Here is a 121896-nt window from a genome sequence, read left to right as displayed (position 1 = left end):
GAGATCAGCTATGGATTCAGAGATCTTCCCAGTGAAAGTAAACGTTTGGTCTCACCTGGAACAACGAGACAGTGCAGTCCAACTGACTTCCATGTGATTATTCCCTTGTCCTTGGGTCACAGGGCTCAAGGAACACCCAGTACTATAACCCATTTTGTACAACATGTCAGCTCTCCCATCACAAAAGTATCTTTGGTAGCTCACCACTCCAGCCCCATGGGTGACCCAAGATGATTTCTGTAGGGCTTGGCAGTTCAGTTAGGAACTAATTTGGTCTTTATAGTGAATCCTAGGTGGTGTTTAGGTGCCATGGTGGGACCGTGAGCAGTAATTTGGGGAGTCTTTTTAGAAAAGAGACAAGTGAGGGATGGGTTGTGAAATAGACCAGGACACTTAGTAGCACCCCCACCCCCATCCTGGGCAATGCTGGGGGGAGATATAAGGTCAAGAAAACAAGAGACTGGGTTCCATTAAATGACAAAAAAAAAAAAAAGGGCTAAAAATCTAGATTTCCTATACCTCAGAGCCTAATCCAGGAGAGAAATAATTCGAGACAGCCTCATGTTTTTTTAATTGAACAAATTTATTGAGCATTTACAGTATGCCAGCCTCTATTATAACAGCAGTAATCCAAGAGTCAGGCTCCCCCCAGGGGGTGTCAGGAGCCTTCCTGGATGAGGAAAATGCTAGCGCGTGGCCAGAAGTGGGAGCTAGGCTTTTGTCAGTATGTGTCTGTGGCATTCTTCTGCACAGAGGGCACGGCCACGGCCAACCACAGCCTGGGAGGGAAGTGGCGGGAGGGGGGTGCCTGAATGTGGTCTGTGGTGGGTTTCCCTCCATTCTCCCCTCGTGTTATGGGGGCATCTTGCATTTCCTGCTTTTGAATGGTGTCACTGACATCCTATGGGGTCCCTTAGTTTGGTAGACTGGACTGTGCTGGGGGGGATTACTAAGAAGGGGTGGGACCGGAGAGCATCAGGGTTGGGCTCCAAAGCAATCCTAGGGGTGCATGCAAGTATATTAAACTAAACTAAGGGCATGGATGGGGTGAAGCCAGGAGGAGCCATCACCTGACAGGTGGTCCACTTGTTTATGCCTCCCTGACCTTTGCTACTCACAAGCTTGCGTCAACACCTCTGAGTTATTTTTCTCCTTCCTAACATTGACCTGTTGTTTTTCATCCTCCGCAGCCATGAGTCACGTTTCTGGACAGGAGGTGGATGGCTAGTGGCTTTCTAGGAACTATCTCTGCAGAAAGAGGTCCCTCAGAGGGCTGCAGACTTTGATTCTTTATTGCTGACTGTGCCCGAGGGTTTAAATCCATCTCCGTCTAGCACAAGGGTTAGGCCTATTCTTGTAAATAAAGTTTTATTGGAACTCGGCCACTCCCGTTCACGTACACATCTTCCTTGGCTGTTTCCACGCTCTGATGAGAGTGGAGTAGCCCCAGTGGAAACCAGATGGCTGGCAAAACCTACTGTATTTATTATCTAGGCTTTTCTAGAAAACGTTTTCTCCCTTCTGGCCTAGAACTATAAGAGACCATGTCTTTATCAACACGGAGAATATTATCATTTGGCTGTTTGGGACAGGATCTGAGGTTCTCATTACAGGGACGGCAAGTGCTCCATGGCTGCTTGGGGAAGGACCCTGAGGCTGTGTCCAGACTGGTGTGGGCGCTTTCAGAGACGGGAAAGCTGGCCCGGAGTCCTGGAGGCAAGGAGCACCAGACCAGGAAGGCGAGGCCAGTAAGTCCATGCTCCTCTTTCCCAAAGGTAGGTGGGTAGCCAGGCACGGCTCTGCATTGCCCCCCGAGCCGGCGCTTGGCACTGCTGAGGTTGGAATTGTAAACATACCCCTACTGAGTGGGAGAGAGGTGCTATTTAAATCTCATTCATGCTTCCGAAGAAGCAGACACCAGGCAGAAAAGGTTAAGTTTGGGCTAGAGCTCCAGCTTTAATTAAGGCTTCTAGGCACTCGTGGAAGCCTGGCAATGAAACAGTGTTTGTTCAGGACAACATTTCATATAAAGCTTCCCATTTGGAGAAGATGGGGGCATTTATTACTCTGTGCCATCGAAGTGCCACTTACAAAGCTTACAAATTATTTAAAAACGGGAATATCAGGTTGTGTGACAATGCATGTTTACTGGAGAAAGTAGTATAAAGTGTGGCTCTTGTCATTTATATCGATACATATATACATAGCCCTTAAGACGGTGGTTTTTATAAAATGGAAGAATCTTAAGACTAGCTACCCCTATGACCAATATCCTATTATTCTGTAACTCCAATGAGCGGTTCTTCAGTGATCCAAATAAATCCCGGGAGTGGAGTGGTCTTCTGTAGACTCCACTTGTTACAGTGAGGTGTTGTTGAAAAGTGGATGCAAATCTGGTTTTTGGAACTCAAATCATATTTTGATTCCACCCAAGAGTCTGTTACTCAGGATAAATCCTTATAAAGTATATTAGCTACCTTTGCATAAATCCAGATTTTCAGATGTGCACGGCATCACAGAGAGGCATTACTATAGTCTGATACATGTTTACTGTTTTATCAAGTGGACTTTTTTCATTATAAGCACTACCTGGAAATTCTTAGGGCCACTGTTGCCTGGTAATGCAAATATGTATGCAGAATCCAGTAAGCTGTGTACATCACGTTATTGTGCACTAATCTCTCATACAGGTCACTTAGTATCTTTCCCACATTCAACATTTTGGCTTTGTTTTTCCTTCACAGCATGAAAAATTGCCAAATCAGCTCCGGCTGACTAGGTTTTCTTTTCATTTCAAATAATTATATGAGGCATTTAAATCGTATTAAGTGCACTAAACCATATCTCAAAAGGAATTGGGTATTCAAAAAAAATTTTACAATTTAAGCTCAAGAATTTATTTGCATAAAAATGCGAGTATTTTTCCAGCAAGTCTCTAAAATATGCCACCTCTCAGGTAAGAATGGGTGGTGTGGCAAATGTGCTAACGAACCCATGAGACAGATTCTCGACAGACCTGGGGGAGCGGGCTGAGAGCACGCACAGGTGGTGTTCAGACCCCAGAGGGGCAGTAGGACCTGAGCCTATGTATCTGGAATGCCAGAGTAGAGGGTATTCAGATGTAGAATTCCTCTGTGTCATTGTCCACAGGTCTGGCCAGCACTGGGGGTGGCGGGGCGTCTCTCCCCGCGGTCTGCTTAGCGCTGGGAGCATCCCAGGGAGGCTCTGGGGAAGACTCTGTGAGTGAGGAGGTGCCAGGAGTGGGGGGAGCAGCAGCAGCTGTGGCTGAGGAGCTGGAAGGCCCTTTGGTGAAGAAAGGGAGGGAAGCCCAGGCGGTCTCTGTGGTCACCCCACTCCCAGTGGGCAGCAGTCCTTCTCTGAAACCCTTGGGCTTTGACCAGTGGCTGCTACATCTTTCAGGGGGGAGGGTTGTCTCCACAGTGCTGCAGAACCTGCTGGGTGCCGAATAGGCAGAGACCACAGAGAGGTCCGAGGAGGAGAGCCGGAGGCCCGTGTCCACGTCGGTCTCCTGGGCCCCCTCCAAGTCATCGATGGAGAGGAGGTGGCTGTGCCTCCCCTCCGATGCCCTGTGCCCTGGGGCATCTGTGCTTGAAAACCACTGTGGTAGAGCTGAGGATCCCGGGGAGGGGTCTCCTGTGGGCAAACAAAACAAGGACTTGCTTCTCTGGAAGGACCAGGGGAAGCTGGGAGGGCTGCTGGCTCGTCTGGCAGATTCCTGCTGGTGCCCAGTTGGCCGGCCTGTCTGGCCGGGCCCCAGATGTGAGCTGTCCAGTAGGGGCTGCTGGCTGCTGCCAAGCATCCAGCTTGGTGCGGTGGTGCTCGGGGAAGGCATGGGAGGAGGTTTCTGCTCTGACGAGTGGTGGCTTCTGCCGGCCTTCGGGAACCTCTTGTGCACTCTTTGCGCCTGTAGGGAGGAGGGCACATCACGTTAGTGTAGGCCTGGGGTCATCTGGGGAGGAGGATGTTAAGTACATCCAGAAACACATTGACCAATAACTCGAAACTTCCAGCAGGGTTGTGGCCATAAAACATTACCAGACATCTCATTCTCCAAACTCGAAAGCAAAGACAGAGGTAGCAGAGCTTGGGGGGAGTGTAGATCAAACTTCTCAGCCTGAAGAGACCTCTCTGAACCTAGAAGGAGATGCAGCCCCTGGTTGCCATAGGGACTACTACTATTTCAAGGACACAGGGAGGGGTGCTTGCTCCATGGATTCGCCACAAGATTGAGGGCCTGGCTGAGCATGACAAGGGAGATAAAGATTACCAGTAAACACACAAAGAACACTTGAAGGGTGTGTTTCTCTCCAACCAAAGCACCACTGTTTGAATGTAACTGATGGGAAGATGGCGGTGATCAGGGTGGGGTATCACAGCCTCAGATCAGGTCAACATGGGACTTGATTCCAGTATGTGTGTGATTGCCAGGATATATCCTAGGGGTGTGGTGGCCCATGGCTCAGGGAGGTAGTGAGTGAGGGGCTATCAGGAAATGAGCATTTACTTACTTGTTATCTGGAACCAGACTCCTCCATACACGCTGCCCTTCAGGGACTGGACAGGAAGGGGGCGCTGCTGCCTACTGCTGGACCCCACGCATGCCCCATAGGGCTCGGATAAGCAGTCTCTCCCTCTAACACCTCACCCTGTTCCGCTCTTCTCCCCCACCCCTGCAGTGTACCAGGAACCTGCTTCTGTTAAAATGGGGACCCCTATACGATGTGCAGTCCCACCTGGGGCTGCTCTGAGTCTCCCTCTGGTCTAGCTCAGTGCCCAGGCCTACAGGCCAACCTTACTATGCAAAGTTTCCATTAAATAATGGATTTGGGGACCTTGGGTCTGGCTCTATTTAGTATAAGATCATCTAATTTATGAATCCTTGAAATAAGGGTTCTGAGTGTGGTTTACTATCAGGGATCTTTCCTGGCACCCAGCAGGCCCTTCCCTACACAACAGACACTCTTGCTTCCCTATTAAATGGGAGCCCGGTTTTCCCACAGCCACTTGGGAGATCTAGATGAATGTAAGATACGTTTATTGTGTATCTATTACAGGTGAAGGAGGTGAAACTACAATGAGACTCAGTCTTTGACCACATGAAGCTTACATTTCATTGAAAGGATACGGGATAAAAAGAAATTGATCGGACAAGAGCCCGATGACAGGCACAACAACAGGGCTGTGAAGGAGAGAGCACGCATGCCTGCCCAGTGGGAGCAGAGGAGTCTCCAGTGGAGGTCACCCTACAGGCGACCTTTGAGATGGGCAACTGTCCTCCCACTGGATGACATGGGTGGAGAGGAGTCTGTGCTGGAGAGAGGCCAACCCAAACAGAGGCTGACTGTTGGCAGGTAGGCAAAGAACATGCGGGGGGTGTTGGGGGGGTAGTGAGCAGTTGACTTGATTAGAGTTGAGGTGCATGAAGAAAAGCAGTGACAAAGTTCACGTTGGGAATGGAGTCTAGTGCTGTTCTGGCCAAGGAGACCTTGACTAGGTAAGAAATCTACATGCTCACCCTTATGTTGGAGTCTTAATTCTGTTTTTTATGTATGAACATCCCTTTCATTGATTTCTAAGGTTTTTACCTAATTGCAGATCTCTCCTAATCTTATAAACAGTCTGATTGATTCATTCTTTCAACCAACACTAACTGAGGGTCTTTTTGGCAGAACTTCTCCACGGGTGTGTTTAAGTTTTGAATGGGTTATTAAAGATAGTGATCTCTTTTACCAGCAGCCTCTTGTACCACAAAAATACTCTAATCATTTTTTAAGTGCTCTTTGATGTAAGAAAGGTCTGGAGGGCCAGGCACAGATAATTTTGAATAAGACATAATCTTAGCCCCTAACAATGAACAATACAGTGTTCAAGTGTAATGAAGTGAGCTGTGATGAGAAAGTGAGTGGCAATATATGGGCCATGTTAGGGCAAAAGGAGGGAGAGGTTGATTTTGCAGAGAGGTGAGGCAGCATGGGGAGAGGGTAGAAAAAGCCTGCCTTGGGCAGTCATACTCCAAGACAAAATCTTGGAGGTGCAAGAGGTGTTTACCAACTGGAGGGCAACAGGTGTGGCATGGCAGTACACTTAGGCACAGAAGCAGCCTGATCAGAGGCTGGAGGCATGAACCAAAGCAGGAGGTGAGACCTGAGAGGTGAGAGAGTCTCGTCAGGGCAGGCCCCAAATCACGTGTCCATATAAGGCCCCTGCGCTTCAAAACCTGAAGACTTGAAAACACGACGGTGACATGGCCAAGTCTGTGGCAGCGGGGTAAAGGAGAAAGGATTGGACAGGGAGGAAGACTGGTGGTAGAAAGCATTTTAGAAGATACTGTTGTAGTGTTTCACTTTGTAAGCTTCGTGACAAGCTACATTCTCAGTTGCTTGTGTGAGTTTCTTCTCAGACATCAATTCAGATATTCAGGATTTTGTATGGATTATCTGTCCAACCTTCCTGATCCTCTCCTTAATTCTCAGTCTCTACATTCTGTGGTGTGTGTCCCCATGACCTGCTGATTCTAGTCTTGCCCTTTCAGGACTCTGTACAGCATATTGAAATTCCCAAGTTGTTCTGCCAAGGGTGGCTTAAAGGAGATAAAGGTGAAAAGCAGCAATTAAGGAGATTTCTGATGGTCCGATGCTTGAAGGACATGACGCAAAATACTTTTGGTACAGGTTGTAAGTGGATATGGTATGGTTCTCCTAAAAAGAACACCCCACAAGGCCATTCTCACCATGAGACTTCTGCTTAGAGCAGCCCCAGCTTTTATGAGGGACCTAGCTAAAGATGGCAAGGAAGACTCTGGGCCAACCTGGTTCCTGCTGGCATATGATCCACTCATCAGAGCTTGCTGCTCTGTGCTCCAGCATCCCCTAGACGCCCAGCCCAGCCCTTCTGACTCTATACTGTACTGCTCTGGTAAGGGATTTATTTTCCCTGCAAGGCTCACTGCTCCAGGAGGGAGATCCTGCTCATCACCTGCTGTGTCCAGTGCCTGACCCATAATAGGAGCATAAGCATGAAGAGTTCTACCTTTGGGGTGAGGAGCAGCCTCAGAAGGCACAGCTGTGCCCAAGAGGTGTCACAGCGAGGTGGCTGTTGGAAAGACAAGCTAATTGTCTCAATCATTTGAGTTTGGCTAATCAAGAAAAAATAAGTCATGAAGCTCTTGAGAGAAGGAAGGTATGGAGGATGCTTTGGGAGGGGAGACACAATGTTTATTAATGAAGATATCTATCTAGGATTTTCCCTAAGGGCCAATTCCCCTCGGTGCCCCAATATATTTTCTTATTTGATAAGTGCACATCAACCTATAAGTTCCATCTTTGGAGCCTTATTTGAGGAGCATGCTCTTGGTGAGCATTTTTGCATTCTGAATTTGTCTGAAAAAGGAAGCCTCTGTGAGTATTGCTTCATGAGAAGCAAAAGGCCAAGGTTGTCATGAAAGAAACCGCTAGGGGTCATCTAAAGCTTCCCACTCTCAGCAGAGTGGTGTTAAATTTGACTTAACACCAGGAATGACTGGCAGAGGATGAACACTTGGTCGTTTTGCAGAGATTTTCACCACTGTGCTTGTTTAACGGAAACCTACCTGTGCTCTCTTATTTTGACTCCATCATGAAGGCAGGAGTTCAGATAAACCCTAAACTATAATGCTTTGAAGAGAGGGGGCACCCGGGGTTGGTCACCAGAGGGGGGCCAGGTGCACCGTGGAAGTGCCAGTGGGAAGGTGGGGTTCCAGCTGGACCAGCGCTGGCTGCTGGTAATGGCAGGGTCTGGGGGCAGGGAGTTGCAGGAGGGTGGCCACAAGCCTCCACCACCACCACCACCCCCCACCAGCTCCCACGTTGAGTGCATGGGGGATGTGTTTGCAGCAGATCTGGTAGTATTCTCCAGCTCTACACAGAGAAGTCAGCTTCAACAACTCGCATAGACAATGGATGGAGCTTCTTTCTGAACCCTTCTGCTGGCGGTGGCTCTGTTTCGGGCCTCTCTTGTCTGCTTGTCTAACTTGACCAGGAACATCGCAGGCTGAGAATGAATCATTGTAGATGTTTCAGGAAACTCTTACCCAGGTGACCTTTTACCAGAGTAAAACATCACCCTGTGGGCCCTCCTTCCATGGAAGCCTTTCTCCTTCTGTGACAGCAGGCCATGTACTTTGGGGTTACTTTCCTTTCTCTTTGGAGCAGTGCAGGCTTGCTGACTCACTGGAAGCCAGTGGCTCCCCCCTTTGCTATTTATGGAACAGAACAGCATTAGATAAATGAATATGCTTAAGGCAACTAGCCAGGAAGATCTGGTTATGGCTCTGAAATCACCAAAACAGTGAAATGTGGTGATCATCCCCAGAAGCTTCTCCTGCAACTTTGAGCACAGGAAGTTTGCAGTTAGGGAAGTAAAGTCTGAGCTGGAGCATCTTGTTCAATGATCTTTGTGTCAGTAGGCTCATTTCCTGGCACATGGGTAGAATCCCCAGTGAAGGAGACTCTGCCCTGACCCAGTAAGCCTGGGCAATGTCATACTGGAATTCTCTCTCATTCTCACATCCCCTCTTTCTGAGAAGGGTCATTTCCTGTTGTGTCCTTGGCACAAACACCACCAGTGTGGCACTGTCTACTGTGTAATGAGACAGCAATAGAACTTTTAATCCAGGGACTAATAAAAAAATTAGGGGCAACTCAAGGAAATTGGGCAATGAGTTCACATGAGAAATCAGATTTTTGTTCTAAAGAAAAACACATCTTGCTTCTCCTTTCACTATACTCTGGGAAAGTTTCACATAACCTATGTTGTCTTTGAAATTATTTTTAAAATTTAAAATTGTTTAAAAACTATTCTTTAAAATTTTATTTTATGTTAGTCACCATACATCATTAGTTTTGACATAGTGATCCACGATTCATTGTTTTCATATTACACCCAGTGCTCCATGCAGTACGTGCCCTCAATACCCATCACCAGGCTAACCCATCCCCCTCTCCCCCTCCCCTCTAGAACCCTCAGTTTGTTTCTCAGAGTCCATAGTCTCTCATGGTTCATCTCTCCCTCCGATTTCCCCTCCTTTATTTTTCCCTTCCTTCTCCTAATGTCCTCCATGGTATTCCTTATGTTCCAAAAATAAGTGAAACCATATGATAATTGACTTTCTCTGCTTGACTTATTTCACTTAGCATAATCTCCTCCAGTCCCATCCATGTTGATGTAAAAGCTGGGTATTCATCCTTTCTGATGGCTGAGTATTATTCCATTGTATATATGGACCACATCTTCTTTATCCATTCATCTGTTGAAGGGCATCTTGGCTCTTTCCACAGTTTGGCTATTGTGGACATTGCTGCTATCTATGAACATTGGGGTGCATAAAGCCCTTCTTTTCACTACATCTGTGTCTTTGGGGTAAATACCCAGTAGTTCAATTGCTGGGTCATCGGGTAGCTCTATTTTTAATTTTTTGAGGTACCCCCACACTGTTTTCCAAAGTGGCTGTACCAACTTGCATTCCCACCAACAGTGTAAGAGGGTTCCCCTTTCTCTACAACCTCTCCAACATTTGTTGTTTCTTGCCTTGTCAATTTTGCCATTCTAACTGGTGTAAGGTGGTATCTCAGTGTTGTTTTGATTTGAATTTCCCTGATGGCTAATGATGATGAACATTCTTTCATGTGTCTGTTAGCCATTTGTATGTCTTCTTTGGAGAAGTGTCTGTTCATGTCTTCCCATTTTTTTTTTTTTTTAGAAATTTTTTTTAAAGATTTTATTTATTTATTTATTTGAGAGAGAGAGAATGAGACAGAGAGCACGAGAGGGAAGAGGGTCAGAGGGAGAAGCAGACTTCCTGCTGAGCAGGGAGCCCGATGTGGGACTCGATCCCGGGACTCCAGGATCATGACCTGAGCCGAAGGCAGTCGTTCAACCAACTGAGCCACTCAGGCGCCCCATGTCTTCCCATTTTTTGACTTATTTGTTTTTTGGGTGTTGAGTTTGAGAAGTTCTTTATAGATCTTGGATACCAGCCCTTTATCTCTAGCATCATTTGCAAATATCTTCTCCCATTCTGTGGGTTGCCTCTTTGTTTTGTTGACTGTTTCCTTTGCTGTGCAGAAGCTTTTTATCTTGATGAAGTCCCAAAAGTTCATTTTTGCTTTTGTTTCACTAGCCTTTGGAGATGTATCTTGAAAGAAGTTGCTGTGGCCGATGTCAAAGAGGTTACTGCCTATGTTCTCCTCTAGGATTTTGATGGATTCCTGTCTCACATTGAGGTCTTTCATCCTTTTTGAGTTTATCTTTGTGTATGGTGTTAGAGAATGGTCGAGTTTCATTCTTCTGCATGTGGCTGTCCAATTTTCCCAGCATCATTTATTGAAAGACTGTCTTTTTTCCATTGCATATTTTTTCCTGCTTTGTCGAAGATTATTTGACCATAGAGTTGAGGGTCCATATCTGGGCTCTCTATTCTGTTCCATTGGTCTATATGTCTGTTTTTGTGCCAGTACCAGGCTGTCTTGGTGATCACAGCTTTGTAATATAGCTTGAAATCGGGCAACGTGATGTCCCCAGCTTTGTTTTTTTCAACATTTCCTTGGAGATTCGGGGTCTGTTCTGATTCCATACAAATTTTAGGATTGTTTATTCCAGCACTTTGAAAAATGTCATTGGAATTTTGATCGGGATGGCATTGAAGGTATAGATTGCTCTGGGTAGCAAAGACATTTTAACAATGTTTATTCTTCTGATCTGTGAGCACGGAATGTTTTTCCATCTTTTTGTGTCTTCTTCAATTTCTTTCATGAGTGTTCTGTAGTTCCTAGAGTATAGATCCTTTACCTCTTTGGTTAGGTTTATTCCGAGGTATCTTATGGTTTTTGGTGCTCTTGTAAATGGAATCATTTCTCTCATTTCTCTTTCTACAGTTGCATTGTTAGTGTATAAGAAAGCAACTGATTTCTGAGCATTGATGTTGTATCCTGCCACATTAATGAATTGCTGTATGAGTTCTCGTAATTTGGGGGTGGAGTCTTTTGGGTTCTCCTCTTAAAGTATCATGTCCTCTGCGAAAAGAGAGAGTTTGACTTCTTTGCCAATTTGAATACCTTTTATTTCTTTTTGTTGTCTGATTGCTGTTGCTAGGACTTCTAGTACTATGTTGAACAATAGTGGCGAGAGTGGGCATCCTTGACGTATTCCTGATCTTAAGGGAAAGGCTCTCAGCTTTTCCCCATTGAGGATGATATTCACTGTGGGTTTTTCATAGATGGATTTTATGAACTTGAGGAATGTTCCTTCTATCCCTATACTCTGAAGAGTTTTAATCAGGAAAGGATGTTGTATTTTGCCAAATGCTTTTTCTGCATCAATTGAGAGGACCATATGGTTCTTCTCTCTCCTCTTATTAATGTGTTCTATCACACTGATTCATTTGCGAATGTTGAACCACCCTTGCATCCTGGGGATAAATCCCACTTGGTCGTGGTGGATAATCCTTCTGATGTATTGTTGGATCCTATTAGCTAGAATTTTGTTGAGGATTTTGGAATTCATATTCAACAGGTTTATCAGTCTGAAATTCTCCTTTTTGATGGAGTCTTTGCCTGGTTTGGGGATTAGGGTAATGCTGGCCTCATAGAATGAGTCTGGAAGCTTTCCTTCTGTTTCTATTTTTTGAAACAGCTTCAGGAAAATAGGTATTATTTCTTCTTTGAATGTTTGGTAGAATTCCCCAGGGAGTCCATCAGGTCCTGGACTCTTGTTTTTTGGGAGGTTTTTGATCACTGCTTCAATCTCGTTCCTGGTTATTGGCCTATTCAGGTTGTCAATTTCTTCCTGTTTCAGTCTTGGGAGTTTGTAGGTTTCCAAGAAGGCATCCATTTCATCCAGATTGATCAATTTATTGGCATATAGTTGTTGATAGTAATTGTTTCTATTTCCTTGGTGTTTTCATGATCTCTCCCCTTTCATTCATAATTTTATTAATTTGGGTTCTTTCTCTTTTCTTTTGGATAAGTCTGGCCAGTGGTTTATCAATCTTATTAATTCTTTCAAAGAACCAGCTTCTAGTTTTGTTGATCTGATCTACTGTGTTTCTGGTTTCTAATTCATTGATCTCTCCTCTAATCTTAATTATTTCTCTTCTAATGCATGGCTTAGGCATCGTTTGTTGCTTTTTCTCTAGTCTTTAAGGTGTAGAGTTAGTTGGTAAATTCAGGATTTTTCTATTTTTTTGATTGAGGCTTGGATGGCTATGCATTTCCCCCTTAGGACCGCCCTTGCAGCATCCCATAGGTTTTGGACCAATGTGTTTTCGTTCTCATTGATTTCCATGAATTGTTTAAGTTCTTCTTTGATTTCCTGGTTGACCCAAACATTCTTGCGCAGAGTGGACTTTAGCTTCCAAGTGTTTGATTTTCTGCCAAATTTTTTTCTTATGAGTGAGTTCCAATTTTATAGCATTATGGTCTGAGAATATGCAGGGAATAATCTCAATCTTTTGGTATCGGTTGAGACCTGATTTGTGACCCAGTATGTGGTCTATTTTGGAGAAAGTTCCATGTGCTCTTGAGAAGAATGAGTATTCTGTTGTTTTAGGGTGGAATGTTCTGTAAATATCTATGAGGTCCATATGGTCCAGTGTGTCATTCAAAGCTCTTGTTTCTTTGTTGATTTTCTACTTAGATCATCTGTCTATTGCTGAAAGTGGAGTATCGAGGTCTCCTACAATTAACGTATTGTTATCAATATGACTCTATATTTTGGTTAACAGTTGGCTTCTGTAGATGGCTGCTCCCATGTTGGGGGCGTAGATATTTACAATTGTTAGATCTTGTTGGATAGACCCTTTAAGAATGATATAGTGTCCTTCTGTGTCTCTAATTACAGACTTTAGTTTAAAATCTAATTTGTCTGATATAAGAATTGCTACCCCAGCTTTCTTTTGAGGTCCGTTGGCATGGAAGATGGATCTCCATCCCTTCACTTTCAGTCTGGATGTATCTTTAGGTTCAAAATGAGTCTCTTGTAGACGGCATATGGATGGGTCCTGTCTTTTTTATCCAATCTGCAACCCTGTGCCGTTTTATGGGAGCATTTAGGCCATTCAGGTTGAGAGTGATTATTGAAGGATATGAGTTAACTGTCATCATGTTGCCTGTGAAGACCTTGTTTTTATAGATTGTCCCTGTAAATTTCTTTCCTATATCACTCTTGGGATCTTTCTCCTTTTAAAGAACCCCCCTTAATATATCTTGCAGGGCCGGCTTAGTGGTCACATATTCTTTCAGTTTCTGCCAGTCTTGGAAGCTCTGCATCTCTCCAGCCATTCTAAATGACAGCCTTGCTGTATAAAGTCTTCTTGGCTGCATGTTCTTCTCATTTAGTACCCTGAGTACGTCTTGCCAGGCCTTTCTGGCTTGCTGGGTCTCCGTGGATAGGTCTGACGTTATTCTGATGTTCCTCCCTCTGTACATAAGGAATCTCTTCCCCCCTAACTGCCCTTAAGATGGTTTCCTTGGTTCTAAGATTTGCGAGTTTTACTATTACATCCCGGGGTGTTGGCCTGTTTTCCTTGATCTTGGGAGGGGTCCTCTCTGCCTCTAGGACACGAAAGTTTGTTTCATTTCCCAGATTAGAAAAGCTCTCAGCTACGATTTGCTCAAATATATCTTCTAGTCCTCTCTCTCTCTCCATCCCCTTAGGGATTCCAATAATTCTGACATTGGAATGTTCCATGGTGTCACTTATTTCTCTGATTCTATTTTCATGGCTTCTGAGTTGTTTTTCCCTGGCCTCCTCTTTTCCCTTTTTAACTATTAATTGGTCTTCTAGGGTCACTAATTCATTCTTCCTCGCTTACCCTAGCTTTTAGATTATCTAGATTAGATTGTATCTCATTGACAGCATTTTTAAGGTCTGCCCATTCAGCTTTCATTTCTGCCCTTAGAGACTCTATATTGCCATTAATCGATTTCTCCATTCTAGCCATTGTCTTCACAATTGCTGGCCTGAATTCCATCTCCGATATCTTGGTTATATCTGAATCCATTTGTAAATCTATGGCATAAGTCATAGTCTCTGAGTCTTTTCCTATTTTGGGGGTTCCTCCTCCTAGTCATTCGGTTGAGGGGTGGTTGAGGGAATGTAAAGAGTCCAAATTATTGACCACAACCCAAGCAAGATGCACCTGTTTTCTAGGGACCTTAGGGTTGCTGGCCTCTTGTTTTCCCAGCCTGTCTTCTGGGGGAGGGGCCTGCCGTGCTGTTACTCAGGCAACCCTGTTTGAGCAGAGTTGCCCTGCCCCCTGTGGTGGGGGATGGGCTCAGTGAAAACCGGTTTTGGGGGGCTTTTGTTCTCTGGCAGATTTCCTTGTCTCTTCCAAGAGTCAGAGCAGAAGAGACCATTTCCAACCCTCTGCCTCAGAGCAGAGAGATTGCAGTCCGTTCTTCAGTGAGCTCTCCAGGCCACACTATCTCCATTTCTGTCTGTGCTGCTATAAACTGTAGTGGCCTGGGTTGTTCACTCATCCTTAGCGCTCCCAGTCCTTGCCTCTAGGCTGGGGCATATCTCTACCCTTTGTGCTTCTAAAACCGCCAGCCGCCCCCAGTTCACAGGCGTGGCCCCACCGCCCCAGTTTCCATCTAGAGGGCTGCCCTAAAGTCCTTTCCCCATCGCTACCAGTCTTCGACTCTGTCCCGTCCCCAGTGCGGGAGGCTATCGCTCACTGGCAGTGTAGGATTCCCATGGCCAGGCTCCCTCCCACTTCCATTTATCCTCAGATATCTGCCCGCAGAATCACGGCTCCCTGCTTTGTGCCTCGAAACCAACTGCCTGCAATATTCTGTTTGTAGAGATCCAGATCTATCTTCTTACATCTCAGGCTGATTTCGAGGGTGTTCAGAGTGGTCTGGTAGATATCCAGCTCAGTTCTGGGGAGTGGTTGGAATAGGTCCCCTACTCCTCCACCATCTTTTCCCACCAGGAGACCAAAAATTATTTTTAAAGATTTTATTAGAGAGCATGGTGGGGGGGTACAGGAAAAGGGAGAAGCAAGCTCCCTGCTGAGCAGGGAGCCCAACTCAGGGCTCAATCCCAGGATGCTGAGATCATGACCTGAGCCAAAGGCAGACGGTTAACTGAGCTACCCAGGCACCCCTAAAAATTATTTTAAATAATGTTAAAATAATTGATTGAAATATAGTTGATATATAAAAAAATAGAATAATTATGTTGTACTAATATTATATATTGTGAAATGATCACCATAATAAACCTAGTTAATCACCACACATCCCCCATGCACTCAATGTCGGAGCTGGGGGGTGGAGGCTCGTGGCCACCCTCCTGCAACTCTCTGCCCCTAGACCCTGCCATTACCACAAGCCAGTGATGGTCCAGCTGGAACCCCACCTGCCCAGCTGGCACTTCCACAGTACACCTGGCCCCCACTCTGGTGACCAACCCCGGGTGCCCCCTCTCTTCAAAGCAGCATAATTTAGGGTTTATCTGAACTCCTGCCTTTCATGATGGAGTCAAAATAAGAGAGCACAGGTAGGTTTCCATTAAACAAGCTCAGTGGTGAAAATCTCTGTAAAACCACCAAGTGTTCATCCTCTGCCAGTCATTCCTGGTTTTAAGCTAAAATTTTTTTTTTCTTGTAATGCAAACTCTTAATCTGCTCTCTTAGCAGCTTTCAATATACAACCTGGTATTGCTAACCAGTCATTAAGCTATGTCACAGCCCCAGGGCTTATTTATTTTATAATTGAAAGTACACCTTTTGAACAGCTTCACTCCCCATCCCTCAATTCTGGCAACCACCAATCTCTGTATCTGTGAGTTTGTTTTAATTCCACATCTAAGTAAGATCATATGGTACCTTTCTCTGACTTGTTTTGCTTAGCATACTGCCTTTGAAGTCTATCTATGTTGTTGCAAATGGTGGTATTTCCTTTTTTATGGCTGAAAAAATATATTTTTCTTTATACATTCATCCACTGATGGGCACACAGGTGGCTTCCATATCTTGGCTATGGTAAATAATGCTGCAATATACATGGGGGGTGCATGTATCTTTTTGGGTTAGTGTTTTCATTTTCATTGGATGAATACTCAGAAGTGGACTTGCTGGATCATATGGGAATTCTATTTTTCGTTTTTGAGGCACCTTCATAGTGTTTTCCACAGTGGCTACAACAATTTCCATACCCACTACCAGCCTTTACTCCACATCCTTGACAACATGGTATTTCTTGTCTGTTTGATACTAGCCGCTCTGATGTGTGTGAGGTGGTATAACGTTTGTGGTTTAGACTTGCATTTCCCTGATGATTAGTGATGTTGGGCACCCTTTTATGTACCTGCTGGCCATCTGAATGTCTTCTACAGAAAAATCTCTCCAGATTCTCTGCCCTTTTAATCAGGTTTTTTATTTGTTACTGAGTTATGTGAATTCTTTATATATTTGGATATTAGCCCCTTATCAGATAAATATTTGCAAATATTTTCTCCCACTCAGTAGGTTGCCTTTTCATTTTGTTGATGATTTCTTTTGCTGTGCAGAAGTGTTCTAGTTTGATGCAGACCCACTGTTTATTTTTGCTTTTGTTGCTTTTCCTTTTGCTGTCAAATTGAAAAAAATCATCACCAAGACCGATGTCATGCAGCTTACCTGTTTTCTTCTAGGGATTTCATCATTTCAGTTCTTATGTTCAAGTGTTTAGTCCACTTTGAGTTCGTTTTTGTGTATGGTATAAAACAGTGGTCCAGTTTTATTCTTTTGTATGTGGCTATCCAGTTTTCCCAATACTATTTACTGAAGAAACTGTCCTTTCCACATCGTATATTCTTGGCTCCACTGTTGTAAATTAACCAACCATATATATGTGAGTTTATTTATGGGCTCTCTAGTCTGTTCATGGGTCTATGTATCTGTTTTTATGCCAACATCATTTTTATGGCTAGAGCTTTGTAATGTAGTTTGAAATCAGGAAGTATGATGCCTCCAGCTTTGTTGTTCTTTCTTAATTAAGATTGCTTTGGCTATTCAGAATCTTTTGTGGTTGCATACCAATTTTAGGATTATTTGTTCTAGGTCTATAAAAAATCCATTGAGATTGATAAGGACTGCATTGAATATGTAGATTGTTTTAGACTGTATGGATTGATCCTTCCAATCCATCAATATGGAATACCTTTCCATTATTTGTATCTTCTTGAGTTTCCTTCATCAGTGTCTTATAGTTTTCAATGTACAGGCCTTTCACCTTGGTTAAATTCATTCTTAGGTATTTTATTCTTTTGAGAAAATTATAAATGGGATTGTTTTCTTAATTTCTCTTATGGTTATTAGTGTATAGAAATGCAACAAATTTTTATATATTGATATTACATCCTGCAACACTACTGAATTCATTTATTTTGACAGTTTGTTGTTTGTTTTAGTATAGGCTTAAGCGTTTTCTATATATAGTATCATGTCATCTGTCAATAGTGACAATTTTACTTCTTCCTTTCCAATTTGGGTACCTTTTATTTCTTTTTCTTGTCTAATTGCTCTAAAACTTGCAGTATTATGTTGAATAAAAATGGTAAGGGTGGGAATCTTTGTCTTGTTTCTGGTCTTAGAGTAAAAGTTTTCTGCTTTTTCACAATTGGGTATGATGTTAGCTGTGGATATGTTATATATGCCCTTTATTATGTTGAGGCATGTTTCTTCTATACCCAAACTATCCAGAGTTTTAACTGTAAATGTTGAATTTTGTCAAATGCTTTTTCTGCATCTATTTAGATGATCATACAATTTTTATCCTTCCTTTGATAATGTGATGTGTAACACTAATATGCAGATGTTGAATCATCCTTCCATCCTGGAATAAATCACACTTGATCGTGGTGTGTCATCCTTTTGAAACTCTTGGGACTTCTTGGATCTGCCTATCTGTTTCCTTCCCCAGGTTAGGAGTATTTTCATCCATTATTTTGTCAAATAAGTTTTCTCCTTTCTCTCTCTCTTCTCCTTCTGGGGACCCTTATAATGTGAACGTTAGTCTGCTTGGTGTTGTCCCATAAGTTCCTGAAGCTATATTCACTCTTGTTCTTTTTTCTTTTTGCTGGTCTAATTGGAGGAGTTCTGATGCCGTGGCTTGGAGTTTACTGATCCTTTCTTTTGCTTCATCCAGTCTGTTGTTGAACCCCTCCAGTGCATTTTTCAGCTCAATTACTGTTTCTTCACCTCTATGACTTTTTATGTGGTACTTATATTTTTTTTTGTTGAAGCTCTCACTTTGTTCATCCACTTTCTCCTGAGTTTCGTGAGCATCTTTATCAGGTAAATCACTTACCTCTGTTTCATTAAGGTCTTTTTCTGAGATTTTATCTTGTTCTTTCATTTGGAACATGTTCCTTTGTTTCTGCGTTTTCTTTCATTCTCTGTGTTGGTTGCTATGCGCTAGAGAAAACAGCCACATCTCCCAGCCTGAAGGAGTGGGATTATGTGGGAGATGAAACTATTATTCAATCTTGCTCTAGCTCTTCATTGTATCTCAGAACTTTGTGTTTGTCCAAACAGTCTATTTTATTCCAAGTGGCTCCACACCTGTGAGTGTCCCAAAGGGAGGATCTCAGTCAGCACCTAGATTCAGGCTGACTGAAAGCAAGAACCTTAGGCAGCAGAGTTTAAAATATGCCAATACACCTCTTTCAGGGGAAGACTGGGAGACAGGTGTTGTCTGCTCCCTCTGCACTGAGCCCTGGCATGATAGCCAATTAAAACCATTTCTTTGTTTGCTATGATCCCATTGAATCTGTGAACACAGGCCCTGCTGGACACCTGGGCCACACTATCAAGGAATGTTTTCTCCGGTGGCAGTCACAAAAGGTGGGACACGAAAAAAGTATATAAGCAGCTCCTTTCTTGCAATCTGGGGCTAGGAAAAGGAAAAGTGTGAAGATGGAGAGCATGAGGATGGTGCCCACCAGCCTTCCCAGTCTCTGGAGAGGATTATAGTCAGCCCCTACACAAGTGTTCAACTAAAAGCATGCCCCATAGGCCACAGCTATAAAGATACATTAATAAGCTGCTTTTATAGAGAGAGTGGATATTTCAGTCTGCTGCCTCTTTGCTGGGCCCTGTGGTATAGCTGGTTAAGAACTCTTTTTCAATTTGTGATAGTCCTGTGGAGCCTGCAAAAGTTAAGGCCTGCTGGCCACCAGAGCCAAGCAGCCTCCCCTTGGATGGCAGCTGCAAAAATAAGGCACAAGACAGATGCACAAACCTTTCTGGTAGATACTGGTGACCTGGAATGAGGCAGAGGGAAGAGCACAAAAATAGCACCCACCTGCATCTGTTTTGTAAAGTATTTCAGTAGGTCCCTGGATGTGTGTGAAATTAGATGCCTGCCCCTCAGGTGAAGTTTTAAGATAGGCAAACAGGCCCCCCCCCTCCAAAAAAAAAAAAAAAAAACTTGGCGCTTTTTAGTTCGCTGTCTCTGTGCTGGGCCCTGAGGGTGGGTAATTCTGGATAGCCCTTTAAGAACTATTTCTCAGGTCTTGATAGCCTTGTGGGGCTCTTGGATATGAGCCCCATGGGTTTTCAAAGCTAGATGTTTTGGGGACTTATCTTTCAGGTACAGGCCTTAAACAGTTGCAGTACTACAAGAGGAGTTCAAACCCTTTACTCCCCAGGGAGAGATCCAAGTTGTGAGATCCCTCTTGCTGGTGGGTTACTTTGCCAGGGCTGAGATTCATTGTGAGACTGTGTCTCAGCCTCTCCTACCGATTTTTTTTTTAATTGAAGTTGACACACAATGTTACAGGTGTACAACATAGTGATTCAACAAGTCTAAATGTTATGCTATGCTCACCACAAATGGTGCTACCATCTGCCACCATACAACACTATTACAACCACACTGACTTTATTCCCTATGCTGTACCTTTCATCCACGTGACTTACTCATTCCATAACAGGAAGCCTGTATCTCCCACTCCCTTTCCCTCTGGCAACCATCAATTTGTTCTCTATATTAATGTGTCTGTTTCTGGTTTTTCTTCCTTTCATTTCACTTAGCATAATACCCTCTAGATCTATCCATGTTGTTGCAAATGAAAATATCTTATCCTTTCTTATGGCTAATATTCCATTGTGTGTATGTATGTGTGTACACACACCTTTATCCATTCATCTCTCAATGGACACTTGGGTGGCTTCCATATCTTGGCTAATGCTACACTAAACATAGGAGTATTATCTTTTTGAATTTGTGTTTTTGTTTTCTTTGGCTAAATGCCTAGTATGGAATTACTGGATCATATGGTATTTGTTTTTAAAAATTTTGAGGCACTCCCATACTGTATTCCACAGTGTCTGTACCAATGTACGTTCCCAACAACAGTACACAGGGGGTTCATTTGTCTCTACATTCTTGCCAACACTTACTTATCTTTTTGAAACTAGTCATTTTGATAGGTATTAACATCTCCTTGTAGTTTTGATTTACATTTTCCTGATGATGAGTGATGCTGAGCATCTTTTCATGTGTCTATTGGCCATCTTTATGTTTTCTTTGGAGAAATGTCTATTCAGATCCTCTGCCCATTTTTAAATTAGAGTATTTGGTTTTTTGGTGTTGAGTTGTGTAAGTTCTTTATGTATTTTGGATATTAATTCCTTATCAGATATATCATTTGCAAATATCTTCTCTCCTTCAGTACATTGCCTTTTCATTTTGTTGATAGTTTCATTTGCTGTGCAAAAGCTTTTATTTTTTGGTGTAGTCCCAATAGTTTATTTTTGCTTTTGTTGCCCTTGCCTTAGGAGACATATCTAGAAAAATGTTGCTAAGGCCCATGTTCAAGAGATTACTATGTTTTCTTGTAGAAGTTTTATGGTTTCAGGTCTCACACAGGCTCCTTTTTAAAAAAATATTTATTTTTTAGAGCTGGGGGGGGAGAGAACACGAATGAGCAGGGGGCGGGGCAGAGGGAGAGGGAGATAATCTCAAGCAGACTCCCTTCTGAGCATGGAGCTCAATCTGGGGCTAATCCCATTACCCTGAGATCATGACCTGAGCCAAAATCAAGAGTCAGATGCTCAACCAACTGAACCACCCAGGTGCCTCCTTACATTGAGCTTCATAATCCATTTTGAGTTTATTTTTGTGTATGGTCTAAAAAAGTGGTCCAGTTTCATTCTTTTACATGTAGCTGTCCAGTCTTCCTAGCAACATTTGTTGAAGAGACTGTCTTTCCCCTGTTGTATATTCTTGCCTTTCTTATTGAGATTAATTGACTATATACGCATGGGCTTATTTCTGGGCTCTCTATTCTGTTCCATTGATCTGTGTTATCTATTTTTTGTTGCCAGTACCATCCTGTTTTGATCACTACAGCTTTGTAGTGTATCTTGAAATCAAGGATTGCAATAGTTTCAGCTTTGTTCTTTCTCAAGATTGCTTTGGCTATTGAGGGTCTTTTGTGATTGCATACAAATTTTAGGATCATTTCTTCTGGTTCTGTGAAAAATGCTATTGATATTTGGGTAGGGATTGCATTGAATCTGTAGATATGTAGACATTTTAACAATATTGTTCCAACCCAGCAGCATGGAATGTCTTTCCATTTGTTCATGTCGTCTTCAACTTCTTTCATCAATGTTTTATAGTTTTTAAAGTATAGGACTTTCACCTCCTTGGGTAAGTTTATTTCTAGGTATTTATTCTTTTTTTGGTGAAGTTATAAATTGTTTTCTTTTTTATTATGTTCAGTTAGCCACTGTATACTACATCATTAGTTTTTGATGTAGTGTTCAAGGATTCATTAGTTATGTATAACACCCAGTGCTCATCACAACACGTGTCCTCCTCAATACCCATCATGCTGTTACCCCCTCCCCCCACTCCTTTCCTCTCTGAAACCCTCAGTTTGTTTCCTGTGGTCCATAGTCTCTCATGGTTCGTCTCCTTCTCTGATTTCTCCCCCTTCAGATTTCCCTCCCTTCCCCTATGGTCCTCCGTGCTATTGCCTATGTTCCACATATGAGTGAAACCATATGATAATTGTCTTTCTCTGCTTGACTTACTTCACTTAGCATAATCCTCTCCAGTTCCATCCATGTCAATGCAAATAGTGGATATTCATCCTTTCTGATGGCTAAATAATATTCCAGTGTATATATGGACCACATCTTTATCCATTCATCTGTTGAAGGGCATCTTGGCTCCTTCCACAGTTTGGCTCTTGTGGACATTGCTGCTATGAACATTGGGGTGCATGTGCCCCTTCTTTTCACTATATCTGTATCTTTGGGGTAAATACCAAGTAGTGCAATTGCTGGGTTGTAGGGTAGCCCTATTTTTAACATCTTGAGGAAACTCCATACTGTTTTCCAGAGTGGCTGTACCAGCCTGAATTCCCACCAAGAGTGTAAGAGGGTTCCCCTTTCTCCACATCCTCGCCAACATCGATTGTTTCCTGTTTTGTTAATTTTTGCCATTCTAACTGGTGTAAGGTGGTATCTCATTGTGGTTTTGATTTGTATTTCCCTGATGGCTAGTGATGTTGAACATTTTTTTCATGTGTCAGCCATTTGTATGTCTTCTTTGGAGACATGTCTGTTTATGTCTTCCGCCCATTTTTTGACTGGGTTATTTGGAGAACATAGGCAGTAACCTCTCTGACATCGGCCACAGTAACTTCTTTCAAGACATGTCTACAAAGGCAAGTGAAACAAAAGCAAAAATGAACTTCTGGGACTTCATCAAGATAAAAAGCTTCTGCACAGGAAGGAAACTGTCAGTAAAACTAAGAGGCAGCCCACAGAATGGGAGAAGATATTTGCAAATGACATATCAGATAAAGGGCTGAAATCCAAGATATATAAAGAACTTCTCAAACTCAACACTAAAATTGTTTTCCTAATTTCTCTTTCTGCTACTTTGTTATTAGTGTATAGAAACACAATCAGTTTCTGTATATTTTATATCTTACAACTTCACTGAATTTATTCTAATAGTTTTTTTGGTGGAGTCTTTAGGGTTTTCTATGTATAGTATCATGTCATCTGCAAATAGTGACAGTTTAACTTCTTCCTTACCAGTTTGGATGCCCTTTATTTCTTATTGCTGTGGCTAGGACTTCTAGTACTATGATGAATAAGAGTGGCAAAAGTGGACAACCTTGTCTCCCCCACCACCAATCTCAGAGGAGAAGCTCTCAGGTTTTCACCATTGAGTATGATGTTAGCTGTGGGTTTGTCATATATGGCCAGTATTATACTGAGGTATGTTCACTCTAAACCCACTTTGTTGAGTTTTTATCATGAATGAATGTTGACTTTTGCCAAAGGCCTTTTCTGCATCTATTGAGATGATTATATGATTTTTATCCTTGGGGTTTTGTTAATGTGGTGTACCACATTGTTTGAAATGTGAATATCAAACCACCCATGCATCCTGGAATGAATTCTACTTGATTGAGGTGAATGATCCCTTTCAATGTACTACTGAATGCAGTGTGCTGGTATTTTGTTGAGGATTTTTACATCTGTGCTTATCAGAGATATTGGCCTGTAGTTTTTGTTTGTTTGTTTTGTTTTTTGTTTTTTGTTTTTTTTTTTTTTGCAGTGTCTTTGTCTGCTTTTGGTACTGGCCTTGTAGAACATATTTGGAAATTTTCTTTCCTCTTCAATTTTTTGGACTAGCTTGAGAATGGATATTAACTCTTCTTTAAATGTTTGGTAGATTCCCCTGTGAATCCATCTGGTACTAGACTTTTGTTTGTTGGGGGTTTTTTCATCAATTCAATTTGTTACTATTAATTGGTTTATTCAGATTTTCTGATTTTTCTAATTCAGTTTTGGAAGACAGTATGTTTCCAGAAATTTATCCATTTCTCCTGGGTTGTCCAATTTGTTGGCATATAATTTTTTTGTGGTAGTCTCATATAACCTTTTGTATTTCTGTGGTGGTGATTTTTACTTCTCTTTTGTTTCTGATTTTATTTGGGACTCCTCATTTTTTTTCTTTTGAGTCAGGGTAAAGGCTTATCAATTTTATTCATATTTTAAGGAACCAGCTCTTGGTTTCATTGATATTTTCTATTTTTTTTCAGTTCCTATTTCACTTATTTCTGCTCTGGTCTTTATTATTTCCCTCTTTCTACTAACCTTGGGGTTTGTTCTTTTTCCCGTTCCCTTAGTTGTAAGGTTTGTTTGAGATTTTTCTTATTTCTTTTTTTCTATTATGTTAAATTAGCCAACATATAGTACATCATTAGTTTTTGATGAGATTTTTCTTATTTCTTGAGGTAGGCCTGTATCACTATAAATTCCTCTCTTAGAAGTGCCATCACTATGTCCCAAAGATTTGTTTCTGTGTATTTTTTGACTTCCTCTTTGATTTCTTCATTGACCCATTCATTGGTTGTTTAGTAGCATGTTGTTTAGCTTCTACACGTTTGTGTTTTTTTCCTTTTTTTTTTAGATTTTATTTGAGAGAGAGAGAGACTGCAAGCACTAGAGTGGGGTGGGGAGGCAGAGGCAGAGGGAGCAGCAGACTCCCGGCTGAGCAGGGAGCCTGATGCGGTGCTCAATCCCAGGACCTTGAGATCATGACCTGAACTGAAGGCAAACACTTTACTGACTGAGCCACCCCAGTGCCCCTCCAATTTTTTTCTTGTGATTGATTTCTACTTTCATACTATTATAACTGAAAAAGATGCTACATTGATTTTTTGAAACTTGTCTTGTGGCTTATAATATCCTGGAGAATGTTCCATGTGCACTTGAAAAGAATGTTACTTTGTTGTTTTTAGATGCAGGGTTTTGTATATATCTGTTAAATCATTTAGTCTATTGTGTCATTCAAAGACACTCCCTATTTTCTGCCTGCATGATCAATCCATTGATGTATGTGGAGTGGTAAAGTCCCCTACTATTATTGTATTTCTGTCAGTTCTTCTCTTTATGTCTGTTAATAGATGCTTTATGTATTTAGGTGCTCCAGTCTTGGGTACATAGATATTTACAATTGTTACATCCTCTTGTTGGATTGGTCTCTTTATAATTATGTAATGTTCTTCACCTTTTGTTACAGTGTTTGTTTTAAAGTCTATTTTGTCTGATATAAGCATTGCTACCCTGGTTTCTTTGCTGTTATCTGAATGGAGTATCTTTTTCCATCCTTTCACTTTTAGTCTTTAGGTGGCTGTAGATCTGAAGTGAGTCTCTTGTAGGTAGCATATAGATGGGTCTTTTCTGTTTTTAATCTATTCTTTCACCCTATTTTTTTTATTGGAGCATTTAGACTATTTACAAAGTAATTATTGATAAAATGTTAATAAGAACATACGTGTTAATTGTTTTCTGGTTGTTTTTGTAGTCTTTCTCTGTTCCTTTCTTCTCTTGGTTTCTTTCCTTGTGATTGATGACTTTCTTCAGTGTTATGATTGGCTTTCTCTGTTGTTTTGTATGTATTATAGGTTTTTTGTTTATGATTACTGTGAGCTTCATATATATCATCCTCAGTATACAGTAGTCTATATCAAGTGGATGGTCCCTTAAGTTTGAACACATTCTAAAAGGACTTTTTTACTCCCCCCTCCACATTTTATGTATATGTTGTCAGATTTTATACTTCTAATTATGGCCTTTTCTTTTCCACTTAAAGAAGTCCCTTTAATGATTTAAAGCTCGTTTAGTGGTGATAAACTCCTTTAACTTTTGTTAATATGGGAAACTCGTGCTCTCCCCTTCAATTCGGAATGATAACTATGCCAGTAGAATATTTTTGGTTGTAAGTTTTTTCCTTTCAGCACTTTTCAAGCCAGAAGGGAATAACATGATACGTTCAGTTTCTGCTGAAAAATCAGCTAATGGCGTTATGGGGTCTCCCTTTTATGTAACTTTTTGCTTCTTTCTTGCTACTTTTAAAATTCTCTATCTTTAACCTTTGGCATTTTAATTATGTGTCATGGTGTGGAACGCTTTGGGTTCATCTTGTTCATCTCTATTATTTCAATTTCTTCAGATAAGTTTTCTATACCTTTCTCTCTTCATCTTCTGGGACGCCCTATAAATCAAATGTATGTTTGCTTGATGTCCAAGAAATCCCTTAACCTATCTTCACTTTTTAAAATTATTTTTTCTCTTTTGCTGTTCAGCTTGGGTGCTTTCCATTACCCTTCCAGATCACTGATCCATTTCCATTCTTCTGCATCTGCTAATCTATTGATTCCCTCCAGTGTATTTTTCACTTCAATTATTGTATTCTTCAACTCTGACTAGTTTTTAATATTTGCTATCTCTTTGTTGAAGTTCTCATTGAGAGAGCTTTTCTCTCCAGTCCAGTGAGCATCTTCATGTATCACTACTTTAAACTCTTTATGTGGCATATTGCTTACCTCCATTTCATTTGGTTCTTTTTCTGAGATTTTGTCTTTTTTTTTTTTTTATTTGAAGCCTATTCTTGTCTCCTCATATTGCTTGACTTCCTGCATTTGTTTCCATGAATTAGGTAGGACAGCTACTTCAGACGAAGGAATGGTCTTGTATACAATCCCCTGTGTAGACTGTGTGGGCCTGGTAACTGGCTGGCTGGAGGTGTGGCTGGTGTGGGCTGGGTTCCCAGGGTAGTCTGTGATGGTGCTGCCCTGGTGGAATGGTTGAAGGTGAAGTGGGTGCAAACCTGGGTGTCCTGAGGCTCTCCACATGGAGGGCACCCTGGTAGGGCACCTGCTCTGGATTTGAGGCATGGTACAGGCTGGGGGATCCTGGGGTGCTCTGGCAGTGGGGCTAGGACTGAGGCAAGCATGAGATTTTCCAGAGCACTCTGTGCTAGGGGTACCTTAGCAAGCCATCTGAAGTGGTCTGAGTCTGGGGTATTCCAGGTTGCTTGTGTCACCTTCATGCAATGACTGGAGGGCTGAACTGGGGTGTCCTGGTGTGAGCAGTCCTGTGATGACACCACCTTGGTGGGACAGTTGGGTGCAGTGTGGGATAGGGGCCTGGAAATCACTGAGGAAGTAGGCTGGCTAGGGCACCTGAACCCTGTTTCCATCCACATGGTTAAGCTTGGGGGGTGGGGAACTGAAAACATGATGCTTGCCTCTCCTTGGACCCAAGGAGAGTTCCAGCAGCTCCCCTGCCTTCTGGCTGGGTTCTAGGGCTAGTTCCTTTATATTTTAGTTGCTCTGTTAATCTGTAGTATTTTTTCTTCCTGTGCCCTAGAAGAGGAGAATCTGCTCATAGCCTCTTTGTGAACTCAAGTGGGAGAGGTAGTACAGTGTCAAGGGTGGGGGCTCCTCTCATGCCTCCATCTCTCTTGATGTTCTCTGTCTTTTGTACAGAAGCTGTTCATTCAGTCCTCAGTTGTTCAGAAGGACCTACTCTATAAATAGGTGAAGATTTGGTGTGCCTATGGAGGAGGGTGATTTCAGGGTCTTCCTACATTGCCATCTTGGATCAGACCCCCCCTCCCCCACTTTGATGTGGATATTTTTCTCATTTGCCTGATTTGTGGGACTTAACTAGTTTTTGGGTTTCCTTCAGAAGAAATTTTTTATATGTAGCTGTAGATTCAGTGTGTCCATGGAAGGAGGTAAATTTTAATCTTCCTATGGCACCATCTCAAACTGAAACTCTGTGGTTTTTTTTTTTTTTTTTTTGAATGGTTACTAGAAATGAGGACGATTTAGAGGAAAAAAATGCAAGTTTCATTGTAAAGGTAAATAAAACCTGTGTACATTTGGTGAAATCAAGGACATTTCTAGATAGAATGGTTTAAGCAAATCTTTGCTAGATGTGGTATGAGCCTGAGATATTCCAGGTTTGCAAAGATTTGCTTAACCATTCATTTGTTCATTTCTTATAGAATGACACACAGGATAATGCAGAATATAAGTACTTATTCTCCAGAATTGGCAAAACGGCAGCAAAGTGATAACCATCCATCTGACCTCCTGCTAACAGTTACATAGCCTCCCTAACTTCACTCTAACACACCGATCTGAGTGATCTTGATAAGTACAAATTTGACCATGTCCCTGGGCGGAACAGACTCAGTAGCAAGCTCTACAACACTCTACTCATTCATCCTTCTATCTTTCTGGAATTGTAATCTATGGTGCAGCTGTTTGGAACTAACATTGTTCCCCAACACAACAGGTTGGCTTACATCTCCGTGATGTCATGTTCTTCTAAATGCTTGTCTGCCTAGAGAACGCCTGCCTGTCAAGGTGATGCTGTGAAGCCTCATCTGGTCACCTCTTTTGTGAACAATGTGCACTCACGTCTCTTGGGCATATATCTAAGAGTGGAATTGCTGGGGCACGAGGTGAGTTGTTTTTTTTTTAAGCTTTAGAAGGTTCTGGAAGTCAAATGTCCAAATTGATTGTATCAATGTATAATTCTACCAGGAATTTGTGTTTTTGTTGCTTCACATCCTCACCAACATTTGGTGTTACTGTTGTTTAAAATTTTTGCGATTCTGGTGGGTAATGATATTTCATCCGGGTATAAATTGGCATTTCCCAGATGACTGATGATATCGAGTATCTTCTTATATTTTTAATGGCCATTTGTGAAGTACCTGTTCTTTATATTTATATTCTGGATTCAATTCTCTTTTCAGATGTATACATTAAGGCTGGTACTTACTGTGCTGTGTTTTAAGAAATTGTTGCTACCCATCTAGCAGCTATTCTAAATCACAGGGCAGGGGACCAAAGAGAAAAAAAGCTTGGAACCCTGAGGACTGTGGGCTGCCACATATGAGAGAGAGAACTAATTGTCTTTTCATGAACCTGACCTTAGGGGTTCATGAAAACACAGACATTTTGCAGAAATGTACATTAAATAGAGGAATTGGGTTAACTGTAAAATCTTTACTTGCTGCTGTAAGGCTTTTAGCACCCTGGTTGAATGATTCTAATACCTGCACAAATGTTCATACAGGCACTCAATAAATTCCTACTGAATAAAGTAATACAAAAATACATGTGAGGTAAAAATACATCTCTTCTAAAAGTGCTTATTATCAAGGGAATTTTAAGTATGTACAAATATTCGCAAACCACAAATGGCTTTTATAGGAAAAAAATCACGAGGACTCTGGTATTATGAGAAAGTGGCAGCAACATCTATGTTAAAAAGAAAATTTTCAAGTCCAGAAATGCCTTAGGGACCAACTTTGTTTAATATCAGTAGCAGCTCTTGGGAAAGTGTGACAAGTATCACATAAGATGCTAAATAGAAAGGGACTATAGACACCTGGAACTGTTAGTTCTGATTGATCTGGTGTATATTTAATTGAGGAACAACAGACAAAATCAAGGTCATAGATCTCAAGATGGAGAGCTAAGGCTGATAACTTTAATGACAGTATCTGTGAACCTAAACAATTCATGAAAGGAGCATATCATGCTCAAATGTAAATTTTTCTCTGATTATTTTTCAGTATGACATGTATTACTGTACCCTTGGCTGTAAAAGGGTAGACTGATTTTTGCATTAACAAAGGATTGTTACACTTTGATTAAGTATCACTGATTTAAGGAATTTCACAAGAGAAATATTCTTTGTCAATGAACAGACCTTAGAAGGAGCTGGCTAAAATGATTAGTAACAACTTAAGCAAAAATCCCATTTTTGAAATTAGAATGAAAAAGAGTGAAGAAATCCTACTTGAACTATGGAGCATGATAAAAAAAATCTTTCTGGGACTTCCAAAATAAGGATAAGAGAGGGAGAAAGGAACAGAAAACTTAAGGGCTGAAACTCCATATGGTCATCCAGGCACAGGAAGCTCAAAGATCAATCTTCACCAAGAAACATTATAATCAACCTCTGAAAAATCAAAGACAAAGAAAGAAACTTGAAACCAGCAAGAGGAAAAAGGCTTTTAGCAGAAACCTTACAGGTGAGGAGAGAGTGGGGTGATATATACAAAGTGCTCAAAGGAAAAAAAAAAACCTCATACCCAGCAAAGCTGTCATTCAGAAATGAAGGAGAGATAAAGACATTCTCAAACAAAACCTGAGGGAATTTATCACCCCCACACCTGCCCTACAAGTAATGCTAAATGAGTCTTGAAACTGGAACAAAAGGATGCTAATTAGTAACATGAAAATAAAGTATAAAATTTACTGGTAAAGGTGACTATATATTAAAATTCAAAATACTCTAATACAACGGTCATATGAAAATCCCTTTGAAATCTAGCATAAAAGGTGTTAAAAATAACCATAGCTACATTATTGTGTTAATGGACACAATATAAAAAGATATAAATTGGAACATCAACATAAATGGGGGGGGCAAGTAAATGGGTAGAACTTTCTCATGCAATTGAAGTTATCAGCTTAAACTAGATGGTTATAACATATTATGAAAGCTTATGGTAACTGTAGAGCAAAAGCCTATAATAGATACACAAATGATAAAGAGAAAGCTTAAAGCAAAGCACCACAAAAAATGAGAGCAAGAAAGGAACTAAAAGACTAAATGGACAAAATTCTCCAATTAAGTGACACAGACTGGCTGAATGGGGGAAGAAAAAGACCTGTCTGTATGCTGTCTACATAGGACTCACTTCAGCAGTAAGGACACCAACAGGCTGAATGTAAAGGGATGGAAAAAGATATTTCAAGCAAATGGAAACCAAAAGAGAGCAGAAGCAGTTATATGAGATAAACATTAAGTCAAAAATTGTAACAAGACACAAAGAATGTCATTATATAATGATAAAGGGGTCAATTCATCAGGAAGCTATAACAATTCTAAATATATATGCACCCAATATGGGAGCACCTAAAAAAACAATTTTTTAAAAGATTTTATTTATTTATTCATGAAAGACAGCGAGAGAGAGACAGAGGGAGAAGCAGGCTCCCAAGGAGCAGGGAGCCCAATGCGGGACTTGATCCCAGGATCCTGGGATCATGACCCGAGCCGAAGGCAGACACTCAACCATCTGAGCCACCCAGGCGCCCTAAAAAAACAATGTTAACAGATCTGACGGGAGAAATAGACAGCAATGCAATAATAGTAGAGGACTTCACTATGCCACTTTCAACAATGGACAGATCATCCAGACAAAAAAATCAATAAGGAAATGGATTTGGTAACACTTTAGACCAAACAGACATAATAGACATATACAGTACATTCCACCCGACAGCACTGGAATACACATTCTTACGTGCACACAAAACATTCTTTAGATCACTCGATAGGTCACAAAAAATGTCTTAGCGAATTTAAGGGTGAATGATACCAAGTATCTTTTCTGACCATAATGGTATAAAACTAGAAAACAGTAATAGGAGGGAAGATGGAAAATTCACAATTGTGGAGATTAACATACTCCTGAAAAACCAATTGGTCAAAGAAGAACTCAAAAGGGAAGTAAAAAAAATATATGAAGACAACTGAAAATGGAACTACAACATATCAAAACTTACAGGATGCAGCAAAAGCAGTACTAAAAGTTCAGAGCAATAAATGCCTACATCAAGAAACAAAAAAAGATCTCAACCAATAGCCCTTTAACCTCAAGAACTGGAAAAACAAGATAACAAAGTTAGCAGAAGGAAAGAAATAAAGATCAATGAAACCAAGAGTAGTTTTTGTAAGATAAACAAAATTGACAAATCTTTGGCTAGACTCACCCCAGAAAGGACTCAAAATCAGAAATGAAAGAAGAGATTTTAAAATGGATACCGAAGAAATATAGAGGAACATAAGAGACTATCAAGAATTATATGCCAACAAACTGGACAACCTAGAAAAAAATGGATACATTCCTAAAAATATCCAATCTACCAAGACTGAATCACAAAGAAATAAAAAAAAAAATCTGAAAAGACTGATTACTGGCAAGGAGACTGGAGATTTTTGATTACTGATTCAAGTAAAGTCCAGGACCAGATGGCTTCACTAGTAAATTCTACAGAACATTTAAGGAAGATTTAATATCAAGCTATCTTAAACTCTTTCAGAAAAGAGGAGAGGAGGGAACACTCTCAAACTCATTTTATGAGGCCAGCATTATCCTGATACCAAACCAGATAAGGGCACTAGAAGAAAAGAAAATTACAGACAGCATCCCTAATGAACATGGATGGAATATTCCTCAAAACTGAATTCAGCAATACATTGAAAGTTTCATACACCACGATCAAATGGAATTTATTACAGAATTGCAAGGATGGGTCAACATTCACCAGTCACAATACAACATCTATTTGTGATAATAACTCTCAGTAAGGGCAGGTATAGAGGGAACATACCCTGAAATAATAAAGGCCATATATAAAAAGACCACAGCTAACATTATACTCCATGGTTAAAAGCTGAATATATTTCCTCTAAGACTGGGGACAAGACAAAAATCTACTCTCCCCACTTCTGTTCAACATAGTATTGGAAGTCCTAGCCAGAGCAATTAGGCAAGAAAAATAAAGGGCATCCAAATCAGAAAGAAAGAAGCCAAACTGTCACACTATGCAGATATAATGAAAACCCTAAAGAATCCACCAAAAAACTATTAAACAAATTTAGTAAAGTTGCAAGATATAAAAATTGTTTCATTTGAATAACAACCTATTAGAAAAATTAAGGAAATAATCCCATTTGTAAGTGCATCAAAAAGAATAAAATACATAGGAATTAAATTTAGCCAAGGAGGTAAAAGATCTGTACAATGAAAACTATAAGACATTGATGAAAGGGATTGATAAAGACACACATAATAAGATATTCTGTGCTCACGGATTGGAAGAGTGTTGTTCAAATGTTCATACTATGCAAAGCAATCTACAGATCCAATGCAATCCCCATCAAACCTCCAATGGAATTTTTCACCAAAATGAACTAATTCTAAAATTAGTATGGAATCATAGAAGACCCTGAATACTTGAGGAAGAACAAAGCTGGAAGGATATGTTTCCTCATTTCCAACTACATTACAAAGCTACAGTAACCACAACAGTATGAGATGGCATAAAGACATATAGATCAATGGAAAAGAATAGTCCAGAAATAGACCCATGCATATAAGGTCAATTTATGACAAAGCAGCCAAGAATATACAATGGGGGAAAGGACAGTCTCTTCAATAAATAGTGCTGGGAAACTGGATAGCCACATGCAACAAATTAAACTCAAATGGGTTAAAGACTCCTAGAAAAAACACAGGAGGTAAGCTCCTTAGTATTAGTCTTGGGGATAATCTTTTGAATTTGACATCAAAAAAATAAAAAAGAACACATCAAACCAAAAGGCTTCTACACAGCAAAATATACTTAAAAAAATAAAAGATGACCTATGAAATGAGAGAAAATATTCATAAATATTTGTAAGTCATATATCTGAGAAAGGGTGTTAGAAACCCGGTAGCCCATATTCCTGAAGCCAGTCAGGGAGAGTGTTGGGCTGGTGGTATTGGCTGTTAAGGATACAGAATTGTACGTCTTTTTTCTGGGTTCAGTGTAGTGCTCCTACCCTCAACTATGTTTGGTATCCTCACATCGAGGTTTGCTGGTCCAACTTTACAGAGAATAAACTTCAACATTCTGATGGAATGAGGAAGAGGCGGCTGAATTGGGGTTCAAATGCTGTATGTGTGTGTGTTGAAATAAAACTTTATTTACAAAAATAGGCAGCAGGCCAGATTTGGCCTATGGTGCTGCTTTGTTGAATCCTGTCAACAAAGCATTTCATACAAACTTTTAAACCAATTATCCAATTTTACGAGCCCTTCACCAAAGCCAGAAATACTGCATGCACTCTGGTTCATCTCCCTTGGTCATCCTCCTGCCTCCTTCCTCAGGGTCCTGGCAACACTGGGCCTGAAACATCAAGTCTTGGCCATTCAGTGGCTCAGAATGATAGACAGGAGACCATGAATAGTCCACTAGGCAGGTAGGGAGTATGGTTTGGGGACCCTTGATCTTGTAGGGAACAGAGGGGATGTGTTGTCCCTTATTGACCTGATGTGCCCCCAGTGCTCCTATATGGCAATGGGGGTGGAAGGAATTCCAGTTCTGTTGAACTGGGCCACCCAGCATGCCTTGAAGAGGAAAATGGCTGGTCTCACAGTTGGAGTTTCTGTGAACTTAAAGTGTGGGGTACTTATCACCTTCTTTGTTTTTGGCCTGGACTCCAATCACTAATTCATGGATAACTGTGCTCCTCATCACTTTCTAACATAAATCAGTAAGAATGAATTATCAAAACTCAAAGGCAGTGTTATTTCAAGTCTGAGTTAGCTGCCCATATCTGACAAGGAACCACACCTAAAATAAGGCAACATGGAGTCATGTCTACAAACCATCTTCAAAACCTTCCAGTGGATTTGGCCAATATACATTTTTGCCAGACTACTGCTGGTCATGATGGTCCCCTCCTGGCCATTCTCAACGTTGCACCTCCCCACCCCCAACCACCACCATCAGGATCACTGAATACATGTGTTTTCCAGTACAGATTATTATTTTTTTTGAATACACTTATTTGCCAGAATAGTTAGCCAGAACAGAGTCCTCAAAACCCAGGCTGTCTTGAAATCATGCTGAAAGCAGCAGAAATGAAAGCAGAATTTATTGTATTACAGAGGCCAGTTTATAATCCTGGCTGCACATAAGAATTACCTGGGAAGCTTAAAAAAAAAAAATCCCACTCCAAGAGCAGTTGAAACAATCTCTGGGGTGGGTATCAGTTGAAAAACTTCCTAGGTGATTTTGGTGTGAACTCAGAACAGGGACTACTGTTTTAGGCAAACTTCCAACTTTACTCTTGGGCCTAGCTTTATGTTTCTTATGCTTTGGACCCATATTTATTTTTATGGCTACTGAAAGTATATATTTTCAGGATTCTGTACTTTTCAAAACTTTAAAAACCTTTTTTCTATTGCTGGACAGTTGACAAAGTAGGAGGACCCTAAGCTCACCTTGTCCACATACACAGATAACACATCAGTGTAAGTAATCCAGGAAATGACCCGAAGACTGGCAGAACAAACTCCACAACTAAATGTAGAGAAGAGGTCACATTGAAGAGGGTAGGAGACACACTGGGGAGCTAAATGAACTATACAGTCTATGGGAGGGAGGGACCCATGGCCTCAAATTGGAGAGAGAAACTATCACACCAGTGAGCCTGTGCCGGGAGGATGAAGACCCATAACCTTTGGCTTTGAAAACCAGAAGAGCTGAATTTCATGAGTTCTCACAATCAGCAAGACTTAAAAACTAGAATTTTAAAAATCTGCAGGCTTAGTTCTGGGACAGCTGGTAAGGCAAGAGGAAACAGAGCACAAAAAACAGCCTGTGGAGATATGGCTTAGAAGCAGCAGTTTGAAAAACACCTGGGGCATATGAAAGGGAGAATAGTTTACTAATTTCAGACCCTGTCCTGGGGGGCCAGAGATCACTGGGAGACTCTCCCAGGAACAAAGGAGCTGGCAGGTGCCATTTTCCTCCTCAGCCCCCCACCATAAACAAATGGCCACCTGCAGGAACCAAAGTGACACTGACACTTGCTACCTAACTTGCTAACACCACACGTCCTGCTTTACTCCCTTCACTTCAGTGGATCTGCCCCCTCTAACCAGGCCTGCTTCAGTCCTAGTGCTTCAGGTCTTCCCCCAGAAGACCAGTATAAACCTTGCTAACTCTGTGTATCCTGCCCTCACACATGTTGAAGATCTGTCCTCTTCCATAGACTCATGGTCGGAGCCCATCGAAAGCAATGCCACAAGCTTAGCAGTGTGCAAGCAGCCCCGATAGAGGCTAGCACCACTCCCAAGTGACTCCTACCCCAGGGAGAGGGAAAGATTATCACACACACCAGTCAGACTGTGTCCCCAGCAGTGGGTGGAGGGCAGACAGCTGGTCTGACTGCAGGCCCCACTCACCAACAAAAGCTTCTTAAGGGACAACACAAGGAAAGTGCCCTGCAGTTTTGTGCTACTGCATCTCTGGCAAATGCCTGGCCTGACTCAACTCAAGCTGAAGGTGGCCCCAGACTGACCCACTAACAACACAGAGACCAAATCCTGCCCCCAGCAAGCAAAGAGCCATTGCAGATGATTGGACAGAAGGCTAAAGTGGCTCAGCCACAACAGCAGGGCACATGCAACACACAGATGGGACACCCCTGAAGCACCAGGTTCAGGGGAACAGAGGACACTGCATCGCAGGGCACTGCAGGACCTCTTCTTCATAAGGCCACTGCTTTCAAGAGTAGGAGTTGGAGCTGACTTTACTAACACACAGAAACAGACACAGAGTCAGACAAAATGAGGAGACAGAGGATTGGCCCCCAAATGAAAGAATAGGACAAAACCACAGCAAGAGACCTAAATAAAATGAACATAAGTAATATTCCTGACAGAGAATTTAAAGTAATGATCATAAAGATATTCACTGGACTTGAGAAAAGTGGAGGATATCAGTGAGCCCCTTGACAAAGACATAAAAAACACACTAGATGGGATAAACAGATGAAAGGAAGCAGGAGAATGAATCAGTGACCTGGAGGACAGAGTATCTGAAAGTCACCAAGCTGAGCAGATGAGAAAAAAAAATTATGCAAAATGAGAATGGATTTTAGGAACTCAAACCATCAAGTGTAATAACATTCACATTATAGGGATTTCAGAAGGAGAAGAGAGAAAAGGGGGCAGGAAATTTACTTGAAGAAATCATAGCTGAACATGTCCTGAATCTGGGGAAGGAAAGAGAAATCCAGATCCAGGAGGCACAGAACTCCTCCAACAAAATCAATCCATGAGGTCTATGCCAAGACACAAACTAATTAAAATGGCAAAAATCTGTGATAAAGAAGGAATTTTAAAAGCAGCAAGAGAAAAGAAGACAGTTACACACAAGGGAAACCCCATTAGGCTATCACTGGAGTTTTCAACAGAAACTGCAGGCCAGAAGGGAGTGGCATGATATAATCAAAGTGCTAGAAGGAAAAAATCTGTAGCCAAGAATACTCCATTCAGCAAGGCTAAAATTCAGAAGAGAAGGAGAAAGAGTTTCCCAAACAAAAGTTAAAGGAATTCATGACCACCAAACCAGTCCTGCAAAAAATGTTAAAGGGGACTCTTTGAATGGAAAGGAAAGACCATAAATAAGAGTAAGAAAAGTAGGAAGCACACAAGCAGTAAAACTAAGTATATCTGTAAAAATAAGTCAAGGGACTCACAAAATAAAAAGATGTAAAGTATGATACCATATACCTAAAAGGGGGGTGGGGGAGAGAGAAAGAATGGGCTGAAATTTAAATAACCATCAACTTCTACTGTATGCAGATGTTATAGACAAACCTAATGGGAACCACAAATCAAAAACCAGTAATAGATATGCAAAATATAAAGAGAAAGGAATCCATATGTGTCACTAAAAAAGCCAACTAATCAAGAGAGAGGAGAGAAAGGGAAGAAAGGAACAAAGAACTACAAAATCAACCATAAAACAAGTAACAAAATGGTAAAAAATACATACCTATCAATAATTACTTTGAATGTAAATAGACGAAACACTCTAATCAAAAGACACAGGGTGACGAAATGGATTAAAAAAAAAACCAAGACTCGGCGGAGCAAGATGGCGGAGGAGTAGGAGACCTAGATTTCATCTGTTCTCAGGAATTCAGCTGGATAGGGATCAAACCATTCTGAACACCTATGAACTCAACAGGAGATCGAAGAAAAGAATAGCAACAACTCTGAACAGAAAAATGATCACTCTCTGGAAGGTAGGACGTGCGGAGAAGTGAATCTGAGGCGATATTACGGAGGATAGATGGCGGGGGAGGGGGCCTCCGTTGGCTGCTTCTGGCAAGTGATAGAACAGAGCACAAAATCGGAACTTTTAGAAGTCGGCTCTGCTGCGGGACATCACTCTAGTGGCTAAGCAGGGGGTGGAACCCTCGCGGGACAGTGTGGTCTCAGGACCTCGGGGTCACAGAAAGACCAGGGGTGCCTGAGTATGGCAGAGCTCCAGGGTATTAGAGCGGGGAAGTGGGCTGCAGAGATGGAGCCAAGGCATGGGCTCTCAGCTCGGGGTTGCCATAAACCGTGATCCGCGGCACAGTCGGACCACTGCTCCTCCAGCAGGGACCCAACAAGCGGCAGATCCGGGGAGACTTCCCTCCTCCTCCAGGAGGAGCGGTGGCGCAGGAGCGCACCGCAGGGATCTGCTGGGTTTGGGGACCCCACACGGGGTCGTGGGCCAGAGGTAGAAACACTTGGTCACAGGCCGGGTGAGCACGGCGGAGTGCGGCCGGAGACTGGGGAGATGGGAGTGACTGCTTTTCTCTGGGGGCGCACTGAGGATCAGGGCCCCAAGTTCTCAGATCCTCCGGGGCAGAGATTGGGAGGCCGCCATTTTCACTCTTGTCCTCCAAAGCTGTACAGAAAGCTTGCAGGGAACAAAAGCTCCTGAGAGCAAACCCGAGGAGATTGCTTAGCCCGGACCGCCAAGGGTGGGGCAATTGTGCCTCCAGCAAAGACATTTGGGAACCATGGCAACAGGCCCCTCCCCCAGAAGATGAGCAAGAACAGCCAGCCAAGACCAAATTAACCGATCAATGAGAACGGCAGAACTCCAGAGCTAGGGGAATAATGCACATAGAATCCATGGCTTTTTTTACCATGATTCTTTAGTCTTTCAAAGTTAATTATTTTTAACTTTTTTAATTATCCCTTCATAGTAGTTACCCTTATTTTTGGCATATATATTATATATATAAAATGTTCTCTCTTAAAATTTTGAGATACAGTTTCTTCTAACGGATCAAAATGTACCCTAAATCTCTAGTGTATGGCTTTGTTCTAGTCTCCTGCCTGATCACATTCTCTCCCTTTTTTCTTTTTTTTTTAAATCCTCTTCCTTTTCTCAAACAACTTATCAATTCAGTTTATAAAATTTTTTATAATTTTCATCTTTACAATCATATTCCATCCCTTCATTGTATCAACCCTTATTTTTGTACATATATCCTCTTCCTTTTCTCAAACGTATCAATTCTGTTTATAAAATTTTTTATAATTTTCATCTTTACAGTCATATTCCATCCCTTCATTGTATCAACCCTTATTTTTGTACATATATAAGTTTTTCTTTCTTTAAAATTTTGGGAGGCACTTTCTTCTAACAGACCAAATTACACCCAAAATCTAGTGTGTGCCACTGATCTATACACCAGCCTGATCATATTTGATCATATTCTGGTTTTTTTTTTTTTTTGTTCTCTTTTGTTTTTTATCTTTTTCTTTTTCTTTCCTTCCCTTTCTTTTCCCCCAATTTCAGGTCTTTTCTGATTTGTTTAGAGTATATTTTCTGGGGACGTTGTTACGCTGTTAGCATTTTGTTCTCTCATTCATCTATTCTCCTCTGGACAAAATGACAAGATGAAAAAAATCACCTCAACAAAAAGAACAAGAGGCAGTACCGACTGCCAGGGACCTACTCAATAAGAACATTAGTACAATGTTGGAACTAGAGTTCAGAATGATGATTTAAAGGGTACTAGCTGGGCTTAAAAAAAGCATGGAAGTTATTAGAGAAACCTTTCTGGAGAAATAAAAGAACTAAAATCTAACCAAGTCTAAATCAAAAAGGCTATTAATGAGGTGCAATCAAAAAGGGGAGCACTAACTGCTAGGATAAATGAGGCAGAAGAGAGAATTAGTAATATAGAAGACCAAATGATGGAAAATAAAGAAGCTGAGAAAAAAAGAGATAAACAACTACTAGATCACGAGGGCAGAATTTGAGAGATAAGTGATACCTTAAGATGAAACATTAGAATAATTGGGATCCCAGAAGAAGAAGAAAGAGAGAGAGGAGCAGAAGGTTTATTGGAGCAAATTATAGCAGAGAACTTCCCTAATTTGGGGAAGGAAACAGGCATCAAAATCCAGGAGGCACAGAGAACTCCTCTCAAAATCAATAAAAATAGGTCAACACCCCGACATCTAATAGTAAAACTTACGAGTCTCAAAGACAAAGAGAAAATCCTGAAAGCAGCTTGGGACAAGAGATCTGTAACCTACAATGGTAGAAATATTAGACTGGAAACAGACCTATCCACAGAGACCTGGCAGGCCAGAAAGGACTGGCATGATATATTTAGAGCACTAAACGAGAAAAATATGCAGCCAAGAATACTATATCCAGCTAGGCTGCCATTGAAAGTAGGAGAGATAAAAAGCTTCCAGGACAAACAAAAACTAAAGGAATTTGCAAACACAAAACCAGCCCTACAAGAAATATTAAAAGGGGTCCTCTAAGCAAAGAGACAACCTAAAAGCAACATAGACCAGAAAGGAACACAGACAATAGACAGTAACAGTCACCTTACAGGCAATAAAATGGCACTAAATACATATCTTTCAGTAGTTACCCTAAATGTAAATGGGCTTAATGCCCCAATCAAAAGACACAGGCTATCAGATTGGATTAAAAAACAAGACCCATCGGGTGCCTGGGTGGCTCAGTTGGTTAAGTGACTGCCTTCAGCTCAGGTCATGATCCTGGAGTCCCAGGATCAAGTCCCGCATTGGGCTCCCTGCTCAGCAGGGAGTCTGCTTCTCCCTCTGACCCTCTCTCCTCTCATGCTCTCTATCTCATTCTCTCTCTCAAATAAATAAATAAAATCTTAAAAAAAAAACCACAAGACCCATCAATATGCTGTTTGCAAGAGACTCATTTTAGACCTAAAGACACCCCTAGATTGAAACTGAAGGGGTGGAAAACCGTTTACCATGCTAATGGACACCAAAAGAAAGCTGGGTGGCAATCCTTATATCAGACAAATTAAATTTTAAACCAAGGACTGTAATAACAGATGAAGAAGGACACTATATCCTACTTAGTCTATCCAACAAGAAGATCTAACAATTGTAAATATCTATGCCCCTAACATGGGAGCAGCCAGTTATATAAGGTAATTAATAACAAAAGCAAAGAAACACATCAACAACAATACAATAATAGTGGGGGACTTTAACATCCCCTCACTGAAATGGACAGATCATCTAAGGAAAAGGTCAACAAGGAAATAAAGACCTTAAATGACATACTGGACCAAATGGACTTCACAGATATATTCAGAACATTCCATCCCAAAGCAACAGAATACACATTCTTCTCTAGTGCCCATAGAACATTCTCCAGAATAGATCACATCCTAGGTTACAAATCCAGTGTCAACCAGTACCAAAAGATTGGGATTATTCCCTGCATATTTTCAGACCACAATGCTTTGAAACTAGAACTCAATCACAAGAGGAAAGTTGGAAAGAACTCAAATAAATTGAGGCTAAAGAGCATCCTACTAAAGAATGAATGGGTCAACCAGGAAATTAAAGAATTAAAAAAATTCATGGAAAGCAATGAAAATGAAAACACAACTGTTCAAAATCTTTGGGATGCAGCAAAGGCAGTCCTAAGAGGAAAGTATATAGCAATACCAGCCTCTCTCAAGAAACAAGAAAGGTCTCAAATACACAACCTAACCCTACACCTAAAGGAACTGGAGAAAGAAGAGCAAATAAAGCCTAAACCCAGCAGGAGAAGAGAAATAATAAAGATCAGAGCAGAAATCAATGAAATAGAAACCAAAAGAACAGCAGAACAGATTAACGAAACTAGGAGCTGGTTCTTTGAAAGAATTAACAAGATTGATAAACCCCTGGCCAGCCTTATCAAAAAGAAAAGTGAAATGACCCAAATCAACAAAATCACGAATGAAAGAGGAGAGATCACAACCAACACCAAAGAAATAAAAACAAATATAAGAACATAATATGAGCAACTCTATGCCAGCAAATTAGATAACCTGGAAGAAATGGATGCATTCTTAGAGATGTATCAACTACCAAAACTGAACCAGGGAGAAATAGAAAACCTGAACAGACCTATAGCCACTAAGGAAATTGAAGCAGTCATCAAAAATCTCCCAACAAACAAAAGCCCGGGGCCAGATGGTTTCCCAGGGGAATTCTACCAAACATTTCAAGAAGAATTAATATCTATTCTTCTGAAACTGTTCCAAAAAATGGAAATGGAAGGAAAACTTCCAAACTTGTTTTATGAGCTACCATTACCTTGATCCCCAAACCAGACAAAGACCCCATCAAAAAGGGAGAATTATAGACCAATATCCTTGATGAACATGGATGCAAAAATTCTCACCAAAATACTAGCCAATAGGATACAACAGTACATTAAAAGGATTATTCACCATGACCAAGTGGGATTTATCCCTGGGCTGAAAGGTTGGTTCAACATCCGCAAATCAATCAACGTGATACAATACATATACAAAAGAAAGAACAAGAATCAAATGATCCTCGCAATAGACGTAGAAAAAGCATTTGACAAAGTACAGCATCCTTTCTTGATCAAAACTCTTCAGAGTATAGGGATAGAGGGTACATACCTCAATATCATAAAAGCCATCTATGAAAAACCCACAGCGAATATCATTCTCAATGGGGAAAAACTGAGAGCTTCCCCCTAAGGTCAGGAACGTGGCAGGGATGTCCACTATCACCACTGCTATTCAATATAGTATTAGAAGTCCTAGCCACAGCAATCAGACAACAAAAAGAAATAAAAGGCGTCCAAATTGGCAAAGAAGAAGTCAAACTCTCATTCTTTGCAGATGATACGATACTTTATGTGGAAAACCCAAAACTCCACCCCAAAACTGCTAGAACTCATACAGAAATTCAGTAAAGTGGCAGGATATAAAATCAATGCACAGAAATCAGTGGCATTCCTATACACTAAGAACAAGACAGAAGAAAGAGAAATTAAGGCGTCGATCCCATTTACAATTGCACCCAAAACCATAAGATACCCAGGAATAAATCTAACCAAAGAGGCAAAGTATCTGTACTCAGACAACTATAAAATACTCCTGATAGAAATTGAGGAAGATACAAAGAAATCGAAAAACGTTCCATGCTCATGGATTGGAAGAAAAAATATTGTGAAGATGTCAATGCTAACTAGAGCAATCTACACATTCAATGCAATCCCCATCAAAATACCATCCACTTTTTTCAAAGAAATGGAACAAATAATCCTAAAATTTGTATGGAACCAGAAAAGACCCCGAATAGCCAGAGGAATGTTGAAAAAGAAAAGCAAAGCTGGTGGCATCACAATTCTGGACTTAAAGCTCTATTACAAAGCTAATATCATCAAGACAGTATGGTACTGGCACAAAAACAGACACACAGATCAGTGGAACAGAATCGAGAGCCCAGAAACGGATCCTTAACTCTATGGTCAACTCATCTTTGACAAAACAGGAAAGAATGTCCAGTGGAAAAAAGACAGTCTCTTCAACAAATGGTGTTGGGAAAATTGGACAGCCACATGCAGAAGAATGGAACTGGACCATTTCCTTACACCACACACAAAAATAGACTCAAAATAGTTGAAAGACCTCAATGTGAGACAGGAGTCCATCAAAATCCTAAAGGAGAACACAGGTAGCAACCTCTTCGACCTCAGCCACAGCAAATTCTTCCTCGAAACATCGCCAAAGGCAAGGGAAGCAAGGGCAAAAATGAACTATTGGGACTTCATCAAGATAAAAAGAAACAGTCCACAAAACCAAAAGACAACCAACAGAATGGGAGAAAATATTTGCAAATGACATATCAAATAAAGGGCTAGTATCCAAAATCTATAAAGAACTTAAGCTCAACACCCAAAGAACAAATTATCCAATCAAGAAATGGGCAGAAGACATGAACAGACATTTTTCCAAAGAAGACATCCAAATGGCCAACAGACACATGAAAAAGTGCTCAACATCGCTCGGCATCAGGGAAATCCAAATCAAAACCTCAATGAGATACCACCTCACACCAGTCAGAATGGCTAAAATTAACAAGTCAGGAAACGACAGATGTTGGTGGGGATGCAGAGAAAGGTGAACTCTCCTACACTGTTGGTTGGAATGCAAGCTGGTGCAACCACTCTGGAAAACAGTATGGAGGTTCCTCAAAAAGTTGAAACTAGAGCTACCATAAGATCCAGCAATTGCACTACTGGGTATTTACCCCAAAGATACAAATGTAGGGATCCGAAGGGATATGTGCACCCCGATGTTTATAGCAGCAATGTCCACAATAGCCAAACTGTGGAAAGAGCCAAGATGTCCATCGACAGATGAATGGATAAAGAAGTGGTATATATATATAATGGAATATTATGCAGCCATCAAAAGGAATGAGATCTTGCCATTTGCAACGACGTGGATGGATCTGGAGGGTATTATGCTGAGTGAAATAAGTCAATCAGAGAAAAACATGTATCATATGACCTCACTGATATGAGGAATTCTTAATCTTGGGAAACAAACTGAGGGTTGCTGGAGTGGTGATGGGTGGGAGGGATGGGGTGGCTGGGTGATAGACACTGGGGAGGGTATGTGCTATGGTGAGCATTGTGAATCATGCAAGACTTTTGAATCACAGATCTGTACCTCTGAAACAATACAATATATGTTTAAAAAAAAGAAGAGGAAGAAGAGGAGAAGGAGTAGGAAGAAGAGGGAAATCGGAGGGGGAGACGAACCATGAGAGACGATGGCCTCTGAAAAATAAACTGAGAGTTCTAGAGGGGAAGGGGGTGGGAGGATGGGTTAGCCTGGTGATGGGTATTAAAGAGGGCATGCTCTGCATGGAGCACTGGGTGTTATATACAAACAATGAATCATGGAACACTACATCAAAAACTAATGATGTAATGTATGGTGATTAACATAAAAAATTAAAAAAAATAAAAATAAAAAAACCCAAGACTCATCTGTATGCTGCCTGCAAGAGACTCATTTCAGACCTAAATACACCTGCAGGTTGAAAGGGAGGGGATGGAGAAGCATTTATCTTGCAAATGGATGTGAAAAGAAAGCCAGGGTATCAATACTTATATTGAACAAAATAGACTGCAAAAGAAAGACTGTAACAAGAGACAAAGGATATTATATTATCATAAATGGAACAATCCAACAAGAAGATATAACAATTGTAAAAATTTATGCACCAACATGAGAGCACCGAAAAACATAAAGCAGTTAATAACAAACATAAAGGAAGTAATCCATGGCAATATAATAATAGTAGTGGACTTTAACACCCCCCTTACATCAATGGACAGATCATCCAAATAGAAAATCAACAAGGAAACAGGGGCACTGAATGACACGTTGGACCAAATGGATCTAAGAGATAAACTCAGAACATTCCATCCTAAAACAGCAGAATACACATTCTTTTCGAGTACATATGAAACATTCTCCAGAACAGATCACACATTAGGCCACAAAGCAAGTCTCCACAAATTAAAAAAGATTGAAGTCATACCATGGATCTTCTCTGACCACAATGCTATGAAACCAGAAATCAACCACAAGAAAAAATATGGAAGGAGCACAAATACATGGAAGTTAAATAACATGCTGTTAAACAATGAATGGATCTACCAAGTACTCAAAGAAGAAATAAAAAAATACATGGAAACAAATTGAGAATGAAAACACAATGGTCCTAAATCTTTGGGATGCAGCAAAAGCTATTCTAAGAGGGAAGTTTATAGCAATAAAGGCCTACCTCAAGAAGCAAGAAAAAATCTCAAATAACCTAAACTTACACGTAAAGGAGCTAGAAAAAGAACAAATAAAACTGGAAACCAGTAGAAAGAGGGAAATAAAAATTATTAGATATTGGCTGAGACCTGATTTGTGACCCAGTATGTGATCTATTTTGTAGAATATTCCATGTGCACTCGAGAAGAATGTGCATTCTGTTGTTTTAAAATGAAATGCTCTGAATATATCTGTGAAGTCCATCTAGTCCAGTGTGTCATTTAAAGCCCCTGTTTCCTTGTTGATCTTCTGCTTAGATGATGTATCCATTACTATGAGTGCGGTGTTAAAATCCCCTACTATTTTTATATTATTATCAGTGTTTCTTTAATTTTGTTATTAATTGGTTTATATAATTGGCTGCTCCCAAGTTAGGGGAATAAATATTTACAATTGTTATTAGATCTTCTCATTGGATACACCCTTTAATTATGATATATTGTCCCTCTTCATCTCTTATTACAGTCTTTGGTTTAAAATCTAATTTGTCTAATGTAAGGATTGCTACCTCAGCTTTCTTTTGATGTCCATTAGCATGATAAATTGTTTTCAACACCCTCACTTTCAATCTGGAGGTGTCTTTGGGTCTAAAATGAGTCTTTTGTAGACAGCATATTGATGGGTCTTGTTTTATTATCCAATCTGATACCCTGTGTCTTTTGATTGGAGCATTTAGTCTATTTACATTCAGAGTAATTACTGAAATATATGAATTTAGGAACATGGCAGGGTTGTCTACTCTCACCACTATTCAACAAAGTACTAGAAGTCCTAGCCTCAGCAATCTCAGCAACAAAAGAAATGAAAAGCATCTGAATTGGCAAAGAAGTCAAACTCTACCTCTCACTCTTTGGAGATGATATGTTACTCTATGTGGAAAACCCCAAAAGATTCCACCCCAAAATTGCTAGAACTCATATAGGATTTCAGCAAAGTGGTAGGATATAAAATCAATGCACAGAAATCAGTTGCATTTCTATACACTAACGAGACAGAAGAAAGAGAAATTAAGGAATCGATCCCATTTACAACTGCACCCAAAACCATAAGATACCTAGGAATAAACCTAACCAAAGAGATAAAGGATCTGTACTCTGAAAACTATAGAATACTCATGAAAGAAACTGAGGAAGACACAAAAAAATGGAAAAACAGTCCATGCTCATGGATTGGAAGAACAAATACTGTTGAAATGTCTACACTACCCAAAGCAATCTACACATTCAGTGCAATCCCTATCAGAATACTATTCACATTTTTCACAGAGCTGGAACAAATAATCCTAAAATTTGTATGGAAACAAAAGACCCCGAATAGCCAGAGGAATGTTGAAAAAGAAAACCAAAGCTGGTAGCATCACAACTGCGGATTCAAGCTCTATTACAAAGCTGTAATCATCAAGACAGTATGGTACTGGTGCAAAAACAGACACATAGATCAATGGAACAGAGTAGAGAGCCAAGAAATGGACCCTCAACTCTATGGTCAACTAATCAGGACTAATCCTAACAAAGCAGGAATGAATATCCAATGGAAAAAAGATAGTCTCTTCAACAAATGGTGTTGGGAAAACTGGACAGCATGTAGAAGAATGAAACTGGACCACTTTCTTACACCATACACACACACAAAAAAAACCCTCAAAATGGATGAAAGACCTAAATGTGAGACATAAATCCATCAAAATCCTAGAGGAGAACAGAGGCAACAACGTCTTTGACCTTGGCCATGGCAACTTCTTGCTAGATACGTCTCCAAAGGCAAGGGAAACAAAAGCAAAAATGAACTATTGGGACTTCATCAAGATAAAAAGCTTTTGCACAGCAAAGGAAACAACTGACAAAACCAAAAGACTACCTATAGAATGGGGAAGATATTTGCAAATGTCTTATCAGATAAAGGACTAGTAGCCAAGATCTATAATGAACTTATCAAACTCAACACCCAAAAACCAAATAATCCAGTCAAGAAATGGGCAGAAGACATGAACAGACATTTCTCCAAAGACATAAAAACGGCTAACAGACATATGAAAGAATGCTCAACATCACCTGGCATCAGGGAAATATAAATCAAAACCACAATGAGATACCACCTCACACCAGTCAGGTTAGCTAAAATTCACAAGTCAGGAAACAAGTGTTGGTGAGGATGCGGAGAAAGGGAACCCTCTTACACTGTTGGTGGGAATGCAAGCCACTCTGGAAAACAGTATGGAGGTTCCTCAAAAAGTTAAAAATAGAGCTATCCCTGTGACCCAACAATTGCACTACTAGGTATTTACCCAAAGGATACAAACATAGTTATCTAAAGTGGCACCATTACCCCAATGTTTATAGCAGCAATGTCCACAACAGCTGAACTAGGGAAAGAGCCAAGATGTCCATCAACAGATGAATGGATAAAGAAGATGTAGTATATATACACAATGGAATATTATTCATCCATCAAAAAAATGAAATCTTACCATTTGCAATGACATGGATGGAACTAAGGGTACTATGTTAAGTGAAATAAGTCAATCAAGAAAGACATATGATTTCACTCATATGTGGAAATTAAGAAACAAAACAGAGGATCATAGGGGAAAGGAGGGAAAAATAAAGATGAAATCAGAAGGGAGACAAACCATAAGAGTCTCTTAACTATAGGAAACACTGAGGGTTGTTGGAGGGGAGGTAGGTGGGGGGATGGGGTAACTGGGTGATGGGCATTAAGGAAGGCATGTAATGAGCACTGGGTGTTATATGGAACAGATGAATAACTGAACTCTACCTCTGAAACCAATGATACACTATACATGTTAATTAATTGAATTTAAATATAAGATTTTCAAAAAATAAAAAATTACAGCAGAAATAAATTAAATAGAAACTAAAATACAATAGAACAGATCAATGAAACCAGGAGCTGATTATTTGAAAACATCAACAAAATTGATGAACCTTTAGCTGGACTTATCAGAGAGAGGGAGAGAGAGAGAGAGAATGCTCAAGCAAAACCAGAAATGAAAGACAAGAAATAACAACCAACGCCACAGAAATACAAAGGATTATAAAAACTACATGCCAACAAATTGGATAACTTAGAAAAAAATAGATAAATTCCAAAAAACATATAACCTCCTAAAACTGAATCAGGAAGAAAGACAAAATTTGGACTGATTGATTACCAGCAAGGAGACTGAATCCATAATCAAAAAGTCCCAACCAACCAAAGTCCAGGACCAGATGGATTTACAGGTGAATTCTCCCAAACATTTAAAGAAGAGTTCAAACTATTCCAAAAATAGAAGAGGAAGGAAAACTACCAAGTTCATTCTATGAGGCCAGCATTACCCTGATACCAAAACCAAACAGACACTATCAAAAAGGAGAACTATAGGCCAATATTCCCTGATGAACACTGATGCAAAATCCTCAACAAAATATTAGCAACCTGAATCCAACAATACATTAAGAGAATCATTCACAACGATCAAGAGGGATTTATTCCCAGGTTGCAAGGTGGTTCAATATTTGCAAATCAATGTGATATATCACATCAATAAGAGAAAATGTAAAAACCATATAATCATTTCACCAGACACAGAAAAAGCATTTGACAAAGCACAACATCCATTCATGATAAAAACCCTAAACAAAGTAGATTTAGGGAACATACCTCAACATTAATAAAGACCGTCTTTGAAAAACCCACAGCTAACATTATATTCAATGGTAGAGGAGTAAGACAAGGATGTTCACTCTCACCACTTTTATTAAACATAGTACTGGAAGTCCTAGGCACAGCAATTGGACAAGAAACAGGAATAAAAGGCATCCAGATTGGTAAAGAAGAAGTAAAACTTTCACTATTTTCAGATGAAATGATACTATCTATAGAAAACCCAAAGGGCAAAAAAAAAAATGACAAAACCAAAAGACTACCTATAGAATGGGGAAGATATTTGCAAATGTCTTATCAGATAAAGGGCTGGTAGCCAAGATCTATAAAGAATTTATCAAACTCAACACCCAAAAAACAAATAATCCAGTCAAGAAATGGGCAGAAAACATGAACAGACATTTCTCCAAAGACATAAAAATGGCTAACAGACATATGAAAAAATGCTCAATATCACTTGGCAAAACTGATGAATGAAGTCAGTGAGGTCACAGGCTACAAAATCAATGTACAGAAATCTGTTGCATCTCTATACACTAATAATGAAGCAGCAGAAAGAGAAATCAAGAAAACAATCCCATTTACAATTGCACCAAAAAACCAAAAAAACCAAAAAAAAAAAAAACCCTAGGAATAAACTTAACCATGGAGGCGAAACACCTGTACTCTGAAAACTATAAAATACTGATGAAAGAAGTTGAAGATGACACAAATGGAAAGATATCCCATGCTCATGGATTAAAAGAATAAATATTGTTAAAATGTCCACACTACCCAAATCAATCTACAGATTTAATGCAATCCCTATCAAAATACCAACAGCATTTTTCACAGAACTAGAATAAGGAATCCTAAAATTTGTATGGAACCACAAAAGATCCTGAAGAGCCAAAGCAGTCTTGAAAAAGAAAAACAAAGCTGGAGGTATCACAATTCTCAATTTTAAGATACTACAAAGCTGTAGTAATCAAAACAGTATGGTACTGGCACAAAAATAGATAGATAGATACTAGAAAAGAATAGAAAGCCCAGACCTAAACCCATGGTTATATGGTCAATTAATCTTTGACAAAGGAGGTAAGAATGTGCAATGGGAAAAAGTCTCTTCAACAAATGATGCTGGGAAAACTGGCTAGCTACATGAAAAAGAATGAAACTGGACCACTTTCTTATACTATACACAAAAAAGAAACTCAAAATGGATTTAGGACCTAAATGTGACACCTGAAACCATAAAAATCCTAGAAGAGAACACAGGCAGTAACTTCTTTGACATCAGCCGAAGCAACTACTTTCTAGATATGTCTCCTAAGGCAAGAAAACAAAAACAAAAATAAACTATTGGGATTACATCAAATAAAAAGCTTCTGTACAGGGCGCCTGGGTGGCTCAGTCATTAAGCATCTGCCTTCGGCTCAGGTCATGGTCCCAGGGTGCTGGGGTCGAGTCCCACATCAGGCTCCCTGCTCCACAGAAAGCCTGCTTCTCCCTCTCCTGCTCCCCCTGCTTGTGTTCCCTCTCTCACTGTGTCTCTCTCTGTCAAATAAATAAATAAAATCTTAGAAAAAAAAAAAGCTTCTGTACAGTGAAAGAAACTATCAACAAAACTACAAGACAACCTGCTAAATGGGAGAAGATATCTGCAAATTATATATCTGATAAAGGGTTAGTATTCAAAATATATAAAGAATGTATACAACTCAACACCAAAAACCCAAATAATCCAACTTAAAAAGGAGAAGAAATGAATAGACATTTCTCCAAAGAAGACATATAGATGGCCAACAGACACATGAAAAGATGCTCAACATCACTCATCACCAGGGAAATGCAAATCAGAATCACAATGAGATATCAACTTACACCTGTCAGAATGGCTAAAATCAACAACACAGAAACAGCAAGTGTTGGGAGAATGTAGGGATAAAGGAACCCTCTTGCGCTGTTGGTGGGAATGCAAACTGGTGCACCACTGTGGAAAATAATATGGAGTTTTCTCAAAAAGTTAAAAATAGTACAACTGTATGATCCAGTAATCACACTTCTGGGTATTTACCTAATGAATATGAAAACACTCATTCAAAAGGGTATATGCACCCTATGTTTATTAGAGCATTATTTACAATAGCCATATTATGGAAGCAGCCCAAGTGTCCATCAGAAGATAAATGGACAAAGAGGTGGCATATACATACAATGGAAGATTATTCAGCCATAACAAAGAATGAAATCTTGCCATTTGTAACAACAGTGATGGATCTAGAGGTTATGATGCTAGGAGAAATAACTCAATCAGAGTAAACAAATACCATATGATTTCACTCACATAGGGAATTTAAGAAACATAGCAAAGGAAACAAACAAAGGAAAACAGACAAACCCCAAAACAGACTCTTAACTATAGAGAACAAACTGATGGTTACCAGAGGGGAGGTGCGTAAAACAGGTGACAGGGACTGAGGGTACTCTCATTGTAATGAGCACCAAGGAATGTGTAGAACTGCTGAATCACTATATTGTAAACCTGAAACTAACATAACACTGAATGTTAATTATACTGGAATTTAAAAAAAACCCCAAACTCTCCTTTGTACTCTTACAAACTTCCAGCCCCCCAAATCTCTGATTCTAAAAAACCATGGAAACCAAGACCCAGAAAATTGGGCCTTGTAGAATTTGCACTGAGAAAGCTAGTGGGAGAGGCAGAGTTAGCACAAAGGAATATTCTTTTCTCTTTGTTTTATCCCCCCCATATTAATAATCAGAATAGCATTCACTTTTTCCTCATTTTATACAATTATTTTGGCTAAAGTATACTGAATGTGTCCTCTCAATTAACCTTTGTCTGGAAAATGATATGAATAATGGAAATCCTGAGGAATAACTTTCCACTGCCATGTTCCCCTCTCAATAATTTACTTTGTTATCTTAAAATCTGTTTTAATAACAAAATGGGCTTTGAATCCTCATCAGTTCCAATCATTGCTGTGACTCACATAAGTTTCTTCTTGCAGTATTATCTGTCAACTCACTTAAAACAGAACTATTGAATGCATCTGTAATGCTTACGCCAGAAACACAAGGCTGCCTACATCAGAAGAGATCAACTGCCTCACAGAACAAAGACTGAGGCTGAACAAAAGATCCATCAAGCTTCCCCAGAACACACAGATGTCATTGTCATTGTACATTCTAAAGCGCAAAGATGGATCTAATCTTTTCCATAAATCTGCCTTACTGGGGAAAAATGTTGATTTTGAGATTACTCCTGTAATTACAATGCCCCCACTTAGCAAACAGAATTTAGGACAGTATCTAAAAGTTTCATGGGTTAGTAATATGTCAAGAACTCACTATTATTTGAAAAGCAGCAGTACTCATTATGTCCTTAGGTACTCTCCTGGCTAGAATGGTATGTGGGCTTTCCTGGGTGATGAAAAGCAAGTAAAAATATTAACTTAAAAAATATCCTGTCTTTGAAGAGCTTACTATTCAAGACACAGATGCAGAAACAGAAGGACCTAAAGATGGAACAACTTGATAGATATGTAACAAACACATCAATTAAATAACCATTTTTACTGAAGATAAGATGGGATACAAGTTATCTTTGTATGTTGTAAATGATGAGTCATTTCAGGCTTGTATTTTCAGATATGGCAACAACCTGACATGTATTCAGTTGGCTGTTTGCCTGAAGAAGTACCAGCCATTTTAACCTGCTGAAATATCATGGCTGGAGGACAAATATGGGTCTAGGGTCATTGCTCCAGGTTGGGCCCACCCTGGAGCAGCAGAGGATCATCAAGGGGATGGGCCAAATCCCAATTTCCATGGGATCTTGGAGAACTCTTAAGTAAACAGAACCTCTCACAGAATGCCATGAGTGGGAGTGGGTCCCCAGAACTGTCTCATTGGTCCTAAACTCACCCCGTTCAGTAGCTGGATCCTTGGACTTTCTACAGTCTCGGGGACCAACCCCAGCTGTACATGGACTAGTTCTTGCTGGGATTAAACTAATTTTCTAGTAGTTATTCACTTAAAATTCTGAAATTTCAACAAAGGTTTTCTTACCTGCTTTTGTGTACCAAAAGGTAACCAAAAACTACTTTTGAAAAATATCCAATTAAAATTACTAATTTCAAGCCCATTTTTTCCTTAAACTTATTGATTTGAGTTCAACTCCCAATACATTATTCTAGTCTATCAACTGTTAACAATTAACACTTATTTTTAAAAGGGCTCTTGCAGCTTAATTTCCTTTAACATCTTAAACTGCATTTATACCTTTAACATAATGATTTTCTAAATAGTTCAGTGACTGCTGATTTGATTAACAAAACCTTTAAAATACTTAAAAGTTCTTATAAATCTGATCAATTAAACATAGTGAATATTAAATTCTCTTAGGTTTCAATTTTACAGATTCACTAAAACTTCACCCAATACTCCTCAAAACTTAAAACTGCAAATATAAATCAGTTCTAAACTACATTTTATTTTATTTTTTAAAGATTGATTTATTTTAGAGAAAGTGCGCATGGGCGTGTGCACATGGTGGGGGAGTGGTAGAGGAGGAAGGAGAAAGAGAATCCCAAGCAGACTCCCCACTGAGCATGGAGCCAGACTCTGGGCTTGATCTCAAGACCCTGAGATCATGACCTGAGCCGAAATCAAGACTCGGATGCTTAACCAACTGAGCCACTCAGGCACCCCTCTAAACTACATTTTAAATTGGAATCACAAAGTTGATCTCTTCTAATAGACCAAATTCTCTAAAACACAATTAATTCTTAAAATGTCAAACATGAACAAATTATTTCTGAACCTAAAACAAATTTTAATATTATAGGTCTGTTTATTATTTCTGTACATAAGTCTAATTTTTTTCTGGGATTAAAACATAAATGTCCTCTAAAGGGATGACTATGTTATTCCAAATGATTTGGGGTAGCTTTTCTAGCTGACTGAGGTTACACATGGATAGCTACTTGGCCAGGAGGTGTCCCAACAAGGAAGGACAAGCAGGACCCTTTTTTATGGTTGCAATAACAGGGATTCCAGGACTTAAAGGGCCCATCTCCCAGGCTAAGTCAAATCATTATGTAAATCCTCTCCACTAAGAGACTTCTGCAACTTTCTCTCAGATTTTGGCTAATTTCTATCGCTGCTTCATTAGGTCTGCATGTCTTTGTTTCTCGAGGATATTTACATGTTATCCCATTGGAGTCTATATTTCTCAAGGCTTTGCTGCCTCTACAATCCTCTGATAACCAAATGTTCTTGCATTCATGGAGTAGAAGAGCCAGTTGAGCCTGGAAGGCCCAGTTATTTGAAATGTCCCATGTGAATCTGATGTTAAAGGGATGACGCCAAAGCAGCTCGGAACCGAAGAGAGAGGTAGGATCAGAAAAGAAAGGTGCTAAGCTGCTCATAACTCAACTAGCAACATCATAAAAACTTAAGGGGATCATGGAAAGCAATGTGATGCACTGGCTTCCAGGGCCCTAAAACATGGCATCCTCTTGCGGCCATTTGTGGGCCCGCAGGCTTCTAGAGTCTGCCTCCTCCTGAGGTCACACTAGGGCATGTTCAGACCACATGATCCTGCTCCCACTACCTTGGTGACAGAGCCAAGAGTGAACACCTGACCTAAGGGAAAGGAAAACACTGGGTTGAGCAACTGGATTCATTCCTGAACAAAGACACACAGACTAGGATGGTCACAACAATGCCATAGCAGGAGTCTGAAGCTATGTCTAACAGAAAAAGTATTAGTTTTGACCTCACCCCATTTATTCTGGTGAAAAGGGGATTAAAGACCTTCTTATTATAGCACTGGAGAAGATTATAAAGTTGTTTCTTTACTTAACAGTGACCAAGCTCTGAAAGCTTCCTCCATGATCCTGTTTACTATTTCTTTATAACAGTTTTCATTGATCCTTTCTACAGCCCTTTCAAAAGAGGGTCATCAAAACTGAATTTTGTCCTCTAAGACTGAATGTATTACTTTTTCAGTTGTCAAGGACAGAAACTCATCTCACAGTTTTTAATAAAGAAAAATTTAAGAATACTGGAAACGCTCAAAGCGCAGAAGTGCAGTGAGTCACAGGAATAAGTGGAGTCACACACAGTAAGGACCATTCTCTTCTCTTCTCTGGCCTTTGCTGTAGGTCAGTACCATTCTTTTCTCTCATGGCAGTGTGGCTTTCTCCTTGTGGTGGAAAACAGGCTGCTAACTGCTCCTAAGCTTTACATGTTAGAGCTTCAGATACCTGGAGGGAGACTAACTTTTCTTTCCCGTCCAATACTAGTTCCCTGATGCCAAAATGAGATCAGTGCACAGATAATCTAAATACACCAGCTATAGCTGGGAGGCAGGATTTGGTTACCCTAACATGGTGCTTCGGATGTACCTGTGTGAAGGGGGGAGGAGGCTCTCAACAATGGAGGACTAGGAAGGGAATACCTTACTTGGCCACAATATGGAGAAGACTACTGCTAAACAGTACTAGAAGGACATCTTAATCCCTTATACTTCATATTATTACTTAGATGGTACAACATTAGGCTTTCTCTGAAATAAATTACATTTCTCATTTACATTGTTTGAATGTCTTTTGAATCAGAAAGGGAGAACATTAAAAAAAATCTTATTTATATTAAACTTAGGTGATAAACTGCAAAACCCAATTTCCTGGAAATTTCTAGAGAGTGAACAGGTAGTCAATAACCTAATGATTTAGCTGCAATTTCAAACTTGCAGTATTAGGTATTTTTTTTTACTTCTCTTTTTTAGGAAGATATCCTTCTCTTTTGAGGTCCAAGGGAGAAAAATCTATTTGTAGTTTCTGACAACAAATATAGATAAGCAGTACATTGGGATCAGATTAAAATGATATACATTTTGGAATTTTCAAAGTTATATACATATATTGTCAAGTACACAGAGAAGATTCTCCGGGAGAGGTCCTATGTTAAGCCCCAAGTCTTAATAAATTTAAGAAGTTTGAAATCAAACTTCTTACTCTCTCTTTTCACAGATGACATGATACTTTATATGGAAAACCCAAAAGACTCCACCCCCAAATTACGAGAACTCATACAGCAATTCAGTAATGTGGCAAGATACAAAATCAATGCACAGAAATCAGTTGCTTTCTTATACACTAACAATGCAACTGTAGAAAGAGAAATGAGAGAAACGATTCCATTTACAATAGCACCAAAAACCATCTAAGATACCTCGGAATAATCCTAACCAAAGAGGTAAAGGATCTATACTCTAGGAACTACAGAACACTCATGAAAGAAATTGAAGAAGACCCAAAAAGATGGAAAAACATTCCATGCTCACAGATCAGAAGAATAAACATTGTTAAAATGTCTATGCTACCCAGAGCAATCTATACCTTCAGTGCCATCCCGATCAAAATTCCAATGACATTTTTCAAAGTGCTGGAACAAACAATCCTAAAATTTGTATGGAATCAGAAAAGACCCCGAATCACCAAGGAAATATTAAAAAAGAAAAACAAAGTTGGGGGCATCATGTTGCCCGATTTCAAGCTATATTACAAAGCAGTGATCACCAAGACAGCCTGGTACTGGCACAAAAACAGACATATAGACCAATGGAACAGAATAGAGAGCCCAGATATGGACCCTCAACTCTATGGTCAAATAATCTTCGACAAAGCAGGAAAAAATATGCAATGGAAAAAAGATAGTCTTTCAATAAATGATGCTGGGAAAATTGGACAGCCACATGCAGAAGAATGAAACTCGACCATTCTCTAACACCATACACAAAGATAAACTCAAAATGGATGAAAGACCTCAAGAGACAGGAATCCATCAAAATCCTAGGAGAACATAGGCAGTAACCTCTTTGACATCGGCCACAGCAACTTCTTTCAAGATACATCTCCAAAGGCTAGTGAAACAAAAGCAAAAAATGAACGTTTGGGACTTCATCAAGATAAAAAGCTTCTGCACAGCAAAGGAAACAGTCAACAAAACAAAGAGGCAACCCACAGAATGGGAGAAGATATTTGCAAATGACACTACAGATAAAGGGCTGGTATCCAATATCTATAAAGAACTTCTCAAACTCAACACCCAAAAAAACAAATAAGTCAAAAAACGGGCAGAAGACATGAACAGACACTTCTCCAAAGAAGACATACAAATGGTTAACAGACACATGAAAGAATGTTCATCATCATTAGCCATCAGGGAAGTTCAAATCAAAACCACACTGAGATACTACCTTACACCAGTTAAAATGGCAAAAATTGACAAGGCAAGAAACAACAAATGCTGGAGAGTTGTGGAGAAAGGGGATCCCTCTTACACTGTTGGTGGGAATGCAAGTTGGTACAGCCACTTTGGAAAACAGTGTGGAGGTGCCTCAAAAAATTAAAAATAGAGCTACCCTATGACCCAGCAATTGCACTCCTGGGTAGTTACCCCAAAGACACAGATGTAGTGAAAAGAAGGGCCATACGCACCCCAATGTTCAGAGCAGCAATGTCCACAATAGCCAAACTGTGGAAAGAGCCGAGATGCCCTTCAACAGATGAATGGATAAAGAAGATGTGGTCCATATATACATTGGAATATACTCAGCCATCAGAAAGGATGAATACCTAACTTTTACATCAACATGTATGGAACTGGAGGAGATAATGCTAAGTGAAATAAGTCAAGCAGAGAAAGTCAATTATCATACGGTTTCATAACATATTTGTGTAACATAAGGAATAACCTGGAGGACATTAGGAGAAGGAAGGGAAAAATGAAGGGGGGGGAAATCGGAGGGAGAGATGAACCATGAGAGACTATGGACTCTGAGAAACAAACAGGGTTTTAGAGGGGAGGGGGGAGGGGAGTTTGGTTAGGGCGGTGATGGGTATTAAGGAGGGCACGTACTGCATGGAGCACTGGGTGTTATATGAAAATAATGAATCGTGGATCACCACATCAAAAACTAATGATGTATGGTGACTAACATAATATAATAAAATTAAATTAAGAGAGAAAAAGAAGTTTGAAATCATATCAACCATCTTTCTGGCCACAATGATATGAAACTAAAAATCAATTACAAGAAGAAAATTGGCAAATTCACACATATATGGAGATTAAACAACATGGTATTGAACAACCAAAGGGTCTAGTAAGAAATCAAAAGAGAATTGAAAAATTACCTTGAGAAAATTGAAAATGTAAATACAACATACCAAACTTATGGGATGTAGCAGAAGCCATTCTAAGAGAGAACTTTATAAAAATAAATGCCTTTATCAAGAAACAAGAAAGATCTCAAATAAATAGCCTCACTTTACACCTCAATGAAGTAGGAAAACAACAAACAAAACCCAAAGTTAGTAGAGGAAGAAAATAACAAAGATCAGAGCAGAAATACATGCAATAGAGACTAAAAAGACAATAAAGAAGATCTATGAAACTAAGAGGTGTTATTTTTTTAAATTTTAATTCTGGTGAAGTTAATATACAATGTTATATTCATTTCAGGTGTACAATATAGCAATTTAACAATTAAGAGGTAGTTTTTTGAAAGAGAAACAAAATTGACAACCTTAGAGAGACCCACCAATAAAAAAAGAGAGGACTCAAATAAAATCAGAAAGGAAAGCAATGTTAAAACTAATAGCACAGAAATACAAAGGATCATAGATACTAGGATGAAGAATCATATGGCAATAAATAGAACAGCCTAGAAGAAATGGATAAATTCCTAGAAACATACAACCTACCAAGACTAAATCATGAGGAAACAGAAAATCTGAACAGATCAATTACTAGGAAGGAGATTGAATCAGTAATTAAAACCTCCCAATCAACAAAAAGTCTAGGACCAGATGGCTTCACTGGTGAAATCTACCAAACATTTAAAGAATTTATGCCAATTCCTTCTCACACTCTTCCAAAAAATAGAAGAGGAGGGAACACTTCCAAACATTTTATGAGTTCAGCATTGCCCTGATACCAGAACCAGACAAGAGTGCCACAAGAAAAAGAAATTACAGGCTAATATCCCTGGTGAGCACAGATACAAAAATACTCAACAATATATTAGCAAACTGAATTCACAAGATATTAAAAAGATCATACACCATGTTCAAGTGGGATTTGTTTCAGGATTACAATGGTTAAACATTAATCAATGCAATATACCACATCAACAAAATGATAAAAGCTCTCAACATACTAGGTATTGAGGGAATGTACCTGAACATAATAAAGGCCATATGTAACAAGCCAACAGCTAACATCTTACCCAATGGTGAAAAACTGAAAGCTTTTCCTCTAAGATCAGGAACAAGACAAGAATGGCCTCTCTCACTACTTTAATTCAACATCATATTGGAAGTCTTAGTCAGAGTCATTAGACAAGAAAAAGAGATAAAAAGCATCCAAATGAAAAGGAAGAAGTGAAACTGTGCCCTATTTGCAGATGACATATTATATATAAAAAACCCTGAAGACTTCACCAAAAAAAGTTAGAATAACTAAGTTCAGTAAAGCTGCAAGATACAAAATCAATATATAAAAATCTGTTGCATTTATATACACAAGGAGCTATCAGAGAAATGAAGAAAATCCCATTTACAATTGCATCAAAAAAATAGGATTAAATTTAAGCAAGGAGATGACAAACTTGTACACTGAAAATTATGAGACACTGATTAAAGAAATTGAAGATGACATAAATAAATGGAAAAGTATTCCATGCTAATGGATTGGAAGAATTAATGTTGTTAAAATGTCCATACTATCCAAGGCAGTCTACAGATTCAATACACTCCCTATCAAAATTCCAAAGGTATTTTTCATAGAAATAGAACAAATGGTCCTAAAATTTGTATGGAATCACAAAAGACCCCAAATAGCTAAAGCAATATTGAGAAAGAAGAATAAAGCTAGAGGCACACTTCCTGATTTCAAGCTATATTACAAAGATATAGTAATCAAAACAGTGGTATTGGCATAAAAACAGACATATGGATCAACAGAAACAGAATACAGGGCCCACCCAGAAATAAAGACACACATACATGGTCAATTAATTTATGACAAAGGAGCAAAACAAAAACAAAAACAATGGGAAGATAGTCTCTTTAATAAATGATGTTGAAAAACAGGACAGCTACATGCAAAAGAATGAAACTGGACTGCTATCTTATACCACTCACAAAAATTAACATGAAACAGAGTAAAGATTTAGATATAAGATGTGAAGCCATAAAACTCCTAGAAGAAAACATAGGGAGAAAGATCTTTGGCATTGTCTTAGCGATAATTTCTTGGACAGTCACCAAAAAAGTACAGGCAACAAAAGTTAAAATAAACAAATGGACATAAATAAAAATTAACTCAAAATGAATTAAAGACTTGAATGTAAGACCTGAAACTTGAAACTCCTCGAAGAAAACATGGGTGGTAAGCTCTTGACATCAGTCTTGGTGACGACTTTTTGGATTTGACACTAAATACAACAGTGACAAAGGCAAAAATAAACAAGTAGGACTAAATCAAACTGAAAAGCTTCTGCACAGCAAAGGAAACCATCAACATAATAAAAAGGCAACCTACTGCATGGGAGAAAATATTTGTAAATCATTTATCTGATAAAATATCCAAAATATATAAAGAACTTTACAACTTAATAGCAAAAAAACCAATCTGATCTAAAAGTGAGCAGAGACCTAAATAGACATTTTTTCCAAAGACATATAGGTGTGCCAGCAGACACAAGATGCTCAACATCACTCATTGTCAGGGAAAATGCAAATCAAAGCCACAATGAAATATCACCTTATACCAGTCAGAATGGCTATTTTCAAAAAGACAAGAAATAACAAGTGTTGGTGAGAGAGGACATGGAGAAGAGGAACCCTTGTGCACTGTTGGTGGTGATGTAGACTGGTGCAGGCACTATAGAAAACAGTATAAAGGTTCCTCAAAAAGTTAAAAACAGAATTACCCTACCATCCAGAAATTCCTTCTGGGAATTTATCTGAAGGAAACAAAAATAGTAACTCAAAAAAATACCTGTACTCCCATGTTCTTTGCAGCATTATTTATAATAGCCAAGAAATGCACACAACCTAAGTGCCCACTGATGGATGAATAGATAAAGAAAAGTCACACACACACAGGAATATTACTCAGCCATAAAAAAGAAGAAAATAATTTGCAACAACATGAATGGGCCTTGAGGGCATTATGCTAAGTGAAATTAAGTCAGACAGGGAAAGACAAATGCTTTATGATTTCTCTTCTGTGTGGAATCTAATAGATACAGAGATCACATTGGTAATTGCCAGTGGTGGGAAGTTGTGTGTGTGTGGGCGAAATGGGTGAAACTGGTCAAAAGGTATAAACTTCCAGTCAGGAAATAAGTCATAGGGATATAACGTACAGCATGGTGACTACAGCTACATAAGCCTCTTCTGCATATTGGGGGGGTGAGGGGCCCCTGGGTGGCTCAGTCAGTTAAGTGTCTAACTTCGGCTCAGGTCATGATCTTGGGGATCCTGAGATCGAGCGGATCCTGAGATCGAGCCCTGTGTTGGGCTCTCCATTCAGCAGGGAGTCTGCTTGTCCCTCTCCCTCTGCCCCTCCTCCCACTCATGCTCTCTCTCTCTCTCTCTCTCTCAAACAAATAAATAAAATCTTAAAAAAACTCTATTGCATATTGAAAGTTTCTGAGAGTAGATCTTAAAAGTTCTGGTGGTGGGTGTTAACTAGACATAATTGTGACCATTTTTCAATATATCAAATCATTATGTTGTACATCTGAAACTAATATAATTTTGTTAATTATATCTCAATTAAAAAATACCAAGGAAACAAATCAACATCAGAGTTCTATATATATATTATGCAAAAGCAGAAAAGGGCATTTGAAAGCTAATATGGTCATTTCTTCAAAGGAAGTTTATCTATATGTTTCTAGAAGTTTTGTGTCTGTATTACAATGAAACTTAGCATGTGTGAGGACAAGTACTGCTTGACTAAAGTAATTAAAAATTCTTAGGCTCTGAAGGTTTAATAAACAGTGTTTTGATAAACAGAATCAGCCTTGTGTTACAGGTTTTACAAAGCATAAATCCATTTCTCCCCTCAAAGTACCTCCTAACATACTACATAACTTTTGTTACACTTATTTTTATTTTTTTAAGATTTTTATTTATTTGAAAGAGAGAGAAAGAGCACAAGTGGGGGGAAAGGGCAGAGGGAAAGGGACAAGCAGACTCCCTGTTCAGTGGGGAGTGAGATGTGGGGCTTGATCCCAGGGCCCCAAGATCACAACCTGAGCCAAGGTCATATGCTTAACCAACTGAGCCACCCAGATGCCCCTAATTTTTGTTACATTTATTATCTGTCTCTTCCTGCTAATATGTAAATTTCACAAGGGCAGGGATCTCTGTATTGTTTACTGCTGTATTCTGAGCTCACAGTGCCTGGCACAGAGTAGGTACTCTGTAAATTAAATAAATTGAATGAGCAACTCGTTAAATTTAGGCATGATGTAAGTTCCCTGTGACCTCAAGATTACAGGTCTGTGTTGACGCCAAAGACTGCCATAAGGATTAATTATGGTGGCAGATGCTGTTGCAGGACTGTTTCTTATTCCCAAATGCCAGTATGAGAGCAGCAGTGCCCAGTAGAAGCCAGAGGGCCATGTGTGAGCAGAGATCAAGGAACAGGGCCACACAGGCAGCAGGCCATACTCTTCCTAGGTAGGTGGCCTTGTCTCAGTGTGATGATACTCAAGTTGCTACCCTTGCTAGTTCCATTCCTTATAGACATTTTTACAATGGCTTTAACTGTACAATTGTAAATTAATCTATATCACCCATAATAGGCTTCCTCACCCTCTTTCTAGTTAAGTTGCCAAGTTCTGCCATAAGCAAACCATAGGTGCCTAATAAGCATTACTGAGCCCCATGAGCTCAACTGGCTTTGGGGTCAGACAAGAGGATGGTGCTAATGCACATTAAAATGCTGCTTTAGCTATCCAATTCAAGAGGAAAGAAGCGCTGTATTTGTTTTTTTTTTATTTTACCGAGTACATCATGGCTTTTATATATTCTAAATACAAATCTTACAATGTCTAATGCAGTGGGCTCTAATGAAAGGCCCCCCCAAACTATCCCCTAAAAATGGCTGAAATATGAGTATTTTTCTCCAATGTTTATTACTTCTTTTCAAATATACAAAAAATGTTGAAGGAATAGTACAAGGGGCACCCTACCTACAACAGTTATTTTGTTTTATTTTCTTTACCTAAATGTGTACGGATATATCTTATACATCTATATTTTATCCTTCAATTTGTCTATATGTATATACATATTTATGAGAATATGTAGATGTGGTAGAATCTATATATAGCTTTTTGCTGAACCCCCTGAAAGCAATTTGTGGCTCTCATAACATTTTACTCCTATATATTTCAGCCTGCATCTCCTAAGAATAATTTAGGCATATCCCATTTACGTGGCTGAGATGAGCACACGTTCATATGTACCAGTCAAGCATCTTGAATTCCTGTCTCAGGAGGAAAGGTTCTTTGTTATAGTCTGGAGAGAGGCCCCTGAAGTTGGGAGGTCCTGGCAGGCATCAATTCAGCTACTGGCAGAGCCCCCTCTGTGTATGTGAACCCTGACTGAGTGAGCTGCTTGTTAGCTCTGTGGCCTGGGGCAAGTGGCTTACCAGCTCGGATGATGATAGCGCTGGTGGCGATAATGATAATAGTAGCCCAGCAAACACTTACTAGACCTTACCATGTGCCAGGACTTATTATTCTAGAGCTTTTTCCTAGGAGGGACGTCACCAAGACGGTGACACCGGTTGTTCCTGCCTTTGTTCCCCTTCACAAGAACTAACAACTATTCATGAACAAGACATTACTGAGAAAATACTAGACCTGGGGGGTAAGGCTGAAGCACCCTCTGTACCACAAAAACCAAGACAGATTCATTAGAAGGGTAAGAGAAGCAACTACACTTTGACCGCTTTGCCCCTCCCCCAGGAGAGCGTAGCGCCCTACAGGGAGGTCTCCCCTGGGCCTCCAGTGGGAAAAAAGAGCCTTGGATGGACATCCAGCTCCCACAGCATTGTGGGTTGCTTGTTGGGAGCCCCCACTCCTGTCTCAACTCATGAGGATAATGAAGGACTCTGTAAAGCTTGACTGGAAATCTGATTGTGATGGAGAAGGTGGGAGGGGCTTGCAACAACCAGCACTTGGATCTTGGCACACTGAGTTTCTACTTGCAGCACCCAAGCAGTAGTCCCAACCAACTTTGCTCATCTGCAGAGCCAAGATGGTGGCACAATCTGACCAGGGAACTAGAACACAGGTCTGTCTGATTCAGGACTTCAAATGAAATAAGGCTTCACAGCTCTGGAGTCTGGTCTATCCCCTCACCCAGGCAGGGAGCTGAGTCGTAGTCCTGCCCACTACCAAGTATAGCTCCTGGCCCTGCCTAACCAGGAAGCCAGGCTGGAACACCTGAAAGCTACATAGTCCAGCAACCCTTAAGTGGAGTTCGAAAGGCAGAACCAAGCCAGTGGCACCATTTAGCCAGGGTACTTGAGGTGTGGGTTGACTTGAGTCAAGACCGCAAAGAGCCTTGCCAGGCTTGGAGTCAGTTCTCTGTTCCACCCAGGCAATGGAGTTAATTCATAGTTCCATCCACTGGTGAGTATAGCTCCCAGCCCCACCCAGCCAGAGAGCCTTCCAGAACACCTGGGAAGTTAGATGAAGTTATCTCTCCTGCTCTGTCTGGAAGGGGGAGCTAATTCATAGCTTTGCTCACTGCTGACTGTAGCTTTGGGCCCTGCCTGACAGGGAAGCCTGGCCTGAGCACCTGGGTAATAGTTTGGCCCAGCAGCACTAGAGCAGAAATCCCAGCTAGTAGCTCTGCCTGTCTTCAGAGGCAAGCTGGTGACCCAGTCTAGAAAGAGGTGGGTGCACAAATCTGCCTGATTAGCTCCCCAAACAAACAAGAGTCTTGTCAGCCTTAGAGTGTGCTCTGTGTGCAACCTACCCCCTTACCCCTCTGGGACAGGGAAGCTAACCTGCCGCCCTGCTCAGTGCTGAATATGGCCTCCAACCATGCTAACCAGGAAACCTAACCAGAGCTCCTGGGAATCTCAGCAGCTCACCCCACAGCCCTGATTACTGTGATATTTGAACAGAAAATCCAACTAGTGGCTTTGCATCCAGAGTCAAGATGGTGACCCCATCTGTCCAGGGAACTTAGTGTGTAGGTCGGTGTGATTTGATTTCCAAAGAACCTTGCCAGACTTGGGGACTGTTCTCCAGCCCCAACCATGCAGGGAAGGTAATTTATTGCCACACCCAAAGCAGGAAAGACTCTCCAACCTCACCTGACCTGGAAACCTAACCAGAGCTCCCAGGAATCTGTATGGCCTATTTTGTAATTCTTATTATAGAAGTACTGAGTGGAGAACCCAGCCAGTAGCCCACCCATCTAAAGAGCTAGGATAGTGCTAGGGAACTTGTCAGGCCAGGGAACGTGCTGCAAGTTTATTCTGACTAATTTGATCCCCAAACAATAGCCTTGCCAGCTTTGCGGCCTGTATGGGGCCATGCCTGGGTAGAGAAACCAATCTGTAGCCCCATACACTGCTGAATATAGTTTTCAGCCCACCCGACTAGGGAACCTAATGAGAGCACATGAGAAGCTGTATAGTACACTCTACAGCCCTGCTTACAGTGGCACATGAATGGAGAGCACAGCACAGGGCTTCCCCTATTTGCAGAGCAAAACTGGTACCCCTCTCTGACCAGGATATTCAGTACAAAGTCTATCCTGATTCAGTCCTCAAATAATGAGCAGTGCAGGCCTTGAAACCTATTCTGCTACCCACTAGGACGGGGAAGCTAATTAATAGCCTTGCCTATTGCAGAGTATAGTATCCAGTCGCAACTATCTGGGGAGCCTGACCAGAGAACTCAGGCATTCATGGAGCCCATCCTACAACCTTGCTTGAATAGGGAACCAAGAACAGTCCTATCCAGCATTATCAGCCAGTAGCAGCCCTCCCCAAACCCTATCATGACCTCAGAGCCTGGTCAGTAGCCTCATCCAAAAATGGACCCTGGTAGCAAGCTCCACCTGCTCAAGTATGTTATCAGCTGACATGTCCTGAACCCCAAGCTGAGCAGACTGGTGAAGGACTACCTGCCAAAGTGAACCTACAAAGTCTGGAAAAGGAAATAGCTTACTCAAATGCATAGATACTAATATAAGGAACCAAGGATCATGAAAAATCTGGTAAACATGACACCACCAAAAGAAATTAATAAAGCTCCAATAACTGACTTAAAGAAATGGAGATCTATGAAATCTATGAACCATCAGAAAAAGCATTCAGAATATTCCTCTTAAAGATGCTTAATGAACTATAACACACAGACAACTAAATGAAATTAGGAAAACAATTCATGAACAAAATGAGTTCAATAAAGAAATGGAAGCCATAAAACAAACCTCAACAAAATGAACAGAAATCCTAAAGCTAAAAAAAATACAATGACTGAAATAGAGAGCTTCCAATGCAAACTCGACCATGACGAAGAAAGAATCAATGACCTAGCAGATAGAACACTGGAAATTATCCAGTCAGAGGAGCAAAAAGAAAAAAGAATGAAAAATAGTGAAGAAAGCCTACAGGATGTAAGTGACACAATCAAAAGAAACAATATCCACATTATGGGAATTCCAGAAGATAAAGAAAAAAGGACAGAAAGTAGATTTAGAGCAATAATAGCTGAAAACTTCCCAAACCTGTGGAGAGAAATGGACATCCAGAAACATGAAGCCCAAAGGACCTCATATAGGTTGAACCTAAATAGGACTCTAACACCATGCATCATAATTAAATTTTCAAAAGTTGAAGACAAAGAATTCTGAAAGCAGCAAGAGAGAAGAGACATGTTCTATGCAAAGTCACTCCCATCACACTATTGGCAGGTTTCTCAACAGAAACTTTTCAGGCCAGGAGTGAATGGGACTATATATACAAAATATTAAGAGAAAAACTCTCAATCAAGAATTGTATACCCAGCAAAGTTGCCCTTCAGAAATGGAGAGATAGATTTTCACAAACAAACAAAAGCTGAGGGAGTTCATCACCACTAGACCTGTTTTACAAAAAGCTAAAGGGAGTTATTTGAGTGGAGTTAAAGGACACAATTTAACATCATAAAAACATAAGATATATGAAATTCACAGGTAATGGTAAATATATGGTCAAAGTTAGAGTCTGTAATATGTTCATGATGGTATGTAATTCACTTACAACTTTAGTTTAAAAGTTAAAAAAACAAACATAGTGAAAATAACCACAGCTGCAATAATCTGTTATGGGATACAAAGTATAAAAATATATAAAGTGTAACATCAAAAATATAAATGTGAGTGGGAGGAGAAGTAAAAGTGTAAAGTTTAGGAATGCTATGGAAGTTGTTATCACTTTAAAATAGGGCATTACAGGGGCGCCTGGCTGGCTCAATTGGTGAAGCATGTAACCTTGATCTCAGGGTCATGGGCTTGAGCCCCATCATGGGGGTAGAGATTACTTAAAAAAATAAATAAAATAGGGTGTTATAATTGTAAGATATTTTATGTATGCTTCATGGTAACTGTAAGGGAAAAACCTACAGTAATTAAACAAAAGAACATGATACAGAAGTCAAGTCATACTGATCCTGAAAGATATCAATGTATTTAAATACATATGTATATATACATATAAAATATGTACATAAATATATATAAAATATATATAAAAGCAAAAGGAACAATGGATCTACAAAACAGCCAGAAAACAATGAACAATATGGAAATATTGTACCTATCAATAATTATTCTAAACATAAATGGATTAATTTCTCTAATCAAAAGATAGAGAATGGCTGAATGTATTAAGAAAAACACCAAGATCTAATGATATGTTGCCTACAAGAGACTGACTTTAGCCTTAAAGATACATGTAGACTGAGAGTAAAAGAATGGAAAAAGATATTCAAGCACATGTTAATCAAAAAAATAAAAAAAGCAAGGACACCTATATTTATATCAAACAAGACAGCCTTTAAACAAATAATGGAAAGACGATACAAAAATGGCCATTATATAATGATAAAGGGGTCAATCTTTCAAGAAAATACAGCAATTTTGAATATTTAAACTCCCAAAATTGGTCCACTTAAAAATATAAAGCAAAACCTAACAGAAATAAACACCAATAAATAATAGTTGGGGTCTTTGTAAAACACTCTTAACAATGGATTAGCCATCTACACAGAGAATCAATAAGGAAATGGCAGTTTTGAGCAATATTATGGACCAAATGGACCTAACAGCCATGTACAGAAAAACCTATCCAAGAAAGCAGAATACATACTCTTCTCAAGCACACATGAAAAATTTTCTAGGAGAGACCATATGTTAGGTCACTAAACAAGTCTTAGCAAATTCCAGAAGACTGAAATCCTATCAATATCTTCTCTGAACACAATGGTATGAAACTAAAATCAATAATGAGGAAAACTATTAAACTCACTAATACATGGAAATCAAACAATGCTCTCTTGAACAACCAATGGATCAAATAATAAAGGAGAAATTTATAAGTATCTTTAGACAAATGAAAATGAAAACATACCAAAACTTATGGGATGAAAATGGAAATGTACCAAAACTTATGGGATGCAACCAAAGCAGTTGTAAGAGTGAAGTTCATAGCAATAAATACCTACATAAGCAACAAGAACGATATCAAGTAAACTTAACTCTGCCTCAAAGAAGAGCAAACTAAGCCCTTTAGCTGAAGGAAGGCAGTATTAAAGGCTAGAACAGAAATATGTGAAATAGAAAGAAGGAAAGCAATAGGAAAGATTTCAAAAATTAGTGTTGGTTCTTTAAGAAGACAAAATAGACAAAAATTTAGACACACCAAGTAAAAAAGATCAAGGATCCAAATAAACAAAATTATAAATGAAAGAGGAGACATTACAACTGATATTATAGAAATTTAAAAGAAGCTACTATGAACACTACAAACTGGACAATCTAGAAGAAACAAAAAAAAAACCTTAGAAACATACAACCTACTGAATCATTAAGAAATAGAAAATCTAAAAAGATCAATTACTAGTAAGGATACCGAATCAGTAACCAAAAATCTCCCAACAAAGAAAAGCCCAGGACCATATGGCTTCACAGGTGAATCTTACCAAATATTTACAAAAGAATTAACATGAATCCTTAATGCTTCCAAAACATCGAAGAGAAAGGAATACTTCCAAACTCATTTTACAAGGACAGTATTACCCAGATACAAAGCCAGAAAATGACACGACAAGAAAACAACAGGCCCATCCATGATAAATACAGATGCAAAAATTCTCAATAAAATAGTAGCAAACCAAATACAGTGGCACATTAAAAGGATCATTTGCCATGATCAAGTGAGATTTAGCCTTGGGATGCAAGATGTTTCAACATATGCAAATCAATAAATGTGATAAATTAATAGAATGAAAGAAGAATCATATGATCATCTCAATAGATGCAGAAGCATATGACAAAACTCAACGTCCTTTCATGATAAAAATTCTTAACAAATTAGGTACAGAGGGACCATATCTCAACATGATAAAGGCCTTCTATGACAAGCCCACAATGAACATCACACTCAATGGTGAAAAACTGAAAGCTTTTCCTCTAAAATCAGGAACAAGACCATGGTGCCCACTCTCATTACTCCTATTCAACATTGTACTGGAAGTCTGAGCCAGAATAATCAGGCAAAATAAACAAATAAATAAAATAAAAATAAATAATTTTTTTAAAAATTTAAAAAAGATAGGGAGGTGGAGCGCCTGGGTGGCTCAGTTGGTTAAGCTGCTGCCTTCAGCTCAGGTCATGATCCCAGGGTCCTGGGATCAAGCCCCGCATTGGGCTCCCTGCTCAGTGGGGAGCCTGCTTCTCCTTCTCCCTCTGGCTGCCTCTCTGCCTACTTGTTCTCTCTGTCAAATAAATGAATAAAATCTTTTAAAAAAATAAAAATAAAAAAGGGAGGAGCAAGATGGCAGAGGAGTAGGAGACCTAAATTTCGTCTGGTCCCAGGAATTCAGCTAGATAGGGATCAAACCATTCTGAACACCGACAAACTCAATAGCAGATCGAAGAAAATAATAGCAGCAACTCTCTGAACAGAAAAGTGACCACTTTCTGGAAGGTAGGACATGCAGAGAAGAGAATCTGAGGAAATATTCGGGAGGATAGATGGCAGGGGAGGGGGCCTCCATTGGCCGCTTCCGGCAAGTGAGAGAGCAGCGGAGCACAAAATCGGAACTTTTAGAAGTCCACTCCGTTGAGGGATGTCGCTCCAGTGGCTAAGTGGGGGGTGGAACGCTCACTGGGACAGTGTAGTCTCAGACCCTCAGGGGCACAGAAAGACCGGGGGTGTCTGAGTGCAGCAGAGCTCCCAGGTATCAGAGCGGGGAAGCCGGCTGCGAGGACGGAGCTGAGGAGTGGGCTCTCAGCTCGGGGTTGCCATAAACCATGATCCATGGCACAGTTGGGCCACTGCTCTTCCAGCAGGGACCCAACAAGAGGCAGATCCGGGGAGACTCCCCTTCCTCTGGAGACTCCACACAGGGTCAGGTGCCAGAGATAGAAACACTCGGTCACAGGCCGGGTGAGCAAGGAGTGCGGCCGGAGACCAGAGAGACGGAGTGACTGACTGCTTTTCACTGGAGGCGCACTGAGGAGTGGGGCCCCGAGTACTTGGCTCCTCCAGGGTGGAGAATGCGAGGCCGCCATTTTCACTCTCGTCCTCCAAAGCTGTACGGAAAGCTCCCAGGGAACAAAGCTCCCGAGAGCAAACCTGAGCAGATCCCTTAGCCCGGACCCGGCAAGGGCGGGGCAATTCTGCCTCTGGCAAGGACATTTGGGAACCATGGCAACAGGCCCCTCCTCCAGAAGATCAGCAAGAACAGCCCACCAAGACCAAGTTTACCGATCAGTGAGAATGGCAGAACTCTAGCGCGAGGGGAATACAGCACATAGAATTCATGGCTTTTTTCCCATGATTCTTTAATCTTTCAAAGTTAATTTTTCTTAACTTTCTTTTTTTTTTGAATTTTTCTTTTTCCCTCTTTCAACCAACATCTTATCAATCCCTTTTTTAAAAATCTCTTTTACTTTTCGTTTTTAGAGTGATATTCTACCCCTTCATAGTAGTTACCCATATTTTGGGGGTGTGTGTGTGTGTGTGTATATATATATTATATATATATTATACATATATATATTATATATATATATTATACATATATATATTATATATATATTATACATATATATATTATACATATATATATTATATATATATATTATACAATATATATATATATTATATATATATATATTGTTCTCTCTTTAAAATTTTGGGAGGCACTTTCTTCTAACAGACCAAAATATGCTCAAAATCTAGTGTGTGGCACTGATCTATGCACCAGTCTGATCACATCTGATCATGTTCTGTTTTTGTTTCTTTGTTTTGTTTTGATCTTTTTTTCTTTTTTCCTTCTTTCCCTTTCTTTCCCCCGGTTTCAGGTCTCCTCTGATTTGTTTAGTGTATATTATTCTGGGGTCGTTGTTACTCTGTTAGCATTTTGTTCTCTCGTTCATCTATTGCCCGCTGGACAAAATGACAAGACGGAAAAAATCACCTCAAGAAAAAGCACAAGAGACAGTACTGACTGCCAGGGACCTAATCAATATGGACATTAGTAAGATGTTGGAACTAGAGTTCAGAATCATGATTTTAAAGATACTAGCTTGGCTTGAAAAATGCATGGAAGATATTAGAGAAACCCTTCCTGGAGAAATAAAAACTAAAATCTAACCAAGTTGAAATCAAAAAGGCTATTAATGAGGTGCAATCAAAAATGGAGGCTCTAACTGCTAGGATAAATGAGGCAGAAGAGAGTATTAGTGCTATAGAAGACCAAATGATGGAAAATAAAGAAGCTGACAAAAAGAGAGATAAACAACTACTAGATCACGAGGGCAGAATCTGAGAGATAAGTGGTACCATAAGATGAAAAAATATTAGAATAATTGGGATCCCAGAAAAGGAAGAAAGAGAGAGAGGGGCAGAAGGTATATTGGAGCAAATTATAGCAGAGAACTTCCCTAATTTGGGGAAGGAAACAGGCATCAAAATCCAGGAAGCACAGAGAAACCCCTTAAAAAACGATAAAAATAGATCAACACCCCGACATCTAACAGTAAAACTTACGAGTCTCAGAGACAAAGAGAAAATCCTGAAAGCAGCTCAGGAGAAGACATCTGTAACCTACAATGGTAAAAACATTAGACTGGCAACAGACCTATCCACAGAGACCTGGCAGGCCAGAAAGGACTGGCATGATATATTCAGAGCACTAAATTGAGAAAAATATGCAGCCAAGAATACTGTATCCAGCTAGGCTGTCATTGAAAATAGAGGAAGAGATAAAAAGCTTCCAGGACAAACAAAAACTAAAGGAATTTGCAAACACGAAACCAGCCCTACAAGAAATATTGAAAGGGGTTCTCTAAGCAGAGAGCCTAAAAGTAACAGACCAGAAAGGAACACAGACAACAGACAGTAATAGTCACCTTACAGGCAATACAATGGCACTAAATTCGTATCTTTCAATAGTTACCCTAAATGGAAATGGGCTAAATGCCCCAATCAAAAGACACAGGCTATCAGATTGGATTAAAAAACAAGACCCATCCATAGGCTGTCTGCAAGAGACTCATTTAGGCCCAAAGACACCCCCGGATTGAAAGTGAGGGGGTGGAAAAAATTTACCATGCTAATGGACACCAAAAGAAAGCTGGGTGGCAATCCTTATATCAGACAAATTAGACTTTAAACCAAAGACTGTAATAAGAGATGAGGAAGGACACTATATCCTACTTAAAGGGTCTATCCACAAGAAGACCTAACAATTGTAAATACCTATGCCCCTAACATGGGAACAGCCACTTATAAAAGCCAATTAGTAACAAAAGCAAAGAAACACATCAACAACAATACAATAATAGTGGGGGCTTTAACACCTCCCTGACTGAAATGGACAGATCATCTAAGCAAAAGATCAACCAGGAAATAAAGACTTTATGACACACTGGACCAAAGGGACTTCACAGATATATTCAGAATATTCCATCCCAAAGCAACAGAATACACATTCTTCTCTAGTGCCCATGGAACATTCTCCAGATTAGATCACATCCTAGGTCACAAATCAGGTGTCAACCGGTACCAAAAGATTGGGATTATTCCCTGCATATTTTCAGACCACAGGGCTTTGAAACTAGAACTCAATCACAAGAGGAAAGTCGGAAAGAACTCAAATACATGGAGGCTAAAGAGCATCCTACTGAAGAATGAATGGGTCAACCAGGAAATTAAAGAAGAATTAAAAAAATTCATGGAAACTAATGAAAATGAAAACACAACTGTTCAAAATCTTTGGGACGCAGCATAGGTGGTCCTAAGAGGAAAGTATACAGCAATACAAGCCTTTCTCAAGAAACAAGAAAGGTCTCAAATACACAACCTAACCCTACACCTAAAGGAGCTGGAGAAAGAACAGCAAATCAAGCCTAAACCCAGCAGGAGAAGAGAAATAATAAAGATCAGAGCAGAAATCAATGAACTAGAAACCAAAAGAACAGTAGAACAGATCAACGAAACTAGGAGCTGGTTCTTTGAAAGAATTAACAAGATTGATAAAGCCCTGGCCAGACTTATCAAAAAGAAAAGAGAAACGACCCAAATAAATAAAAGCATGAATGAAAGAGGAGAGATCACAACCAACACCAAAGAAATACAAACAATTATAAGAACATATTATGAGCAACTCTATGCCGGAAAATTAGATAATCTGGAAGAAATGGATGCATTCCTAGAGACGTATCTACTACCAAAACTGAACCAGGAAGAAATAGAAACCTGAACAGACCTATAACCACTAAGGAAACTGAAGCAGTCATCAAAAATCTCCCAACAAACAAGAGCCCAGGGCCAGATGGTTTCCCAGCAGAATTCTACCAAACATTTAAAGAATTAATGCCTGTTCATCTGAAACAGTTCCAAAAACTAGAAATGGAAGGAAAACTTCCAAACTCGTTTTATGAGGCCACCATTACCTTGATCCCAAAACCAGAAAAGACCCCATCAAAAAGGAGAATTACAGACCAATATCCTTGATGAACATGGATTCAAAAATTCTCACCAAAATACTAGCCAGTAGGATCCAACAGTACATTAAAAGGATTATTCACGATGACCAAGTGGTATTTATCCCTGGGCTGCAAGGTTGGTTCAACATCCACAAATCAATCAATGTGAAACAATACATTAATAAAAGAAAGAACAAGAACCATATGATCCTCTCAATAGATGCAGAAAAAGCATTTGACAAAGTACAGCATCCTTTCTTGATCAAAACTCTTCAGAGTATAGGGATAGAGGGTACATACTTCAATATCATAAAAGCCATCTATGAAAAACCCACAGCGAGTATCATTCTCAATGGGGAAAAACTGAGAGCTTTCTCCCAGAGGTCAGGAACCTGGCAGGGATGTCCACTATCACCACTGCTATTCAACATAGTATTAGAAGTCCTAGCCACAGCAATCAGACAACAAAAAGAAATAAAAGGCATCCAAATCGGCAAAGAAGAAGTTAAACTCTCACTCTTTGCAGATGATATGATACTTTATGTGAAAAACCCAAAAGACTCCACCCCAAAACTGCTAGAACTCATACAGGAATTCAGTGGAGTGGCATGATAGAAAATCAATGCACAGAAATCAGTGGCATTGCCATACACCAACGACAAGACAGAAGAAAGAGATATTAAGGCATCAATCCCATTTACAATTGCACCCAAAACCATAAGATACCTAGGAATAAATCTAACCAAAGAGGCAAAGAATCTGTACTCAGAAAACGTAAAATACTCATGAAAGAAATTGAGGAAGACACGACACAAAGAAATGGATTAGAAGAACAAATATTGTGAAGATGTCAATACTACCTAGGGCAATCTACACATTCAATGCAATCCCTATCAAAATACCATCAACTTTTTTCAAAGCACTGGAACAAATAATCCTAAAATTTGTATGGAACCAGAAAAGACCCCAAATAGCCAGAGGAATGTTGAAAAAGAAAAAGCAAAGCTGGCGGCATCACAATTCCGGACTTCAAGCTCTATTACAAAGCTGTCATCATCAAGACAGTACGGTACTGGCACAAAAACAGACACATAGATCAATGGAACAGAATCGAGAGCCCAGAAATGGACCCTCAACTCTATCGTCAACTCATCTTTAACAAAACAGGAAAGAATGTCCAGTGGAAAAAAGACAGTCTCTTCAACCAATGGTGTTGGGAAAATTGGACAGCCACACACAGAAGAATGAAACTGGACCATTTCCTTACACCACACACAAAATTAGACTCCAAATGGTTGAAAGACCTCAATGTGAGACAGGAGTCCATCAAAATCCTAATGGAGAACACAGGCAGCAACCTCTTTGACTTCAGCCACAGCAACTTCTTCCTAGAAACACTGCCAAAGGCAAGGGAAGGAAGGGCAAAAATGAACTATTGGGACTTCATCAAGATAAAAAGCTTTTGCACAGCAAAAGAAACAAGTCAACAAAACCAAAAGACAATTGACAGAATGAGAGAAGATATATGCAAATGACATATCAGATAAAGGGCTAGTATCCAAAATCTATAAAGAACTTCTTAAACTCAACACCCAAAGAACAAATGATCTAATCAAGAAATGGGCAGAAGACATGAACAGACATTTTTCCAAAAAAGACATCCAATGGCCGAGAGACACATGAAAAAGTGCTCAACATCGCTCGGCATCAGGGAAATCCAAATCAAAACCTCAATGAGATACCACCTCATACCAGTCAGAATGGCTAAAATTAACAAGTCAGGAAACGACATGTTGGCGGGGATGAGGAAAAAGGGCAACCCTCCTACGCTGTTGGTGGGAATGCAAGCTGGTGCAGCCATTCTGGAAAACAGTATGGAGGTTCCTCAAAAAGTTGAAGATAGAGCTACCATACGATCCAGCAATTGCACTACTGGGTATTTACCCCAACGATATAAATGTAGGGATCCAAAGGGGTATGTGCGCCCCGATGTTTATAGCAGCAATGTCCACAATAGCAAAAGTATGGAAAGAGCCAAGATGTCTATTGACAGATGAATGAATAAAGAAGTGGTGTATATATATATATATATATACACACACACACACACACACACACATATACACACAATGGAATATTATGCAGCCATCAAAAGGAATGAATTCTTGCCATTTGCAATGACATGGATGAAACTGGAGGGTATTATGCTGGGTGAAATAAGTCAATCGGAGAAAGACATGTATCATATGATCTCACTGATATGAGGAATTCTTAATTTCAGGAAACAAACTGAGGGTTGCTAGAGTGGTGGGGGGTGGAGAGGGAAGGGGTGGCTGGGAGATAGACATTGGGGAGGGTATGTGCTATGGTGAGTGCTGTGTATTGTGTAAGACTGTTGAATCACAGACCTGTACCTCTGAAACAAATAATACATTATATGGTAAAGAAAAAAAAAAAAAGATAGCAGGAAGGGAAAATGAAGGGGGGAAATTGGATGGGGAGTCGAATCATGAGAGACTATGGACTTTAGAAACAAATTGAGGGTTCTAGGGGGAAGGGGAGATGGGTTAGCCTGGTGAGGGGTATTAAAGAGGGCACGTAGTGAATGGCGCACTGGGTGTTATATGCAAACAATGAATCATGGAACACTACATCAGAAACTAATTATGTAATGTAGGTGATTAATATTAACATAATAAAATAAAAAAAATAAAGTGGCAAAAAGTACAATAGCAATTCCATTCAGATGAATACAAAACAAAAAGAAAACAGTTTTAGGAAGCTCTGTTCACCTTCTAGATACTACCTGTGACTTGACTTTTTTCCTTTTTAAAAAATTGATATACAGCTGACATGTAACGTTATATTAATTTCAGTTGTATGACATAATGAATGCTTCAATACATGTGTATACTGGGACACGATCACCATCAACTTGCAACTTGTGCTCTTGATGTTCTATTCCTGCTCTGAAGTATAATTATAATACACTTTAAAAGGTGAACGTGCCCCGGGCAGTGGTAATCAAACATGAAGCAACAACTGGGTAGTCCCACCTGAGAATACACTGTGCCTGGTGAAGGTGCAGAGAGAGTGACCAGCAGCAGCACCGGGAGCTGGCTGGAAATGCAGGATCTCCGTCCCCACCCTGCACCTCCTGGACCAGGATCTCTGTAGGTGGGCCCCAGGAATCTGCGATTTTCATGCCTGCTGAAGTTTGAGAAGCACTGGCAGAGGGAATGTCTAGGCCCCTACTGGGTCCCCCAGAAAAGGACAGGGGACAGCACAACCAACATGCACTCATGAGTGAGATGTGTCTAGGATCATTGCTGGCCCCTGACCCAATAATAACTGGGAGCGGCAGTTACCGGATCTAAATCTCAGGGTGGGCATCTGCAGGGTCGGGGTTCGTATGGTCCCCTTTGGTAGAAATGCCTAGAGGGTAAAGTAAGGTACCGGAGTAGTTAGCCCCAGTAGCACCTTCTCAGCGAGCAATTAATGTTCATGATCACATCGTGATTACTTCTGGGCTAAACTCTTCCCTGTGTCTGCTCACACCCAGGCAAAAAGCTGACCAACTGGAGATGGTCTGCCCCTGTTTCTGGGAGCTAGGAGCAGAGGTGCCATACTACTGCTGTGTGTGTCTTTGGCTTTCGCAGAGACGCTGGCTGGGCCCTCCCTTCCTCTTCTAGGCTCCCCTGGGAGAAGGCCGCTCCCATGGCCTGATGGAGGGGCAGCGGGGCTCCTGTCAGCATGACCGCTGTTCTCTGTGTGGAAGAGAAGTGGGCCCTGGCGTGAGGGGCAGGGAGAGGCCAGGGGAGGCCATCCACACTTCCTCTTTGCCCTCTGCCCAATGTTCCATGGCTCAAGTCCCACTGGAGTCGGCCAGCATATACCACGGCCCAGTGAATGCTCCCCTCTGTGCCTCCCGGCCTGATGTCCTCCTCTGGGCCCTGGTCCCTCTGCGTCCCCCCTTGTCCTCCGTCTCCTCCTAGCAGCCATGCCCAGGCTTCTGCTGCTCCTCAGTCTGCCTCCACCGGGCAGGCCCGAAACCGCCCCAAGTCTCCCCCTTCTCCCCCCTTCCGTCTTTCCTTCTGTTACGCATTTGAACACCGAGTGTTGGATCTGTGCCAGACACTATTCGGGGCACGAGGGATACACCAGTGGGCAAATCAAATAGAGTCGCTGCCCTCAAGGTGCTTACGTTGAGTCAACATAGAGCATGTTAAAAGGAGGAAGAGCAAGCAGGGCCGGGAGCAGGGCTGCTGGTGAGTCTGCGCTTGAGAGCATAGGGGACAGGCTGGCCGGGCAGGCCTTGCTCAGGAGGGCTCATGGAGTGGAGACCCAGGGGCCTGCGGGAGCAGCCATGTGGCCACTGGGGTGGGGGTGGGGGTGGGGGAGGGCGGTGGTGGCCTAGGCAGAGGGGACGGAGAGGCCCAGGGTATTCTGAAGGGTGGACAGCGAGGCAGGGGGCTGGGCAGAGTGAGGCGGGAGAGGCGAGAACAGCGCAGCACCGGGCCTGCCGGCCACCCGGGAAACAGCTCATATTGGATGTGGGATGGGACGGGCGGCCCCCGGGGGTCTGGGCCAAGGAGGTGCAGGTCTCACTTATGCTTTGAAGGGTCCTCCAGCTGTGCAGTGGAGAATGGGCTGCAGAAATAAAGAGCCACTCAGGGGCTCCTGGGGCAATGCCAGTGGCCAGTGGCAGAGGTGGCAGTGGCGAGAAGCGGGCAGATTCTGCATGTATTCTGCAAGTGGAATAAACACAGGAAAACCTCAAAATGACTCTGGCGTTTTTGTCCTGAGCATCCGAAGAATGGTTTGCCTTTTTTTTTTTTTTTAATGATTTTATCTATTTATTTAAGAGACAGCAAGAGTGAGAGAGAGAGACAGCACAAGTGTGGTGAAGGGGCAGAGGGAGAAGCAGGCTTCCCGCGGAGCAGGGAGCCCGATGCGGGGCTCGATCCCAGGACCCCGGGATCATGACCTGAGCCGAACGCAGATGCTTAATGACTGAGCCACCCAGGCACCCCCAGTTTGCCTTTTCTTGGGTTGGTTTCTCCCCGGGTGCCCCCCTGCCCTCTGATGGCAGCCCAGAACCCTGACCACTGCCCCGGGGTCCAGCAGCTCTGCCTGGGCCTTTGTGCCTGTTGCTGTCCTGGGGCTCCCCTGGATATCCCGGACCCATGGCCACCCTCAGCTCAGCTCAGCTCAGGCATCGGTTCTGCTAAGAAGCCTCTCGTGACCCTCTGGCCCCTGGCCAGCATCAACCAACCCACCCTTTGTGTAACAACAGCTACCGTTCACTGGTTCATGGGTGCTGAGTGGCACCTCAAAGGCATTCTTTCTAAGTGTCTGAGTAACTCTGCAAAGTAAGAATTAGTATCCCAACTGTTCAGATTAGAAAACAGTCTTAGCAATGTAATGTCACATGTCTGGTGTCACTCAGCTAGTAAGTTAAGAGAGTTAGGGTCCAACCCCAATACATCTGACTCTGCAAAGCCTGTGCCACACACTACCCTGTAGGAGTAATTTAAATCACAGCACCTGGAACATTCTGCTGGATTTTTTGGTTTGCATGACTGCTGCCTCCACTGGATGGTGAGCTGCTGAAGGGAGTAGGGAGGGACAGTGTTGGTACAGAGGGGCTGTCCAGTAAATGTTGGCCAAAGTCTCTTCCTTCAACATGGGATCACAACCCAGACATAAGAGGCTGTAGGGTGGTTATGCACCCATTTGAGATTCATGGCTCTAGGTCCCCTTCCCTAACCTCAAATTCATTCATTCATTCATTCATTCATTCATTTGACAATCTATTAGAGACAGATAATATACAAGAAAATAGATACATATACAAAATAATTTTGGATAGTAGTAAGTGAAGAAAAAAAAAAGATAATATAATAGAGAGTGCCGGGGTCAGAGAAAGGGAGCTACTTTAATTGGGGCAGACAGAGAAGGCATCTCTGAAACCTGAATGATGAGAAGGAACCTGCCATGTGACGATCTTGGAGGAGATCATTCCAGGTGGACAGAACAGTAGGTGCAAAGGTCCTGAGGCAGGAGTGAGCTTGCTACATCTGAGGAACAGAAAGTAGGCCAATGTGGAAGGCATAAGGGAGCAAGAGGGGAGGGAAGTGGGAGATAAAGCTTGAGAGGTAAGTAGTGGCCAGCTGATGTAAAGCCTTAGGCCTTGGTGAAGATCTGGAAGGAATTGCAAGGGCTGCAAGAAGCCTCTGGAGAGTCTTAATCTTGAAAGAGACAGATCTGATGCACCTTTTCCAGTAATGCACATAAACACATGCACACAAACTGTGCTTAGGGTCCAAGGATGGCAGGTTCAAAATTTCTGCTGTAGAGTCTAGTTCTGGAGTGCATGGGGTGAATCATAACAAAACAAGCCTCACTTCAATGTTTGCTCTGTTCTTTCCAACCTCATAAAGTAGAAGAATGATTTGCTATGACCTCACAAAGAGCAAGCCTTTCTCTGCTTTCTTAAAAAATAAGTCTCACCCTGTGCATTGTTGGCAGAAGTAGAAAATGGCACAGTCGCTATGGAAAACAGTATGGTAGTTCCTCCCTACAAAAAATCAAACACGAAATTACCATCGGACCTGGCAATTGCACTTCTGGGTATATGCCCGAAAGAAGTAAAAGTAGGAACTCCAAAAGATATTTGTACACCCATGTTCATAGCAGCATTATTCACAATAGCCCAAAGGGGGATGCAACTCCAGTGTCCATCAACAGATGAGTGGATAAACAAAATGCGGCATATTCTTAAATGGAATATTAGACCTAGGAAGGAAGGAAATCCTAACCTGTGCTAACACATGGATGAACCTTGAAGACATTATGCTGAGTGAAATAAGACAGTTATGGAAAGACAAATACTGTATGATTCCACTTATGTGAGCTACCTAGAGTAGTCAAATTCATTTGAGACAGAAAGCAGAGTGCTGGTTGCCAGGGGCTGGGGGTGGAGGAAGTGGGGGTTGTTTAATGGGTAGAGTTTCAGTTTTGCAAGATGGAAAGAGTGCTGGAGTTTGGAGATGGTGGTGGTGATATTTGCACAAGAGTGTGAAGTACTTAACTGAACTGTACACTTAAAGATGGTTAGGATGGTTAAGTTTTATTGTTATGTGTATTTTACCCCAGTGGAACATTTTTATGAAGTCTCTGGAGCCCACTCAATCCCTCGATTGCATCCCCATCAGCATCTGTCTCCCCGCCCTCAACAGCGCTGGTGTTCCTGGTATCCCGAGATGGACTGTCTAGTCAAGCCCCTTGCTTTGTGAAGAAGACAAACTAGTTGGCGTGGATGAGACCTTAAAAGCTCTCCAGCGAAGAAAGTCCCAGATGTTGAGCCAGGCAACTCTTAACAATTCTGTGTGTCAGATTTCTTGCCTTTTAAATCTTACTTAAATCCTTTTGTTTTAAACTAATTTCCTCTTTTGCCTTATGCAGACACAAACAGCTGGTGACCATCCTCTATGAAAAGAGACTTTCAAAGACTTAGACGCCATTGTTAAATTACCTTGTTTCTCTGACGATGCAGAGCCATCTGCTTTCAACATCTCCCAGCCTAGAGCTGCAGTTGCGTTCTCGTTGTGGGACTGAGCTTTGGGCCCTCAGCTGTGCTTTTGTCTGTGTGTTTGGGGGGGACCCCGAATCATTTCTTAAGGAGAGCTTTGGCCCAGCCCATGGCATTCCCATGGCAGGCCTCCAAAGGAGGCAAGTAGCCTTCCACTGAGGCCTGTGCCCTTATCAGGTTCCTGGGAGCTCACTAAGAAGATGTCAGCACACGACTCAGATTGGCTGAGGTGCAGGACCTATGACTCTGCTTGACTAGCTACATGGTACAGGTGTACTACAGGCACTTGGCAGGGAATAAGAAAGCCAAGCTCACTGTTAACTATGTACCAAAAGCCTGCCTAAGAGAAAACAAATCTGGGGAGATTATCTGAAGATGTATCCCTCCCTCTGGGATTAAGCCAAGTCCTCAGGAGTGGTGGGGACCACTTTGTTTTGCCCACCGTTCCTCTGTGCAGTGGTTTTGCTGCGCTACACTTGGCCAGGCACTGTGGCCCACTCTGCAGGCACCATATAAGAAAGAGGTTTGTGAGGCCTTGGTGCAGTTATTCTAGAGGTACTGCTGAAGGTGGGCTGTTGACTCCACTGTGGACACGGGAAAGTGGGGGGCACTGCTCCCAGGACTCAGAACCACGAGTACTTGTGCATCTTAAACATGGTGTATTTTTACTTCATGGACCCTAAATCCTATCACTGATGATTGTACACTTTGTTTCTGCTGCTAGAGAACTTCAAGTCAAATATGGGGACTATTGATGGAAGAATGTTGTCCAACAGAACTTTCTGTAATGATGGAAATTTTCTATATCTGTGCTACCCATTATGGTAGCCACTAGCCGCGTGTGGTTTAGTAGGACTGAGAAAATGTCTTTTGTATTAAGACAGAGAAATGGATTTAGTAAGACAGAGAAACTGAATTTTGCATTTTAATTAATTCAAATTTTAAATTTAAATGGCCACATGGGGCTAGTGGCTACCAATTAGCTCTAGACACCATATGGGAAATGCATGTGGTTTGGATGTCACTTTTGGTTTATCCGACTTTCCTATCAATATATTCCATCTACTTCAAGTCCCTTTGCTGTCTAATTATTTTTATTAAACTTCTTGTCAGCTATCTTAAATCTTTTTAAAATGTGAGCTCTACTTATAAGTACAAAAAAAAGATAACATACACACATTCCCCATTTGACTAGGTACTTCTTCCCCCTTTTGTGCAAAATAGAGTAATTAATATGTTCATTTAAGGGAAGGGCGTCATTTACAGGAAGAGCATCCCCAACAGGAGTTGGGGAGAGGCCTTCTCTTCTGTTTCTCTGTTCCATTTCTTCAGCTGGGTGCTGCTTACACAAATGTTCAATTTGTATAAATTCATTGAGCTGTGTGTTTATGATATATGCACTTTTCCATATATTATTTATACTATTCTTCAATAAAAAGTAAAGGGAAACATCGGGCGCCTGGGTGGCTCAGTCGTTGAGCATCTGCCTTAGGCTCAGGTCATGATCCCAGGGTCCTGGGATCGAGCCCCGTATCGGGCTCCCTGCTCAGCGGGAAGCCTGCTTCTCCCTCTCCCACTCCCCCTGCTTGTGTTCCTGCTCTCACTGTCTCTCTCTGTCAAATAAATAAATAAAATCTTAAAAAAAAAAAAGTAAAGGGAAACATATAAAGAGAACCTGTTGGGTCCAAGGCACAATGTTAGTTTAGCTTTACAGGATATGGAAAGATTTACAGAACATGGACCATGACTCCAAAAAGCTGCACTTTAGCATCATCGAGCATTAATGCAAATTTCTAGGATGCATTTTTCCAGAGGGATCTTGGGCAACTTCTGATGCTAGCAACTCCCCACCCTCCTCTTCCTTGCTTCCCCCCCGATCAGGCAGTGCCAAGAAAGAGTTTTAGGAGGAGGAAGTCTTTCTTTCCATCTTAACAGATCTTAGGTCAAAAACATTCCAAATTCTTATAAAAGGCTGCGTAGCCCCCAGAAAAAAACCTTTCATCTTTTGTCTTCCAGAGGAATTAAATCAGAGGAGGAGGTCTCTGGAATATGGAATGTTCATGGGGCAGGATGAGGAAATAAAATTCTATCTATATTTTAAGCAAGCAACTAAAAACTACCAACCAAGATGCGTTCCAGCGTATAACTCCACCCAACTGAACAAAAACATTTATATTAAAAATTATAATTGAAAATATAACTCAGGAAACATATACTGCTAAGGACGATGTGGTTAAAAGGCATTCTCTCAGTGGGGTCCCTGTCCATGACTTAAATATCTTAATTTTGCTAAAGACTGAGACATAAATTTTTATACTTAAAAGTAAGTTAAAGAGCCAAGCAGGTGCATATTTCATGCTAGAGCAGAAGGTTGCTCTCTGCAGTGATTCAGTCCCAGTAACCTATACAAATGGGTCATCATCAAGAATTATGAGGGGGCTATTAGTCATTTCTGTCCACATTAATTTACCTCCTCGACATATTACTATATTGAACAAAGACCTGCATTCTTGAGACCCAAGATACAAATCTTTTTTCCTACTCTTTTCACACTTTAATGCTCGAACTTCATAAGCCTCCACCTGTACAGATTTTATAACCATTTAAATGTGTGATTCTTCTTCGAAATATTCTTTCAATGGTTCCTTTGAGCATGGTCCAGGCCAAGTTTTTATACTTTGTTCTTTCACTTACGTTATTACAGGCATCGAGCGAAAAAGTATTCTAATTACTGCCAAAAAAGGAAGAAGTCCCTTCAAAACAATCACATTTATTTATTTTGGTCTTTTAGTATAAACAAAATCCTTCCATTTACTTTTACTTATTTAACTGCATGATATTTTGCATACGGCATTGTGAGTCTTCAAACACAGAAGAATTTTGTTCTTACATTTCAAAAAAGACTATAGAGCAAATGCAAGCTAGCATTCGGTTCACTGAATAAAGTGATATTTAGTTTCTTATCTGTATAGTTCAAAGGAAAATCAAAAAATTATCTATGTCCTATAAACAGTAAATGTCTCAGAGGTGACCTTTCTGACTTGAGCAAAGTGGCCCAGCTGTAGTTTTAACCAGTTTTTTGACATGTGCCAAGTTCTCACTTCATTTTGTGATATGTGGATTACAGTTCTGATGTTTGATGTCAAAATCAAGTAAAACTATGAAGCTGTGGTTTGAGTGATTTGAGTAACTACTTGTGATTTCAGTAACTACGATCAGCACCTTTCAAGATAATGGCCCTTAATGCACTATCAACCTTCTCCTTCCAGGTAGCTAAATGGGAAAACAGAGATGCCTGAGCCAGACGTTTAAAAAAACAAAACAAAACAAAACAAAACAAAAAAAACAAAAACCGAAGTCCTATATGCTTGGACTTGTTTTACATGCTAATTCCAGAAAGCCTGGGTTTAGACAGCATTTATCAGGTCGGGCCAGGCGTGGGACATTCTTAAGTCTATGTGCTGAATTTTGAATTCTTGATAATTAATTAATAATGAATGATCCTGAAAGAGTGTTAGGCAACCACTGGAAGGATGGGAGGAGAAAAGGGGTCCAGGAACTGAATGAAGGATTAACCACAGAGGAACAGGGCAGTTTACTACACCCGTTCCCTTAAAATGTACTCATTCACCTCTTCCCAAGCTTACTGAAACCAAAAACTCCAAAGGCATCGCTTACTTCTTAAAATATTTATGAGAAAGTAATTTCTTAAGTGATCACTGGATTTTAACAACCTACTTACTGCCTAGCAGAAGGGTGGATGGATGGATGGTGGGGAGGCACGAGAGGAAAGAAGGAGACATCTATCTTCTCTCAATATATTCTACAGTTTTCTAAGAGCTGGGTTTTCCTGAAGGTTCTTTGTGGAAGTGAAGAATACACTGGTAAAAACTCCCTAAGTGTGAGGGAGTAGATTCAGGAATCTTAAATAGCAAGGTCCCTGGGATATAAGCTCATCTGCAATCCCCAAGGACCACAAGCATTCAGTGGCGGCTCAAACAGCAGGTGAAGAGGTGCCACAGAGGACCTGGCAGTTGCTTGCTGAGGCACACAGCCAAGGCAGCCAAGTGAAAACAACCAACGCAAAGAGCCCTTGATGCCTCTTCTGTTTAGGCAGCGTGCGGACACCTTGACTTTGTCTAAGAGCCAGACAGGGGGCCACGGATCCCTCCTTTTTCTTAACTCATTGCTCTTTACCAGGTACTGGGGTAACTGGGGTTTCTGGCAGAGCCAACCCACTTGTTTCTCTGTTCCCCACCCCCCCAAAAGACAGGGAGGTAGACACAGACAGAAAGACAGACTTCCCCCAGGTACCTGCAGGAGGATCTTGTTCCCGTCGAGGTCCTCTGTCTGCCAGCGGCCCTCACTGATGGGGCTGCAGGGGTTGGGCAAGAGAGGCACGAGCTCACCGATGTCCTTGACCCGGAACTCCAGCACCGAGGAGTCGGTAGGGACGGGGGTCTGGTCACAGGGTAGCCTTTTCAGGGAGAACTGGATGTCCACATCCAGATTGGAGAAAATGGGGAAGATGCAGAAGTCCGTCTTCCTCTGGCTGGGGCTGCGCCGGAGGATCAGCTCGTAGAACTTGAGGATGTCGGCGTAGTTGTCATGGCGACAGTAGATAGTGAAGCGCACGATTTCCTTGCCGTAGTGCACGGGCCGAATGGCCCACAGCGCGGTCCCGGGGGCCAGCGTGAAGAAGTCCTGGCTGCAGGGCAGGTAGGGCAGGAACCTGCCGGGCACGCGCTCCGTGTGGTGGTGGCGCCAGGGCGGCCGCTGCAGCGTGCGGTGCAGCTGCAGGATCTGCTCCTCGCCATACTCCTCCTGAAGGAAGAGAACCACGGCCAGCGCCGGCTGCGCCACCTTCCAGGGCTTCCGCCGCCGCCGGGACGCCCGCCTTTCTGAGACCCGGAACAGCTGCAGGTCTGGGTGGATCCAAGCCAAGACCTTGTCGATGGCCTCCTGCAGGGGTTGGGATTCCCCCGGGTCTGCAATGATGTGGATGCTAACCAGGAAAGGGTCCTGCGCCTCCTCCACCGAGAGCTCACCTAGAGGCACAAGAAGAAAAACAAACGATGACTATGTCATTAAAAGTATCCTGTGATGACAAGCAAGGCAGTGACAGGAAGAGAAGCTAAGGGCTCACTGAACTGACTCTGCGATCATTAGGATTTTCGGATCCCAAGTTTGCCCACAAAAACCCTGGCAGCCCAAACACGAGAGAAGTATTATTGCTAGGAATAGCCCCCAAAGTGGGCAGGGCTAGGAGAACCGCCCCCCGCACTGCACCAGGTTGAGTGTACTTCCAGTCAAATCTCCACTGATCTGGAAGGGATAACACGGCCATTAGAAAAGATGCTGTCGCGTTCAGGGTATACCATTTAATATTTCCCAAAGCAACTGCAGGGCCTTACCCCCCAAATGGTCCCTCTACCACTGCACTCCTCGGATTTGCTTTTTGCATTGGTTTTTCTTGTTCATTCACTTCACAAACATTTATGGAATCCTTTCTTCATGCCTCATGCTAGGTGCTGTGCTGACAGATAAAGCCCTGGCTGGAGAGGCATACGGCCAACAGTGGACTGATGCTGGGGTGGTCTGGTTGTGACCATCTAGCTGCTGGAAAGAACGATACGGAGGAACACGGGGGTGAGGCAGGGTAGGAGGCACAGTGTTCTTGCTGAGGCCACTTACTGGGGCTGTGGTTTGGGCTGGGGGAGCATGGTGGGACCATTGCTGTCTGTGGAATGCTGTCTTTGGGCTTCTTCTCAGGCCACGTCCACCCAGAAGCCCACACATCTTGAATGGTTTGTTTACCCTCCCGATGTCTCTGGCAGAAAGAACATCTGGAAGCACTGAATTCCAAGGGTGAAGTTGACCATTTAACTTGGCAACACTATCCTGCAGGGTGAACAGTTTGCTGGCCACACTGGCGTATTTCTAATTCAGAAATATTCAGCATATTTTCTCAGATAACATGATCAGAGGCTTGTTCTTTTAAAAGGTGACTCTATTTGCATCTTTACAGGCTTTACGACTCATCCAAGGGAAATCAAGAAATCTTTAGGTCTATTGTGACTTGGGGGGCTAGATTCAGCTAGAATGTAGATCTGTCATCACACACATGCCTCACAATGTCCACTAGGGTATTAGGTAGAAGTCAATCATGCAGTCAATAATGTTTGAGAAGTGTGATGTGCTTTTAGGAACAATAACCTCAATCAATTTACAGGATAATTTTTTTTCTAGCTTTGTAAGACATGCCAAATGGGCTTGCAGGTATATTTCATCATATTCATCTGTGATAACATAGTTTCAATTTTGTTGGATCAAAACCTGTCTGAATTTTCATCTCAACTCTGTTAAATTATTTCACTTGGGAATAGTTAATTCAGTTTGTTGTTGCCCTTCTTATTTACTCATTTATTTACACATTTGTTGAGCAATCAATATGTATCAGGCACTGGAGAGACAAGGAAGCTGGTATCATCGAGTCTTATGGGAGTCTGTTTACATAGCCTCCAGTGTGAATAGTGCTGCTCCCTTAGAGTTGTGCAGTGTACAACCTGCACACCCACAGCAGTAGCCCTCTGAAGAACCATAAGCCACAAATAACTTCATAAACACAGTCATAAAAAATTAAAATTCAATCTGATATGTGCCTATAGGAAATACAGTAGAGTAGCATTTTAGGCAGGGGTGAGATTCTAAAGTCACCCTGAAGTAAAAATTACCCAGAGACAATATTACCCCTGAAAGTCCCTTGAATTTCCAATATAGCATTGAAGGTCCTACTTGCAGCAAGACAATGCAGCCAGATAGGTGTTCCTCTGGCTGAATGGCTTGTGTTATAAAAGAATAGTCTTGCATCAGTAAGCACTAGACCCCCACTCAGCAGGCTGTGCCTTTCACCCTACAAGAGGCTTCTGAAACATAAGGATGACCAAGGTAAAAGCAAAGTCAAGTCTTAGTACTTCCATGATCATGGACTAGAATGGTAGGGCATTGTTCAACCCCCGCCCCCTCTGGCTGAGCATGTAGTCTTGAATTTGTATGAGTTAAATATGAGCATGATGTAATTCCAATTTACTACCACGGGACAAAGGAAGGAGCAACGTTTCCTCCAGAGTGCTTCTGGGGAGGTTTTCTGGAGGAGGCACCACGTGAACTGGGCCTTGAAGGGTAAACATCTCACTCATAATAACCTCAAACATGGGGGAGATCACTGCAGGAAGAGGGAAGATGGTTTATGAAGGCACAGAACTGTACAAAAAAACAAGCACATTTGGAAGGGGGTGGTGAGTAATTCTGAAACATGGCAACAGATGCAGCAGGAAAAATGGACTAGCACCAAGTTATAGAGGGCTTCAGCTCAATTTGGTAGTGATAAGGGGCAGTGGAAAGTTTTAATAAAGGGACGTGGGGCACTAGTCGGGGGAGCAAAGTAAGAAGTCAGAAGATGAGTAAACAGTCTAGACAAGAGATCACCAGACTTGGCAGTAGAGGAGATTGCATTATTGGCCCTCATTCTTTATCTTGCCCTGTCTCCTTGCTCTCTGCCCTGGGACTTTATAGTTCCTCCCACTATTGGGTGAAGTGCATTTCCCCACCCTTTGACTTCGGACACCATCAACCATATGCCTAACTGTGGCCAACAGAAAGACACAGTGGTGACGTGTGTTTGGGCCTGCCTTCTTGTGCTTCTGACATGTCCATGAGAAGCTAGCCCATTGGTTTCCTGGTTCCAGAAAGCAGGAAGAGATATACATGGATCACAGCTGCCCAAGCTGAGCCCAGTCTGTATTAGCCAACCTCAGACACCCACAGAAACATGGTAAGAGCCACCTCGCTGTGCCTGCTCTAGAGCAGCTGACCCAAGATATATGAGAAACAAGAAATGACTGTTGTTTAAGCCACTGTTTGGGGGTGGTTGTTATACAGCAATACTTACAGGTATAGGAGGAGTCAGTGGGTGTTCAGAAAAGGCACAGATTCCCAGGCTAATTAGGAAGCACAGGTGACTTGGCTTGGAGCCCACAGGCCTGGGGTGGGGAGCAGGAAAAGCAGGAGAGGAGTGTACCTTGACGTTTCTGGTTGGATCCTGACACGTAAGTAAGAGATATGGAATAGAGGAAGCAGGGCAGATTTGTGGGTAAAGATAAGGAGTTCCACTTTGGCCATGTTGGCGTGAGATGCCGGAATGACTTCCAGGAGGGATGTCCTGTTAGCAGTGGGACCTGTGCACTGCTGAGCTTGTGGGCTGAATTTTAAGGATGGATCAGTTACCTTTAGACTGTATTCTTGCTTTTATGTGGTTATCTAATACATGTGTGCTCCCATATAAATCTGAATCAGTGAAAATTCATCGTGATGGTTTAAAAAACAATCAGAATTCCTGGACTCTTGTGGTCCTTCTCTTTGTTTGCTCTTCTGCTCACCTGACTACTTCCTGTTTCATTGAACATTATCAGCAGAAGGTGCGGTTGAAACAAAAATAGTGGTAAGGCAAAACAATGCCATTTTCCACCAGTCAGTAACTCCAGGAAAGGTAGGAGAAAGTACCACAATCAAATAAAATGCATATTTCGCTTTTTCATGGTGGCCTGATCTCCCAACAGTGGGGACATGTGACTTTGCTAAACATTAATGAAAGCTCAGTTCAAATGGAAACAGGTAGAAAGGCTTTGAAGGATTTGGGGGATGAAGAAATTTACTTGAGAAAATTATAGATGATTTCTGTGAGAGGAAAAAAGGACATACGGAGTCAAAAGAATGTTTGGGAAAAGACATTGTCAGAGCAGTGAGGCAGCCCTGTTAAGACCATGCGCCCGTTCTCAGGGTGTGCGCGTGGCCACGTACATGGAGAGACGTTAGCTTAACACATGCATGATGTTCACTGTGGTCCCCACTTTCTCCACGTTCTACATATATGAACTCATTGAATCCTTAGAACAACCCGGGGGGGGGGGTGCTATTATTGTTCCCATTTTAGAGAGCAGAAAATCGAGGCACAGAGAGGCGAGGTAATCTGCCAAGGTCACATGGCATCTGAGGTCTGTGTGCACAATCACAAGGGTTCTGTAGAGAAGTGTGCTTACCCTCTCATCTGTATTTATTTCATAGCAGAATGAGCAGCCGCCCCTCCCCATCGTTTCTGGCCACATTGCTACTGCCTCACCCCTCTCTGCTGCACTCCTGCCTCCTCCTGTCTGGCTGGCTTCTCAGCCGCCAGCCAATAGCTCCCTGTCTTGGACATCCATTTACATCTCTTTTGTCTGGCCCTGGGTGTCTGAGGAAGCATAACCCAGAAACCGCCTCCCCAAAGGCACACGCCCAGGTCTTTCTATGAGAACCGCCCTCTCAGGCTTGCAGACAAGCGTGAGAAGCCTGCGTGTGGAGAGGCCCCGGGTGAAGTAGCTTCCAAGTCTCCAAGACAGAGTTGTCGGGGTGCTCGGTGTCAGGACACCTCTATCAGCCACACAAAGGTTTCCCAGAGAGCAGTAACAAAGGCCATGCTGAAGCCTGCGCGGATCAGTGAATGTTGACAGCTTTGCAGAAAGGCAAGATGCCCAGCCTCGGGGCAGGGTGGGGCATGGAGAAAGGCGTCTGACCAAGCACCAACTCGCCTGGGCAGCTTGGGATGCAGCCAAGGGCAAGCAAGGAAGGAAGGAAGATGAAGACCCGACCCCCGAGCTCCGTCTGCACTGCATGAACCAGGGCGATCAAAGTGGCTAAAACCCTACCCTGAGAAGAATAAAGAGAATGAGTGGTGGCATTAATATGCTCCAGCCATCACCAGCATGTGCCCACTGCACGAGGCCCTAAAATAAACAGGCTCAAACCGTCACTAGGTGCTAGGGTTATATACACCCCAAAGAAAACGTGCCTCCTGGAGCCAGATAGGAAAGCAAGTATTTGAGGGGAAGGAGAGAAAATGTGAATAATTAATTGTCATGGAAAGCCTACCGCTTCCCTGGAGAAGCAGAGACACCGTGACTGTGGGATATGCTCTGCCTTTATCATATCTATTACATGTCTTCTCGAAGGACCTCAGAGAGCACCTGTTCACTTAGGGCAAGACACAGACCAAAAACGAACCAGGCAACAGACTTCCCCAGGGCTGGTTGGAAGAGGGGAGCTGTTCACAAATTTGCAAGTATTAACAAAGATTTCAAGATTACTGTGCTTCCTGAGCAGAGAAGGAAGATTCTTTCCCATGGGATTAGAGACAATTAGATTTTTCCTTTGATAATGTGAAACAAAAACCAACTTAAAGTAAAGCAACTGCATGAGTCAGGCCTTCTATAAGACAGGTATACTGTGAACCTGAGTATTTGTTACATTTCTCCCCAGTGTGTCACATCTCCTGTATATCCCTTTTGTGGTCTCTTAAGTTTAAAAGAAAACAATTTAAACAATAATAATCATGTGTTAAATTCTTATTATTTGCCAGACGCTGTCCTAACGGCTTGACAGATATTACCTCATTTAATTTAAAGCAACACTGTGTTTTTGCCCCATGTTGCAGGGGAAACACTAACAGATTCGACAAGGGCCATCCAGCTAGAGGAGAGTGGGGTCTCCGCAGTCCGCGCGTGCGCCTTCTCTGCTCTCTAGCCCGCCATCCTTGGTTTGTGTGCCTGGGCTCTGAAACTGTGGCTTAGCTCCTTCAGGCCATGTGGGCAGGAGAGTCTACGGTGAGTGGATGACCATTATGCGGGGGCAGTTTCTGGCAACCCCTGAGCTGCAGGGACATCCTAAGCTGTCGTCTGGTAAAGGTGTGGGTGGGGACTGAGGTGCTTCCGCCTGTGGACAGACATCCTGATGCCAGACCTCCCACTCGACTGCCTGAGCCGGGACTCCTCGCCGCCGTTCTCCGCACCCCTGGGCTTCACACCAGCCTTCCCATGCGGTCTCCCACTGCCTGGTGCCTGCCAGGTTGGCCCTCCTCCCAGAACTGGCAAACTAGCACGTGTCCCCAAAGCACTTGCTTCTGAGCAGCAGGTATGTCTGCTTGAAAGTCCAGACCTCTCATTCCAAATGGAATGCCTGGCCAACTCTTAGGATACAACAAGTGCAGAGACCTCTTTCTAGAAGTTCTGGGCAAGGGTTGATGTCTCTGCCATCTTAACCGCCATGTACCACGGACAATTTGCAATTCAACTGCAATCATTTATTTGATCAAGCAGTGTTTACTGAACACCCACTATGTCCTGGGCCCTGTAGGATACAGTGGGGAATAAAAGAATCTCTGCCTTCCTAGAACTTATAATCTAGTTGGGGGGAGTCACAAGATAAGCAAATGCATAAGATGAAGTCAGGTAGCTCAGGGCAAGACACTTCATTGAACAAACCCATAATGAATATGGTATATCGTAAGAGATTTCCGAGGTGGCAGCCATAACCATTTACCATCAGCTGAATAAACGGCCAGCACCAGTGCCCCATAAGCCCCCAGGAGGCTAAGAGAGTCAGACCAAGGGCACCTCCAGATGCTGTAGGTGCTTGGTTTAGGGAATTTGGCCCTGGAGCTTGGCTCAACATTCTCTAACTGCACATGCATGAGGCTGAATAAACTCCTTATTTGCATTTCTAAAGCCCCGCTCTATGGCACTGAACAATTCAGGGCCTTGGATACTTGGTTTGGTCGAGCAGACCCTCATGACTGAGTGGCAGAACACCCAGGTGAGGTAGTGGACCGGGTATGCCACAAAGACATGCCAGGCGCGGGCTGCCACTGTGAAGAAAAATTAAGCCAACAAGCAGGAGGCAGAGGGGTTCCAGAGTGGTGAACACAAACCTCACTGCATTGTGAGGTGCCACAAAAGGGCCAACCTCCCCCCCCATTAAACTGCCTGGTCTTCCCGGAATGCCTGAAGAAAATGCTCCCAGAGAGGGGCTTCCAAATTCCTTCTCCGGAGAGTCTATTCATCCAGAATGTAATGAATAACCTGCCTTCATCTTTCTTTTTTTTTTTTTATACAGTCCTTTTTTTTTTTAAGCTAGTTTTTCGAACCTCTGAACTAATGAAAAAATTGAAGCAATCCCCTTTGCCCCTGCCCACACCTAAGATAAGATCTCAGACTTTCTCAATTCCTAGTAATTTTATGATTTTGACAAGGCTTTTGATCTGATCTGCAACTCTGGGCCGTGAAAGTGGCAAGGCTGGCCCCAGCACCAGCCCCAGCTCAAGTCAAAAGTAGATGCAGGGTGGGCATAGTGAGACCCTGATGGCAACATGGTGACAGGCAGAGTTTTTAACGCAGGGGATTAAAAAACTGCATTCATGATATGGATAAAAAGCTTCTCTTCTCTTTGGCCTGAATCCACAGCACTGTCTTGTAATTGAAGAATTATAAGGCTGACACGGTTAAGCCAAAACCTCTATTTTCATTTGTCAGAGGAAAACAGTGTGGAATCTTTCTGATCCTTAGGTCTTTTACAGCTCTAACTATAGTTATCGGACTGCTCGCTCCATTCTCACCATCTGTTGCAGAAACAATGTCAGAGATCTGGATGTGTGAGCTCATTCACACTCTTGAGCTCATTCGAAACCAGGACACTATTGAGAAAGAAATAATAGAGAAAGGAAGGCAGATTCTTGAGATACCCTGCATTTTTTCCCCCACTTGAAAATGGGACATCCATTTTATTTTGTGTGGCTTTCTAAGTTCCATTCTGAAGCAAACCTCCGGATGGGAAGAGGAGTGGGGAAGCCAAGGCCAGGCACGAACCAGAGAGTCATGACAAAGACACCTCGAACTCCGACACAGCTTGACATAAATTCTGGAAGGGGACCAGAAGGTTGATATGTAATTAGAAGGTAGAAAAGCAGCTAGCAACACTTAACATATCTAGCATAGTTATCTAAGCCCTTAGGATTGTAATGATTTTGAAAGTTTATGAGAAGGTAACATAGGTCTGATGAACACCAAAGTCCAAAGCTTAATAATGTAAGAAAAATAACTTTTATAAAGGTAAAGGGCTCAAAGTGACAGAAGAGATGCTAGCATTTCACACAGAATCCTTTCTTCTACTCAGTAATTTCCATGTGTTCTCAACCACTTCATATATATCTTGTCATTTTCACCAGTAGCAAAGCCATGCCAGGACTTCAGTAAAATTCTGCAGATTTGGAGATGAAGCAGCAGGGCTTGCAAACAACAGGATTAGAATATTCCTCTTGTTTTGAGACGTAAAATATATCAATCCAAACAAAACAGACCAAAGAGGAGGATGGTAACCAAAAGCTATCCCAAGGATTTGTTTATCAATGGACCCCAGACCTCTACCACCACTAGGGCTGGGGGCAGGAATCCTCCCAATTATAGTAATTAAGATTTGTTTTACAAAGGGATTTATTTTGGCAGGATGCTGAGAAATCAAACAATTAGCTATTACAACTGTTCTAGGAAGAAGCACTACATAGGTGCTTATAAAATATATCCTGACTGCCACAGTAGAAAAACCAGTGCTGAGATCTGGTGCTGGCTTTGCTCATGATCAAACTAGCAATGTAGGAAATGGAGCCTAGGGACTCTTTTTTTGGCTTAAAATTCAAGAAAATATTCAAATGCTTGACCAATCTGAATAGGACACTGACATGTTCCTGGTCCTTGTATCTGTTTCCTTAGAAATTATGTACTTTACAGCCCTTTGAAGAGCAAGCTTACTGGCCATGACTAGAAAATTAGAGATGGCTGAGGCATTTAGTCTAGCCTCCTCATGTCACAGATGAGGTCTGGCAACTTGACCTTGTTGACTTGCAACTCAATGGCAGATCTTGGAAGAGAACAAACATCTCCCAAATTCCCCATTTGGGGCTTTCCCTTACCTCTGAAGTGCCTCCTCTTGCTAATAGCCCCAAGGACTGCAAAGCAGGGGACATGGTCCCTTCTAGAGCTCACAACCTAACTGAGGGAGCAAGATGTTCACACACGAGAGAGATAAGAAAAACATGAAGTGGGAGATATGTTCTAAATGACATAGCAGACGAATTTCAGAGAGGATAGCCAAAGTTCCCCTTTCCCACAATTTTCTTACTGGCTTGTGGCCCTTCACCTGCAGAGTCTGGGCTGTTCATTGCTTCTGGGAGGGTGTGGGCAGATAGATCGATTAATCAAGTTTCTGAATTCATATATATTTTTCAGATCACAGCAGAGAGAAGAGTCTTGAAGGGCAAGGCTCTCTATTGCAAGGGCTGGGGTTTTGGAGACAGAAAAGGCTTTCTGAGCTAAGAAAAGCTAAAAACTTAAAGCAGAGGGCTTGCCCCATGAATCATAGCACAGAAGAACGTGTAATGCTACGGTGGTCTTTCCAGCTCAGATGATGCCAAGTTGGGGCTTCTGGTGGAAGGAAGAAGAGTGGAAGGGACCTGACCAAAGTCTGAATGCCAGAAGGTTTCCAAGAAAGGATCATGTTCCAACACTTCTGGGCTCAGCACCACAGGGACGGGGGTCCCAGAGCAGAACACACCTGTGCCTTCACTTGCTAGGCATGAGGGCAACTCAGGAGTGACGTTCAACTTGATTATAAACACAGCAATTCTACTGTTACACTTGAGCATGTGATTGTGAAAATTCCTTCCCTAATAGGAGGTTCATACAGAGTTCTCCACAGATAGTAGAAAGTGTTAGAATGCGACTCCATAAGCATGCCAGCTCATAGAAAGACGCGTCCAGCTTCTGAGTCCAGGTTGTCTGTGACACACACACATTTTAGCCTCACTGTGCTCCAGCCTGAGGCTGTGAAACAGTAAAAATGAGTCACAGAGGAAGCCCAGCTCTCCCTGTAACGGACACAGGGAAGACTTCTCACAAGGACAGAAGAGTCTTCTGCACAGCTCAGTGGCACTACCCTTTTGTACTAACAACAATGTCAGAAGATGCCAGGTGACATAAAATCGCAAGGGGGAGTGAGAGCAAATGGAATATTCCCTCCCTTCCATAACCAGTATGTTGTACAAAAGAGAAGTCTGATCAACATGGAGGAAGGAGAGAAGGTTTACAAAGAAGGGAAGAAGGAAGGAGGACCGGTGGGATCCTCTGCTTTCTTAATCAGTGTCCAGTCTGAATATGGTAAACTTTAGTGGGTCCGACCTGGCTTTTTGCACAATATTCCCCAAATATGTCCAACTTGTAACATCATCGGAAGTTAATGCCAACAGTACCGATGTTGAATAAAGATGGAGATTGTCCACCGGAGTGGGAAATACGTTCCATAAAGCCTGTGCAGAGTACTGATGGCTTTTGCTGGCTGGTACCACTGCCTAATGTCACAGTAAATGGTACCATACTTTTCATGAGAAATACAGACAAGACTTCAAGTTGTGGGTCTCCAAGACCCAGGAGTCTCCCTGTCTATCACCTACTCTTCAGAGCACTTTTGCCCATTGTTACTGTGTGTGTGTGTGTGTGTGTGTGTGTGTGTGTGTGTGTGTGTGTATCCATCTGTATTGTTTTTCATTCACAAAAATCACCATTTTTATGAGACCCTGGTGCTCTCATCCATGCCACTGGGAGAGTGAAATGGTACCTTTAGAGAATGACCTGGCAGGAAGCATCAGAAGCTTGAAAAAGTAAACAACCCGTTTTACCTCAGCAATTCCACTTGAAGGAATTTATCCTAAGGAAATAATGAAGAATATACACACAAGGACTTGTATACAAATAATCCTGGCAATGCTGTTTATATTAACAAAAAAGTAAATATAACCTATAGTACCAACAACAGGGCACTGGTGAATATACAGAAACATAATGGAATACCATATATTCAAACTATTGTAGAAGTTTACTGATATCAAAGAAGTTCATATATGCTTAATTAGAAAATGGGACTATAAAACTATACAATACTATTTTTGCTAATAATATATATCTATAGTAATACAGGTGCTCAGAAAAAAATCGATAAAAGCAGACACCAAATTATGATTATTGCTTGTTTCTAGATGGCAGGAATCTGAGTTTTCGTCTTTTTGCTAATTTGTATTTTCTGATTTTTTGACAATGACTATATATTATTTGAGTAATAATAATTATTTTAAAATTGGGAAAAGCACCAAGCATGTTAGGAATGTGGGATGGAAGCTATTCACTTGTGTTCTCTCCCTTGGTGGTGGCTGGTGGCGGGGGGGGGGGGGAGTGTCCCAGTGACCCTGGTAGACCAGCTGTCCCTGAAGTGTCACATCAGCTTCTCAGGGAAAATGTAGTTGTGAGAAGTCTTCCTTCATTTTTCTTTCATATCCTGGACAGAAACCGACAATCTCTATGTAGTTGAAATCACACAATTAAAACTTATCTTTGGAGCCAGTAGGACTACACCATATTTTTGGGGGAATGGATGCCAGTGTAAGAGCATCAAAGGAGTTGTCTCTATGGTATATTGTCTTCACCCTTTGATTTCCTGTGTGTATCTTTGGTTATTGCTTTTTTCTTATTAACTGCCAAATACCAATATTGCTCAGTCTTTCAGGTTCCTGTGCAGAGGATTTTGGCCATACAGAACCCACACTGTCAAATAACTGTCTAAAGACACTAGCTTTCAGCTCATTCATCTCAGGCTTTATTTACTACTCTGTGATCTTACAGATAAGGCTGCAGCCTGCTTCTCAAAAAAAAAAAAAAAAAAAATCCCAAACCCACACCTCTAGCTTGCCTGATAAAAGACAAATTCTATGTTTTCAAATAAGCCACTCAGTAGAGGAACACAATTTTCTTCTTTTAAATGATCAATAATTCATAATTTAAATATTTGTCAAGTGAAATTTTTTCTCATCTAGACATTATGCAAATCTTAGGGCCTACAGATTATGCCCTTTAAAATTAGAATCTAAAAGAAATTTTGATAGACCATATCTATCAGGGATTTAAGAGGAATCTTGCTGATTGGGGAGATGAGCTAGATTAGTGCTCCTCAAAATTTCAGTACAAACAACTCACATGATTCAGGAGGTTGGGAGTGGGGCCTGGAATTCTACATTTCTAACAAGCTCCAGCCAGGGTGATGCTGATACAGTGGTCTGTGGACCATACTTTGAGCAGCAAGTTTTCCAGTATGGTGACTTACGTGCTCTGCCAGGCCCAGAATACCTTCCCTGGGCAGCTGACAAAATGCAGAGTAAGTGGACCCCAAGCCGCCCCAGTTAGCATTCTGTGGCTCTCAGGCTGTGGCTAAGCCTCTACCCGAGTGGCTTCAAGACCCAGACTTGCCAAAAAATGACACACCCACAACTGTGGCCTTAGAGTTACCTACAAGCTACATGCTAAGTGGCTCCAGCTCTAAGAAGAAAGTCCAGGAACATAATGAGTGTCTCAAACCTGAAGCCATGCTTGCCACAGAAAGCCTCAATGCTTGGGGGCATGGGAAGAGCCTCCACCACCAAGACCCTCTCTCCAACAGTCAGGGCAAGCTGGAGTGAGGCCAATGCATTCCTTGGAGGAGGGAAGAAACCTTGAGGGTTCTTTCCCACATAGCGATCGAGCAGCAGCTGTACCAGTGAGTAGGTATACCAGATGCCTATTGCCAGGGACTATGATAGGGACTTCCGAGTGAAAGCTTTAATCCTACAGTGTCTGTGGAAGGCAGAGCCACAGGACACAATGGACAAGGAAATCAGACTGATCTGCCCACATGCAAAACATCTTAATGATTTCTGGTTGGTCTCTGCAGCCATGGCCACATATGGAGGAGGGCTGTGTTATCAGGGACACCATGGTCCAACACAAGGCCACTCATGAAGAGCCTGCCTAGGGCTGCAGATTCATTCTGTGCAGTAGGTCACCCTGAATTTCCTTTGAGAGCAGTTCTGCACATGAACATAACCATTGTGCTCTTAAACATACTAAAATGGGAATCGTTCTTCTTTGGGGTTCATTTGCTGGACGCTGCGAAATTAAGTGTTCCTGGCTCAATGAAGTGACCAAGTAGAGATTCAAAACCCTGATTTTCCCAGAGAAAGACATGTATCATATGACCTCACTGATATGAGGAATTCTTAATCTCAGGAAACAAACTGAGGGTTGCTGGAGTGGTGGGGGGTGGGAGGGATGGGGTGGCTGGGTGATAGACATTGGGTAGGGTATGTGCCATGGTGAGCGCTGTGAATTGTGCAAGACTGTTGAATCACAGATCTGTACTTCTGAAACAAATAATGCAACATATGTTAAGAAAAAAGAAAAAGAAGAAGATAGCAGGAGGGGAAGAATGAAGGGGAGTAAGTCGGAGGGGGAGACGAACCGTGAGAGACGATGGACTCTGAAAAACAAACTTGAGGGTTCTAGAGGGGAGGAGGGAGGGGGGATGGGTTAGCCTGGTGATGGGTATTAAAGAGGGCACGTTCTGTGTGGAGCACTGGGTGTTATGCACAAACAATGAATCATGGAACACTACGTCAAGAACTAATGATGTAATGTATGGTGATTAACATAACAATATAAAAAACCCTGATTTTCCTCCAGGAAACACTTGGAAACACTGTCCAAAAAACACTTGGAAATTAGTGTTTCCCCTATGCTTTGATTTGTTTTATGTCAACTGTTGGGTTTATGAAAGTATATCAAACATCCTTAGTATCACTAATGAGCCCTCTGGAAACAGAGGAAGTAGGAAATGGGTGTCAGTAGTGACAGGCCTAAAATGAGTTACTTAAGATTTGTCTGATCCACCTCACAGACCATATTACCATCCATAACTAACTTTGCCTAAAAGGCTGTATTCTAAGTTAGAGAAAACTGGTGACTTTTCTTGTGATGTTTTAACTGCAAGAGGAGTGTGAGGCTGGGGACTGATAGGTGGGTGTTTTGGTTTTTTTTGCAAACTTGTGTCCATGGCCAACTACATACTGGTCACAGAATTATACACATGCAATGGCTAAAATTGTTCTTCATAAGGGTTAATGAATAGATCTTGGTTTTGCCTAGATCTTATGAAATAAGACCCTAAAAGAACATTTACTCCAAAAGTCATAATGGGGAAAGTATTGTACACAGAAGAAAAAAAAATAAAACTATGAAATTTACAAACGGATCAAAGTTCAATTGGCTACTATCACCTCTTCCAAGATGTTGACCTTCCTTCTTTGGACAACCGGCCTTAAAATGTCAATCTGTCAATAAGTTATCTCCTCTCAAGAAAACAGAAAGAAAATAATGAATATTTCCTTATCCTGTCTGAATTTAGCTCTTGGATACGGAGACATGGGTTTTTTTTATTTTAACATTCCCCATCAGCAACGAGTTCCACAGAATGCAGTCATGTCTTTTCAACAGGTTGCTTCCAGAGCTCCTTGCCTTTGTTAATTAATTAAATCACAAGGAGCTTACCTTTCCCTCGACACTGAGGGGAGGCACAGATGCGGTCAAAGACAAAATTAAAAACATACGATGCTTCGATATCCTAAAACTTCAAGGAAATGATGAGACTGTGGAGAAATGAAGGGGAGGCGATGGTATTTATGTGGAAAGATGCACCCATGAGACAAGGCAGCCTTGGGGAGGGATGAGAGGTCCTCCCACACAGCAGTGAGGCAGGACCCACAAGCCCCTGGGGTGGCTTGAGACCAGCCACAAGGCCTTGCAATTAACTAAGACACTTGACTTTCCTATTTAAAAAACACCTGCAATCTGCTAGACCCTTCTTCCTTAAGAGGAGAGCGTGTCCAGGGGCCCACAGCATCAGCTGGGCCTGTTTGGGGCTGCCCTCAAGGGCAGGTCACAGACATGGTGGCCCCAGAACAGCTGAGGGGACAGAACTCCACTGGCCCTACAGCCTGGGGGAGCTCGTGGCCAGCAAGGAGAATGCAGGCAGGGGGAAGCTACCTGAGTCCCTGGAAGGACAGAGCACTAAGCTAGGAAAAGCAAGCCAGGGAAACAAGAGGAGGGCAGGAATCTGAGGCCTGGGTGGGTGGAAGAACTGATCCCATGACTACCGCCCACCTAGGAGGTGTCCCTGTTTTGCACAGCTTGGTACATGGTCCTGGGCTTGAATCAGCAGAACACACCGTTCATGGCCATTTCTCCGTAATTTCAGATACGGGGAATTCCTCAGGGCATGGCCAAGGGCCCCTGTATCACTTCGACTCATCTTTCACCATTTGCGTTTTTGAAAAGTACGAAGGGGCACAAAACTGTGAGGCGTTCCCACTGTCACGGGCCATCTGTAAGGGCCAGGTAAAGAGTTAATGACTATACCTGAGTTTCAAAAAGGTGCAGTTTTAAGGCACAAATTAGGAGGGCTAATAGAGGAACAGTATCCGATAAAGAGAACTAGTGAACTCTTTGACCCCTTTCTACTAGCATTATCCTGGGGCTAAAGATTCTCAAGAAATGTGACACTGTCCTAAAAATATCATTCTTCAGCTCCCAGCATCTTCTAAGAGAAATTCTCCAAGTATGATTATAATCTTTATTTGAATGAAAATATTCAATCATACATGAGGGGAATTTCATTATCATAATGTGGCACAGTTGATTTTCTTCCCCTGGCATAATTATTGTTTTTCTTTTATCCTATTTATAAAATTTCCCTTTTTTATTTAAATCACTTAAGAATGTAAATTATACATAGTGCCTTGATGATCTTCTACCCAGGTTTCTGGAAAAACCACCTAAGATTCTGAGAGTATAAATTAAATTCATCTTTCTTAGGAAGTATTATGATTTATTGAGATCTGAGGATTAACAGTGTAGTTAGCTTTGCAGAAAACATAAGGGAAAAGCTTTTCAGCCCTGTCAGTCTCAAAAAGGCAAACGAACCCATGGTAAGTAGAAAAAAAAATTTACCCAATTTATAGAACACAACCATCCATTAAAGAAGCCCCATCAGCCACTTCCACCAGAGTTGAAAGTGACATCAGTCACAATCAATGGGAAGGTGATTCTGGGACCCAGGAGGTCGAGGAAAAACAGAAGGCCCAACGGCTCCCATGCCCGCCGGGACTCCATACCAGAACTACGACCTAGGAGACCTCACTCTCACACCGCTGCTCTTGTACTTTCTCTTGGTGAGGACCTTCCTTCTTCTTCCGTCAGGGGCAGGCAGCCTGAGGAAGCAGCCCCTGCGTTCTGAGGGAAAAGATACCTGAATAGCCACTCTTGCTTGGGGAGAAAGCTTTCCTGTCAGCTCTAGCAGAGTGACGAACTCCAGCTCTGGACAGACTCCAACCCTAGCTCAACCCAAGGACGCGCTCACGCCGCCCCCCCCCCCCCCCCGCGCCTGGACTCAGGCACAAACAGGTAAAAGAGCATCATGGGAATGCTGAATAGGAATCACCGGTAGACAGAAAAATCCATTTCCTAACAGCGAGTGGTTAGAACCAGTGCTCAGATCCCCACCAGGAAGTGCTCAGAAACAAGCCATTCAGAGAGGCTGCCCACGGGCAGGGGGATGACAAAGAGATGCAGGAGCTGCTCTCAGGACCCACAAGGGGAAGACCAACAAGTCAGCTCTGTGGGTCCTGCTGGTCACATCGAGGGTGCTGGCACAGCTGGGCTGTGACAAGGAGAGTGACCCTGGAACTCCATCACTCAGGATGGAGAGTAAGCTTCTCAACCTTCTCTCTACTCAGTCCTCTGAGTGTGACTGTCTAATTTGGGGGGAAAAGCTGTTCTTAAAATCTACTTGGAAAATACTTTTTATGATTGTAGCGCTGTCAAACCTACGTTTTAAAGGATAGATTTCAGACTTCAGACTTAATTTTTTTTTTTTTTCCAGAAAGGGTCCACTGTTACCTTTACTGACTGCTAAACGGGCCTTCTCTTGCATCTGGGTGTGGTCAGGGTTTATGCTCCTGGTTGGGAGGAGAGGCAGGCCAGGCAAACACTAGACAAAGACAGCCAGAGGCCTAGCAGTACCCACTCACCCCTTGTTCCTGCCCAGAACAAGGATGTGATGCCTGTGGCCGAGGCAGCCATTTTGTAACTCTGAGGCAACTCTAAGGACAGAAGCCAAAATCCAAGTAGAACGATGAAAGGAGCTTCCACATCAGACCTGCATGGCCTTCTCTGGGCTTTTTTTTTTTTTTTTTTTTTAGAGGAAAACAAATGCCGACTTATGTCATTATTTTTTCCTCTATTATTTATAGCCAAATACATTTCCTAACTCGAATATGAAACACATATACATCCTCAGCAAGAGGTCCCAACACTGAAGACTGATGCAGGAATCACCAAATATTTAAAGAGAAAAGGAAGAGCAATAAAAGGCTATTGATCCCAGTTGCACTAAGAGAAATTCCAACTCTGAGATCGCAATTAAAATAATAGAGAGGAAAGCCTCCCAAACAAAATTACCAGTTTCATTGACAAGAGGTGCTTTGTTGTGACCCAGAGGACTGATTTGAGAGCTACAAATTGAGCAAAGGCTTTGGGCAAGTATTTCATAAAAATCATTCTTAAAGAAATGTAGCTTCTGGGCAAAACTGAGTCTATGGCAGCATAGAGAGAGAGAGTTCAAGAGAGCTTTCCCTGATTTTTAGGAATGCAGAAGCTTCAGGGAGGGAATGCAAATCACTGGAGCATTATTCTCATTTTTACTAATGATTCTTAATAACTAAGGGGCAATGTTGGGTCTCCAGTTGGCTGAAATGATCGGAGATTATTCGTTGCAGTTATACTAATAACTAAATATAACTTGACACTAAATTACAATTCCAGAAATACAGCTTTCTGCACAGTCTCTTATTGCAAAGGAAAACTAAACCAGAACATCAATAAATAGAATAATCCAATTAAGTGTCTTTCCATTTGGGTACTATTTAGAATTGAGAGTTTAACAGGGAAGATAGAAAAAAAAAATTCAGTATTTACTGATTCAAATAATCAGGGCTTTTATTGTAAGAAATTTTTTGTTATTTTAAAATAGGTGTTTAATTAATCTGAATGGCTCTGGTCATTTATGTAGTGATCTTAATCACTGCAAATTGTTCCTAGATATAAGGCCTAATTTCCCATGAATAGATTTACCTATCGATTAGTATTTAATACAGACATCTTTTTCTATGCTTATAGTATGTTTATAAACATATTCCCAATCACCTTTTTTAAATCATATCTGATAATCACCTATGATATCTGCCTGCAGATGCAGAAATACAAGGGAGGACACTGGCCCAAGAGATGAACTGGGGCCACCCAGGGGTCTAATGCATGTGCTCTGGACTATTAGCCTGCGAGAGCAGGTATTTGATAAACATTTGCTGAATGAATGAGTTACTTCTGATTATTCGATTATTTGGAGAAGCTGTTTTAGAAGCATCTATCCTAACAAAGCCCAGGCTGGTTGCTCTAGGCTCAATTTCCATAGGGAAAGTAGCTGCATAGCTAGTTCTGAAATCAAGGGGCAGTTAAATTCTCCAGGAAGAGCCCCAACTTCTAGAGTCAGAGGATCCTGTATCACACACTTTGGCAAGTATCCCTTGGGTGATTCTTCCATGAAAGCATGGGTTACACAGATAGATGGGACTGAGAAGCCAGTGCTGAAGGACATCTAAACCATACTTACTGCTGGTGGAGGACATGTGGCTGTAGTCAGACCTGAAACACAAAACCTTAGTATTAGTAGGATTAGACACTATTTTTCTGTACCCAAATGAGTTCTTCAAGCTAGAATTTTAAAAACAGTCAGTGGTAAGTAGCATTTACATGGTAAGGATATGCTGCAAATTAAAAACCATATTGCTGAGGGCTTTCGTGCAAAAAAAAGTTATGTCTGAATTTGAAGGCAACACATTCAAAGCACTTTAGAAATGAGGGGTCCTTCAGATGGACTCTGTGAATCTCCAAGAAGGGAAACCAGCTGAGTCCCGAACTATCTAAATCCATTGGCAAATTCTCAAATGGAAGCTTATTCTTCTGGGGAGAAGGCTCGAAGTTTTCAACAGATTCTCAAAGGGGTTCATGACGCCCCAATGGTAAAATCACTGCAAATGAGCACCCTTCAAGTTAGCATGGCACGTGGGGAAATGTTCCTTTGCTGACATAAGCAGAGCGGTGATGGACCTTGGTGGCGGCATCAGGGGACCCTGGGTTGTGAGGGCTTGCTTCCACATGCAGGGTCTGGCTGGCCATCAGGAAACATAAAGGCACAATGATGTTTGACTGATTTCAGTTCCAGCTGAGAAGAAATCCTGCTGCACATGACAGTAACAGGATGTGGGCTGTGATAGGGAAAAGGAAAAGGCAGGGTTAGGGCCAGGGTGAAATTACCCATCAGTTTCTAGGCTGAAAAACCAGCCACTGGCACTCAGCCTCTGTGAGAATGGGCATCTGGCCAAGGGCCTGCCTGCCTAATCTCTTCTAAGTTTCTGCTCTACTTGTGTGGCTGGGAAGCCTTCCCTCTCTGGCAACATATTTGGTATAGAAGCTCTTGGTTTTCTCCCCCCAGTGTCCCAAAGTCATTCTCAGTAGGGAATTAATCTCTCAGGCACGTAGGGATTTATTCTTCAAGGTGGTAGTCAGGGGACATGGGTATGCACATAAAGTAGTTAATTATGTTTAATTTTCCACAGATACACCCCTTTTATTTACTTAGCCTCATGTCCCCTTTCTGTTTTTTTTTTTGATACTAAAAGTTTTTCCTATTTTTGTTTATTTATTTAACATATAATATATTGTTTGTTTCAGGGGTCATGTTGCCTTTCTTAAATCATCCAATATTTCCTCCATTGACTTTGTTACCACACCAAAAAGTGCATACAAAACTTCAAGAAAAAAATCACAGGGGTGCCTGGGTGGCTCAGTCGTTGGGCGTCTGCCTTTAGCTCGGGTCATGATCCCGGGGTCCTGGGATTGAGCCCCACATCGGGCTCCCTGCTCAGCGGGAGGCCTGCTTCTCCCTCTCCCACTCCCCGTTTGTGTTCCCTCTATTGCTGTCTCTGTCAAATGAATAAATTTAAAAAAAAAGAAAAAAGCATAAAAAGCATACCTCTCACTAGTTAAAATAACCTACATAGCTCACGTAAAATGATGCACTTATTGGTAGGGGAACAAAATGGAAGAAAAATGACGTGTAGTTTTCTCTTTTCAAATGAAATGCTTTAGTAGTTACAGAATCACTGAATCTTAAGGCTGTTAAGAATAGCAACTATTAACATTTGCATATCCCTTTATGTATTACAAACTGCATCCGCCTCATCCACTACTTTATGTTATTGGTTAGGAAACTAAAGTGATACTAATGGCGAGGAGCCCAGGAAGTGAACAGTGGACCTGAAGGAGTGCAGGGTGATGGCAAGGCAGGAACTGGAAGGTAGAAGGACTGGCTAGAGCATGGCGACATGCTGGTTAAGGGAGATGCAAGAGAGGATGGTCAGGATCAGTCACCCCCAGCGTCGGTGCATTCAATTCTTTCTGGAGCCAGGCAGGACATAAATTAACTTTAGGACAAAACTTAGAAATGTAACTGTGTGTGAATGCAACAAATGCTCAACAAGCATCTACTGTGGTAGAAACAACAACAAAACAATCCCATTCCAATACGATCATCTTAAGATGGTCAGGCTTTAAAGAAATTTCATGACAATTCAAATAAAATGTTCAATGGGAATGTGTGATTGGACTATTAATTTTTTTAAAATATTTTATTTATTTATTTGATGAGAGAGAGAGGCAGAGAGAAAGAGCACCAGCAGGAGGAGCAGCAGGCAGAGAGAGATGCAGGCTCCCTGCTGAGCAGAGAGCCCAATGTGGGACTCGATCCCAGGACTCTGGGATCATGACCTGAGCCAAAGGCAGCCACTTAACCACTTAACCTGAGCCACCCAGGCACCCCTATTCATTTTATTATTAGAAATTTGTCAGTATTTTCAGCTAGGATTTTCCAAATATTCCTGAGGCAGATGGGTTTCACAAATGCGTATATTTTAAAGATCCGCATACAGATGGAGATGAATGTAGAATGAAATTTACATGTGAAACCTATTTTGAGAATCTTAAGGTATAATGGTAGCATTTTAGGACAGGTGCTAGCAAAGCGAATGTCCCTGCCATGCTTCTCTCCGCATGTATTTCTTGTGACTAAAGGCACTGCCTGGGTCAAGCCTGCCAACTGGTCAGTCTCCTAACTGTCACTCTTGCTCCGCTCCAGTTCCTTCCCCAAACAGCAGCCAATCTTTGCAAAGCACAAATCAGGTCATGTCACTCTCTGGATGAAGTTCAAGCATGACATAAACCCCTCTTTTCATGAATGATGGTCTCTGCCCAGCTTTGCAGTCTCATCCATCACCCCAACTTTCCACCCCTGTCCACCATCAAAATGGAAATCAAACAGGAAAAGTCCCCTAAAACCTCACATTGCTTTTCAGCCTCTGATCCTGTTAATGTAATTTGTACACAGTTGCCATAATGATGGGAGATACAATTTTAAACTGCTCTTTTCACTACACACCACCACAACATGCTGCTACATAGTTCCTGTAATGATAATTTTAGATAAAGTGACGTACCATAATTTATTCAACCATTTGCCTTTTGTTTGCTCTATGATTGTTTCTGATTGTTCACTTTTGCAAAGCACACGACGATGAGATACTTATATATATAGTTTGATATTTACTTTCTTTTCCTTAGAAAAATGATCATGAGGGGAAACAGGAACTGAGTCAAGGTACAAACACTTTTATAGCCCATAAAGTACATTCCAAATAACTCCAAAAGATTATTTACTGGAAATATTACTGGTGAAAGACAAACTGTAAAGCTTAAAATAATTTTGTGCTTAAACAGGTTCAAACGATTTTAGATATTGACTATAGTTCTCTGGAGGGGTACGTTATCCCCAGCTTTTTTAGGATAGGAGGGAACAGCAATAAGGTCCCAGTCTTGTGAATCCTGTTTATTGGTCTTACATCCTGAGAATTTACCCACCTAGCTCTGAACAAGACATTCAGCTCTGAGGGAATGAAGCATGAGACGTGAATCCATGAATTTTAGGAAGAAAAATTATGGGCACATGATACAGATAAGCAGAATGATGCAAGGATTATATGTTTTCACACACCTGACACATATATAGACACATTTACAAATATTACATTTGGTATCTCTGCAAATGACCAGAAAGTTAGACAGTCTCTTGACTGTATTTTAATTACAATTATACATATAAGGGTTAAGTATAAAGGGATCTGCACTTAAGATAGTTTATCACTGTCAGCAGCCTACTTGCCCATATATATATACACGATACCTTCTTAAATTCTCTTTTCTGGGAAAATCTTGGCATAAGAATTGATCTTGGCATTTCAGTAATATTGATCTTGATGTTTCTGTAAAACATCAGCTCAACGCATCATGGACCTCATCTGTTAACTCAGTCCATTGAATTAAATGCCGTGGTAATTTAGAGCTAACTAGCTCCACCTTGAACACAAAGATAATAGAGTACCTAATAGATCATCCTGTCTTCTCTGCCAAGATTTCCCCTTTTACTGTTCTGTAAACCTGTCCCATCTTTGAATTTATTCCCCCGATTCTTTCCCATTCACCTGCTTATAAACTCTAGACCTGTGAACTGTTTGCTATCTCTAAATCACAGTGAAGTATCAACTGGAGGTCACCCAAAGGGTAGGGTATGACTAGGTTTTCAGAAGCTCAGTGACAGGTGACAGGGAGATGGAGGTTCATTAGTGCCAGACAAATTTCTGAATTAAAATAATGCGTTAGATATGGTCACATTTGAAAGAGTGGCTCAGACACCATATCTGGGAGACATCACTACTGAAACACCCATTAAAAAGCATTCGTCTTGGGGCACCTGGGTGGCTCAGTTGTTAAGCATCTGCCTTCGGCTCGGGTCATGATCCCAGGGTCCTGGGATCAAGCCCCGCATCGGGCTCCCTGCTCCGTGGGAAGCCTGCTTCTCCCTCTCCCACTCCCCCTGCTTGTGTTCCCTCTCTCTCTGTCACATAAATAAATAAAATCTTTAAAAAAAAAGCATTCGTCTTACTTTTTGTCTTTTATTTCAGTTTTCAAAAACACTGCCTGTCCCTCTGTTAAGGGATTCTGTTTCTTAAGATAGTTTACCACGGTCACTAGCTGGCTTGCCAGTTTTTTCTAATGAAAAATCCACAGAAGCACAAAGCTTGCCTTCAAGTGCATTTGGAAAAGGGTAGCTTCAAAATGACATCAATTGCCACAGAACTATACTAGTTTGCTTTTAGCGTGGCCTGTACCAGGGGGTCAGACAGCAAAGACAGCATTTCAAGCAAAAGAAAATGTCTGAGCGGGAATCAGGAATTAACTGCCGATCAATGGCTCTCTGAGAGGCAACTTCGCTAGGTGGGAAGCATGCCGGAGACTCGAGCTTCAGTTTAGGCCACAAACTAGTCATGCACCATTTGAACCTCCATTTCCTCCTCTGTAAAATAATAATATTGAGACGTGTCCTATCGTCTCGCAGATGTTCTCAACGATGATCAAACTGCTTAGGGCTTTTAAAAATATCGCAGCACCTACTGTGATGAGTATAAAGAACACAGGATCTTGAGTGCACCTGGAAATACACATTTTTATTACATAAAACTCTTAAGTTTATCATTTGGAATGTTCTTCATAACAATATTAATAGTATGATGAGAAATAATTTTCTGAGGGTTCACTTACGCCAGGCACTGTTCTAGAGGCTTTAATGTATAGACTAATTTAGTTCTCACAACCACCCTGTGAGGTGGGTACTATTATTGTCACCCCATTTTACAGAAGAGAAAACTCAGGGCACAGAGTTGAACCCCAGCAGCCTGACTCTCTTGACTGTCACTTTCAAAGCAATCAGCACCATCTGCCCATTGGCAGCGGGATCCAAAAGTTTCTTGGAACCTTCTCTTTGATCACCTTGCCAAGAAAGGATCCATAGTCAGCTCCACCCATACCCCCAAATCCCTTGCTCCTGTGTTTTGTTCATACCTGCCTGGCAACAGTCCCTCTCCCCTAAACCTTGATGATCTCAACCACTCACCGTCTGTCTCCCTCTGACTGCCCCTAAGGTGGCAGAGCACTGCTGCAGGAAAAGAGATAGCAAGCTAGACTGGGACCTTCATATATTTATAATCACTAATCTCAGTTGGGTTCTCACTCAACATGGTCCAAGCAACTATTTCAAATCTCCATTTTCCTGGGGGAGGGGGCTGCATTTAACCAGAACGGAAACCCATCTTCCTTGCTAAGTTATAAGAAGAGAGATGTCTCTCCTTCTATCCAAAGCCCATCTAACTGAGAGGTCTAAAGTCCATCTGCCTCCACCTTTTCAGAAAGCAGACATTACAGACCATCAGTTTTTCTCCTCTATCTTTATCCTTTCCCTTTTTTTATAGAGTCTTTTCTATAAGCACCTCTTTATGGGAGCCTAACTATTGCCTATGCTTCGGAAATCCTTCCTGCACCCCACTCTCCCCTCCAGCTACCGCCTCTCCTCACCCCTCCCTTTCTCAGACAAAGGGCTCTAGCTACCTCCTCTCCCACACCACCCACTCCCTCCTGGAGCTACGCAGAGCTGGCTTCTGGCTCCACCCTGCCACTGTTCATGGATCCACCTTTTCCTTCATTATTTCCATTTGCAAAAAAGGCACTTCACACTCCTTCATCTTAGTGAGTTTCTCAGTGGCACAGCTGATGCCTTTCCCTTCCTCCCCTTGGCTTCTAGGACACCGCATTCTTCCTCTTGGTATCCGTGTCTCCTTTCTCTCAGGCCCCTTTATCAGCTCCTCTGCCTTCACCTGGCCTTGAAGTGCTGTCATTCCTGAAGGCTGGTCTTGAACAGTACCTGCTTCACAGTTGTTGAAACATCAAACGAGTTAACGAAATATGTAAAGGCTCAGGATAGTCCCTGGCACAGAGTAAAATGCTAGGTGTTTGCTATTTACTGTCTTTTGTTGATTTAATCTACTCCTAGGGCTGCAACAGCCATTTTTAGCCTGACCATTCCCAAATGCAGTGTCATCATGCCGACCTCCTCTCTGACCTTCTCTCTAGATAGACTCAACCGCTGGCTCATCATCCTTCGTTGGCTGTCTCCCAATACGTCGGACACAACATGTTGAAAATGAAACTTCTCCTACCCTGCCCAAACTTGGTTGGGAGGGAAATCACAGCCTACTTCAAGAATCTGATGAAAAATAAGTCTCTTCTCACAAAAATTCACAAAGAACATCATTTTGCATATGACTTGAAGCCATTCTTGGACCTCAAATTGAGGATCCCTGCCGTTGCAGATGTGTCACCTGAGCCGAGTCTTGAAAGAATAGATAGAGTTTCACCCGGTGGACAGGCATGCCAGGTGGAGAAGGGCAGAGCTGGCGAAAGGGGCAGCTTGACAAAGGCAAAGAATCGGAAACACCTTGCTGATGTGGCTTGATGCAGGGTACAAAGGCGGACGTGCCGAGAAACAAAGCCAGAGAGACAGAAGTGGACCCTATCACACTGGGACCTGTAGGCCACTCTAAGCTCTTTGTATGTTAGAGAGGACAGAGCCACTAAACGTTTGGGAGAGAGACCTGATCAGATTTGTATTTTAAAAATAATAATGATAGCACACATGTGTTAAGTCTCCCCACATAGCTATATGAAAGCTGGGGGCGAGTTCTGGAAAAGCAAGGAAACTATGAACAGCTTTTTGATAACCAAACCAAACTTCAGGAGATATAGGAATATGTGGCAAATACAAGACTAGTAACTGTACATTGAAACTCTTTAAGTGCATGCCATTTTTACCTTCATGTTTAGCTTAAGGATGCTACTGAGGCAATAAGAATTCTTTAAACAATTCTATTCCGTCACAACTGTACACTTTAGTACAGGGGGCAGTGAAGAGCAGTTCTGGTGCCAGTATGTTCAGCAAGCCCCTCCCAGCACCCCTGGCAGCTGTCATGCTTTTCGCTGGGATCCCAGGGTACAATCGCTCCTTGTGAGGGCTTCCCCTCCAATTCTCCAAGAGAGACCCCTTGGGAAAAAAAACACCTGTTTTAGGTGAGCTCTGTAAATTGAAAATGAATGGACCAGTTGGCGCCTTATTTAACTCAGCTGAAAAGGAGCTGGTTAATTTCGCTTTGTTTCTTCTATTCATGGCCTAACTAGAGGCAGGGGACAAAAAGTCCAGGATCTTCAATTACAGTTGATAAATGCCACATACACAAAGTGTAGGGAAAAAAACAAGGGAGCTCCCTATTTGGAATCACGTTACCCCTCCAGAGTGTAATTGGGTTCTACAGTGAATCATAAATGTTCGCAAGTTTGGATAACAGGGAGAACCCATTGCAGAGTACATGCTGTAACATGTAAAGTCCCAGATTTGGGCTAGGAATGGGTGGAGGCTGCAAGGAGGAGGGGGGCTGGGCGGGCAGGAGTGACTGTGTAGGGAGCCTTCCTCAGGGGTAGCGCCTTGTGCCCATTCTGGCCTTGGACTCCTTTCCTGTCCTCACAAGGCTGCCAAGCCCTGAGATTAGTCTAAATCTCCCCAACTTTCCAAGGATCAGGCTTTCTGTAGTCTGGGCAGCTCCAGCCCAACACCAGGGTTCTCTCCAGAGAGGAAAGGACACCCTTTCCTCCTGGATCAGTACCCGCATCCTGGACGTTTGCTGACTCTGCACAGGCAAATCCTCTAGAGACAGGAGCTGGGTGGATCTCCTAAAAGATACTCCATCTTTTGTCCCACTCAGGAAAATGGTGTCGTTGGGAGAAGGGTAATTAGTCTCCAGTGGTAAAGGGTTGGGCCAATTGTTTGAGTCCGTTGAAGCGATGAGAACATTTCTTTAAGCAGGGCTGGATCATAGCACCAACTTCGTCCCACCTGTACCCAAGGCTGGGAGAGGTGCGCAGAGAAGTTCGGCGAGGAAAACAGGAGTTGAGGAGGGGGTCTCAGCAAGCACAATAAGGCCATGAAACGAAAAATGTCATCCTCTTCTAGGATTTCTGAAAGACTTTTAGGTGCCAGGTGTCCTATCCTCTTCTCATCCCCAACCCCGCATCCTGCACTCCAGGGAGCGGCGGGGCTAGAAGAATAAAGTCCTCGCGGAAGGTTGAAATAAGTGCAAAAAGCATCTCTTGTCTCTCTAGGGATGATCTCAGGGGGACACTGCATTCGCCTGGGACTCCACATCATCTCAGTGATAACGGGGGGCAAGAAGGGGTGGTGTGTGGGGGGTTTACTCTGAACCTTGAGTCCTTCCACACACCCCCGCCCCGCCCCGCCGGGGATGGGGCCCGCGCCAACCCGGGGCAGCTATGGACCACGCTGCTCTGCCCCTCCAGCCCGCCACAGCCCCTCTGCCGGCAGGAGGGAGAGCCCCCGCGGCCCCATCCGGCCGCAGCGGCTCCGGCTCCGCCGCGGGGTCCAGGAAGGTCCCGGCCGGGGCGCAGCCACAGCGCAACTCGGAGAGCGCCCCCCGCCCACGGCCCGGCCCGGCTCACCCTCCGGTCTCGGCGCCCGAGTCCACGCAGTCATCCTCCTCGGCACCGCCCGTTTTGGGGTCCATGGCGCGCTCCCCGCCGCGCTCTGCTCGCGGGCGCCGGCGTCACCCGGGGGCGTGCTCCCTCCGGGCCGCCCCGCCCAGCCCAGCCCAGCCCAGCCCAGCTCAGCCCAGCCCAGCCCTAGCCCGCTGGGCTCCCTCGGAGCGTCTCGCGGCCGGGCCTCCGGGAAACAACTCAGGCGCCGGCCGCGCTCCCCCGCGCCGCGCCGCGCCCTCTCCTGGCCGCGCCCGGCCGGGCACTGGCTACCGCTCCCGCCCCGCCCCGCCCCTCGCCGCTTGGTTGGGTGAGCGCGTGCGTGTGCGCGCGGGGTGCGCCCGTGAGCTAGGGCACGTGCGCGCGCGTGTGTGCCGGTGAGCGAGGCCGTGGGCGCGCGCAAGAGGGTGTGTGCACTGGGCGTGAGCCTGTGCGCGAGCATGTGCTAGCTCGTGTGTTGCGCGCCAGTGTGTGGCGTGAGTGCGTGAGTGGGCGAGGTGTGTGAGGTCGCGTGCGCCTGTGTTGTGGTGTTGATGTAGGTGGATGGGTGATTTAGATGTTTGTAGGTGCGCGCTTCTGTGCGGGTGCTGAGCGTGTGTGCCCGGCTGTGCTTTGTGACCACAAGTGATGTGTGAGTGAATGTGTGTGTGTGCATAGGAGCCGCCCCGCTCCCCTGGGCCCACAGCCCCGGAATTCTACGTCCCAGGGATTGCCCCGCGGTTCCTGAGCCCCAGGACTGGGAGCAGCACCGAGAAATACCCGACTGCACTGTGAAAGCAAGGAAGGATCTGTCTGGTTCACTACTGGGACCAATTGGAACCTCTAGGTGTTTTCTTACAATTCCCTCAGAATTGGCAACACTGAATTCATTATCACCTTTCTTAGCGCGGGTCTGAGAGGCTTCCCACCACCCAGCTTGCTAGTTTACAATCAGTGTCATGCATTCTTTTGCTATTTTTTTTTTAAGCCTTTAAAGATAAAGACCATTGGAGGTACCTGCGTTCAGGGGTTGTTGCTGTAAGGGGATTTCTGTAAAGGACGCCCATCAGTGCCTTGGGGTGAGGTTATGATCACTGTTGGAGGGGCGCACCTTTCCTTAGTAGGGTGAGGAATGGAAGTTTGAAGGGAGGCAGGATCAAAACAACTCACATTTAATTCTGACAGCCCTGTCCAAGCCATTGGAAGGCACTCATTTCTACTTTCTTCTGTTTTCAGGACAAGTTATTTAACTTCTATGAGTTATTAACTTCCTTAATTTACTTATCTGTAAGATGGGGCTATTGATATCTACTCTATAACCTGTTGTGAATTTAATGAGAACATGAATGTAAAAATACTTAGCATTGGTCCTGATAATGTCAAGCTCTAGTCATAGCTGTCATAGCTCATTTAAAGCATGAGCTAGCTTTGTTTCCAATTTCAACTTGCAAAGTAGTGACAAGATATATCTTAAAGAGGAAATATTTTCTTTTCTCTCTCCTTCTCCCCCCTTCTGTTCTTCCTTCTTTACCTACTTAATTATCACTCATTTTTTATTCATATCTTAATTACACAAAAAGAGAAATTTAATAAAAGAAGAATACAAGCACAATCTCATCATTAAGAAAAAAACACAAGTGAATGTGCCGACCCCAAATCTTAACTGAATTATCCTTACTGAGCATAAAATCCTTGCATGCAAACCAGAAATGGATGTATTATACTCAATTTCTGCTCATTAGCTGAAAGAAAGAAGTGTGACAGTTCTTTAGGGGAGAATCCCCTCCTCCCACCTTATGTACCAATTTCTAAAAGGAAATTCTCACATGAGGCAAATTACTGCACATTGCCATTAATGACCATTTAAAATCGATCGATTCATTCAATAACTATTTAAATACCAGACAGGAGGGTGAATGCTGGATACACAAATAAGGGACAATGGGAACAGATATGATGCCTGCCTTCATGGAGCTTATAATCCAGAGGGGGAGATTAATTAAATTACATATGTTAATATATAAAACATAAATGGAGATTAAACACTCCAAAAAGAATGGTGTGCCCTGAGAAAGAGAACATAATTTAAAAAGGGGTGTCAAGGAATGCTCTCTCGGGAAGGGATATTTTAGCCCTGCTCTGCCTCAGGGCCTTTGCACTTGCTGTTCCTTCTTCCTAGAATACTTTCTCCCAGACTTTCTGTGAGATTCCTGCCACATGTCCTTCAGGACTATGTTCAAACAGTCCTTTCCTCAGAGAACCCTTCCCCACTAAACCTAAATCCCAGTATCCCCTTATCCTGTTCTACTCTTTGTTATAACTCTACCAGCCCTTGGCATATGAGAGATTTATTTAGTAATCACCTGCTTTTCTTTCCCCATGCCTACCTGTAGAATGCCAATTCCATGACAGCAGGCACTGTTTGGTTCACTGCTACATCCCCAACACCTGGGGCAATAAATATGTGTTCGTGAATGAAGAGGAAGCAGCCCCAGGGTGGAGGCAGGAGTGAAGAGAGGTTTCCAGATGGAGAGACCAGGAACATGAGGCAGGATAGGGCACTAAGCATTCCGTTAGAGTGGAAGAAGGCTGGGTGACGGGAAGAACACAAAATGGCAAAGATAGTGAGGCATTTCTACATAAATGTGACATCTCCGGGAAATGAACAGACCCCCTATAGCCTATTTGGAGAGTAGAAGGACAAATAATGTGGTTGCAACCAGATGGAAGAAATTGATAAAGTGTAACAGACATTCAACCATGTCAGTGTCATTATCGCCATGAAGAGACCTACTTTGTCAATCCTGGGTAGGGACGATTCATATTTGTCACCTCACTGAATACTCAGGAAAGGTCGGGGAAGTAGGTTTATCTTTTCATTTTACAGTCGAGGAAACTAAACCTCAGTGAGTCCAAGTGCCTTGTCCCAGGCCACCCAATGCACCAGCCGAGGAGCCCAGTGGCCCATTTAACATGCATGAATCTCTCTCACTTACCTATAAGGCTAACATGTAGGCCAGTCACATCCTCAGGAGGATGGCACAAGAAAAAGGGCTGAGAAAAAATGGTAAACTAAGTACAGCCCTTGGAGGGAGAGCCAGGGAAAATGGATGCTACTTAAATTATTTCAGTTTTTTTCTCAAAAATCCAGAAAAAGGTCAGGCCAGACCAAAAAAAAAAAAAAAAAACCTGGACCGCACCTCAAAATGATGCATTGATTCCAGCCCCTTCAACCACAGGGGGCACGAGTATTCTATTTCTCATCGGTGCAATGTCTGACGGTAACTCAGTGATGCATGTGTTACAGGGAAGAGAAGTTTGGACGATAATCATGGTCCCTCCGAGCAACGGATCTCGGTGATCTGAGGGCTCCTGCTTCAGTCATTGGGGCTTAGGAGCCTCACTTTATTTGTGATTTGTTTGGTGAAAGAACTGCCAGCAGGTAATCAGCATGAGAACCTTGGGGCAAGCACCAGAAAGTATATTGTCCATAACGTCTGCATGGTTCGCAGGCTTGACTTCCAGCCATTTAGCGCTGATCACCATAATCACGGGGTGCAATGCCCCCCTCCCTTTCCCCTGCAAGATGGGGGCAGAGGAGTATCAGTGGTCTTCTTAAGGTGCCGTGCCTGTTGCCTTCAAGATGTTCCCATCCATCTGAGGACAGCGTGGGAAGAACACTGAGGATGCTGTCATAGGCCAGGAAACGCAAACCCTGGGTTCTGGGCCTGAATCTGTCATGTCACTAGCGAAGAAGGGTGCCTCTCAACTGTTTCTGAAGCTCTTACTGCATTTCGGGCATTGTGGGAGCAGCTTCACATACAGGATCTCTTGAATCTTCACAGAAACCTGGTGAGGCTTCCTTCGTCCTTCAAATATGCTTGTTGATACAAATCTTGCAGGAGACTTGAAGCCCCCCAGAAACTAGGAAGCATACCAATACAAGATGTCACTGACTTTTTAATCACTTTTTCTCAGACTCACTGAATAACACTCTCATGTTCTGTCTCACCTATCATGCCCGTTTCAGCCTCTGTTGATGTTGTTGCATGTGTTGGTGTATTAGAAAATAAGGCCATTCATCAATTTATTTATTGAGTGCTCACTGTGTGCCAGGCAGTGGCTGGGTGCCAGGGCCACAATGGGGAACGAGCCAGAGGCAGTGGCTGGCCTAATGGAGATGTCGAGGTCAGGAGAGGACAGTTTATCATGTTCCAGGCCCCAAGGGCAGGGCTGGCTTTCCCACCAAGGCTTGCCTTCCTTAGATGGCTCCTGAAAGCTCCCGACAGGTGCACAGTGCGTTGTGGTCTATTAGAGTAGAACTGGAGTATCAGAGTCCTTTACTGAAGGAAAGAAAAAAAGAAAAACCTCAACATAATGTGATGGTAAGTAAAGAGCATCAGTTTTACTGATGAAAGTGATACATTAGTAATTAAGAAGGTCATAAGTCATTGGGAGGGGCTGAGGGTTTTGAACAACCAGAAGATAAAAAAGAACTTGAAGCACTGGAGATTGAGAAAGATACAAGTTAAAGTCTCCTGGGCACGGGATTGACCCGGGTTTGAGATTCAGTTTGGAGGGAAGCCGGGCCACACGTTTCGTGAGTGCAAACCTTCTGGACCATTTGCTGCAAGGCCAGCCCGATCTAAGATAGTTCTTTAAATGAAATACTAGTTTAGGGTATGCAGAAGCAAATGGGATGGGAAGATATGTTGGTTTGGGAAGTTTTGCTCATTCCCTTTTATTTAATACTTTATTTTAAAAACCACATATCCCAGAAACAAAATTTTCAGGTTAAAAAGAGTTGTGGGGGAGGGGGGAATCTCTTTCTTCCAAGTCTCCAGAAGAGTTTGTCTGATGTGAAAAATAAATATTATGATCATGACAAGAAAAATTATAAACTATTGACAAATCTACTTAGACAAAGGAAGCCACTAGCCTCACACACAAGCATAAGGGGACCAGATGGCAAAGGGATAAATGAAAGTAAAAATAAATGGTTGAGTTGGAAAATAATCTCATTAAAGTATAAATGACTCGGCTTGGATAAGGGGGAGCCGGGATAGTGGTCCTGGCTGGGAGGTTTCCCAAGACTCAGAGCCTACAGTTCCCGGCGTGAGATCTGGAGTCCAAGACCAGACACCCCACAGTATGCCCACAGTTACCCCTCCAACCGCCAGGGGTGGGCGAAAAATGAGAGGGGAACAGGAAAGACCTCTGGAAAAGTGCTGTGGAAATTGAAGAATACAATGAAACCTTAGACTCAAGACACTGAGGATAGCTGAGCCTTCTAGGAACTGTGTCCGGGTCACCCACTTGTCATCACACTGATGGTCTAGACTTGGACAGGTGAACTCTCTCTCCTCTTCACATTCTGACACTTTCTTTCAGCGACCCAATCTTCCACAGCTCTGCCTGCCTGCATTAATCTGAGGTGTGTTATAACAAAGTCCCACAGACTGAGTGGCTTAAAGAATGGGAATTTATTTTCTCACAGTTCTGGAGACGGGCAGTCCCACAGTGTGGTGGTGGGGGTTTGGTCTCTCCCCTTGGCTTGCAGATGGCCGGCTTGTCTCTGTGTTCTCACGTGGTCACTCTGCTCTGCGTGCACATCCCTGGTGTCTCTTTGTGTGTCCAAATTTCCTCTTTTTATAAGGACACCTGACAGATTGGATCAGGATCTCCCCTAATGGCCTCATTTTAACTTCATTGTTTCCCTAAAGACCTTATCTCCAAATAGAGTCACATTCTGGGGTACTGGGGGTTGGGCTTCAGCCTATGGATTTGGAGGCACACAATTCAGCCCATCACACTGCCTTTGAAGGCGTCTCATGTAGGAGGCAGGGTAGTATGTAATGGGTAAGACTGACTTTTGATGCTGGCGAGACTGCCCATGTTTAAACTGTCTCTCTCTCACTTTCTAGGTTTGTGATCTGGGGCAAGTAAGCTCTTCAGGGGCTGGATCCCTTGTTTGTATCTTGGGCAGACCAGGGGCTTTGGGAGGACTGAGAAGTTACTACCCAGAGTGCTGACATAGTGCCTGGCATGTGGGAAGTGTTGGGTGTTATCATTCTGCTCTGCAGTCAGCTTCCAAGGGCTTTGGGAGGACTGAGAAGTTACTACCCAGAGTGCTGACATAGCGCCTGGCATGTGGGAAGTGTTGGGTGTTATCATTCTGCTCTGCAGTCAGCTTCCAAATCTCTCTCTCTCTTTGTGAGCTCCCTTGGGTTCTGTTGTCTGACTGTCCAAATGCTTTTGACCTTCTCCACACGAATGCCATGCACTCACAGACTCCTCAAAATGACACTGACCTGGCGATCCTGCTGGATCTGGTCCACATAAGAGAGAGACCCTGCCTTTGAATCCTGACAGTCATTAGTGGGAGATCCAGGCAAGTGAACCCTAAACCTCAACACGATGTGAAGAGTGTTATGACAGATGTGTGCGGGGTGCAGTTTAGAAATGTACAAATGCTGTTAGAGCCAGTGGAAGTGAGGAAACCAAACATCCTGAGCAGCATGGGAGGGGAAGGGGGGGGGAGGATGAAGTGACGGGGAAAGGTTTCACCGAATAGAAGACGTGGTTGGTAAAATAGGTGGTGGGGATTAAGGCACGCACTTGTCGTGATGAGCACCGGCTGATGGATGAAGTGTTGAATCACTATATTGTACGCCTGACACTAATATAACCCAAGTCAGGGGGTTCTCCTTACCTCTGTCAACTCCTGGAGCTTTTTTTTTTTTTTTAAAGATTTTATTTATTCATGAGAGACAGAGAGAGAGAGAGAGAGAGAGAGAGAGAGGCAGAGGGAGAAGCAGGCTCCCAAGGAGCAGGGAGCCTGATGTGGGACTCGATCCCAGGACCCTGGGATCATGACCTGAGCTGAAGGCAGACACTTAACCATCTGAGCCACCCAGGCGCCCACTCCTGGAGCTTTTATGTAACACCTGTTGGTGTACTCACCTTGTTCACTTACTTTTTTTTTTGCCAGAACAATGTCTGGGGCCCTGGAGACTTCCTTCTGTGAGGTAGGTTTACAAGTATCATGAGCCATGGAATGAGAAAGTTTCCCTATTGCGCGGGCTGGCTGGGGGTGTTGAGCAAAGCCTCGGGCTCAGATGACCACTCTGCCGGGTGGACCAGTAGGTGGCACCCTGACTAGACTAGCTGTCCTTCAGGGTGGCTTCGAGAAGAACCACCGACAGTATCTTTGGC

General features: G+C 42.0%; 1 protein-coding gene across 1 annotated transcript; it reads right to left on the bottom strand.

Moving 5' to 3' along the window:
* Positions 1–585: 585 nt before the first annotated feature.
* FAM124A (family with sequence similarity 124 member A) lies at positions 586–114913 on the bottom strand. The gene is made up of 4 exons (XM_027588064.1): positions 114670–114913; positions 105773–105804; positions 86585–87318; positions 586–3925 (listed from the first exon to the last, which is right to left on the bottom strand). Exons 1-4 carry the CDS (start codon positions 114732–114734, stop codon positions 3116–3118), a joined length of 1641 nt encoding a protein of 546 aa, XP_027443865.1. The 5' UTR covers positions 114735–114913; the 3' UTR covers positions 586–3115.
* Between the last annotated feature and the right edge of the window lie 6983 nt (positions 114914–121896).

This window comes from Zalophus californianus, chromosome 3, assembly GCF_009762305.2.
Source record: "Zalophus californianus isolate mZalCal1 chromosome 3, mZalCal1.pri.v2, whole genome shotgun sequence".
NCBI classification, from domain to species: Eukaryota; Metazoa; Chordata; class Mammalia; order Carnivora; family Otariidae; genus Zalophus; species Zalophus californianus.
The sequence above is the reverse complement of the archived record's forward strand: the minus strand, read 5'-3'. Positions and strand labels throughout refer to the sequence as shown.

Coding starts and splice junctions, on each gene's coding strand:
- FAM124A (XM_027588064.1), bottom strand. CDS start 114,734: ATGGACCCCAAAACGGGCGGTGCCGAGGAGGATGACTGCGTGGACTCG. Junction 105,805..114,669: donor TCGGGCGCCGAGACCGGAGG/GTGAGCCGGGCC, acceptor TTTGTGTTTCAG/GTCTGACTACAGCCACATGT. Junction 87,319..105,772: donor CCACATGTCCTCCACCAGCA/GTAAGTATGGTT, acceptor TTGTGCCTCTAG/GTGAGCTCTCGGTGGAGGAG.